Raw genomic sequence first — 109,890 nt, 5'->3', positions numbered from 1 at the left:
CAGACACTTAACCGACTGAGCCACGCAAGCGCCCCTGTTTTTGTTTTAGAGAGGGGAGGACATGTGAGGAGGGGAGGGAGGGCAGAAGAAAGAGAGAGAGAGAGGGAAATCCAAGCAAGCTCCATGCTCAGCAAGGAGCCCAATGCGGGGCTCAATCCCAACCCTGGGATCATGACCTGCACTGACATCAAGAGTTGGACACTCAACCGACTGAGCCACTCAGACGCCACTACATTGATTTTTTTTTTTAATGTGTTGTTTCTGGTGTTTAATTCTTTTTTTTTTTAAATGCTTATTTATTTTTGAGTAAGAGAAAGCATGAATGGGGAAAGGGCAGGGAGAGAGGGAGAGAGGGAGAGAGAATCCCAAGCAGGCTCTGCACTGCCAGCGCAGAGCTGGATGCGGGGCTCGAACTCACAAACCGCGAGATCATGACCTGAGGCAAAACCAAGAGTAGGATATTTACCTGACTGAGCCACCCAGGTGCCCCTTAATTCTTTTTATTTTTTATGTTTGTTTATTTTTGAGAGAGAGAGAGAGAGAGAGAGTGAGCAGGACAGGGCAGAGAAAGAAGGGGTAAAGTATCCCAAGTGGGCTCCGCTCTGACAGTAGCGAGTCCCATGTGGGGTTCAAACTCACAAACTGTGAGATCATGATCTGAGCCACAGTCAGGTGCTCAACTGACTAGGCCTCCCAGGTGCCTCGGTATTTAATTCTACTATCATACAGGTTTCAGTTATAAAACACTAGCTCAAACTCCAGTGTGCAACCAGCAGCTTTGTTACCGTTTACATTCACTTTTAGGACAGCAACAATAGGCAGCTACAAATTCAGCTGCTGAATTAATGCATTGCTGGCAATAAAATAAAAAGGCAGACCAAAGGGGGTAAAAAGGTGGACCAAAGGAACATTACGAAGCCCTACTTTGTGACACTGTAAACAATGAACTGTGTTTGTGCAGTGCTAGGAAAAAGAGCCAAAGTGGATAAAGGAGCAACTATGGGAGTAGTAACCCTATCAACCAGTCTCCAAATCTCACATTATTTTCCAGATCCCTTCCTTTACTTTCTGTGCAACCATGAAGTTTTTTTACTTGACCTATGCTTCAATTTCCTAGTCTATTAATAATAGTTGTACCTACTGTAATAGGTTATTGTTAAGATTCATTTAACCAATATAATGCTTATTATCATTAACAAAATGTGTTCTCAGTGATTGTTTTGTTGTAGTTTATGGTATACTCTTCCAATATAATGAGTCCTAGCTTGGTTTTTGGCTTTAAATATCCCTCCACATTCCACATAATGGAATTGTGCTGAACCACATTGAAATAAAGACAAAAGTGAGGTCTGAGCTTGGGCAAGTCAAGTAGTTTGCTTCTGAACCTTTTTTCCTTAGGTTCATGCCTTGGGATCTTGGCTTTCACGAATTCACTCAATACAAAGGAAGCAGTAAAAATGAAAAAAACCAGTTTTCTCCCTATGGCACCCATTTAGTGGTCTTGCTTGCGAATTTCATCCCGGTGGCCTTCTGGTCTTGAGTGTAGATCACCTCCTGCCTAGTCTGTTTCCTTGTATTAGCACATAGACTATAACATGAATAGATCATAGATTAGATCCAACCTTGAACCAAAGACATCCATAAACAGAGGTCTTCAGTTCAGTTCCAGTCTTCTACTCTTTTCATCAAGAACAGCACCTCCTACAGTGGCTCAATTAAAAAAAAAATATTTAATGTTTGTTTTTGAGAGAGAGACAAAGTGCGAGTGGGGAAGGGGCAGAGTGAGAGAGGGAGCAGGCCGGGGCAGGCTCCAGGTTCCGAGCTGTCAGCACAGAGACAGACAGGGAGCTCGAACTCACGAGCTGTGAGATCATGACCTGAACCAAAGTCGGATGCTTAATTGACTGAGCCACACAGGCATCCCCAGAGATACATTTTAAACTTGACCCAAAACATTTGTTTCAAAATAATACAACGGGGGGGGGGGGGGTGGGGAAGGAAAGAGATATAAAGCAAGATGGGCCTGGAGTTCATAATTGTTGAAGCTGGCTAAAGGGTACAAAGTGTTCATCATTCTACTTTTGCAGGTTACCCACCCCTTCCAACCACCGCTGGGGAAAGCAGGGAAAGGAAGAGAAATTGTGTAATCAACTATGATCCTAAAAGATGAACCTTTAAGGTATTTTATATATTCTGGTCCTCTTTGCCCTCATTTTGTCTTCCTTCCCTTACTCAGTTCGACATCCTATTTTTCTTTTCTGCCATGCGAACAGCAGCTACACGTGGGACAATTTCAAGGAGGTAAACAGACAAATGAGTTCAGCACAGGCAACTTTGTTTTTGAAGGCAGGGAATAGACTGGGCAATGTCAAATGCCTGCCAGAGATCATGAACATGGGTCAGAATCTCAGCTTGTCTAGAGAACTCTACCACCTCCTTACAGATGATGCCAGACACACCCAAAGGTGAAGTACAAACCTGAAAGCAACAGCTCCATTTTTGTAAATGATATTGGCAAGGACTGGGACTTTCCCACGTGAACTAAACTTCATTCGGTGAATGCTTGCTTAATAAGGGCTAATTGAATGAATAGAAATGTGCTAAACAGAGGGAAATAGAGGCATACTTCCTGTCCACGAGGTTATAACCTAAATTCAGAACTGACACACTTGTGCTCTGTTAACAAGATTATATATGTCAAGTGATACTGACAATATATACAGCTCTGAAGTAGCACCACTCAGGAAAGACTTGAAGAATGGATAGAATTTGATTTGAAGGGGTGCCCTGGTGGCTCAGTCAATTGAGTAAGAGTCTCCAGTTTCGGCCCAGGTCATGATCTCACGATTCTTATGAGATGGAGCCCCGAGATGGGCTCTGCGCCGATAGCAAGGATCCTGCTTGAGATTCTCTCTTCCCCTCCCCTGCTCTCACGTGTGCACACACATGCTCTCAAAATAAACGTTAAAAAAATTTTTTTAACGTTTTTGTAGGAGAGAGAGAGTGAGAGTGTGAGTGGGGGAGGGGCAGAGAGAGAGAGGGAGACACAGAATCCGGAGCGGGCTCCAGGCTCTAAGTGGTCAGCACAGTGCATGACACAGGGCTTGAACTCACTAACTGTTGAGATCATGACACCTGAGCCAAAGTCGGAGGCTTAACCTCCTGAGCCATCCAGGTGCCCCTAAACATTTTTTTTTTTAAGTTTATTTATTTAGAGAGAGAGAGTGCGAGCAAATCCTTATAGCAAACTTAGGGAAAAACCTTACCACCTCAGGAAAAGATGGCTTACCCACACCCTTTCCATGACCCTGACCGTTTCAGCAATAGAAAAGAACACACACTTTGAGATTAAACAGGCATGTTTTATTATCAAATGTAACAATTCTATGAAAACTCTCAGTAGTATTGTAGTTAAGTATTACTATCTTTAAGGCTTTCAGAGCTTTGGGCAGACAGCATCTTAAGGCATCAAGTATAAACAACTCTTTTTCTGATCCTAAGTGCCAGTTTGTCACCAGTTTTCACACAAAAAGGTTTTTTTGTTTTTTCTTTTTTCCTACTGCAGTTAAAGGGCCATTGCTGGTCAAGTGAAGAGGGAAGGTTTGGCTCTCCATTCAAGGTGTTAATCAAAGTAATGCAAAGTAAATAAAAAATAGCAGCCACATAAATCTGCATGGCATTGCATCCAAGCCAAGGACAATAGGAGGAACTTAAAGACACATGTGCACTTACTTAATCAAATCCTGTTTTCCTCTTTGGAGTTCCATGAGGCAGCAGTACTAGCTAGCTAGTGTCTAATATTGCACTTTTGTAGCATACACACAGCTAAACACATAGTGCTAAACGCTGACAGCATCAGTAACTGCTCTAACCGCTTCAGTGTTTACCTCTCAGTCTAGCATGCTGACTCTAATCCTATGCTTTTAAAAGTTTTAATTATTTGACAGTTAAGGCATTAGAGAGAAAGGTTTAAGGCTATATCTTAATATATACAAGCATTCACTTCAGTTAGTATATTGCTTTCTAGAATACACTGTTCAAATATTCTCATTTTGCGATATTAAAAACTATGGAATATCTCTTATTAAAGTCCAAACCATCAATAATGGGAAAAGTACAATATAAAATAATACATTTGAAGCCACAATGTTCAGTTACAGTTTAAACTAGAAATTACTAGCTACACATAGCTGCTTCATTTTTGGTTTTGCATTTTGGCCCCTAGTTCATTATTTACAACTGGTACCTGCTGAGAAAAAAGATGCAACTTTTAAGCCATGTATGTTTTGCAGTGGGTGCACAGTATCTTCTAATTTATCCCAAGGTGTTTTAAAAATCATTTTCATTCGTTTTTAACTGTAAGACACCATGATGGCCAAGATAGTGGGAGAATAGTTTTATTTCTTAAGTTTGTGACTCAAGTATTCCAAGATCTTATTCTTGAATTACTTAGTTAAGAGGGCACACTCGTGCAGAAGATAGGGAGATGGAGATAGAAAAATGGAAACACGCAAATGAAGCTTCCACAACAGAGTTCCTGATGGAGACGGTAGACACTAGTATTTTTTGTCCAAGACTTAAAACTTAGGAAACACCTATGATGCCACGTTAGCTGGAAGTATTAGAGTCACTCAATTTCCAATTCACATTTTAAATGCCTATTTGCAATCAGCAAGGAGTCAGGCATGCTGCTTGCTAGAAGGATTTGGCTTCATTGGCTCAAATTTTTTCCTCTACCAAAAGATAGGGCACAGGCCCACTGTCCAATCACGTTTGCTGAAAATACTGCAGCCTGAGTGTAGACAAACTTCCCCTGAAGTTGCTAGAAGTTGATATATCTGACGGTTTCGGGATCACCATACATCTTTCAAACACTGAAAAAAACAACACAAGACAATAAAAGGAAATATTACAGTCTCTAAATTTTCAATTATTGGCAGCTATAATAAAACGATTTCGAATTACAAAAGGCCCCCCCCTCCCAAAAAAAAAGCCTTAAGGGAGTCCACAATTTTATTTTACACATAGTTGGGATTCTTTTTTTTCTTTTTAATGTTTTATTTATTTTTGAGACAGAGACAGAGCATGAGCAGAGGAGGGGCAGAGAGAAAGGGAGACACAGAATCCGAAGCCGTTATTTTACACATAGTTGGGATTTCTACAGCAAGTTCTCAAGGAGCAGTGTTGGCAGATGAAATTTATGTGGTAACTGGCATTCCCACAGCTCCCTCCCTTGTGTTACCATGTGTTGATGATGTGTATGTTTGCACCTCCATACTTTACTCAGCTCCTTTGTGGAGTCACTATTTCACAATGTCTATACATACAGACATTCCTCAGTCTGGGTCCTCAAGTTACAACAGCGTTTTTTTGTTTTGTGTTTTTAATTTTTATTTGGAAGAGAGAGAGAGCGAGCGAGCGAGCATGAGTGCACACATGCAAGCTGGGGAGAGGGACAAAGGGAGAGAGAGAGAAACCACAAGAAGACTCTATGCTCAGCACAGAGCCTGACATGGGGCTCGATCCCATGACCCTGGGATCACAACCTGAGCTGAAATCAAGAGCTCAACTGACTGAGCCACTCAGGCACCCCATCATAGCAATTCTTCTGATATTAAGAGGCTTGATGCCATTATTAAAACCATTAAGACAATTTTTGAAAATTAAAGTCTAGTATAAGAAATTTCAAATATGAAACAAAAATATTTGAGTCAATAAGAAGCAATGAGGCGTGACATTATAGGAAACATCAACTCTTTCAGTGAACAGTTGATAGACAACCTTTATGTGAATTCATTCATCTGCACAACCATCCTATAAAGATTACCATGCTATCCCCATCATACAGATGGAGAAACGGAGGCACAGAGCAATTAAAGTAGTCATCGGCAGGTCCAGAATTTGAACACAAATTGGTTCCGTTATGCTATTTCACTTATACACCACACAAAAACATACATACATACATTCATTCATTCATTGTGTGAGAGAGAGAGATAGGCGGAGAGAGGGGGAGAGAGAGAAAACAAATCAGGCTGTGCACCATCAGCACAGAGCCCGACGCGGGACTCGAATTCACGAGCTGCAAGATCATGCATGACCTGAGTGAAATCAAGAGTTGGTTGCCCTACTGACCAAGCCACCCAGGTACCCCACCACACAAAAACTTTCAAGTGAAAACGTTTGGCATTGTGCATGCTTTCACAAGTAGATGAGAAACTGGACTGCAGATAGACATAAAAATGGTTCTTCAGAGTTCAGATCTGTTCATATGGCCAGTTTGAAATCATGGTCAAGGTTAGATTTGCTTTAATAATAGACTCTAAAATTGATACAAATTTAGAATCAGGTATTTATAAAACAGGGAAATACTTGTTAGAAATCATTCTTAAAATGTGGTTTACAAAGTGACTGTAATTTAGTACTTAGTGTAAAACACAGGACACGCAAGTTTCCCCTTGGTTACTAAGTACAAATAAAATCTCTATCAATGATCTACCAACACAATTGTCCAAGATCTACTATATTCTTCTTTTGGCAATAGCATCTGAATTGTCCTTAAATAACTGACTGTCCCATAACCTAATCTTAAGCCCATAACGAAGCAACTTTACAACTGAGCCCAACAAGTGACACAGACATGGCCAATCAGAGCCCTGCATGTTCCTGGCCACAGTGCTTTCTGAAATGGACCTAAGCCAGGCCAAATAACCTCAATTCCTGGCCTGCCTCTGGATTTAAGATGGAAGGATGTAAGCCAAGAGTTGCTGGAGGTACCCTACAGAGACAGTTTGGAAAGAGCAAGCCCTTGGATCCAGTCAAGTCAGTCAACCATGGGCTTGTTATCAGAGTCAATAAATAAAACCTTTCCCATTCCCAGCTCATATTATCATTCTAATAAGAAACCAATGTAGATGCTGAAAACTATACCTTCATATTCTGTGAAAACGTAGAAAAGTCTGAAAAAAATGAAAAGTTTAGCTTTCTCAAGCCTGTTTTTTTTTTCAACTTATTTTGAGAGAGAAAAGCAAGAAAGAGTGCACGTGCATATGGAAGGGGCAGAGAGAGAATCCCAAACAGGCTCTACACCCTCAATGTGGAGCCTGATATGGGTCTTGAAGTCCCTGAGCTGAAGTCAGATGCTTGACTGAGCGACCCACTCACCTCTGAAGCCTGCCTTTTTTTTTTTTTTTAGTGTTTATTCACTTTTGAGAGACAGAACATGAGCAGGGGAGGGGCAGAGAGAGAGGGGGACGCAGAATCCGAAGCAGGCTCCAGGCCCTGAGCTGTCAGCACAGAGCCTGATTTGGGGCTCTAACTAACAAACCGTGACATCATGACCTTAGTGGAAGTCGGACGCTCAACTGACTGAGCCACCCAGGTGCCCCTTGCTTTTTAATCCCAGTAGTATCCAATGGAATTTTAGTGTTTAGTAGTCAAACTTTAGACTTCAAGCTGTTAACAAAAGACAAACCCCACAAAACCTTCAACTCCCCCTCAAAACAACAAAAACCCCCAAAACAAACAAAAAACAACCAATGTTTCCTATTTTCCCTTAGCTGCAGAAAAGAGTAAAAGTATAAAGAAACTATTATGCAAAGACAATTTTGAAGTTACAACTGCAAATATTCACAAATCTCTTTCCTTTCCAGTAAGATCTGTGTTAAAAAATGTTTTTTTGTACCCGGACATTGAAAGTACCATGTACAAAGAAATCATTTAAGAAAACTGGATTTCACCAACTGGGGTTACGTCTTATGAAATGAAGCTAAACCCCTTAAAAACCCTGCAATTCTGATTAGTTGTAATATTTTATTTCCTTGTAGTAATTTTGACATCTCTTTTCTAAAAAAATTAAGTCATTTGTGAGATTTCTTTGTTAGGACAAAGAAATAGTTTCTTTTTCCTTATATAATAGGTAAAATAAAACCCATAACTCAGATTCTTTAATCAAAGAAAAATGTCTTGATAGCCTTTTTGTCACTTAAATCACTAATCGGCATTTAGGTAGCTGTTGCTGCCCACTTTTATAAATACTAGCTGAAAGAGAAAGAAAGTAAAATCTTGTTTCATTTTAAAATCTCATTTATCCAAGAAACATCTTGAATATTTTGGCCAGAAACTAAAATATTAGTCACTATATTGGTCCAAACAAATAATTATATAATACAAAAGACATATCATTTTTAAAAAATTTAAATCCCAGTTAGTTAACATATAGTGTAATAATAATTTCAGAAATAGAATTTAGTGATTCATTAGTTACATATAACACCCAGTGCTCATCCCATCTCAAATCCTCCTTAATGCCCATCACCCAGTCCATCCCCCACCTCCCACCCCGCCAGCAACTCTCAGTTTGTTCTCTGTATTTGAGTCTTTTATGGTTTATCTCCCTGTTTTTATATTATTTTTGCTTCCTTTCCTTTATGTTCATCTGTTTGTATCTTAAATTCATCATAGGAGTGAAATCATGTTTGTCGTTCTCTGACTTATTTTGCTTAGCATAATACACTCTAGTTCCATCTGTGTTGTTGCAAATGGCCAGATTTCATTCTTTTTGATCACCGAGTAATATTCCAGTATACACACACACACACACAGCACATCTTTTTTATCCATTCATCAGTTGATGGACATTTGAGCTCTTTCCATAATTTGGCTATTGTTGATAGTGCAAGACAGATAATTTTCGAACTACAAAGTAATCTAAACTATACACTTAAGAGGCCAGGTATAAAAGATACTCTCCAAATGAAAGCTGCATGGTTTTTGTTTGATTGTTGGGTATTCTTTTGTTTTTCCTTAAAACCTAGCTGTTGTGAAAATACCAGGCTTAACACATCACAAGAACTTCCAAAAATACCCAGTATAGACAAAAGTTCTCACAAAAAAAAGCAAAGGAAAATGTTAACACTTCATCTTGGACCTCCCTGCCTCTAGAACTGTGAGAAATTAGAGGTTTGTTATTTATAAAACACCCAGTCCATGGAATTGTGTTACGGCAGCCAGAATGAACTAAGACATTCAGCAAATGATCAAGATTGCACCGCCAGTAATGTTATGTAGGTAATAGCATCCCAGATATTATGTGATAGGATGCGCACTTCACCTCCATGGTATTATTCTTTCCTAATACCCATTACCCCAGTATAATTGCCAAAAAAGCATCTAACAAATTCAAAATCAAGGATAGCCCACAAAATACCTCAAAAGCAGAATACCTCAAAATTGTCAAGGTCATGAAAAATAAGCAAAGACTGAGAAACTAACATGGACTAGAGGATACTAAGGAGACAGGCCAAATAACTGCAACATGGATTCATAGATTGGATCATGGAACTAGATCATGGAAATGAAAAAGAACATTAATGGAAAAATTGGTGAAATCTGAACAATGTCTGGAGCATAGATAATAGTCATCAACATTGCTTCTGTATTGATTATTGTAATCATAGCAATAAAGTAGTTATTTGTCTATATGCAGAACTTTATAGTTTGTAAAACTTGCTTACACTCATTAACCCACCTGATTCTTACCTAGAAAAGTTAAGTCACATATGAAGAAGTGGTTATGTGCATTTTACAGAATAGGGAAATGTTACCTCTGAAGAACTGTCTCTCCATATGTATGCAAAATATGTTTATAGCCAAGCATTTGTTGACAAATTTATGAGCTGGTCCTGCCCCCCCCCCCACCCCCCCAACACACTAGGAGAGTTACACTTGGAGCTTATGGTGAGGGAGTTGGGGGTACAAACAAGAACTCTGGCCTTTTGAGGAGGCATTTTCCAGACAGCCATCAAACCTCCTTCCCAAGAGGGCATCTTCAACAGCTTGGGAGCAGTAGTTGGGGATCTTTTATGATAAAAAAAAAAGAGGCATACCTAGAGTAATTCTTGGGTTAGCTGACAAATGTTGGCTATACAAGAAGGCAGAATACTGAAACTTCTTTATCAGACCTTATCATGGGCTTTGGCTACCTTTATCTGACTCTATAACCAGTAATGGCATCATGCTTTCAATAAATTTTTCAAGTACTGTTACTAGTTTCCTGTCATTGCTGTAAAAAATAATGTAATTTGATGATTTAAAACAGAAACTTCTCTCACATATCTGGCGGCCAGAAATCAAGGTGTCAGCCAGGATGTACATCCTCCAGAGGCCCTAGGGAACAATTCTTTGCCTTCTCCACCTTTCAATGGTTGCAGGTGATCCCTGGCTTATGTCTGTATTATTTAAATCTCTGCCTCCATGGTCATATTGCCTCCTCTTCTCCTGTGTCCATCTGGTCTCCTCCCCACTGCCCTTTTTTTAAGTAGGCTCCATACCCAGTGTGAAAGCTTGAACTCATGACCCTGAGATCAAGAGTCATGTGCTCCACTGACTGTGCCGCCCAGGTGCCCCTATTTCTGCCTCTTTTATAATTGCATTAAGGGCCCACCCACATAATCCAGGATAAACTCCTCTCAAGATCCTTACTTTTTTTTTTTTTTTGCCAGATAAGGTAATAGTCACAGGTTCCAAGGATTAGGATGTGGACATTTATTTGGGGCCACCATCCATCCCACTATAAGTACTTACTCTGCCAGGCTCTTATTTGCTTAGTAGAAAAGAGCACCAAGACCGAAACTCAGAGTGATGTATCTTTAGTCAGCTTGGTCATTAACTGTAGGACTCAGAAAGTTACCCAGCCTCTCTGGGTTTCATTTCCTCATCTGTCACATGGAGCCATGGGTACCTGCCCTGATGCCTCACAGTGCTGCAATGAGACTTAAATGGCACTGGAGATATAAAATTGCTTACAGAGCATAAGGTATTCTAGTGATGTTTAAGAGATGACTAGTGATGATAAATTTGATTATTAATATAGATGATGAGAAAAAATATATAGGCACGAGAAGGTTAAAGGGAAATAAATGGGGTCCAAATTGCATAAGGAAGTACAAAAAAGAATCTGAAAGAAAATATTCATTACGGTTATTTCTGGAGGGTGGAATTATTAGTGACTTCTTTGCACCTGTCTGTATATTCCAAATTCTTTACAATGAGCACACAATACTTTTATGATCCTTACCTCCCAGGATCGCTGAGATTAAATAACTGATAACTTAGCCAGGTGTTTCAGCCAGTACTCCATGTGAATTTTTTAAAATTTCAATATAAAAGTAGATCAATCTGATTTTATAATAATAAATGCAAACACCTGGATTTTAACAGAGCACCTGATATTTCTATCATGACTTCAAATATATAAACATAAGATAGAATCAGAGTTGAGTAATGGTTATAGTCAAGTTAGGACATTTCTCATATAATAACAAAAAGCTGAGGTGCCTGGGTGGCTCAGTTGGTTAAGCATCCTACTCTTGATCATGATATCTTGCCATTGGTGAGATAGAGCCCTGTATGGGGCTCTGCACTGACAGCCCATAAGACTACTTGGGATTCTCTCTCTCCCTCTCTCTCCCCCTCCCTGTCTTGTATGTGTGTGCATGCACACACGCTCTCTCAAAGTAACATTTTTAAAAAAGAACAAAGTTCCATGTCTAGTCATTTCTTCTTTTTCTTTTTAAAGATTTTAATGTTTATTTATTTTTGAGAGTGTGTGTGCAAGCAGGGGAGGAGCAGAGAGAGAAGGAAGGAGACGATCTGAAGCAGGCTCCCCACTGTCAGCACAAAGTCCCACGAGGGGCTTGAACCCAGGAACCCCAAGATCATGACGTTGGGAGTGCCTGAAGTCAGACACTCAACTGACTGAACCATCCAGTCACCCCTCTAGTCATTTCTCATTCAATATATTCATTTTATGATATAGAAGAGTATGCTTATCACGTTCATAAACAGCATTAAGAAGTTGAATAAAGAACATTTCAAATTACGAAGTATGGATCAAAAAGAGTATCAAAAGGCTAGAATAATGTGCTCTCATTCCTGTGAACTAAACTAGAAAATACCCCATACCCACTGCAAAGTATCTGGGCACAATGTTCTTTAGTACCCAATATATCTTGAAATCTCACAGAAAATAGCAGAGAATCATCACTTCCATCCCAGAACTGGGGTTTCTACAACTTCAGAACGAGAGCCTAAGACCCCAATTGTCATTTCTCAAGGACAATATTGTACTATTGGCAACCACACTTTCCAATTTAGAACTCATATAGTTAAGGCCCATAGGGTCCTCAGCCATGAAAATGGTAACAAAATTTTATTTTATTTTAATGTTTAATTTATTCTTGAGAGAGAGAGAGAGAGAGAGAGAGAGGGAGACACAGAATCCGAAACAGGCTCCAGGCTCCTAGGTGTCAGCACAGAGCCCGACATGGAGCTTGAACTCACGAGCCATGAGATCATGATCTGAGCCAAAGTCGGACGCTCAACTGACTGAGCCACCCAGGTGACCCAGTAACAAAATTTTAAAGTGGCATACCAGGAAACCAAATCCAACAACAACAACAAAAAATGAAGGAATTAAGTTACAGCAATTCCTGACCATGTCCCCACAATGCCATCTCTAGAGCAAGCTCACACAGAAACCCAGTATCCTTTTTTTCCCTTCCAAGTATGTATGTATGTGTGTATTTTTTAAATGTTTATCTTTGAGAGAGAGAGAGAGAGAGAGACAGAGGGAGGGAGGGAGGGAGGATGCATGCAAGTAGGGTAGGGGCAGAGCAAGAGGGAGACAGAGGATCTGAAGTGGGCTCTGTGCTGACAGCAGAGAGCTTGATGTGGGACTCGTACTTATAAACTATGAGATCTGACCTGAGTGGAAGTTAGACGCTTAACCCACTGAGCCACCCATGTGCCCCCCCCCCGAAGTTTTTATTTAAGTTCAAGTTAGTTAATGAAAGCCAATATCCTTTAAGAAAAGGTTACCAATTAAAAAACTATTTTCAAAAACTATCAGGATTCCTTTACTCTAGATTTAGACACTGAACCTTAAAAACATTATGCTAATGGGGGTACATGGGTGGCTCAGTCAGTTGAGCGTCCGACTTCAGCTCAGGTCATGATCTCGTGGTTGACAAGTTCAAGCCTCGCGTCGGGCTCTATGCTGACAGCTCAGAGCCTAGAGCCTGGAGCCTGCCTTGGATTCTGTGTCTCCCTCTCTTTCCACCCCTCTTCTGCTCATGCTCTGTCTCAAAAATAAACATTAAAAAAAAAATTATGCTAATGGAAATAAGCTAATCATGAAAAGACAAATATTAGGTTATTCCATTTTTGAGTTACCTAGAATAGTCAAATGTATAGAAACAGGAAGTAGAAAGGTAGTTGCCAGGGTGTGAGAGAAGAGGGGAGTGTCAGTTTGAGATGATGACAATAGATGGTGGTGATGGTTACATAATAATGTGACTGTACTTAATGCCACTGAACCATACACTTAAAAATGGTTAATTTTATGTTATGTATACTTTACCACCATTAAAAAAAATGAAATGGGAAAAAAAGTCCACTCAACAGAATTACCATAGGACTCTGTGATTCCACTCCTAGATACATACCCAAGAGAATTAAAAAACAGGTACTCAAATCTTTGTACGTAAATGTTCATATCAGCACTATTTACAATAGCAAGAAGGCAGAAACAACTCAAATGTCTATCAAAAGAGGAATGAATAAAAAATGCAGTCTATCCATACAATGGAATGTTATTCAACTATGAAAAGAAAGGAAGTACTGATACAGGCTCCAACAAGGATGAACCTCAAAAACCTGGGAAGTGAAAGAAGTCAGACACAACAGGGCCACATATTGTAGGATTCCATTTTTATGAAATATGCACTAAAGGCAAATCCATGCAGACAGGAATGGTGTTTCCAGGGTCTATGGGGAAGGAAAACAGGGAGATATGCTTAATGGGTTTGGGGTTTTCTTTTGGGGTTGATGAAAGTGTTTTGGAACTAGATAGATGTGGTGGTTGCACATGTTATGAATATAGTAACTGCCACTGAATTGTATACTTAAAAATAATGATAGATTTTAAGGGCGGTGCCTGGGTGGCTCAGTCAGTTAAGCGTCCTACTTCAGCTCAGGTCATGATCTCACTGTTCGTGTGTTAGAGCCCTGCATCGGGCTCTGTGCTGACAGCTCAGAGCCTGGAGCCTGCTTCTGATTCTGTGTCTCACTCCCTCTGCCCCTCCCCCACTCATGTTCTGTCTCTCTCTCAAAAGTAAATACATGTTAAAAAAATTTTTTTTAAATGGTAGATTTTGTTATGATTTTTACCTAAATTAAAACAAAAAAGCATACCCAAACTGTATTCCACATTAAATCTAGCAAATGAATTTCTAAATTGACAAGTTTTCCCTTACCCCCAAATAACATACAACTACAATCCATAAATGTTTCTAAGATACTGTCTCCTTGGATGACACACTGAATTCCAGTCTCCCAATTCTTCCAGAATCTCTGTCACTCCTACATCATACTAAAGAAAAGGGGGAACTTCTTATGCGACTCATAAAAAATACATTCAGATTCTCGATCTCTATTTGGCCCTTTATGATTGAGCTTTCACATCATAGCGCCTTACCTTCTTTTCTGAGGATGGTCTAACTGCTGGGGCCCTTAAATACAAACCCATTCTTTGGGTAGAGTCCTGGCCTGGTCATTTGTGTGTACAAGTCCATCATCGGCTGCGTACTACAATGCAAGTTAGAACAAACAGGATCATAAGATGGACAAACTGCCACTATGGACGATTAGCATTTCAACTGAATAGATCTACGGACAGTACTATACGACATTTAGAATGTAGGAAACAAGCTCAAATGCTGGTAAGAGCCACATATGTAACAACTAATCCCAAGTCACCACTTCCTACTTAATAAAACCTTCTTTTAGGGAAGGGGTTAGTTAGAGTGAACACAGGGATAAAGAACCCATAACACAATAAACAACAAACACGTCAGATCGTGCTAACAGTACAGTTTCCATGATATCACAGGTGTGACTAGATATAAAATAGAGTACCAACTATTTGCAAAGTATTGTCCAATAAGCCCAGCATCTGCAAGCAACTCTGTGAACTTTAAATATTGTATTTGTAATATCAACCTAATTCTCTCAGGCAGACAGCAGATAAACATAATAGCGGCAAGAGGCTTAAAGAGATACTGATTAAAGTCAGTATTCTGAGAAAAAACAAAAACTAAAACCATTAAAAATGCAAAGCATTAACAGTAAAGGATAAAGCAAATGGCAAATCAAGTTATAAGAATTATGTAAGGAGACCAGAGAGTCCAGAATAAGAGGCCCATCAAATATAGATACAGGTTTATTTTCACGACCAGAATGACATTCTCCTGATCAAATATTTTCATGGTAGTTTGTCTTCATGTATTCAGTCCTCATTCTATAAATCTCATTTACCAAAATGGGCCCAACCCAGGCACTTTAACTTTATAAAATCATAGATTTTTAAAAAGTTTACCTATTTATTTATTTTAGTATTCCCTACACCCAAACGTGGGGCTTGAACTCACAAATCTGAGATCAAGGGTAGCATGCTCTTCTGACTGAGCCAGACAGGTGCCCCTACAAAATTACAAAATTGACAGCAGAACCCATGTCCTGTATTTTGTTTTGGACATCAGAATTCTTCCCTTTTTGTAAATCCTTGCCCTCTCTGGCTTCATACCCCCTTCCCCACTACCACCAAGTGTGAAGTATAGAAAAATTACGTCGAAGTAGAAGGAATTTTGCTAAGGGTAGGAGAAACATATATACAAAAATTATGTTTAAATATATTGTTTGTAGGAAATGACATATGCCATTATTATCTTGAGATGTTTTTTAGAAGGCAGAATCAGAAACTATCAAGAGATTTCACTCAACCAATTATTACTAAGTATTTGCTTTATGAATATATTACATAACCAGAAATAAAATGAAAACCTCCCAATACATCAACAGCAATGAATACACTGTAAATAAAGGTAAATACAAAATATACTTAGGAGAACACAGTTTTAAGTCACACTCTACTGATTTTGTCTTATGGTAAATCTATACCCAATCTGGATTCCTATAGCTAGGGACTATTACCAAAATAATTGAGGACAGAAAAAAATAAGAAGACACAGACTCTTGGGGCACCTGGGTGGCTCAGTACCATAAGTATCCAACTCTTGATCTCAGCTCAGGTCATGATCTCAGGGTCACGGTTTCAAGCCCTGTGTGATTCATTCAATCAAGCTTGTGATTCATTCTCTCTCTTTCTCTCTTTCAAAAATAAAAACTTAAAAAACAAAACCATTAAAAGAAAACAAAAAAATGGATATGGACTCTCAAAGACTGAATGTATGAGCCTTCATGTAAGAGTGGTATAAAATTAGGATACAAAAGATTTTGGATTTTGTAACTGCCTTAAAACTCAAATTACTAAAGACATTGGAATAATTTGATATACTTAATTTGATAAGTGAGGTTTATATATAATCTTTTTCTTTTCTTTTTTTTTCAAGGAAGCTTTATACTCAATGTGGGGCTTGAACTCACAACCCTGGGATCAACAGTCACATGGTCTACTGATTGAACCAGACAGGTGCTCCTGGTTCCTACGTAATCCTAATTGGTTGATCCAGGTCAGGAACTCCAAGCACTTCAGCAATGAAGGCCAAATTCCTTGAGATCAAATAATTTTGTATGATCTTCTTACTTCTGATTATACCAGATAACTCTACTCCAGCCTTCAATGATTCCCTAGAAGATACTAGAAGATAAACTGCTATAAACTGAAGTTATTTTATCTCAACTTTGAAGCACATCCATCTTGTAGCTATAAATCTAGAAATAACTGCTTTTACTTGTTTCTGGTAGAATACCCACAAAAGCCAGCCAGAGAACACTTCATAATAAGAGCAATTTTGCTTAATCTCACAACCAATTTATGTGTATGACCTCTTAATTCTAGACATTGCAAAGCTAAATGTTGACCAGTCAAAACAAAATAGAAAATTAATTGACTTCAAAATAGAAAAATCAGCTGACTTTTAGAACCTGAAACTTTGCTTGTACTTTCCAGAATTGGAAAACACTGGGAGAAAACACGAACTCAAAAGTTTATGAAGCAACCTCCTCAATAGCCTTCAGTAAAATTCTCTATTCCTTTCAGAATCTCATGAATCTTATGTGAAGTTTAGAGTAACTGTTTCCCCCCCTGCAAGAGCTCCCAATAGGCAGCATAATGGTTTAGGGAAGAAGCAAAGTATGTACAATAGTCCCCCTTATCAGCAGTTTCAGTTACCCTTGACTGACCAGAAGCAAATGATCTTAACACAATCCTAACACTACATCACGATGCGTACGTCATTCACCTCACTTCATCTTACCACACAGGCATTTAATCTTTTCACATCATCACAACAAGGGTAAATGTAGTACAGTAAGATATTTTGGGAGAGAATGACCACATTCGCATCCCTTTTATTACAGTTCTGCTTTATTATTGTTAATCTCTGTCTTTGAATTAGAATTTATCACAGGTAGGTAGGGATAGGAAAAAAGAAATTACAGGGTTTGATTCTATCTGCAATTTCAGGCATCCACTGGGTGTCTTGGAATGTTTTCTCCCATAGATAAGGGGAAAAGATCTACTGATCTCTAAAGACCTCTTACTTCCGGTATGAATGTGTTAAGCCAGGCAATAACAAAAAATAACTTTTGTCTAACCTTCATTAGATATTCTTCATTTGCCAGAAAATACACTTTTAATTTTAAAAGCCCATAAGAACATTACAATAACTTGGTAGGCTTGGGGCATCCCCACGGAGATAATTTTAGACGAGCTCCACAATCCTCCAGGATTCAAGGACGCCAAGCTTGTAAACCCATTCCAATGGTGAAACAGACTCTGTAGGCATAATCCTTACAACTCTGTACTGTAAATGCTCAAGGCCTATTTTAGGTTTGATGATTATGTCCATAAATACTTCTCGGCTCTAGAGACTCAAGCCAAGTTCAGCTTCAAGAAGAAAGACAATTTTTGCTATTAATACAATAAAAGAGTTTCAAGATACTGATTTTTAGGTATTGCAAGAAAGGAATTTGGGTTCTAGTTAATTATGTGATTCGAGGAAAGAAAGGTCTCTGCTCAGAGGAGATGGCAATGAGGAGATTTTGCTCACTCTTACAGAGCTCTTATAGAGTTTACCAAGAAACATCTCATTTCGTAACTTGAGTCGGAAAACAATTGATGGACATAGGCAGTGGCAGAAAAAGTTGGTAAGAGCCAACATTCGTTTCACAAGAATTATCACAGATCATTTCATATAAGGCTCACCAAATATCCTACAGCTCATTTTAATGAGTTAGCATCTAAAGATTCATTGAGTCTCCTTTGTTTTTTCCAGGTTAGGTAGAGAGGCCTTGACTACTTTTTACATACTCAAATTGCATGTTTAAGTACTTTTTGTTGGGGGGGGGGGGGTAGTCAAGAATTAGAGGAAAACTCCTTCTTAGCCAATCCTATTCTAGATAAAAAGACCCACATTGCTGTGTGCCCTAAAGAGCTTTCCCAAAGTAGCCCAATTTTCAAAAAGAGCACCAACAGATTATATTGAGACAATTAGAGTAGCCTGGAAAAGTCCTAATCTTGTCAAATGGGTGAGTTTGAAAATAGCACTCAAGGGGTGCCTGGGTGGCTCAGTCGGTTGGGCGTCTGACTTCGGCTCAGGTCATGATCTCACAGTCCGTGAGTTCAAGCCCCGCGTCGGGCTCTGTGCTGACGGCTCGGAGCCTGGAGCCTGCTTCAGATTCTGTGTCTCCCTCTCTCTGACCCTCCCCCATTCATGCTCTGTCTCTCTCTGTCTCAAAAATAAATAAACATTAAAAAAAAATAAAAAAAATAAAAAAAAGGAGAAGAAAATAGCACTCAAAACTAGTCCCCCTGACTTTGCCTCTGGTTCTTTTTGCCTCTATAAGCAAACCTATTAGCATATGTACACATGAGGTTCAGAAAATCTGCTCTTTCCTGGCTGCATTCTTTAGGCAAATCAACTTAAGTAATAAGGGCACTGTGTATTTTCTTCTTCAAGCTACTGACCTGGTAACCTTGGAAGAAGTTAAGAATTTCCTTAACTCCAGTATTGTAGGCCAGGCCCTGCATTCTGACCACCGTGCCAGGCTGTGGAGGGACACCGCTAAGATTAGCAGCTGTAGGGAAGTAGCCAAGACTATTGGGCGAACCTGGGGGGCTAAAGGGAGAGAAAGCACAATGAACCAATAGGAATAGACAATGTCCAATATTTATTCTAAAAGCATTAGTTATGTAAGGAAACAGACTTCCTCAAGGTGATCTTTCTTAGAATTCTCAGTTATCTCTCCCAAGACAGGTAAGAATACCATAGCTAGTCTGTCCCACGTTTCCACAAAAGTCCAAAGTTGAAAAGCAAAAGGGTTAATACAGACTTAAGTGCAAGTCTTCCCCAGAGATCCAGTTCTGAGATTCTTAAAGGGACAGGAAAGAGAGAATTAAGCCTTCGTAGTCACTCAACCACAAAGCGCTACTTCCAAAGCCCAGCTCATTGATGATTAACTGGGTAGTTGCCAGGAATAGTTAGGCATGAAAATGCATGAATTCAAAGCACTAATAGGAACCACAGCCACAGTGACCAAAAGGAAAAGAAAAAGAGAAAAAAAATCCAAAGTTATTGCTCCAAAGAATAGATGGTTCTACCCACATATACAAGCAATTTTACAGCATAAAACACAAAGTACTATAGCACTCATGAATTAGTTCTTCCAACCTTGATTGGAAAAAAAGGTAGCAAAGTGGGTAAATTGGAAGGGATGCATAACAAGTTAAATCAATCACCATTAACACAAAGGGAAAATTGATGCTTGTGTCCTCTCCGTGCTATCTGCAGCAATTACCTCCAAGAAGAACAAGCCAAGTGAATACATAATTATTCTTTATGTGGCAACACAAGTGATTACCATATTTTGAAATTAGTTTCGCCCTACCCCCCCTACCCAATTTGTTTTCCATCACAGTGGCCAGATACCCATAATTGAAAATACATAGAGAAAAATTATAAAGATGTTAGTAGCTTAAGGATCAATCAGGACCCACAGCTTTAGATTATTCAATCTTCTAAATCTAAGTAGGTAATTATCCAACTTCAAAGACCAGTAAACACATAATGGAAGGGCTAAGCATCTTTGAGATTATTTATCCTACATAATCCTAACTGATGGGTTAATAGGAATGGTGCCAGATGTGCATATAGTTTCAGACTCCATTTTTTTTTATTAGTACAGAAACTTTGAGCAAGTCACTTAATTTCTCTGAACTTCAATTTCATCATTTGCTAAATGGGGATAATAGCACTTTCCTAGTTTCACAGAATTGTTCTTCGGATTCAATAATCCGAACATACCAAGTTACTCCATAAATCAAAAAATAATTTGTTACCTCATTCTTATTATTTCCATAACCATCATTCCATTTCATCATTTTTAAAATATCAGAGCGTGAAAAAATTACTTGACATCAAGCTGCCCTTAATCTTTTAAGTCTATAAAGTTGGGAGATGTTTCTAACTTTGTGTGGGGAGAGTCTATTTAGAGACTAACAGTCAATCTATATGCAACTATAAGAGCAGATATAGAGGGAATGCTGAAATTTATGCCTGAGTAGAACTTTAGCAATCACTCAGACATACCTCATCATTTTCACAGAGGTAGAAACAGAAACTAAGAGTTAAATTATTTCCCAAAGGTCACACAACTAGTTAGCTCTTCACCAAACCAGAACCACCCAGAGTTTTTAACCACCATTCATTCAAAGACCATATTTGCTCATGTCAAATGCCTGATAACTAATTCTCAAAAACCACCAAGACTTCTCTATGTATTTGAGTAACTAGGTTTTTCCTACTAACTAGTAGAGTCAGATTGTTCCCACAGTATACAACTTACTTCTATGACTCTGTCCTGGCACATTCTATACCTTTGGCTAAAGATCTCCTATAAATTAAATCCAGGTGTCTAGTACCTTCAAAATACAAACAAGACAAAATAGATAAAAGTTATCCAACTAGAAATGTAACATTTTAAGTGACAATTATGTTCAGTATCTATAAGGTAACACCTATTTTCAGGAAGCCTAAACTCGGAATCACATCCTTATTTTTGCACTAGGATTTCTGCTGTACACAAGGCATCTTAAGGAAAATTAAATAATTGTGTTATGTACCTGACAGGAAATGAGAATAAGAATTTTCTGTCAACCTAAATGCAAAGGTCTTTCAGATTATTGAAATCAGAATCAACAAAAATAACTTATTAAAAAATGACAAGATATTGACAAGGTAAACTTCTATGTAGAAAATAAAAAAGAATTTACTAAAAACAAGGTAGAAAAAACCAGTCCAGCAAGGTAACAAAATACAGGATCGACACATATAATAGATCAATTGCATTTCTATACACTACAGTGAAAACACAAAAATGAAATTAAGAAAGCAATTCTATTCACAATAGCATCAAAAAAAAAAAAAAACCACTTAGGAAAAAAATTTAAAAAGGAATAGTTAGACTTACTGAAAACTAAAAGACATTGTTTGAAAACAAAAGATGATCTAAACATAAGGAAAGACAGTCATGTTCATAAACAAAGGACTTAATATGGTTAAAATGGCAATCTTGTCTAAATTGACCTACAGATTCAATTCACAAGCTATCAAAATCTCAACTGTTTTTTTTTTTGTTTTTTTTTTTTTTACAAAAGTCAACAAAACTGAACCTAAAATGTGCACAGAAATGCAAAGGACCCAGAAGAGCCATACTCTCTTGAAAAAGAACAAAGCAGTTGTGTTTGCTAAATTTAAAACTTGCTATAAAACTACAGTGATCAAAATGATGTGATACTCCCATAAGGGTAGGCAATGATCAGTGGAATTGAATTGGGTGGCCCGAAATAAACCCTTACATTTATGGTCATTTGAATTTTGACAAAGATTCCAAGACAATTTGGTGAGGAAAGAATACAAGCAAACCTTGAAGATGCTGTGGGTTTGGTTCCAGACCACTGCAATAAAGTAAACATCACAATAAATACAGTCAAATGAATATTTTGGTTCCCCAGTGCACATACAAGTTTTGTCTAGACTAAGCGGCAGTCTATTAAGTGTGTGCAATGCCATGAGATCTAAAAACACACCTTAATTTAAAAATAACTATTTTGGGGGGCATCTGGATCGTTCAGTTGGTAAAGCGTCTGACTTTGGCTCAGGTCATGATCTCTTGGTTCATGAGTTCAAGCCCCACATCAGGCTCTGTGTTGACAGCTCAGAGCCTGGAACCTGCTTCAGATTCTGTCTCCCTCTCTCTGCCTCTCCCCTACTCACACCGTCTTTCTCTCTCAAAAATAAACAAACATTAAAAAGTTTTTTTTAATAACTATTTTTTAGAAGTTTTAAATTTTTATTTACTTATTTTTTACCTTAGAGAGGGAGCATGAGTTGGAAGAGAGAGAGAGAGAGAATATCTTAAGCAGGCTCCATGCTAAGCATGGAGCCCATCTCGGGGCTTGATCCTACCAACCCAGAATCATGACCCAAGCCAAAATCAAGAGTTGGATACTCAACCGACTGAGCCACTCAGACGTCCCTAAAAATACTTTATTGCTAAAAAATACTAAGTATCAGGGCGCCTGGGTGGCGCAGTCGGTTAAGCGTCCGACTTCAGCCAGGTCACGATCTCGCAGTCCGTGAGTTCGAGCCCCGCGTCAGGCTCTGGGCTGATGGCTCAGAGCCTGGAGACTGTTTCCGATTCTGTGTCTCCCTCTCTCTCTGCCCCTCCCCCGTTCATGCTCTGTCTCTCTCTGTCCCAAAAATAAATAAACGTTGAAAAAAAAAATTTAATAAAAAAAAAAAATACTAAGTATCACCTAAACTTTCAGCTAGTTATAATTACTCATCACAGATCATAACAAATAAAATTATAGAAAACTACAAAATATTTCAAAAATCGCCAAAATGTGACAGAGAAACAAAGTGAGCAAATGCTGTTGAGAAAATGGTGCCAACAGACTTGCTTGATGCAGGATTGCCATACACCTTAAATTTGTTAAAAACAAAAACAAAACAAAACAAAAACAAGTTCCTAGGGGCACCTGGGTGACTTTTTCAGTTGGGCATTCAACTCGATTTGGGCTCAGGTCATGGTCTCCCCGTTTGAGCCCCACGTTGGGCTCTGCACTGACAGCATGGAGCCTACTTTGGATTCTCTGTCTCCCTCCTCTCTCTGCCCTTCCTCTGCTCGTGGTCTTTCTTTCAAAAATAAACAAACATTAAAAAAGAAATACACAGGGGCGCTTGGGTGGCTCAGTCGGTTGAGTGTCCGACTTCAGCTCAGGTCATGATCTCGCAGTCTGTGAGTTTGAGCCCCACATCAGGCTCTGTGCTGACAGCTCGGAGCTCGGAGCCTGGAGCCTGGAGCCTGCTTCGGATTCTGTGTCTCTCCCTCTCTGTCTCCAGCCCTCCCCCACTCATGCTCTGTCTCTCTCTCTGTCAAAAATAAATAAACATTAAATTTTCTTAAAAAAAAAAAAAAGAAATACACAGTATCTACACAGTGCAGGAGAGCAAAACACAATAAAACAAAGTATGTCTGTTGTCTTTCCAATAAATGGTGCTGAAATAATGTAATACCCACATGCAAAAGAATGAATTTAGGCCTCTACCTCATATCATATAAAAAATTAACCCAAGTTGAACAAGACACCTAAATTAAGAGCAAAGATTACAGAACTCTGGGGCCCCTGGGTAGCTCTGTCAGTTGAGTGACTGACTCTTGATTTTGGCTCAGGTCACGATCTCACGGTTCATGGGATGGAGCCCTGCATTGGGCTCTGTGCTGAGAGCACAGAGCCTGTTTGGGATTCTCTCACTCACTCTCAAAATAAATGAATAAACTTAAAAAAAATAAATAAAGTAAAATTACAGAACTCTTGCAAGAATATGTAGTAAATCTCCAGAAACTTGGGTGATATATTACAACAAAAGTGTAAGTGAGAAAATAAGACACTGATAAATTGTACTTCATCAAAATTTAACTTTTGTGCTTTAAAAGACATCATTAAGAAAATGAAGATAACCCACAGACTGAGAAAATTTGTAAATCACACCTTAATAAGGTCTCTCATCTAGAATATATAAAAAAATCTTACCACTGAAAAACAGTACAGAGACTAATCCAGTTTTAAAATGCACAAGATTTGAACATTTCTCCAAAGAAAACATACAAGAAGATAATAAGCACATATGAAGATGCTCAAAATTAATAGCCATTAAGGAAATGTAAATCAAAACTATAATGAGAAAGCAAATCCACACCTACAAAAATGACTAAAATAAAATCAAGTTTAAAAGGTTGTGGAGAGGGGCGCCTGGGTGGCTCAGTTGGTTAAGCGGCCGACTTTGGCTCAGGTCGTGATGTTTGCAGTCCGTGAGTTTGAGCCCCGCGTCGGGCTCTGTGCTGACAGCTCAGAGCCTGGAGCCTGTTTCGGATTCTGTGTCTCACTCTCTCTCTCTGACCCTCCCCCGTTCATGCTCTGTCTCTCTCTGTCTCAAAAATAAATAAACGTTAAAAAAAAAAAAAAATTAAAAGGTTGTGGAGAAACTGAACTCTCATACATTGCTGGTTAGAAATGTAAAATGGTAGGGCACCTGGCTGGTTCAGTTGGTGGAACATTAGACTCTTGGTCTTGGGTTGGGGGGTTTCAGTCCGAAGTTGGGTATAGAGACTGCTTAAAAATAAAGTCTTAAGGGGTGCCTGGGTGGCTCAGGTTGTGATCTCATTGTTTGTAAGTTTTAGTCCACCCCTCAGGCTCTCTGCTGTTGGTGCAGAGCCCACTTCAGATCCTCTGTTTCTCTTGCTCTCTGCCCTTCTCCCACTTGTGTGTGCTCACACACTCTCTCAAAATAAATAACATTAAAAAATTTAAACATCATAAAAAAAAAAGAAACAAATGTAAAATGGTGAAGCTCCTTTGGACAAGTTTCGCTCTTTCTCAAAAGTTAGAATTAACGTCTGACACAGCAATCCCACTCCTAGGTGTAAACCTTATACTAGAAATCTGAAAATTCATACACATGCAAAAACTTGAGTGTAGAGGTACACAGTACCATTATACTTAATAGTCAAAACACCTTCAAATGTCCAACAAGTGATAAATGGACAAACTAAATGTCATAAATCCCTACAATATTATTAGCCATAATATTATTTAGCCATAAAAAAGAATAATGTACTGACCCATGCTACAGTATGAATGAACTTCAAAACATGCTCCATAAAAGAAGCCAGGCACAAAGACCACATGTGGTATGACTTCATTTATATGAAGTATCTGGAAGAGGCAAATCCATAGAAACCAAAAATAAGTTGGTAGTTCTTTAGGGATGGCGTTACGGGAGAGAGTGAAGGGGGTAGAAGGGAGGTGAATAGGAGTTTCTACTAATGGTCACCAGGTTTCTTTTTGGGGTGATAGGTTATTCTAAAATTAGAATGTTATATCATCTAAAAATTGGATTATAAAACTTGTAAAATTAGCAGCACAACTCTGTAAATACACTGAAAATTGAATCATACATTTAAAATGAGTCAATTTTCAAAGCAAGAAAGAGTATCCAATGGAAAAAAGACAGTCTCATCAGCAAATGGTGCTGGGAAAGCTGGAGAGCGACATGCAGAAGAATGAAACCACTTTCTTACACCATACACAAAAATAAACTCAACATGGATGAAAGACTTAAATGTGAGACAGGAAACTATCAAAATCATAGAGGAGAAAACAGGCAACAACCTCTTTGACCTCAGCTGTAGCAACTCCTTACTAAACCTGTCTTGGAGGCAAGGGAAGTAAAAGCAAAAGTGAACTATTGGGACTTCATCAAGATAGAAAGCTTCTGGACAGCAAAGGAAACAATCAACAAAACGAAAAGGCAATCGACAGAATGGGAGAAGATATTTGCAAATGACATATCACATAAAGGGTCAGCATCGGAAATCTATAAAGAACTATTCAAACTCAACACCCAAAAAACAAATAATCCAGTGAAGAAATGGGCAGAAGACATGAATAGATACTTCTCCAAAGAAGACATCCAGATGGCTAACAGACACGTGGAAACATGCTCCACATCACTCATCATCGGGGAAATACAAATCAAAACCACAATGAGATACCACCTCACACCTGTCAGAATGGCTAAAATAAACAACTCAGGCAACAACAGATGTTGGAGAAGATGTGGAGAAAGGGGAACCCTTTTCCACTGTTAGTGGGAAAGCAAACTGGGTACAGCCACTCTGGAAAACAGTATGGAGGTTTCTCAAAAAATTAAAAATAGAATTACCCTCTGATCCATCTGTTGCACTACTGGGTATTTATCCAAATGAGACAAAGATGCTGAATTAAAGGGGCACATGCATCCGAATGTTTATAGCAGCACTATCAACAATTGCCAAATTATGCAAAGAGTCCAAATGTCCATCAACTGACAATGAAGATGTGTTACATATACACAATGGAATACTACTCAGCAGTCAAAAGGAATGAAATCTTGCCATTTGCAACAACATGGATGCTAAGTGAAATCAGTCAGAGAGACAAATATATGATTTCACTCATATATGGAATTAAAAAAAATTTTTTTAATGTTTATTTATTTCTGAGAGAGAGAGAGTGTGAACAGGGGAGGGGCAGAGAGAGGGAGGCACAGAATCCAAAACAGGCTCCAGGCTCCGAGCTATCAGAGCCTGATGTGGGGCTTGAACTCACAAGCCATGAGATCATGACCTGAGCTGAAGTCGGACGCTCCACCGACTGAGCCACCCAGGCGCCCCACTCATATATGGAATTTAAGAAACACAACAGATGAACATAGAGGAAGGGAAGGAAAAATAAGATAAAAACAAAGATGGAGGCAAACCATAAGAGATTTTTAAAAATATTTTTTTAATGTTTATTTATTTTTGAGAGAGAGAAGGAGACAGAGAATCTGAAACAGGCACCAGGCTCTGAGCTGTCAGCACATAGCCCAACATGGGGCTCAGACTCAGGAACCGTGAGATCATGACCTGAGCTGAAGTTGGATGCTTAATAGACTGAGTCACCTAGGTGCCCCATAAAAGACTCTACTGCATTGTATGTTAATTTGAATTTGAATAAATTTTAAAAAATAATAAAATGGGTCAGTTTTACAATATATAAAGTGCCTCAATAAATATGAAAAATCATAGCATTAACTTTTCAGCTAATTGAGTTAAAGACCAATTTATAGTCAATGTCTGAGATATTCAATGCTTTTCATGGAACATAAATTACTGAGTTATAAAAAAATCTTAGGATGTGCCTGGCTGGCTTATTTGGAAGAGCATGAGACTTTTAATATCGGGGTTGTAAATTCGAGCCTCACATGGGGTGTTAGAGACTACTTAAGTAAATAAAACTTTAAAAAATTCTAAGTCTTTTATCAGATTCTGTGTAGATTAAAAAACATTATGAAAGATAAGAGAAACAAATTTCAACATAAGAATAGCTTCAAAATATGTATGGATTTCTCTGCCACAACAGAATAAGGAGAACATAGAAATTATGTGCATTTGCTTTATGGCAGTAATTTAGAAAAAGACAAGAAATTCAAGCAGGAAATTTTCTAACCACTCCAATTAAGAACATAAATGAGACGGACGCCTGGGTGGCTCAGTCGGTTGAGTGTCTGACTTCAGCTCAGGTCATGATCTCGTGGTCCGTGAGTTTGAGCCCCGCGTTGGGCTCTGTGCTGACAGCTCAGTGCCTGGAGCCTGTTTGAGATTCTGTGTCCCCCTCTCTCTGCCCCTCCCCTACTCACACTCTGTCTCTCTCAAAAACGAATAAACGTTAAAACAAACAAACCATAAACAAGAGCTACCCATCAAAAGCAGATTATACTAGTAACTCTTCTTAATCTTTACGTTCAATCGTTACTGTTTTGGGTTCTTGCTGCCATTATACCGTTAGTGAGGTTTCAGATTCTCAAGTGCAAGTGTTTATCAATGTCTCATGCCTATAGGAGGTCCACAATGTAACTTCTACTCAGAAGCCACAAAGGTTAAAAAAAAAACTGATAGGACTAAAAAGGTAACACTGAACTCAAAGGTCCTGTGGTTGGAAAGATTGTACCGTAGGCACATAAGCAAGAAGGTTGCACTTGAGGGGCATCTGAGTGGCTCAGTTAAGCGTCCAACTCTTGCTTTTGCCTCAGGTCACGATCTCAGTTTGTGGGATCAAGCCCTGCATTGGACTCTACTCTGACAGGGTGGAGCCTGCTTGGGATTCTCTGTACCCCCCTCAAAATAAATAATATTAAAAGAAAAAAAAAAAAGGGAGAGACTGTACTTGAGCTGGGTGCAACCCCAATAAGAATGAGGGGAGGCAGAGGAAATGAAGGGAAAAAGAACACAAGAAGTAAAGACATTATTTATGACCACTTGCTGGGACAAGCTGCACTGAGACAGTGTTAAGAAACTGCTTAATGAAACACATGAATAAGTATATTATAAAGCTGTTGAAGATTCCCTCCACTGCAGTACTCCATGTCTTCTCTGTCCAGTTAAAAACTTTTTCAAACCCAATGTAGAGAAAACCTATATTTCTGACAAGTTATGACTTCCTTTCCTTTGAAGTTAGGAGTTTTGAATATAGGTTTCCTTTCATCTGACTACCTGCTCAGAGTTCAAGATTGTTATTCCCATATCAATAGCCTAAGAGTCTATCGTCAAGACTACCCAAACATTTCTTTTCTATCCTTTATTTTCCCAGATTCGAATTTATACTAATTTTGTAATACCCAATGTATTTGAGTAAGTCTTACAAAAATTCTTGCAGAACAGGGAAAGATATATGAAAACACTGGGGGCTGGGGTGCCTGGGGGGCTCAGTCGGTTGAGTGTCTGACTTCAGCTCAGGTCATGGTCTTGCGGTTTGTGGGTTTGAGCCCTGCGTCGGGCTCTGTGCTGACAGCTTGGAGCCTGGAGCCTGCTTCGGACTCTGTGTGTCTCTCTCTCTGCCCCTCCCCTGCTCATGCTCTGTCTCTGTCTCAAAAATAAATATAAACATTAAAAAAAAATTAAAAGAAAAAAAAGAAAGAAAATACTGGGGCCAAGATGCCTACCACATCAGAACACTCATAATACACACTCTGTTGAAAACAAGCCTCATAATACCCTTCCTCATTTACTAATTACAAACTACTAAACATTGGTAACACAAATTAATGTCATCAGATGACATTCAAAATCAAGGTAGTCATAGTGTGACAATATTCTTAATTTGAAGACTTGCCAGATTTCTCTTGAAAAGAGAAATCAAAGCATTGTGTAGTCTGTTAGAGAAATAGGTTAAGTGAAAAGATTCACGAAATACATTCTCCCCTCTGATGAGTTACAACACATTAACCTAGGAAATATTCCCTTGCCAAAATTATTGCACAACCTTTGTAACAACATTCATCAACACCACAGTGTTACAAAGACCATGTATTCAGAAGTGACTCTTTGAATTCCAGCAAGGGTGAAGTCTGGAGTCAATTTTCATGTAGGAAATTTTTGATCTGACTTGACTTTTTCATCTGAAATCAATAATCTCAAGGTTAATTTTCAGCACTGTTTATGAATTTTGTATGGCAGTTGCCCATACTCTGATTACTACACCTGGGCTCTTCTTAAAGACTAGAAGATAAATGTTACTACTGGGAGAAACTAGGTAGGGTGTATAGGAGATCTCCCTACTATTTATTACAATTGCATGTGAATTAAATTATACTTCTCTCAAAAGCTAAGTTTGAAAATATGAAATATAGGCATCTCCCAGAGGCTTGGTTTTTTTTTTTTTTTTTTTTTTTTTGGTTCAAATGCAAAGAATTCCAGAATAGAATACGATAATGCTGTACAACAAACAGTGCAGAATGCCTCAATATTACTAAATCTACATTGCTTAGGTAGAAATAAGCTGATTGTATAACAAATGGTTATCCCAGGAAAGAAATAATCTCTACCACCCCCAATCTTTCACATGGGCATGCAAATGAAGCACACTCATGAATAAAATAAAATATCCCTTGTCCTCTTTCTTGGTCCAAGGAATATGTTACTTTTTTAGTGTCCTACAAAAGGTGAGGTGATGCATACAAAGACATTTATGTTAATCTGGCTTTTCTTAAATTAGATGGCATTGAGTTAAGAAGCAGATTTTTCACCGGTGCTACAGCTTTGATGCAAAGGAGAATGTGCTTTTCCTAGAAAACTGAAAGATCAGAATAAAAGGTGGGACTTCATGCAACTGGAGAGGAAAAGGTGTGATCTAACAGAGTTTTGAGTGGTAAACAGGGTGGGCATGAACATATTGGGCTTTCTAACTTCTTTGTACCCTTGGCCAAGCTCTAGGATACTAAGGAACTGGAATGGTCTTCCAAAAAGAGGGGAATTGGGGGTGCCTGGGTGGCTCAGTAGGTTAAGTGTTAGACTCTTGATCTCAGCTCAAGTCATGATCTCACTGTTTGGTTCATGAGAGCGAACCAGGCGTGGGGCTCTGCACTGACAGTGTGGAGCCTGCTTGGGATTCTCTCTCTCCCCTCTCTCTGTCCTCCCCTGTGTGCTCGCTCACATTCTCTCTCTCAAAATAAACAAACTTAAAAAAAAGGAGAAAGAATGTCCATAAACAGAAAATAAAAACCACATATGCTTTTATTTCACTTACTCTTCATGGTGTTATTGTCACAGCCACACATTTAAACTGCCAAAAACTTATTTAGTATTAAATTGTCCATGGGGCGTCTGGATGGCTCATTTGGTTAAATGTCTGACTTCAGCTCAGGTCATGATCTCGAGGTTCGTGAGTTTGAGTTTGTGTCTGCTGTCAGCACAAAGCCCGCCTCGGATCCTGTGTCTCCCTCTTTCTCGGCCCCTCCCCAGCTCAAGCGTGGGCACGCTCACACTCTCTCTCAAAAATAAACATTAAATAAACAAACAAACAATTCATGTTTTCTCCTTAAATTGTTCCTCAAGAAGCCCAAATCCTTATGATAAAAGATGCCATATCTCAGAGCAGTAACCACTGGAGAGTTTATCTTCAAATTTTTAAAGAGAGCAAGTTAGAGACAAAATAAAGACAAATGCTCTTGAGCTGAAGGAGACCACTGACAGCACTGACTTTGAACAGGGTTACATACATACTCCGTCAGCTGCTCTATACCAGAAAGAGTCCAGGTTTTGTTAATGTTCCCAACAGATATCACACAGAGGTACTAAGTAATAGTTTGCTCAGTTAAATTGAAAGTCAAAAACAGTTAAAACCAGGGTGCCTGGCTGGCTCAGTCAGTAGAGCATGCAACTCTTGTTCTCATGGTCATAAGTTCGAGGCCCATGTCAGGGGCAGAGAATAGTCAAAATAAAATAAAATAAAAATAAAAATAATAATAAAATCTTAAACAGTTAAAACCAATCACTTCTTTTTGAGGGACATGCTTTAAAAAATCTGCAAAATACTTGGCATCTTAAACTCTTAAAGTAATGAACACATTAAATTAATTTCAAGTCAAACTGACATATTTTATAAAAAAGTAGGGAATTTAAAAATCTTTAAAAAGAGACACAAACTCCAACACTTCTGATTAATATCCTTTTTTAGCCTCACATGTGCTCTCTTAAGACTTCCTCCATTTATCAGGGAATATGGTCAAAATATACGTGAAAACTTACACAGCAATTTTTCAATAGCCTCAAATGCTTTATAGTCATGTCAGATTAGAGTTTAGTGGTATTATTCCAAAACTGTGAACTATTTTATAGTTTTTTGGAATTCATTTTTAAAAATTATTCTACATTTTGCAGTATAAATAAGAGGACATTCCCATGTTTCAACACCTTGTTTATGTGGGCAATTTCATTACAATTAGGGAAATGTCAATGAAAATAATGAAATATATTAGGGGTTATTTGAAAGTATTAATTTAAATTTAATACACATGATCTTTGATTAAAAATTTCATTTCTGTGAAATTGTCCTACAGAAATAGATGTACTTAAAGATCAATACAAACTTTAATAGAGAACAAATTTTTTTTAATTTTTTTTTTTTTTTTTTTTGAGAGAGAGTACAAGCAGTGAAGGGCAGCGAGGAAGGGGGACAAGGATCTGAAGCAGGATCTATGCTGATAGCAGCGAGCCCAATATGGGGCGTGAACTCACGAACTGTGAAATCATGACCTGAGTCAAAGTCAGATGCTCAACTGATTGAGCCACCGAGGTGCCCTGAGAAAAAAATTTTTAGAGGTCTAAAAATAAAGGAATTGTTAAATTCTCATGTATTTTCACCCTTGTGACATCATGCAGAAGTTTAAACCTCTCATGGCAGGTTTAAAAAAAAAAAAAAAAAAGGAAAGAAACAGGTGCCTGAGTTGCTCAGTCGGTTGACTGTACTGTCTCTTGATATTCGCTCAGGTCATGATCCCAGGGTTGTGGGATCAAGCCCCCCAATCAGGCTCTGTCTCCCTCTCTCTCCTTCTGCTCCCCTTCCCCACTCTCTCTCCCCAAAATAAAAAAGGAACAAATGAGCAGTACATGTTAAGTATGCCACACTATTTAGAAATGCAAACATATGTGTGTATTCTCAAACCAATAAGAGTGATTGCTTCTGGACTTAGAGGTTTATAAAATGGGAGTCTACTTTTACTCACCATATTTCTATACTCTTAGACCTAGCAAGAGGACCTTACCAACTTCAAAACTACTAGAAAAAAATTAACCTACAGGCAAGGGCATGAAATTACAGGAGCTATCAAGCCATAAAGGTCAGTTCCTCCTGCCTTTGGGGTTTCCATTCAAGACTTAAGTTCCCATCTTACCACGATAGCTAGCTATTTCTAAGGGATTCCTTCTTTTCATAGGATCCAGCTTACAAGTCAACAGTGGAATCGAATACTCTGCAAATGTATTCTAGAGGTGAGAAATAGCACCCAAAGGAACAATGCTTTTTCACTCCTGACATTCTGATGGTGTAGACAAAGATCTTTCTTATAACCAGGACCCACTACTAGCCAAGTGATTGTCACAGGGTCCAGAGAAGGTGACAGACTGGGACTCGGCTGGGCACCTGTCACAGTACTCAACCATGAACAATCATTCATGCTTCTGAGCTTCTTCAAACCTTCAAAAGATGGCCAACTGACTATTATTGCTTCCTCCCTATTCTTCCCCAGTAGAATAAAGAATAGCTGTGGGGCACCTGGGTGGCTCAGTCGGGTGAACGTCTGACTCTTGATTTTTGGCTCAGGTCATGACCCTGGGGTTATGGGATGGAGCCCCATGGTGGGATCTGAACTGAGCATGGTTCTCCTTAAGTCTCTATTTCTCCTTCTCTGTCAATCCCCCTCTGCCCCTCTCCCCTGTTCATGTGCTCTCTTAAAGAAAGAAAGAAAAGAACATGTAGAATAACATTAGTTAATATTTTTAAAATGCCTAATTAAGTAACAAATGTAATGAACTGTGGTTACAAGCTTCACTGCTAGAGATTCTACAGTTTCTGCTCCATTCTCAAAAACTAGATGGAGAAGGAAGAAAACTACAATGTGACATGGCAACTATGGGGATCGGATAGGTTACTTCCAGATCACTTATCAAAAAACTTCACTTACATATTGGTGGACGTACTCAAAACATGCAGTCAAATAGCTTGGGAAGGAAAAATAAGGCTTGGGATAAGCTAAAAATTTTTGAGCAACATTGCTTGCACCAAAGTAAAATTTTATTCTAATAACGTGAACCGGTTACTGGCTAAACAGTTTTTTTGAAAAGAAAATTTAACAAAATTTTGAGATGTCATTATACATCCAAGTTAGATTCACAAGCAGTCAGACGTGAAAGGGACTTCAAAAACTTGGTCAATCTTATCATATTTTAAGAACCAGAAAACTTAAGTGACTTGCCCCAGTTAGAATAAGAGCTGAGACTAAATCTTAGGTCTCCTAACTTCCAGACCAACAGCTTTCTCTGATTATACCTCCTGCCTTCCAGAAATTGAACAGAACTCAAAAGAATGAACTGGATTAAAACTATGTTGATTCCAAGAAAAGTACTGACGAATCTCATCTTGGACTTGTTAGTACTGGTTTGGGGTGTGGGTGGGGCGAACAAAATACAAGTTCTGTAAAATTTAAAAGTTTTTATTTATTATGGGCCAACATATGAATTGATGCTACTTAAAAATATAATTGTTCTTATGGATTTTCCTGTTTTAAAATCCAGTTACATGATATTGCCACGCTGTTGCGATACTTACAGTGCTACTTACTTATGGTCCTAAGACAGGAGCAGGAAACAAAGGAAATTTGTCTCCGTGAGTAACCTAAAGATCCTGCTGTCAATACGTGGTGAAAAAATAAACTTATTTTGGTCTCGAAACAACCTCTGTGGTCAGAGAGATAGGACAGAGGCTGCTGCCCGCCATCCTAACCTTCAATGGCAGACAATATTCTTTTGTGAACCCAGGCACTGGCCATCAAAGGAGTCCTTTGTTTCTGTCCTTCGCTTCCACTTCCACCCGAGCCTCACCTGGGGTAGTACGCAGTGTAGTTCATGAAGAGCTGGGTGCCCGCCGGATAGTATGCCGTGGAGGGCTGTAGTGCTCGTGGATTCAAAAGCACAGAGGGCTGATAAATGGCAGCTTCGGTAGGAATAACCGCTGCAGGAGCTGGAAATGTGTAGGAGGGAGGAGACAGGCCTAAATAAGCAAAGAGAGAGACTTTAAGACCCATTTGTCACAACTGACACATATGCTAACACTAAAGCCATAAGGTCAGCGTTCCACACATCCATACATTTTGAAGAGACTAGCTCTTTGTCATCCCAAGCAGCTTTTTTGTTTTATTATTGCATAGATTTAATATTTTCTGAATTCTTTATACCAACGTGAACTTTCTCAAATGTGTAATCTTCTACAAATCTACAAAAACATTTTTAAGGTTGGTAATTTTTTGGTGAATCTTCAACTCATCAATCGTTGAATCCTGATCCTTCATACAAAATTTGATTAAAATGTCCAAATAACTTCCTTTTGATTACACAGATAACACCTAAAAATAATCTCAAAACCCGAATACCTGGAAATTGGGAGAAACCAATTAGCAAGTGAACTTTTACGTCTTTTCAACCATTTCATGACGTGATTTTTTTAAATGTTTGTCTATTTTTGAAAGAGAGAGAGAGAGAAAGAGAGAAAGAGAGAAAGAGAGAAAGAGAGAAAGAAAGAAAGCGAGCAGGGGAGGGGCAGATAGAGAGGGAGACACAGAATCCGAAGCAGGCTCCAGGCTCTGAGCTGTCAGCACAGAAGCTGACATGGGGCTTGAACCCACAAACCAGGAGATCATGACCCGAGCCCAAGTCAGATGCTTAACCGGCTGAGTCACCCAGGCACCCCTGATTTTTATTTTCTACTCTTGAGTGCCAGTTACTACAAACTAACCCTTTGAGGAAACAAACACAGGACTCATATCTAGTATAACTTCAAATTAAAAGCTGGGTTGTTGTTGCCCTTTTAAGAGCTATGCTGTTCTTTCATCTTATTAACTACTCTGTAGTAAGCATGAGATGCAAATTGTTATGATAAAAACAACTTAACCAGTTCCATGCATTATGCCCAAGCATAGATGACACCAGAGTGAATGGACCTAAGAGTAGATTAACTGCATTATTTCCACTTAAACAAAACCCAGAAGGTGGGATTTGAAGCTAATCTAACTTTTTGGACCTGTTTTTAAAAAACAGACAACAGAGGTGCCTGGGTGGCTCAGCTGGTTGAGCATCTGACTCTTGATTTTGGGTCAGGTCATGATCCCAGGGTCCTGGGATGGAGCCCCACATCAGGGTCTGTGCTGAGTAAGGAGTCTACTTAAGATTTTCTCTCTCTCTCACTCACTCACTCTCCCCCTCTGTCCCTCTCCTCTGTTCACGCATGCTCTCTCTAAAATAATAATTAAGTGGGGGAGAGGGGAAAGTGGGTGACGGGCATTGAGGAGGACACCTGTTGGGATGAGCACTGGGTGTTGTATGGAAACCAATTTGACAATAAATCATATTTAATATAAAAAAATAATAATTAAAAAAAAGAACAAAAGACCACATGTAACCTGAAAAACAACTCTCAAGAAATATATGTTCAAGGCTTCCAAGCATCAGCTGATAAAAAGCTCAGTTTAAACAGAAAACAGATGAAATTCTATTAACTTCCAGTTATTCAACATCTTCCAGGCCCCATAACCCTTTTAAATCAGACTCATTACTAGACAGTGGCTTTATCAAGCGGGATGAATATAACTATCCAGGCCATCTGCACCCGACAGAAGAGATAACTGAGGGGTGGCCTGAATTTGGAATTCCTGACTTTAATTTCTATACCAGGAACTACCTAATATAGTTTGTAAATAACAGAGGCCCAAGGGATACCTTTTCACAGGAAAATCTCTATTGTCTTATGCTTTTCTTAAAAGTTTCTACACGTGTATGGTGATGAGTAAGAGTCTGAGTGGGGGTACATAAACCAAAGACCAACATATCGATCTCCTATTCAACTTTTAGGTATCTCCTTCATAATTCAACAAAAACTGTGATGCATGTTTGGTCCTTAATGTACATAAATTTTAAAATTATAATTCCTGGCCTTCAAGACTCCACAAAAGGGCAAACAGAACAAATTGAGGCACTAAGTCATACAGAAAATTATAAAGCTTATGCCTATATCTTGCTTTTGAACTATCAAGCAATTCATTATGTGACAATATAAAGAAAGGCAGAAATTTTTGATAACAAAACAGATTAGGCTGCCCAGATTTGGATTTTCCTCAATTGAAAAGAGCTATTCTTATACCCCTAAGAGAAAATCAGATGTATACATTCATAGATTAGAAAAGTGGAATTCACCTTCCAATGTTCAACTTTTTGCAAAAGTTAAAATTTCAATGAACAAATTAATGTTTTAAACTTTAAACCACTGAGACTGTAGCAGCATTTCTTTCCACATTGAACAAGAAACTCCTCAGTGGGGAATTTCCAATCACTATTTTAACTTCTTTAGTCATTGAGAGTAGATAAAAAATATATTCAATTTCCCTAAGTTTTTTGGTTGCTGTAAAAATAGGAAATCACCTAGAGTTGGCAGGGAAAAAAAACTCCAGAACAGGCATAATATTACAATGTATTGATTAGAATTCTTTTATTTTTTATTTTTATTTTTTAAATGAGTATGTCTTCCACTTGTAAGTAGTTAATTTGGGTTAAAATTTTTGAAGAATATTAAAATACATGGAAATCTATTTTTACAAAAAAAATTTAAATTTTTTCTATTATTTTAGGACTTGTAGGAGGAAAGGGGGAAAAATGAAGTCTTAAGAAGAAAGTCTGTATTGACCAGTTTTCTACTAGGAAGAGAGAAGTAAAAGGATACCACAGCAGAATAATTTGGGTTATACATCACGAAGAAATTCCCTTATCTCACAATGTTTGATAACATTATCACTAAAGGAAATTGAAAGCTACTGATATTATCAGTGGTTTATGGACAGGATACATAGGACTAAGATTACTTTAAGATACTGCTTAAATCCAATCATAAGTTTTCAAAACTTGATAGCCATTAGTCATCAACTCCTATTCACCAACAGCAAGCAGCAGGTAAATGGAATATTAGCATTTAGGAAGTCCAAGGGGGAAAAAAGGATTAAGCCCCACCGAATCTTCTATGAAAAATACTTTATCAAATAGTTTCATTGGTAAAGATACTCTATTAGAAAGCCATGTCTTAACACTCCTCATTTTCTTGGGATCAAGCACATAATCCAGTTTGCTTTCTCAGTCATCTTTGAACTACATTCCAAGTGCTACATTCTTTGAACATACCCAGTATGACTCCTAACAAGGTATGTCTTATTCAAAAGTGAAAACTGTGTCAAAAAGATTCAGGTTTTAACATAAGATCCCCAAATGTCCCTCACTATCCAGAACATGGTTTCCAGACTAAAGGGCTTATTCCTCTCAAACAGGATTCCAGATGGCTTGCACCCAGGTGCCAATGAGCAAGAGCATGGCTTGAAATTAAGCACTGATCCTGCGATCCAATGGAAACTTTGGCTAATTTATTTACGCATTTATGTGTGTGTATATATATATATATAAAAGTGTGTGTGTATATATACATATATACATATATATATATATATATATTTTTTTTTTTACTAACTCACTCATTACAGATATCTTGGAAAGCAAGAGAAATGCTCCCCAGATTGTCCTTTGCAAAGACATACTTAATGCTCAAAAAATTAAAAATGCAAAATGGGCATCAATCACCCTAAAAAAAAAAAGCAGAAGGAAAAGAAAAAGGATCCAGCCATATTTATTTTACCTTTAAATGCGTATTAAAATATCTACATAGCCAGGTTGCCTCTCAGAGTCAGTGCTTATCTTGAGCACACTAAGCTTCAGAAATCAAGTGCTTATCACTGGAAAAGCAAGAATATAATTTGAAAGGAGGTATTCGTAGCATCTCTAATTATGGGTGTCCACAACCAAGGTCTTAAATGATTACCAGATACTACCGATTTCAGATGGGAAAGCCTTATGTAACCATCTCACCTGCCTTAGAAAGAACCAGGGGCACAGAAAGTTATGAAAGCAGCTTAAGCACCTACCAGCATATAGCGTAGAATAGCGCCAAGACCCAAGAAAAACTTACATGGTAACTTACATGGCGGTGGGGATAAGCCATTTCGATTTAAAGTGCCCCCCATTAACACAAAGTTCATCTCCTCAGCTGAACACTGAAAGACTTCAACATATCTGTCCTTCATGGTTTTTTTATGACACTTCTGTGCAGCCATAAATGCTCTGTCCGCAGACTTCATCTGGATAAAGGCATCTCCTGATGGGCGGCCCTGAGCGTGTGGGGGAAGAATAAAAACAAAAGGAGACTGTCTCCTTCAACAAGGAAATGGTTGCTTACAAAACATGCAAAGTGACAATCACCCATAGTACAGACGTTTTAGCCACAAAATCTGGGTGACAAGTGTTGTCTACTGAAATCTGATTCGCATTTCATCACCTAATCACCAGAATGGCCCACAAAACCTTGGAAACAGTTTTGAGGGCTTGTAGCTAAAAGTGATCCTTTCTTATTTCTATTAGTTAGTATCAGATTTACAGGGTTTTGAAAGGGTCTCCTTGTAACTGTGGTTTCAAAGTATAGGATTGTACGTTGGGTTTTGCATTTCTGAAAAACCTGATTAAATCTTATTTGATTGAGAAAAGCTAGGAATAGAACCAGTATAAGAGCTTTATGTATCCTTCTACAAGAAGCTGACTAAATCAGTGTTCTCTTTTGGCTCTCAGTTGTCTATCATTGACCTGCAACATCCCTTTCCCTTCTCCCTGAAGCCTAGGTGGTGACGTGGGCTTAGGAATAGAGAAGGGGGATAAGGAAACGGGAGATGCAAAGCACCGTGGGGGTTGGTGAAAGCTGTACTAAAAGTCTTGCATGGGAGCCCTTCATTCATCTCTTCCCTGGCACCTCCATCTTAAACCTTGGTCAGACAGGTGTTTATAGACACTTCCTCTATTACTAATAGCTTGCTAAAAATCCTGTTTAAAACCACACTAGATTTCTGTTTCACAGAACCAGAACACCTTGGCTTTATTTAACATGGACATTTTGTGGGGGAGAAAAAGACACAATCAGTTTTTAAGATTCCTTTTTTATGGATTTCTTTAAAAATCTCTAAGGGACTATGTAGTGCAAATTATAACCATGCAAGTTACCATAAGAGTTACCATACCAGGGAAATTAGGGATACCATGGAAACCCAGTCCAAGATGGAAACCTAACATCTTTGAGGCAGCTAAAAGCTTGTCCATCATTAAAGAAGCATTTCCCCCAAGTGCAATCATAATAGGTCATGTGGGTCAATAAGAGACAAATAGGTCTACTGTGGTTAATCAAAGAATTATAATAGCCCCTAGGTTATTAGAAATGGTGCTCGAAGAGAAACAAAATAATCCCCTGGTGATGCTGAATTGTGGGGAGGTTTTATTTAAAACGACTCCCCCCAGTGAAGCATGCTGAGGGTGTGTAAGATAAAAAGTTGCGTAGCTTAATATTGACATACGAGTAAGAATGAGCATGTGCTGGTGTGGAAACCCAAGCCAGAGGCTCAGGATGTTTTCTGATTCCTCATCCCCAGAGGGATGTACTTTCCAGTGGGACAATATTATGGTTATGAATGTGACCAAATCTCCACATGAGAAGAGAAAGCCAGAGACTAGCAATTTAGAAAAATGTTGGAACTTCCAATACAAATCTAGATTTAAACCATAATACTAAGAAAACATTTTCAAAAATTCAACTTTGCTTTTAATAGAGTTCCAAAATTTTAATTAGAATTGCTTGGCTTAGGGGTTTTTAGAAATTTTGTCCTGCTTATAATAGCACACAATGCTGGTAAATTATTCAGCAACAAATAGGACTAATTTTATTTAACCAAAAATCAAAGGACACCAAGCCAGGAACCACTGCTAATATACTCATAAGTATACTTGTATACAGTTAGAATTTGGTTCCACTTTGATGGAGACTTCTCACAATTCATTAATACATTTGAGCACCTGTTATGATCACATACTGTTCCAGGTGGTACAGATACAAATCCTTACTAACTTCGCATTTTACTAAATGTCATTTGAGGTCATACATATAAAATAAGCCATTTCTAAACAGTCTATAAATATAAAATACTCTGATGCACAGACATGATCGTTGGTTTATATACAGTCTATAATCGCTTTCACACTACAACAGCAGAGCTCAGAAAAATGTTGTATTAGACTAATAATGTATTTGTCTCCTTCCTGAGGCAAATAATTTGACCGATATAAATAATGATGGAATCAGAGCTGAATTTAAATTACCAGGCTAATGATAGCATTCTTTCTGGAGTCCATTTTAAAGACCTCCTCCATTTACAGTTAAATCTTTCCTTAAAGACTTACTACACAGCTGATGAACATTTGTACTTTTTTTCTTTTTTTACTGGAAGAGAGCCTTTGATCATAAAAATAAGCAAGTCAGCGTTCGAAAGTAACTTTCTTACCTGGTGATTCAATACCATGTGAACCCCATGAGTTCGAATATCTGTGGAAAACTCCCCCAGAAAGTCCAGGATGTCCTCAATTGTAGCCGCATAGGGAAGACCTCGAAGGCGTATACAGTCTCTAACATTTGTAGGGGGCACAAATTGCTGAGGTAGTACTGGAATAATGGGAGGGGTTGGAAGTGGAATAAGAGGGGCCGAAGAGAATCGATTCAGCACCTATACTCAAAGCAAAAGAGAAGTGATTTAGAGCCTTACTCTTCCAACGTGGTCTGCAAACCAGCACCAGCAGCGCTGTGGAGTCTGTTAGAAATGTGTCTCCTCAGCTCCAACCCAGACCTCGTAAATATGAACCTGCATTTTAACAAGATCCCCAGGTAATTCATAAGCATATTAAAGTTTGAGAAGCACTTATGGAGAAAGGGATCCATGCTTTTCAGCTGGGAAAGCATGATCCCTACTTTTGTCAGATGCCTGCTGAGGCATGTGCCACACACAATACAACACGCTTAGATTAAGGACTTGTCTACTGGACAAGTACATCACTGTCTCAGGACACATATCCTGAAAGTATACAGTTTTTTTTTTTTAACTTTTTTTTTTTAAGTTTATTTATTTTTGAGACAGAGAGAGACAGAGCATGAACGGGGGAGGGGCAGAGAGAGAGGGAGACACAGAATCGGAAACAGGCTCCAGGCTTTGAGCCATCAGCCCAGAGCCCGACGCGGGGCTCGAACTCACGGACTGCAAGATCGTGACCTGAGCTGAAGTCGGACGCTTAACCGACTGAGCCACCCAGGCGCCCCGAAAGTATACTGCTTTTATAAAAACCAGACATATTGCTAAATGTGGACAGTTGTAGCCATCTATTAGATTTCATTTCACCAGGCACAGTGTTTCCCTTAATACTGTTATCACATTCTACCTCCAAACTCAAGCAAGAGAATGACATAATAAAGGAACCACAGGTCAAACAATGACTCTGGATTATATAACGCCACATTTATAATAACATATAAAGCCCGAAACAGAATAACTGGTAATGTAAAAATGAAAGAAAAAAATCATTTGGTGACCATCAAAATAATCAGTTGTCATGTGAATTTGTGATAGTAGTAAGACTATCTTTGTTTTTTTTTTTGATGTTTATTTTTGAGAGAGAGTGTGTGCGAGTGAGAGCAAGCAGGGGTGGGGAAGGAGAGAGGTGGACAGAGGATCTGAAGCAGGCTCTGCGTGGACAGCAGTGAGCCCGATGCAGGACTTGAACTCATGAACTGCGAGATCATTACCTGAGCCAAAGTCAGATGCTCAACTGACTGAGCCACTCAGGTGCCCTTTGACTATCTTTTAAAGTCATGGAATTCAGCTATCTTGACAATGAATGAGAGGTCAGGTATATTTAGGAGAAAGGATTACTGCCAGGCAAAACCTTATTGTAAGGTTCTGGTCTACTTTTGTTTTAGTTTAGAACATGCCTACTTGTTTATAATACTAGAAGGTCCTTGTGCAACAATGTGTGACATCCCTAGGTTTTCTGAACTTACTACGGTAGCCTTCATCATCCTATAAACTGGAAATATAGAATCAAAACCCTCCCCCAAAAATTGTCCTGATTTTCTCACTCACACCCTGTCTGGTTGCTATCTAAGAGGTGACAAAAATAAATACAAACACAGCCAAATAAACTTTAAAGAGACAGCAAGATTTAAAAAGAAAAAATAAAATAAAAAGAAATTATACAAATAATCTAGACATAGAGCAAACATTACAGGATGAACATGAAATAAATATAGTTGTAGACAAACTCAGGACAGGACATGGTCAGGCACCTTCCAATAACTGCCAAATAGGAGGTGAGCAAATAGTTATTGAATGAAATGATTACTTGCATGAGTAATGAGAAGATGACAGTGCAGAGCATATGATTACTTCAGCATTTCTTAAATAAGTCAGTAGGATGGGGTTAGAGAGGAAGCTCATCTATAACCAAAACCACATTAAAGTCATACAGAGGCAGCATACTCTATACCCAAACCAATCAACATACAGTAGCCAAGGCCCTGGAGTAGTCTGTTCTAGGCCAAGATTTCCATAAAACTTTTCTTCCAATTAAAGATCTAAAGTCTCATTTTCACCTCCTCTGGTTTGGCACTGATGAATGTAATATGTGAAGCCTCAAGCACATTTAGCATATTTTAGAAATTCAGAGTTTATGATTCTAATTTTCAACAAGGTACAGAATTACTTAAAGTAGAAGTATGTTCATAGATTAGGGTTCAAGAACAGGAGGACATCAGGATGCAGAACTAGCTCAGAATGTCACCTCTGTTCACTGTAGGTATAAAAACATGTTGGTATTCTACCAGGTGAAACGTTCTTTTCAACTTTGGGCAATGATGTCAAACCATAATACACAATGGGCTTTGCAGAAAAAAGCTAGACAAAATCATTTTATGAACTCATAGAAATAATAGTGGAGTCAGGGTCCTAATTGCTTGTAAAGAGGACAAAAATGAATCATTAAAGTGACTCTGTTCTACTATGGGACCCAAGTAAAAGTTGGAAGAGCCACGTGTGAGGCAGTCCACATGATCTCAGATACAAGGAAAAATGAACAGACCCTTGAAGACCATTCAGCTGGTAAGTCAAGAATAGTCAAAATGCTTGAAACCCTGCAGATGGCTTCATGTCTGGACCATGTGGGGCAAACGATTGTCCCATTTGTGCCTCAAAAACAACTCTGAATTCTGGAAGGCAATAACAGGACAAAAGGGCACTTCATGCTGTCACCAGCAGTATGGAACTGAGTAAGCCTTTTGGGAAATAAATTTGGTAAGTTATTAAAAACATTAAAAGCTCACACCATCCAGTTCTAAAGAAATCAACCGAAAGTTGAGTTTTATAAGCATGTTTATATAGAAATTTCTTATAGGAGAAAAAAACCCCAAACTAAATGTACAATGGGTTCTCTAAATAAATCATGTACCTTTGAGACATATCAAAAATGGAACTTTTTAGACATGGGTAAACTTCCAAGATATGGAAGTTTTTTTTTTTTTCTTTTTTTATTGGTAAGAGACTTTTTGTTTTTTTTAAGCTTATTTATTTTGAGACAGAGAGGGAGAGCACACGTGTGAGCGGGGGAAGGGCAGAGAGAGAGGGAGAGAGAATCCCAAGCAGGCTCTGACTTGTCAGCACAGAGCCTGACTTGGGGGGCTAAATTCCATGGACTGGAAGATCATGACCTGAGCCAAAATTCAGAGTTGGACACTTAACCAACTGAGCCACTCAGACTCCTCAAGATATGTAGGTTTTAAACATAGGTTTTAAACAGAATATAAAGTATATCTACAGCAGTATTCCAATTATATAAAAACATAGTATTTTTCCTATGCATATAGAAAATAACAGTGGTTATCTTTTAATCATGGAATGAAAAATTTTTAAAATGCACTTACACTTTCTATATTTCTCAAGTTTTATTTTAGCACAATAAATAATGTAGTCTTGTTCTTGGAAATAAATAATAAATCACACTAAGCACCAAAATGTTCTTAAAAAACCAACCTGCTGGACTTCAGCTGCTGTGCTTCTGAAGAGTTCAATGTATCTTTTACCCAACAAGTCCTTATGCTTCCTCAATGCATTCTGTGCATATTCCTCACAGGCAAAGAGAACAAAAGCATCCCCTGTTGGCCTACCATCTGGGTAGGTAACGAAAAGGATGCCTTCCTTCCCCCCAGTGATGGGGCAATGCTGTCCAAAGAAGGCCACCACTTCATCAGCTGTGGCCGTGAAAGGGAGCCCCCGCATGCGGACAATGACTTGATTTTCCTTGGAGAGAAATTGGGCTACCTCATTGGACGTACCTAGGGAACACAAATACCAGGAAACATGGGGAGAAATGGTTAAGACATCAACTTTACCAAATGTAAAATGGCAAAATTCTTGGCAATGTCTTGAGTTTTTAATTAAAATTCACACTCCCACTGAATTCATGACAACATCCCAGGAATCAGAATTCTCTTCCCACAAGTTTGAAACTTTTCCCCTACCATTTTCATAAAATACCTGTTAACTTAGGAAGGTGGCCAGACAGTTAAATCATGCACCAACCACTGTATTCTTCTCACAGAGAGGCAGCAAGTCATTGTGATAGGTAAGGGCACAGGTCAGGGAGCTAGAATGTCTGGGCCCAATCTTGACTTTGCCATTTACTAGGTTATGACTTTAGTCAAGTTTAACCTCTATCTTTTAGTATCCTCATCTAAAAGTGGAGGTAAAATTACCTTCTTCATAAATTATGGTAATTAAATAAGTTACTATACATGAAGCACTTTGGTGACTTTTGTTATTATTTTCCTGACTGTGTTTTATTAAGAAAGTTTCAAAAATAATCAAGGGGAGTATAATGAACATACATGGCAGCTAATTTCAAGATTTATCAACATTCTGCCTGACATAAAGCATTTTGTACAATATTGCCACGTAGCAAATATTCAAATGCACATCTACCACCAACATGGAGCTTTAATTCACAAGCCCTAGAACAAGAGTCACATGCTTTACTGGCTGAGCCAGCCAGGTGCCCCAGGAACAGTTTCCTTTAAGAGCAAACTATCATACTACCTACAAGCCATGAAATCCCAGGCATGAACGTATTAGTTAACTTTGCTTCTTCAATTTACATTATTAGCTATCATGGAACCTCAGAGCCATAGCAACTCCAAATGTATTTTATCACCAACCAGTATCAAACATCACTTTGGGATTCTGGAAGCACTATTAAATTTGAAGCTCTGAATTTGGAAGCCTTCATTTGTCTAAAGGAATAAGTGCCAGAATAGAAATATACCAGCAAATTGAAAACAGGATGTTTTTACTACAAGTTCAACAGTTGCAAGGATTTTAACCAGGGCTATATAATGCAGAGATACAAAAGTTCTCTATATTTAAGTAAAAGTCATCCTAGTATATATTTGGCAATAGAAGATATTCAAAAGCCTCTTAAAAGGTCTACCTACATTCTTTGATTCAGCCATCCTAATTTTAGAGAGGTATCCTAATGAGTGGTATATTCAGAGACACAAAAATATTCACTGCAACATACTTAGCATGAAAAATTGGAAAGAAGCTTTAAATGTCCAACAGGGGTGTTTTTAAAATAATGTATGGTACTTAATATTGTATAGTAATTAACATGTAATATTTAGTTACATGGGAAAATATTTATAATATACTAAAAGGAGAAAGTTACAAAGCTGTATGAACAGAGCAATAGAAACTTACAAAGTAGTTTTATGTATAGAAAAAATCTGTCAGACAAACCATAGTTAACATTTTTTATCCATTACTTACAGCTTTTAAAGTAACAAATCACTTAATAATTAGATAAATATCTGTTCCCACTTCTTTTTGACCATAGTACTGCAAACAAAACACTACATACTCAAACATATTAGAGCAAGAAAAGTACTATGTTTTTGGTCATTGATGAGTTAAGGAAGCTTGAGAGAAAAACCATAAGCAGATATGCAATAATTCCAGGTATTCTGGTGTGGTATTCTGTGATTGTTTCAAAGTAGTTTTCAGACTATTTAATTTCTTTCAAGAACTACTCTCTTCCTTTGTACAAGACTTTACAATGACCCTTTCACCTTTTTATGATACTATTTGTTTTTAAAGGTTTATTTTTAAATGATCTCTACACCCAAGATGGGGCTTGAACTCACAGCCCCAAGATCAAGAGTCACATGGTCTACTGACTGAGCCAGCCAGACTCTCCCATATGTTACTATTGTTAATGGCTATTTAACTACAGTTGGTTGACTCAAGCCTTAGGGTGAGTGTATACATTTAGTCACTGATACCATATGGGTCTTGTTTCCAACTTATAAAAAAAAAAAAAAAAAGTCAATTCCTTTGTTTCTTTAGGCAATAGAAACCATTCATAACCCTACTTATTTATTCTAGTATATAAATAAATTTTAGATTCTTCTTATAGCCACATTATATAAAAAGCACTCACCACCAGCAATTTTAAGAAAATCTTCACCTGTTGCTTTGTAAACCTAAGAAAAGAAAGGGGAATTAAATACAGTTTCTAAGCCTTCCAACATTAATATTCATTCAAGATGCCAAGGATCTCAGATTGTGAGGACGTACCTCAATGTACCGGGTCCCCATGTGATGTTTGTGCCTCTGTAATGCTAGGTCTCTGTGTTCCTCACTTACAAACCTAACCAGAGCTTCTCCGTTCCTTCGACCCTGGGCATTCAGACAAAGTGCTGCACCTCCCCTTTGAAAAGGACAGACAGCAGTGGGGGAAAAACACAGTGAGGAAAAATGATAGAACACCCATTATCCCTTTGGGGTTACTAAACAAAATAGAGATTAAAGAAAACCAACTTGGCAATATTGAGTCCTTTGAAGAATCTTGCAATGTCTTGATCTGAAGACTGCCATGGTAAACCTCTCGCCCGGACTATGGTGTTGTCATCAATAAGTTCCATCTTGCTGCTGTGGGTCAAGCAAAACTTCAGTTTGCATAATTAGCACTAGGGAGTCCAAACTATTCCCTCCCACCATTTTCCTAGTTACACATAAGGTATTGTTTGGTGTTCAGACAGACTTGTAATACTGCCTCATTTATTTCAGAACCTCAAAAATTATCTGGGCACTTCAGGGTGCCTTGGTGGCTCAGTCGGTTAAGCATCCAACTTCAGCTCAGGTCATGATCTCACGGTTGGTGAGTTCGAGCCCCGCGTCAGGCTCTGTGCTGACAGCTCAGCGCCTGGAGCCTGCTTCAGATTCTGTGTCCCCCTCTCTCTGTGCCCCTCCCCTGCTCATGCTCTGTCTCTTTTTGTCTCAAAAATAAATAAAAATATTAAAAACAAATTATCTGGGCACAAAGTATTCTTTAGGTGGTTCACTATAGAAAGGAAAGTGCCAAAGCAGGTCCCACACGGGTAGCTCACTCAACAAACCATCTATCAGTGGAGTTGCTTGCCTGCTTGCCATAAACTCAAAAGGACCTAGGACCAAGTCACAGAAAGCAAAGTTCTCCCGATACCCTGATAGCCAGTAAGTTCCTAGAACCAAGAAGAATACGTTTAAATTTATTATGAGATCCGGCCAGTATACCAGTGGAGTTTAAATCCAGTTTGACAGCAAAAGTTAAGATCTGCATAAAGCTGACAATTAACCCACATCAGGAATGTGTGCATGCAGTCAGAACACTGCCATTAAAATATCTCCCCTATCAAACAGGGGAGCCATCAGAGTGTTTATGGAAATGCATGGGAGTTCCCACACCTTAATGAGTCATTTGCAAATCACCTATTATATATTTTAACACCTTTTGATGTGCTATTCCTCCCATATTCATATTTCTAATAGTCCTAGGACACTTTCAGAATGAGTCACTTTCTCCCCAACTAAATAGGCCTCAAAGTCTCTCACTGGGCAAAGATGTCCAAAGTTTTTGCTCACTTCAGGCAGCAGGCAATCTCAGGGATTCACTGCTGTGATTTACAAACAGTTCTGTCATCAGAATGAGATCCCACCATTTCATACTTCTTGCCAGTTATTTCCTTTGCTTTAAAGTAGAAGTTGATAGAACATACTTAAAATTATCTCCATAAGGGCCTTGTGAACTCTTTTAAAGCCTATGATTTTTCCTTTGGAAGTTCTCTGGTGAGAGGATGAATAGTTCTGAGAGGCTAAAGCAAGAGTCACAGATACAATACCTATGGGTCATAGTGACTAAAGATACAAATATTCCACTTAAGTTTAATGCCAACATCCAAGCTCACTTTAAGATACAACTTTCTTTTATAAATAACATAATATTTCTAACAATGGATAGCCAAAAGGTTTAGTGAAGTTATAAGAAGAGTTAAATATCACAATGTGAATAAAACAAATGAAAAGGCTCAAACTGAATACCACTCTAGTACTTACCAAGTGCCACTTTCAAATTTGTAATTTACTCTCTCTGGATCTGAAAACCTATGATCTAAAAATGAGAAAACAGAAGTCATCATTTTACCTATTAGGAAGACAAAGATATGGCAGGAGATTTAAAAGTATACATGAGGGAAAAATGGCAGGATCAAACTCTACGTCTGCAACTGTTAAAACAGCAATACTTACTATAAGGTTCTGAAATCATTGCTAAAATTATATTCCCCATATCTTCAACTTGAGAGGCTCCATACCGGGAGACTGAACTATTCTTCTCAAAGTTTAAACCTGGGATATTAAGTTAAGGAAACATTTTGAGGAAGTAACATGAGGTTGCTTCTAACCCCAAATTAAACTTACACAGAGCCAAGAAGCCAAGTAAAATACATCTGAGATCAAGAATTATTTGAAATCACAGAATAGATGCTTCCTGTCAGTCTGGACTTCACCAACACTTTTTGGAGTCTCCAATTTCCCTCTTGGGCAAATATATAAAAAAGTGGCCTAATCAATCCTATTCTGAGGCACTACTAGTAATAAAATTTCTATTTATTGAGTAGTAGCAAAGGCATGAATACTAAGCACTTTCGTTTAGTTTCAAACTACCTAGTATACACCAAAGTTAGTAAACCTCTTCATCCTATTACCTTTATAGCACATCCAAGGCAGTGATCATACTGACTTAAAGATATGGTTACATCTAGAGATGCCTGGGTGGCTCAGTCAGTTAAGCATCTAGCTTCAGCTCAGGTCATGATCTCATGGTTCGTGAGTTCGAGCCCTGGGTCCAGCTCTGTGCTGACAGCTCAGAGGTTGGAGCTTGCTTTGGATTCTGTGTCTCCCTCTCTCTTTGCCCCTCCCCCACATGAGCTCTGTTTTTTCTCAAATAAACATTAAAAAAAATTTAAAGATATGGTTACATCTCTCTCACTCTCTCAATAAATAAATAGCCCCCACTCTCTCTCAAATGAATGGATGGATGGGTAGGTAGGTAGGTAGGTAGGTAGGTAGATAGATAGGCAGGTGCCTGGGTGGCTCAGTCAGTTAAGTGTCTGACTCAATTTCAGTTCAGGTCATGTTCTCATGGTTGTGAGATCAAGCTCCACATCAGGCTCTGCATGGGGCATGGAGCCTGCTAGATTCTTTCTCTTTCTCAAAGGAAAAAAAAAAAAAAAAGATAGTTACATCAGTCAAGATCATGAGGCATCAAAAGGCTTTTTAAGGCTGTTTGAAAAAAAAACTTCAGATTAGTGATGACACTATTTCTATGCTACCTTTACTCAGAACTTCCCTACCAGATTTATAGAGCCATATAGTATAGCCTTCTTAGATGGCAGCAAATGCTTGTCCTTTGAGAGTAAATTTGTAAAAAGAATTCAAATACTCAGAGCTAACAAACAATAAATGGCTAATATGCCTCTCAATCAAGTGAATACATGCTTTGAGCAAGCCAGGATACATGGATTTTGAGAAATGCATGGCTTAAGTTGGGTTGGGGAGTGGGACCAGAAGAGATTTACATCAAGTTTTACAAATTTATAATCTCTCTAAAAGAGGCATGTATCTTTGACAAAATGGTTGCTTAAGAAGTCATTAAAATGTTTAATTTTGTTATTTCCAAGTTTCAATACTACAGTCATACTTTGTATTATGTATAAATTTGCATAAATTTCATAATATAGTACACAACGTATACAACAGATAACACTGTGGGACCTATCTTTCCTCCAATTTGGAATGAAAACAGCAATCTGGGTGGTTGTTTGCCTTTTAGTTTTCTAACTGGTACTTTATAATAAGGGTAAAAAATGAAGACAGACATTAAGAAAAACTTCAAAGCACTACATCACGGCAATCAAAGATACAAGATTCAAACAGTTCAGAGAGCCTAACTTCCACCAAGCATTATAACCAATCATCTGAGGAGTTAATTCAATGAGCAATAAATATCCTTTTCCATTCAATTAAAAATCCCTTTCCATTTCATCCTTCCACAAGCTCCCCCCCCTTCCTCCTTTCTTTCTCCACTAAAGAGATGTTTTCCCACAGTGCTGCGCAAATTCACTTTGTGTTGCCCCTCATCCGGCTACATTTCTCTGCAGTTAAATATACCACATGTAGAAATGCAGGCATATGTTCCTTGGCAAATTACTTAACCCTACTCAACTTCAGCTTATCTGAAAAGCCAAAGCTGTGATAATCTTTACCTCCCTGGGCATTTTTGTGAAGATTAAATGAGATAAAACAAGTCCAGGGCACAAAGCAGGCATTATAAAAAGCGATGTCCTCCCCCTCATCCTAGAACCCTTGGGTAACCAACTTTCATAACCTACAATAATCACACTTTGAGAGTCACATTTATGACCAAAATTCTGAACTCACCAGATGCCTATTTGTATACTCAGAGGGTAATCATCAAGCTGAAATGGTAGATAATTTCTACACTCCCCACCCCCTAATCCCACCGTTTACATCATCTAGTGATGAAATAAATGTGCTGACCCCTCAGGAATTAGAAAATCAATCCCAGGAGATGCTTCCACCTGAGCAATGACCATGGAATGGGTCATTAAAATGATTATCAGGGCACCTGCTTGGCTCAGTAGAGCATGTGACACTTGATCGTGGAGCTGTAAGTTGGAGCCCCATGTTGGGTATAGAGATTACTTAAAAATAAAATCTTAAAAATAAGATGAAATGATTATCCATGGAAGGTATACAGTAAGTATTAATCCAGTGTTATTTTCAAAAAGTACGACAGGACAGAAACAGTAGAAACAAATGATGAAGATACTCTGGGGAGACAACTGCCCTAAATTTTCTGGGAAGGCAAGGGAGGGGGTGAGGAGGGGTACTTTAAGAATCCTTACAGAACTAAGAAGGACTAGCTGTGACTAGCCATAGTTTACCACGCAAACCCTGCCACTGAACAGTCCCTTGAAACCTTGCAATTCTTTTTTAATATTTAAGTTTATTTATTCATTTCAAGAGAGACAGTGAAAGGGGGAGGGGCAGAAAGGGAGAGAGATGATCTCAAGCAGGCTCTGCACTGAGTGCATGGAGCCCAGATCCCAGATGCGGGGCTTGAACTCATGAAATGGGAGACCACGACCTGAGCCAAAACCAAAAGTTGGATGTTTAACCAACTGAGTCACCCAGGCACCCCTACAATTCTTTTTTTTTTTTTTTTTTTTAACGTTTATTTATTTTGAGAGAGAGCGCACACGTGCGAACGGGGGCAGGGAAGATGAAGAGGAGAGAGAGAATCCCAACTCAGGGCTTGATCCCATGAACTGTGAGCTCATGGACCTGAGCCAAACTCAAGAATTAGACACTTAGCCAACTGAGCCACCCAGGCACCCCTGGAACCCTGCAATTAGAATAATTGCTTTTGGCCTTGTCAGGGGCTACGATGGAATCAAGAGAAAAGTATCCAAGAAATGGAGACCAATCCCACTGTATAAATCACTTTTATTTCAACCTTGGCACTATTGGCCAAGACAATTCTTTGTTTGGGGTGGGTGGGTGGTGTGCATAGGGTGGGGATCCTGTGTACTCTAGGATTTTTACTAGCATGCTGGCCTCTACCCACCTGAGTTCTGGCTAAAAATGTCTCCAGGCACTGCCAAATGTCCCCAAGTGGGCAAAAAATCACTCCAGGTTGAGAACCACTCGTATAGGCTAATGGTTCCCAATTGTTCCAACTTCACCCCTCACCATCCACTGAATGATCAAAGAAAGTTTTTTTTTTTTTTTTTTTAAACATTTATTTTTGAGAAAGAGACAGAGCGTGACCAGAGGAGGGGCAGGGAGGGAGACACAGAATCTAATGCCAGTTCCAGGCTCTGAGCTGTCAGCACAGAGCCTGATGTTGGGCTTGAACCCAAAAACTCTGAGATTATAACCTGAGCCAAAGTTGGACGCTTAACCGACTGAGCCACACAGGCACCCCTAGAAAGTTTTTATAATGTAGGAGACCATTACTGAACGGAGTTTCAAGAAAATTGGCTTAAAAAACCCCATGTAAGGACCTGTACAGTGCTGTATCAAAACCCCTATCAGTAAATACACACACACACACACACACACACACACACACACACACACACACACACACCCCCTATCTTAGGAAATGAAAGAAAAACATTGTGAAGTCAACCCTTGATGGTCAGCCTGTTTTTGGATGATCAAAAACAGAAAAATGGATTTTACATTTTTAGGATTATAAAAAGAAAAATATGAGCAGAGACCATATGTGGCCTACAAAAAGTATAAACTATTGGCTATCTGGACCTTTACTGAAAAAGTTTGCTGACCTCTGGCCTAAAGGAAGAGCGATTGCTTGAAGATGGCCAAAAAGCAGAACAGCACAGGAATGTTTACCACATCACAACATTCTATCCCCAAACAGAATATTGGTTGGAAATCAGGCTTTGAAGGAATAGGAATGGGGAGAGTATATTCCATTCAAACCACTGTTTTCTCTCTTCTATAAAGAGGTTTCTAGACTTCTCACCTTTCCTCAGTTAGTCTATGAAGCTCTCTTATCTTTCTAATCCCCTAACCAAATTAGACCATAGGTAACTCCTACCCAGCACCAATACCCTCCCTAACTGCTCTAGGCTGCAACCGTCAATTTAAGAGTTGATTAGATATTACCATTCGCATAAAATATTTCTGTCCTCAACTGTACTGTATATTTCCTAAGCACAGGCCCCTACCTCCTTCTGTTCTCTATCCATCTATCACAGCACCTATCATTTCCCAGAATCTAGTGACATAAATGATGACATTTATTAAACATTTCACACCCCACACACACTGTTTCCTCCAGTTTTTGCAATAGCCCTACCAGATAGATAAGAGTAAAACCAAACAGATGAAGAAACTAGGATTTAGAGAAGTTCCATAACTTACCCAGTCCACTAGCTCGTCTGTAAGAGAGCTGGGATTACAATACAGCTCTGATCTATGTGTACATAATTCCCTGAACCAGGAGAAGCAGCTTTGCTTAATTCATTTTAAGCAATACTTTATGAGAGATTTTCTAAATGTATATATCGAAGTCAAGTGAAAAAAGATCAAAAGTAAAAATGTAAAGTATTCTGTCTGTGTAGACAAAGATTGGTAGATGAAGGATTATTTACTGAATTCTACATTTAAAGTAGGAATATATTCTAGACATTTGGCTAACTTGGTTCCACATAACACGTCCCAACATGTTTCCCTTCAAGACATCACACACCAAGGATCAGCAGCTCTAAGCTCCCGACAACTTTTAAAAGTCACCCAACCTCCTGCATGCCCAAACCTAAACCAAAACTCACACACACTTACACACACAGACACCCTCTCTTCAAAAGGCTTGCTCAATCTATAATCCTTACCAGAATTTAACATGAATAACAAATAAAGAATAGCAAAAAAAAAAAAAAAAAAAAAATGTTTTAGTACCAATTCTTTCCTCTATCAATTCATAATTATATATTGAATTACTTGCTGCACGTCTGATCTTGAGGAAAGGAAAGATGAGTCTATGCCCCTTGATTTATGGCTCATCATGCAACTTACTCACTCTGCCCTCGAGGCAACCACAACAGCACGAACAGGCTCAGCCAGCTTTACAAATGAGAAATGTCATGAGGAAATGAGGAAGGGTAAAGCCAGACATGGTGGGAACAAAACTAACATCTCGGGCTACAACTGAGCAAAGTGCTGCATTTTCACTGAGCTTACAGAAGTCCAGCTGTTGCCTTCATCTGAGTGGGGGGAACATTTTCCTTAGCACTCTTTTCAGTGAAACAGATTTCAGGATTTGACCCAAACTTATACCATAGCTGAAGGTGGAATTCACAGTGTGAGATTTTGGAGTTCATCAATATTAGCTAACTCTCTCGGGGCGGGGTGAATCACCAAAAACTCGCCACTATTAGCTTATCCAGCCAAAAAGTTACCTTTTCTGACTGCTTAAAAATACACATTTGGTTATTAATTTTCACTTTTAAGTAACCTCTTTTTTTTTTTTAATTTTTTTTTTAACATTTATTTATTTTTGAGACAGAGAGAGACAGAGCATGAACGGGGGAGGGGCAGAGAGAGAAGGAGACTCAGAATCTGAAGCAGACTCCAGGCTCTGAGCCATCAGCCCAGAGCCTGACGCGGGGCTCGAACTCACGGACCGCAAGATCGTGACCTGAGCTGAAGTTGGACGCTTAACCAACTGCGCCACCCAGGCGCCCTAAGTAACCTCTTTTTTAAGCTAAAGCTACATTATAATTGCATCCCAATTAGAAATTCCAACCCCACGCCATTTTTTCCTGTCATAGACCCTTCAGAAGACAATGTTTCCTCCCATTCTCTTTGATTTAAAACACCAATTGCCTAATTGCCAGACATATAACAATAAAATGCCTATACTAATGAACAAAAAGAATAACAAACAATATGGCAAGAGAAAAGTTGGATTAGTATTCCAACAAAGAACTGAATTTCCTACAATTATGTGAAGGAAAGAAGGGAAAAAGCAAGTGATAAATTACCCTTGAGTTCCATAATTAAAAAAATAGGTTCTGTAAGTAACCTTTCATACTAAAGTAGGCTTTGAAAAAAGCAAATCAATGGGGTGCCTGGGTGGCTCAGTTGACTTCAGCTCAGGTCATGATTTCGCGGTCCGTGAGTTCGAGCCCCGAGTCGGGCTCTGTGCTGACAGCTCAGAGCCTGGAGCCTGTTTCAGATTCTTTGTCTCCCTCTCTCTGACCCTCCCCCATTCATGCTCTGTCTCTGTCTCAAAAATAAATAAACATAAAAAAAAAAAATTGAAAAAAGCAAATCAAGAATGCCACTGTCAAACAGAACTAACAGCCAAGGCAACAAAACCTTTTTCATAACAGTAATAAAATGCTGGAAACAGAATCTAAAAACCCATAGTTTTCTAACTGTATTTCCCAGAAGCTTACTCTTTCCAAGAAGGGAAAAAATAAGACCGATCCTAACGAATATTACCTCAGGAGGTATTATTTTAACAAAACACAAAACTGATGACTCAATTGTAATCTCAAAGAAATAAAATAGAAGTATGGGCTAATGCCACAAAAGAGTGAAAATGTCTACTTTAGAAAAAGACACGTATGTGGAATAAACAAATTAGGAAAAGAGAGACTCTATGGTAACAAAGTCTTCTAACGCCATCTAAAACAAACCAAAAAAATTATCCTGAAATTCCCAAACTCCGATTTTAAAAGTAAATTATTTTATAATTAAAATAACCACACAAAATTAACATAACTCTGAGTGCTGGCCAAGAATATACAGTATTTCTAGTCACTTACTACAGACCACAAACCAGAGTATTTGCGGATTTGGCTCATATCATGCCGATGAGATGCCAAAGATAATTTTCCCCCTCCAGTGAACAAGGTCAACTACTAACCTAGCTTAACTGTACACTTGGGGATATGTAAAATCCTTTTCATACGCAAAAAAGTACCAAGGAGGATTTGGTACTTCCCTCCCCCTTTTAAGAAGGGCAATGAAGGTTTATGCAATTGTTGGATTTATCAGAATAAGCGAGTAAGTGCAGAATGAACCACACACACTATTTACAACTGGAGAAGCTAAGTTAACCTTGAAGATTAGCTGTACTAACATGTACCTGAGGCTTTGAAAGGTCTATATCCAAACTCGCTCAAAGTTAAAAAAAAAATTTAAGTGTAAAATAGTTTAAATAAGGTCTTAAATCAACAAGGAAGTCCTTTGAAACTGTTTTTCTTCATCCCCAACAACCTGGTGAGGTTCGAATAATCACAGCAACATTGGAAAGTGTGTGGGAGGCCAGGCACTGGTTACGTGTTTGCATATACTATCTTCTTCTTCTCTTTTTTTTTTAAATGTGTATTTATTTTGAGAGAGAGAGAGAGCATGAGCAGGATAGGGTCAGAGGTAGGGGGGAGGGAGGGAAGGAGGGGGGAGAGGGGGAGAGAGAGAGGATATCCCAAGAAGACTCTCTGCCACCAGCACAGAGCCTGACACAGAGTTCAATCCCCTGAACCAGGAGGTCATGACCTGAGCAGAAACCAAGAGTCAGACACTCATCCAACTGAGCCATCCAGGTGCCCCTCTTATTATTCCTTATAATAGGCATGGCCATTTTAAGATGGGGAAAATGAAGCTAAGAGGTATAGTAAACTCACCCCCAATAAATCTGACTTGAGAGCTTGTGTTCTCAACCATTCTGCTTGTAAGGCTTTATCTTGATCTTTAATATATGGGAAAACAGGCCAATATCACTGTGTTAGCACATGCATACACACATACAATCCTTCACCCTCATCAAGAAGTAGTGAAACAGGGGCACCCGGGTGGCTCAGTTGGTTAAGCATCCAACTTTAGCTCAGGTCATATCTTGGGGTTCACGAGTTCAAGCCAGCACTGGACTCCGTGCTGACAGCTCAGAGCCTAGAACCTGTTTTGGATTCTGTGTCTCCCTCTCTCTCTGCCTCTCCCCTGCTTGTGCTCTGTGTCTCTTTCTCTCTCTAAAATAAACATTAAAAAAAAAAGTGATTGGGAAAACATGAGTATGACATATTTATTAAAAAAATAAATAAGTGGTGAAACACACACACCCCTACTAACCCTTGGACAGGCAGACAAGAGTGGTTTAGTGACTTTTTTTTTTTTTTATCCTGATAATAGAAAGTTGTACTAGTAAAATGGCATTTGCTAATAATAAACGGCACCTACGGATCCAAATGGATAAAAATTTTACAAAATTTCTATTCACTCCTCTTTCTTGCTGAATAGTTCAACACGTGCTCAGGAAACACAGAATATAAACTTACAAGGGAGATCATCTATTTAAACATGTAACACCACCCTCAAGTGAACTCTGTAAATTCTAGAATATTACCCCCTAGTTAAGGAGCACGGTTTTTACCTCAGAAGGACTCTGGCTCAAATGCTGACACTTCTAACTCTAAGCCTCAGTTTTCCCAGCTGTAAAAAGGGGGCGACACTCCCCCACTGGTTATGAGGCTGCTGGAGGCGCATACAGTAAGCACTTAACTCACAAGTGCTCACTGCTCTCCTTACAAGGCCAGACTTCATTAAAAAGTTCTTGCCAAAGGCTAAGTACAATAAACAAAATGGAAGAGGTCTTGATTAATGAAAATAAATTAGTTCATGAACAACAAAGCAAAGAAAAAATAGGTTAAGAAACCAAGAGGAAGTAATTCCATCCACCACTGGGGGGAAAATAGGGTCGTTTTTTTTTTTAAATGGATAAAAGAAGTCATTTATACAAATAGTCCCATAATCGAAAGGTCTTTTCCACAGGAGAAAACTATTAATTTCCAAAAAAATATCTAAGATAATTTCTTCCAAAAATAAAAATTGAGGCCTCAATCCCTATTTCACACCCTCACCACCTCACCTGATTAAATAAAAAGCTTACAAAATGCTACCCATCGTTCATCTGCTAAATGAGGTCTTCTTGTCTGCTGAGACTGCATAATTTAAAAAGCAGGTAACAAAACTGCCACTTGAAGAACTCAGAGAGACCCAACAACTAACACCAGAAGTGGTCTCAGAACCAACACAAAGACAAAAGAGGGAAATAAGCACTAAAATAAGGACGAGAACCGCACTCAAGAAATTCCTAAACCCTTTCTTTTATCAAAGTGGTCATACTTTTTCATTTACATAGTTCCTAGTGGTTTACAAAGCTTTCATTTGGGAATACCTGAGATCAAAGTAAAGCTTGGAGAAGGTAAGTAACTTTCCCAGGAAAGTAAAGCTACATATTCTCTTACTTGTTCCTTTCCAAGGGTTGGCAAGAGCCTCTCCCTCCCTTGCTGGTTTACCTGGTCCAACAGGTATTCATTCCCTCAGGAGCAAATGACTCTCCATCTACTTGGCAAAACCATCAAGGATGTGTAATGACCATCTTTAGGTTTCCAAATTCAGTGTCATTTCCATATTAGAAAGGCAAATATTTAGTGAACTGAAAGAACTCTTTGGTCCAGACATTGTAGAAATCCTATGCATAGGTAAGGACAAGTAGATAGTCATATTTGGTATGATTGTTTGTGTTTTTTAGTTTATTTATTTGAGAGAGAGAGCATGAGCAGTGCAAGGGCAAAGAGAAAGAGAGAGAAACCCAAGCAGGCTCTGTGCTATTAGCACAGAGCCTGATGTGGGGCTCAACTCACGAACCATGAGATCATGACCTGAATCAAAATCAAGAGTCAATGCTTAAGCGACGGAGCTACCCAGAAGCCCCATTATGACTTTTTGAGCTGGGGACTTTGGTGGTCTAGTCAAGGAAATAATGATTCCTCTGAATAGGAGTCATAAAATAACTCGTCACAGCTGCAATGTAAAATAAAAACCACTGTTAGGAAAGCTTAAGATTTCTTACTCATTAAGTGGGAAAAATTATGCAGATAAAACATTAATAAGAACATTTAAGATTAAAATCAATTTTCTGATTGGTAATAAAACTATAAAATCTAAGACTTTTCCAATGTAAGCCCAAAGGAAGTAGGATATAATTAAGCTATTTAAGAAACAGAAAATAGTGGGGTGCCTGGGTGACTCAGTTGGTTGAGCTGACTCTTGGTTTTGGCTCAGGTCATGATCTCACGACTTATGGGATCGAGCCCAGCATCAGGCTCTGTGCTGACAGTGTGGAGCCTACTTAGGATTCTCTCTCTCCTTCTTTCTCTGCTTCTCCCCTGCTCATGCACTTGAACACACTCTCTATCAAAATAAATAAACTTAAAAAAAGAAAAAAGAAAATACCTTAGTTTTTCCAATGAATGCATTACTAAAGGGCCATGAGATCATACTCCAAGTGTGATATGTCTGAAATGGAGTCCAAGTTTGCTTTATTCACAATTTCTTTGTTTACTATAGTCAAATATTTCTGATTTTCATCTTCATGGCACTTGAAAAAGAACCACCAACAATAGTTTTAGAGCTAGGATTAATATGAATGACAAGAAAACAACAATAATTGTCATAGCATCCTATATCTATTCACTTAAATGTCAGATAATTCAGGGGTGCCTGAGTGGCTCAGTTGGTTGAGCATCCAACTTCGGCCCAGGTCATGATCTTCAGGTTGGTGGGTTCGAGCCCCACATAGGGCTCTGTGCTAACAGCTCAGAGCCTAGAGCCTGGTTTGGATTCTGTGTTTCCCTCTCTCTCTGTCCCTCCCCTGCTCATGCTCTCTCTAATATAAAAACAAAAAAAAATTTAATGTCAGATAATTCAATTTTATTTTAAAAAGTACTATATACCAGTGCAGAGAGCAGGTAAAAAGTCCAGATCACCACAATGAAAATGCTTACTAATAGCCCCAAATTTTATACACATGAAGGTCACAAGAAGCCAAGGAGGAAAAAAAAAAAAAAAAAAAAAGGATGAACTTTTAATAAATTTTCCCTGAACTGTCAACACACTGAGAAAAACCAAAAAACCCAAATATAAGCATCACTTGCTTGTAGCTGTGGAAATTTTTACTACCATGTGACCTATAATCACTAGGGGAAGATTTTCTTTGCTAAAAGAGGATACTGAATTGTCAAGGATAAACAATTCTTAATATACTGCCTTTTCTACTCAAATTGTCTTTTTCTAAATTAAGATAACTTTATTAGACTTTCCCTCCATCTATTGATTTTTTGGGTCTCTTTTTGTCTACCTTAGACTTCCCAAACTCCAAAACTGTGAGCAAATAAAATTTCTGTTGTTTAAGCCACATAGTCTATATAGTATTTGTCATGGTAGCCCTAGCAGGCTAATACAGCATTCAAACCAACAAAACAATCAGTAAGAATTTTTCTGGTGTCCAAACCTTTTAATTCTTACAAAAGTTCCCTCAAAATGAGCTTACTACATCCATCTCCCAGCACTACTAGGGACGCTAAAGCAAATTTCCAGCTAACTACTTCCAGAAAGAAGGTAGACATAATGGGTTTGACCTGCTTACAAGGGGTTAAGAAAAACATGCAAACATTTTCTAATCAGGAAAGGAAATTCTGAAATAAAACAAGAATCAGGCTTTGGCTCCTAAAAAATGAGAAAGTTTAAGAATAAACATCTATGACCCACAGGTTCCTGAAAGAACTTAAATGCAATTTTAAGTTGGTTCTCATAGTGGCTTTGGGTGAGTTGCCCAACCCTTCTATTACTCAATTTCACATCTGATGTTAGCACATGACTGCTTATTAGTTAGCACTTTTAAAACTTACTGGATGAAAGATGACGAGTCAGTCATTCATGACTACAAGATTTGTGATTATAAAATTTACTTTTAGGATGCATATTGCATCAAATATGCTATTTTGGTAATGAAAGGATTTTGGGGTAAAGTCCCCACCTTATTGTACCATCTCAAAAGAGGACTCATTATAATCACCATATGTATTTGAGAAACCCAAGGAGGGTTAAAAGAAATACCAATGAAACGTATGTAAAGAGCATATATTCCACTATTTAAAAAAATGCATATCCATTTGAAAGGTGTCAAAATAAGCCCTAAAACAAAGATAATCAAGAATAAGTGGCCTTGGAATCAGTTATCAAAGAAGGTAGTCTTCACATTCTTCATCAACCAAAAAACCAAAAACACTCCCATAATGTGAAATGGAAATCTATTTTAGATATGTTCAACTCACAAAAATCCAACTCTAAATCCATCACACTAAATCAGTATTTAAATTAATTAAATCAGGGGCGCCTGGGTGGCGCAGTCGGTTAAGCGTCCGACTTCAGCCAGGTCACGATCTCGCGGTCCGGGAGTTCGAGCCCCGCGTCAGGCTCTGGGCTGATGGCTCAGAGCCTGGAGCCTGTTTCTGATTCTGTGTCTCCCTCTCTCTCTGCCCCTCCCCCGTTCATGCTCTGTCTCTCTCTGTCCCAAAAATAAATAAACGTTGAAAAAAAAAATTCTTAAAAAAAAAATAATTAATTAATTAAATCATAACTTTGAGGGGCGCCTGGGTGACTCAGCTGGTTGAGCATCGGGGTCTTGATTTCAGCTCAGGTCATGATCCCAGGGTCATGGGATCGAGCCCTGTATCAGGCTGCGCGATGAGCAGGGAGCCTGCTTACGATTCTTATTCTCTCTTTCCCTCTGCCCCTCTCCCCTGCTCATGCAGGCGCTCTAAAATAAAAAAAATAAAAATAAAAGCTACTTTGAAAGATGCCTATAACTGTACTATTAGTTCTTCCTAGCACAGTAGACAAATTTTGGACAGGTCAATTTCATTCATACACTAACAAAAGGATTTTAAAGTTTCCTGAATTGCCATTTTATCTGGAGCTACCTTTTCAAAGGATTCTTGGGTAATCACTTAAAGGATACACTCTGTCATTGCTGCAACATCCAGTTTATCAATATCAGGTGAACCAGGGCAACACTTCTTGAATTCTTTTCGAAGATCAAAAAAGGAATAGAAGCATTCAGGCAATAATACATTCTGAGGAAGGACAAGGTAGACACTGTTAACTCGATGAATTTAATGTTTCTCTAATAATTAGGAACCTAAGAATTGCATGGAGTATATTTTACCAAAATTAATTTTTAAAATTAAATATAAGAGTGACTATTTTCTGGTACTGTATTATATCCTATATACAAGTGTCATGGAAAAAAATTATCTTATTTTAAGGCAATAGATTACATTTGTGTTCCATTACACATTCCATTCAAAACACTTCTGAAGCTATATTTGGGCTGTCATACATTTTCTAATTGATAAAATTACACTCTTTTCAGCCATAATCATTTCATACAGTCTATATTTTCAGGCAGCAACATTAGCCCTCTCAGTTCTCATAAAGATGCTTATCTTTACAGTGTCTACCCAGATATAGGATTCAGTTACAAAACATAGTTAAATACTAGGCTCATATAATACTCATATTTTTATACTAAAATCAGAGCAAGATAGTAAATTCCTGATTACCTAAAAAGCATGATTTTGTGCCAAATTATAGTCCCACATTAGTTTTGTGACCAATATTCTAGCTATACCTGAGAACTCAAATTAGACTCAAAAAAAAAAAAAAAAAAAGATATCACAAATCTCAAGGGTAAAGAAGAAATAGTTACCTACTGTTCTTAGCTACTAGTACTACTCTCGTACTTATTAAGCAAGTTCAACTGTCTGGGCAAATATTGTACTAATGCATTTTTGTTTCCCTTAGTAGAAAAAAGCCCCATCAAATAACTGTCAAAGATGAATTTTTTAAAACTGAATTTAGATTTTTCTTACAATTTCAAAATAGTTTGTTGATTTACTGGGAATTTCTACCTACTTATACATTAGAAAGTCAAGGAAATAAAGACTTAATGTTTGCAACCATAACATTTATACAATGTCTCTTTCTATTCAGATTTCCTCATAGGATCTATCAGATGTACACCTGCTCATGCTATAATTAAAATAGATGTCTGGCAGGGGCACCTGGCTGATTCAGTTGGTAGAGCCTACAACTCGATCTCGAGATTGTGAGTTCAAGCCCCATTTTGGGTGTAGAGATTCACAAAAAAATAAATAAAATCTTTAAAAAAATGAAATAGATATCATTGTACCATGGTCAGAGTTTTCAAAACAGTTACTTAAAAAAATGGTGAAATCTTCAGGATTATCTACAAAAATGTTCATTTAAAACCTGTTGATAACTCACATTTTACAATAAAAGATTTTAAATAGCTGTATCCACTTAAAAATACTTAACATTTAATTCCTACAAAAGATATTGATGTTATACTAATTATAAAATAGGCTAAAAAGTGTGTGTAGTATGAATGCTCCTTGTAAAAATGAGACTTTTCTACAAAAACCTGGAAGAATATTTTCAAATATGTTCATATTAGAGAAAAATAATAATATTGTTTTCTGAATGGCAGGATTATTATGTTTTACCATTTTCTCTCCCCCTTCCCCCCTGCCATGAATAGAATTCCTTTATGATACTAAATTAGTTTCTGGTTTTAGGATACTAAGTTGGTTCAGGTTTCTTTATGAAAATCCTAATAGAAGTGATTCAGGAAAATGTCTCAATTGTTCTCTGGAGGTTTCCCCACATTTTACAGCAGCCCATCTAAAATAACAAAAACAGCTGTTTTCCTCAAGCCAAATAGGGAAAGTATTAAGTTTTATCCCTCTCCAAAAGAATTTGAAAAGGGGAAAAAAAATCCTCACATGTCTATTTCTGGATCAAGGGGATAGCAACTGGTCTAACATTTAATTAACAAAAAACACTCCCCGTGCCCACCCCTTTAGCCAAGTTATTACCAAAGTTGCTATAAGAGGAGTGATTTTCTCAACCTTTAAGATCTAGGAACTTGAGTTTCTCCCTTGAATTTTTGAAATTGTCATCATATATTTAACTCCTTTCTTTCCATTTCCCTAGTGAGGTAAAAAGAAAAATCTGTACTGACTAGTCACAATACTTGGGACATCAATTGTCAGTCTGAATCTTTCTTTGGAGACTTGCTTCATCCAGTTTCCTGAAAATACTTCATCTTTTCAAGTTCAGTATTTGCCTACCACAATAAAAAGTTACAGCTCAAACTAATTAAGTTGATAAGATCAACGATATTAGCAATGATTGGCTACATTGGGGCTGCCCTCTGCTGTCTCCATTTCCCCACAGCCCCTCAGTATTCTTCCCAGAGAGGAGTCACATTTTTACAGTAAGATTATGTTTTTTTTCACTCCATACCCTTTTCTATGTCAGAAAGACCAGCAAAGGTAAAAGATGAAGGCTGACCCTACTGTTATGATACAGTATTTAATCAGTTTTGAATATTTACTTTAAGTCAAAGTGCAGTATGCTATAATTAATGTTTCACTAGTTATATGACTAGGTCTTTACACAGTACAAAGCTCTTTAATGAAATTAGTTACGATTAACAAGGTTTAATTAAACTATTTTTCTTTGCTCCTTCCTTTCTAGGATAAAGCATTTTCTACAGAAGGGAATATTACAATGTCTTAAAATTTAAAAGTAAATGTTCTCTCCTGCCTACTTGCTGTTACTTTAAACGTCAAAATTCAGCTAATATGCTTAGAAAAGGGGGAATGTCAACCATCTCAAAAACTTAACATAAAACAAAAAGAGAAACTTTTGTTAAGTCACCAGAGGGTATCTATAAAATTACTGCAATCTCAAAGATCTCTATTAAAGGGTCATGATTTTTTTGTGGTAAAATATACATAATGTTTACCATTTTAACATTCAATAATATACACAACACAATATTTACAGTTCAGTGGCATTAACTACATCTCACACTGTTGTGAAACCATTACCACTATTCCTTTGTTATCTTCTCAAACTGAAATTCTGCCAGGAAACAATAACTCCCGACACACATCTTTTTAAAATGGAGAAACTTGGATAAACCATGGGGGAAAAAAAAAAAGCCTCCAGTCACCCCCAAAGGAAGGTCCAATCATTCTCCGAGAAGCCAGCACTCTTACCTTCTTGGAAGCCTCAGGATGCAAGATTTGCCTGACATGAAGCTGCCCGTCAGTACACAGACAGAAGGAAGTTCCAACCCCAATATTCAGTTCATTGCTTACTGACTGGTTAAACTGTAAACAAGACACAGGGATGCAACTTAAGCAGGATTTACAAACTCCGGCAAAGTGGCCCCACGTGTTGGTAACCAACGAAAACCACGCTGCCATGAAAGAGGACACCAGTGCTGGGGCCATATTAGAAAGAAAGGCTCCGTTCCCACAAGCTATCTAGAATCCTTTGGATTGACAAGCTTTCCAATCAACCCACAGTTCACCCGCAGGAGAATTTAGCATAGACATTCTCCCTTCAGTGCCCCCGTCTACTTTTGCGCTAAATCCACATTCAAGACTTTTAAGTCGGGTCTCGTTTCATCAGCAGGTTGCCTTCAGATTACATCATTCCCTGGTGTTATTTTATGTTCGGATGTTTCAAGATTAAGAAAGATGCCAGTTTCTGATAAGCAAAGGCGGTTAATGGCTATACAGACCTCTGGGAAGTCTGGCAACACTTTCCCTGGAACACAATCCCAAATGATAACTTTCCCCTATTAATTCGCACCTCGTGTCCTGGCGCACAGGCCAAGAGAGCACCGGACACGCACCTGTGCACAGGTGTTTAGCGCCCCGCCCTATCCCTGATCCAGTACCCGTCAGAACCAGGAAGCAGCAGGTTTTTAGGTCATCTCAATTCTGTTAAGGGGGTTCCACCAGTTTCACAGTGACCCAACGATCAGCCCTACGTCTTCGGGTCTGCAAGCCCTCCCCAGCTAGGATCAAAGCCACTGAAGAAGTAATAAGGGAACCCAAACCGAGCCTTTAGGAGTTCAGAAGCTTGAAGCCAAGCAGGCACCCTCAGCTTCCCACCGAACTGGGGCCGCCTCTGGCACGCCTCGCGGGGCCCACTCGCTCACCTACACTACAGCGCCCTCTGTCCTAGCGTTGAGCCACACACCCAAAGCCCCGCAGAGGACAGGCGCGTCGGGCGTCTGGGCCTCGGGATGGGGGCGCTAGGATTCAACCTCTGCTTCTCAATTGGTAAAACCCGACTGCTCCTGAAGCCCCAGGAAAGACTCGATAATTAGCGAGTTTGGGCCCACGACGCTAGGGGCTGGGAGGCTTGGAGGAGCAGCGACCTCCTCCCAAGAGGTCCACCTCGGCCTCCAAGGCCGGGTTTCCACCCACGCGGTTGGGCGTCTTGCCACTCTGCCCCGGGGATGTGCGTGGACCGGCCGGCGAGGGCGTGGGACCTGGTGTGGCTGGGCTGCCTTGCGGGGGACGCCGGAGTGGCCTGGATAAAGGTGGACCGCGCGGCCCAAGGCTGTCACCTGTCGAAGGGCTTGGTCCAGCTGCGGCGCGGAGGACAGGCTTTCCGCGTCGATCTTCGTTTCTTCTTTACAATCCTCCGTCAGCTCCAACTGATCCGGTCTAACTAGCACTTCATGCAACTGTCCCACCTCCAGGGCGGAAAGAAACTGGGGTCAGTTTCCCCTTCCTCAATTTGGAAGCCCCCATATTCACCCTCCTTCCTCGCTCCCCTGCTGGGGCGGCCAGCGCTGCTGCAGGGGTCTGGCCACAGAATCAAAGCTCACTCGTCGCGAGCGACTCCGATGGCAGAGAGGTCGGCACGGCCCTGCCTCCGGCCCCACCCCCACCCGGATCAGGTCGGAAAGGCCCAGAAGTGGGAACCCGAGCCCCAAGGATCTCACCCCGGCTCCGCGGGGCGTCCCCCGACGGGCAGAGAACCTGGCTCGGCGGCGCCCGGCCGCTCCACCTGAGCCAGATTTCAGATTACTGAAACGGTTCCCAGGCCGTTGGCCAACAAGTTTGGTTTTACTCTGGATTCTGTAGGCCTCGGGTCCAGCCTCATAAGTGGCTAAACGAGAGCACTTGTTTACCGACTCTCCAAACTTCTACAATAAACTTCTTGCCCCACTCCTATCAATTGGACAGAAATCTGGAGGAATACCTTCTTGTTGGCCAGATCCACGACTTTCCATAACAGCAGGATCAGCTCCTTCTCATCCGAGCCCAGCTTGGCCCCGGTGGCCCCAGCAGTGATCCCAAAAAGCACCACCAAGTAATCCGGAGACGCCGTCATGACGATAGGTGGGGAGGGGGAGAGGGGGGTCGGGAGGCGGTGAGGCGGGGTGGAAGTGAGAACGAGAAAACCCGTGCTAAAACCTCTTCCAAGAGAAAAAGAAAGAGCGCCCGCCCCCCCCTCCTCGCCGCCGCCGGTGCAAAAGGCGGTAACCAACCACCCTAGCCCACACCTGGTCGGTGCTCCACACCCTGGGCAGGAAGGGGGTGGGAAGGAGGGCGCAGGAGGCCTGCCCTTTTTGTATTCAATTGCCCGTGCGTCTATGCAAAAAGCCAGGAGCTGGGCTGCACCCCGGGTGGAGCGCGCAATGGCTGAAAGCTTTTCTGTTTTGGGATGTGGCTCTACCTGCCCGCCCCTTCCCCCTCCCCCACGTGGTGCAGGTAAGAGACACCTGGCGGCGCCGGCCCATTGGCTCCTTCAAACCACGACGTGGCAGCGGTGGGGGTGGAGGCCGCCTGGGGAAAGGGGAGGAGGGGGCGGGAGACAATGGCTGGATGAATGGAGACGGGAGGGCGAGAAGGAAGGAGGGGGAGACGTGAGGGGCGGGGAAGAGGCGGTTGCCACCCGAAGGGTAGCCGAGGCCAGACGGGAAAAGGGTGAGGGGTGAAGGGCGCGGAGGGGAGGGCCGGAGTCGCTTGTGGGGGTCACCCCTTTGGAGGTAATCGAGAGGGATGGGGGGCATGGAAAAATGTCGACTGTGGGGGAACTAAGCCGGGGGTTCTAAAGGGTCAAGGGAAAAGGCCTGGCTCAGGAAGGAGAAAAGAGGCCAGAGGTGAAGCCTGGGGTGCGGAGCTGCTCAGGGCGCGGCGCCCCAAGAGGGCGAACCGCGGAGGGAGGCACCGGCCAACCATAGCCGGGAAGCGGCAGGGGCAATTGCCAAGCACCGGGAAAGCAGCTCCTGAGCCCAACACACCTTTAAGTGCAAACAGTAGGTGAAACCTTGTGGGCCCTCCCTCTCTCCCGGCCAGAGCCCAGGCCTGCGCTCCTCCAAACCCCGGGACGCTACCCACCTTCTGGAGACACAGCCAGACGCCCCGGACAGCACGCCCAGCCACCAAGTTTCGCCCAAAGGCGCAGAGGCTGCGCGCTACGGAGCAGGGAGTCCCCGCGAGGAAATTTAGGCACAATGGACCCCACTTCCTTGTCTCTCTTCTATTTCTTAATTGCCACGTCTTGTTTGGTTCTGGCTGCTAGCTTGAGACTAGAACCTTCTCCATGGCTGGGCCCACAAACTTTGTTTTGCTCTGGGCCCTAAATAAAACATACACACTAATGTTTTCCTAAATCAGGCCAAAGCAAATTTTCTCTCAGTTCCCAGTTCTGACCCCTACGTCCCTCCTCATACCTTTGCCTTTGTACTTTATGTGTCGATTTGGCCAACTTTGCGAGCAGTTTCCCTTCTCTAGCTAAGCTAGGTCTGCACAGAGGCTTATGCGCCCACTATCGCCACCCAGCCACCAAGTCAGAAGGCAATGTGGTTGGGACCTGTTGACGTGGGAGAGGAAAGAGCCAGAGGTGACGTTTCCTGGAGTTTTATGTTTCCAACTTATCTATTATTGGAGAACCGAAATCGGTCCGAAGTATTACTTAGTTGGGCCCAAGGTGTCCAGCCCTTTGTGTTCATGGTGTGAAATCAGGCAAGCATATATATAGTCACTGCCGGAACCCGCTCCGGGTACAGATCTGAGAACCTGTCGGGATGCGTGTCCGGGAAGGCGGGAGAGCGCGCTTTCCCCGTCGCGAGGCAGCGCGGACACAGTGGGGAGCGGCTGAGCGTTCCGGGGGCAGGGAGGAGGGAGTCTGAGGAGCCCAGGGCCGCGCCGCTGCGTTTCCCGGCAGGACTGTGCGGGCGGAGGCGCTGCCGCCCGCGGCGCAGGTAGCAGCTCGCGTCCCCAGAGAGCGGGCGGAGGCTGGGGCTAGGTAGCGCTTCACCGGCCCGCGAGAGTGCTCGGGGCCATCCTCGTCCGCAGCTCGAGCTCCAGCGGCGAGTGCTTTCAGTTCCTGGACCGCAGAGTGCGTGGTGGGGAAGCGCCCCCAGCGGTTCTCGGCGGGCTCGCCCCTCACCCCCGGTCCCCGAGCCGCGCTCCCCGGCCCGCAGGCGCTGCGGGGGCAGGGACTGGGCGCGGAACAAGACAGGGAGGGACCTGGAAAAACCACCCAGATTGCATTGCAGTGGGCGAGGCCGCCGGAGGAGCCGGTTCCCCCGAGCCGCCTCCCCGCGGGGCGTTCTCGATGCGCGGTTCCCAGGTGCTCGGCTCTGCCTGGGCCGAGAGGTGCCGCCTGGAGGGGACGCGGGGCTGGGTGCGTGGCCCCTGCGGGGCGGACCCGAGCGCGAGCCGCGACCGCCCGGAGGCCCAAGGCGGGACGGCGGACTGTGGCTGAGAAAGTGGTTAGAACGGCTCTGAAGTCCTGCTCCGCCTGTCCTCTGTGGCCTCTGGTCTTCGGATTAATCATTTGTATAGCGCGTTTGGATAAACTGGGAACTTTACTATCCGCGCGTTTGTCGGGGATTCCGCGGCGTTATCCATATTCGATTTGAATCACCGAGCTGCCCCTTTTCAGAGCTTGGCTTCTTCCTGTTTAAGGAAGTCGGGTGCCTGGGCTCTGATTTTTTTTTAATTTAAATTTGGACAATTAGGTTACAAGGGCAGGGATTTTGTTTTGTTTTGTTCTCTAATGTATTCCCAGGGTTGGAACAGAGCTGGACACCTACGAGGCACTCAACAAATATTTGTTGAAAGATTTTAATGAGTGACACCCACCCATCTTTGCAGCTCTTGCTTCCTAGCGAGGGCATAGTTCATCACTGCGAAGGTGAAATTCTGAAAATGGTAGTCTACCGGGAATTTAAGTCTCAAGTGTTTAAAAAGAGTAGGTGCTAATTCTTCACCAAACCTAATTTTGTTAAAGACATTAAACTCTCATAAAATACAGGAATGCCGAGGAAACAAAATCTACGTAATACATTGCAGCTCTGAATACAAATATGTTTTATTGTCTATCCCCACCATCTAGAATAATTCGGTTTAGTAACAATAAGCAGTAGGAGGAAATGGCTGGAAGGAGCCTTGAATGGCTCATTTACCTGTGATCTTCACTCAAGACCACACCTAAAACTCCCAAAACAAATGAGAATCTGTTTCTTTTGTTTTTGTTTTTTAAAGCAGCAGAGACCCAATTGCAAGACAGGCTACATAACTTGCCAGTATTAAGGGAAGAACAAAGACTGAAGAACTCAGTCTTTAAATTTCAGGTTAAAGAAATTTGAGACATGACAACTATATGCAACGTGGACCCTGGACCCGAAAACTTTTTTTTTTTCTTAATTTAATAGACATTATTAAGACAATAGGAAAAATTTGAATAAGGGCTATAGATTAAAAAATAGTATTGTATCTGTTAAATTCCTGATTTTTATACTACTGTGGCTTGGCAGGAGAATGTGCTTTGTGTTAGGAAATACCCAGTATTTAGGGATAAAGGGGGATTCATATAAATAATTTTACTCTCAAATGATTGTAAATATACATACAGAAGAGAGAAAATGATAAAGCAAATGTGGCAAAATGATAACATTGGTGAATCTGGGTGAAGGAATTTTTTATACTATCCTTTAACTTTTAAAACTTTTTAAAAAAATTTCGGAGGACTTTTTGCTGCAACTACCATTTGGTGTTTAATAAGGCTCTGATGACTTTCTATGCTAACCTAATCCTTCCTCCTGTAGAATGAATCCATTTTCTTTGTCTTTTCCTTAGTGAAAGAAGGAAATAAAGGTCATCACATTTTTTGTATAACAATCCTCTTATGTACTTTAAGGTTGTTCTTAAAAAAAAATTTTTTTTAATGTTTATTTACTTTTGAGAGACAGAGAAAGCAGGGGAGGGGCAGAGAGAGGGAGACAGAATCTGAAGCAGGCTCCATGCTCTAACCTGTCAGCACAGAGCCCGACGCAGGGCTCCAGCCCACAAACCCAACTGTTGAGATTATGACCTGAGCTGAAGTTGAAGTTGGACATTTAACCTACTGAGCCACCCAGGCGCCCCAAGTTTGTTCTTAAATAGTTTTCCTAGACTGAATTACTCCAAGCTCTTTAAAGCTTTCATTGTGAATCTTACTTTTCTTCTTTTAATGATCTTCATTATACTCCTTGGACCCTTTTCCTTTTATCACTTTTAGAGAGCCGCTCTTGAACTAGACAAAATTCAAACGTGTCTACCATGGCCTGACCTTTGACACAGTGGTATCTATATGTCATATTCTTATAACTTGTCATACAATTCCCTTTTTAAGACTACAGTAGCATTACATTTGCTGGCTCCAGTTTTGTTTGAGATCTCTAGATCTTTCTTGGAGTTCTCAGTTGCACATACCTAGTTGTTCTCTTGCGTGTGTTAGAATAGAGCCTTCAAAAGTGAATCAAAGTATGGATCTTTGAGCTAACAAATAGGTACCGCAGCAAAGCTCACCCATCTGAGTTGAAAAATTTATGTACAAGAACTTATCATTGAGATTAAATGGTGGCAGGGGCACCTGTGTGGCTGTTAAGCATCTGACTCTTGATCTCTGCTCAGATCTTGATCTCAGGGTTGTGAGTTTGAGCCCCACATTGGGTTCTATGCTGGGTGTGGAGAACTTAAAAAAAAAAAAAAAAGAAATGAAAGGTTGGCAGACGTGTCCAAAAAATATTGCGGAGGTTCGATCCCTTTATAAATCTTGTGACAGATGAAATGTGTGGAGATGTCAACCCGTGGGCAACAGAACAATATTGGAATGGTGATGATATGAAGAAATAGTATCATGTTAGAGCTTTAGAACAAGTATAAACAATGGGTGTGTTCACTGGAAGAAATCAGTTGATTTCTGCTTCTACATGTCCCCTCTCCATAGCACCTGTTTTCCTACGATATAAAAATCAGGTCATGTGCATTTTCATATTGAACCTTTTTGTAAAATAAACTTTTGTAATGGTAAAAAAAAAAAAGTGAAACAAATGTTCTTGAATTAGATAATGGTGATGGTTGCACAAACATGTAAATATACTAAAAACCACTGGATTGTACACTTGAAAATGAATATTATGGCATATGAATTATATGTGTTTTTAAAAATTATTTTAATTTTTAGAGAGAGAGGGAGAGAGAATCTCAAGCAGTCTCCATGCTCAGTGTGGAGCCAGAAATAGTGCTCGATCTCACTGAACCTGAGATCTCCACCCTGAGATCATGACCTGAGCCAAAACCAAGAGTCAGACATTTAACTGACTATGCCACCCAGACGCCCCTATATCTCAGTTTTTTTTAAAGCAAATCAAAGTAAAAGCCTGTGTTCTGAGGCTACCACAAGCCATTGATATTTCCTAGTTATTTGTTTTAGAGACAGTTGTAAAAGATCACATTTTATATTCCATGGACAAATCCAACCTCTCTGAAATAGAGCGGTAAGAGGAAGTGATGGTCAAGATAATTAGATACATTATAATTTCCTGTGAATTACTCTGTGCATCACATATTTAAACAAATTACTGGTCTGAACCTTTATTATAGAAACTATTATAGATGGTCTGTATGGAAAAAGTATGGGTTTATTAATTGGCCCTGCCATTTGCTACCTCCTGCCCTTGAATGTGTTCCTTAGCTTGACAAGGATACAGTTTTTCGCCTGTAAAAATTGGGATGATGACAATGTACACTTCATAGTTTAGAGGAAATGTATAAAGAAGTGTCTTCCTTAGGGGTGCCTGGGTGGCTCAGTTGGTTAAGCATCCCACTTCGGCTCAGGTCATGATCTTGAGGCTGATGGGTTTGAGCCCGCATTGGGCTCTGTGGCTGACAGCTCAGAGCCTGCTTCAGATTCTGTGCCTCTCTCTCTCTCTGCCCCTCCCCTGCTCTGTCTCTGTCTTTGTCTCTGTCTCTCTCAAAAATAAACATAAAAAAATAATAATAAAATTTAAAAAGAAGTGTCTTCCTTAAAGAAGACAAACATGAGTACCAGGAAATTTACTACTCAAGAGCAATATCCAGGTGGGGAGGGGGTGTCTTCAGACAACCACAAAGGCCTTAACCTTCTGACCCTAGCCTTGAAGGCAGGCTGAAACATTTAAACAAGACTTTACTGACTCCCATGCCGTAGGGAAATACACAGAAAAATTATATGCAGGGAAATACTCCATGAATCTAGACGAGATGAACCTTCTCCTTGGGAACAACAGATTCAACTTGGCATACAAGGGAATTATGCCACCTAGAGAATTCCTCCCTACTCCTGGCCTCATGCCGTTTGCCCAGAAGCACATCCCTGTCCCTCCCAAAATCCTGTTAGAGAGGGAAGCATAGCAGCAAACCTTATCTTTTACGTCAAGTTGGGTTGACAGGAGTGGTTGTTTAAATATTTTAAGTTCAACCCAACGTGGGGCTTGAACTTAAAACCCTGAGATCAAGAGTGGCACACTCCATCGACTGAGCCAGCCAGGCACCCCTCCACATGGTCCTTTTTTGTCTCATTGAATCTCCTATTGGAAAAAGTCATATACCAGGGTTTTGAAGTCACTGCCTCCATCCCTTCTGAAAATTATCAATGAATTGATTTTCCGGGGCACTTGGCTACCTCAGTCAGTGAAGCCAGTAACTCTTTATCTCTGGGTCGTGAGTTTAGTACATTGAGTGTACTAAAAAAGTTTTCCCTAAAACTCATGTGTTTTTAAAATTAATATGTATTTAAAGTAATTCAAATATGTCACCTTAGGGGCACCTGGGTGACTTAGTCGGTTAAGTGTCTGACTTCGGCTCAGGTCATGATCTCATAGTTCGTGAGTTCAAGCCCCGCATCAGGCTCTGTGCTGACAGCTCAGAGCCTGGAGCCTGCTTCAGATTCTGTGTCTCCCTCTCTCTCTGCCCTTCCCCTGCTCACGCTCTGTCTCTTTCTCAAAAACAAACATTAAAAAAAAACAAATATGTCATTTTATAAGTCTAATCCTTCTACATGTTTATAACAAAAAAACTGCAGTTACCTGTCTCTCCCTGAATTCTGATTCCTGCTTCCCAGAGGCAGCCACTACCGACTTCCAGCTGTTTTCTGTTCTTGTGACCTCCTCATTTACAAATAACATGCACGTACTAATACTAAAACAAACAAACAAACAAACAAACAAATAAATAAATAAATAAATAAATTTAGTCTAAAATCCCACTTCAATCTTTTTTTAAGTGTATCTCACAGGTACATTTGTTCATGCCACAAAGGGAACAACACTCCTACAAGTGTACACATGATGTTCCATGTTCCATCCAACAGAGCTTCCTGAAGTTTACAGTCAGGCTGATAGTCCCTCTGATGTGTACTTCAAGTAAAGCTGATTAAAGATGACCGTGAGCAGGTGCAGGACTCAGAGCTTTCAAAGCTTTACTTTTTTTTTTTTTTTTTAATCAGTAACCCTGATTTTATAAGTCATGAAGTCCATCAACCTCATGCTACCCAAATCTCCTGGTAAACTTGGGTGTAGTAGAGCTTCATGGGGATCGCAACATTTTTAATAAGGCTTTTAAGCACCTCGGCGCAGTCCCACCAGCTCAGGCCACCTGACTCAGAAAGGTCGAAGCCTAGTTCAGTCTTGTTGCTTCTCTTTTCAAATTAAATTAGAAGTATGGGATAAATTGTATATTATTTAACTGAAATCTCAAATCCATCTATGATGTTTCCCAGAGTCAAGCCCTCAGTGATTACCACAATAGAATATATACTTAAATTATGTCCAAATTATTTATTTCAAGTAGGCAATGGCTTTCTTTTCTTAAAATTCTAGACTCTCAATGGTCACTGGATGGGTGGTTTTATTCCCATTTGTTAAACTCTTTATGTGCACTCTATTTTTTTTTAAGTTTGTTTTCCAGTAATCTCTGTATCCAATGTGGGGCTCAAACTCATGACCCCAAGACCAAGAGTCACATGCTCTTCTGACTGAGCCAGACTGTCATCCCTCTATGCACTGTAACAACCTGGAGAACTTGCTCATGCTTTGAACTTGGGAAAGATGTTTGGTGAGGGTACCCATCAATTATGCTGGCCTTAGAAGAATAACATTTCCAAAATAGAAGCACTGCTCTCAGCAATAGGACATCCCTTTCCTGTTCAAATCTGTATTTCTGCTTTAGAATCTATTTAAATCAGCATCCATTTTTGCAAACAATATTTTGAATCAGATCATCATGCTGAATGGCAACACACAAAAAAACAGCATTAGCACTTACTCCTTGTAAAGAGTGGACTTGATGGGAAAGGGGGCAGGAGGAAGATCTTTCTCTTAATAAACATAAATGACAACAAAATAGCTTTTATGTATTAAATTGACACTATATATATTATCTCATGTGATTCTCACAACAACCAAATAAGGTAAAAGTACATTTTTTTTTAATCCCCCACTTTACAACTGATGAAACCAGAGGTTGAGAATAACCTGGTGGGGAGCCTGGGTGGCTCAGTCAGTTAAACCATCCAACTCTTGATTTTTGACTCAGGTCATGATCTTGTTCATGGGTTTGAGCCCTGCGTTAGGTTCTGTGCTGACAATGCAGAGCCTGCTTTGGATTCTCTGTCTCCCTCTCTCTCTGCATCACCCTCTTAAAATAAATAAATAAACTTAAAAAAAAAAAAAAAGAACTTGGTGAAAACAGCATGGGGGGCACTGGCAGAGCTGGGATATATACCTAGGTAGTCTGACACCAGAGACTGCATTTAGCTACTACTCTGTACTTAACACGAACCACATTTGTACTTTAGAAATTTTATTAATAAACTAAAATAAAGCAGACTGTCACAAAGTAAAACCTATCTCCCTGTGAAAACTGGGTTATATAACACATACACATGGCCAATGAGAAGCCACAAAAACAAAGCTACGGTAAGCTGATTTAATAGTTTTAGTAATATCACACCTTAAATTTTATAAAATAGCCTGCATTTTATACCTCAGCTTGCTTACAAAATAACCATGTATTATGAAGTATACTTGAGACCAATCGAGGATATAATATTCTCCAACAGTTATAAATAACATGGTAGTTAAAACAAGCATTAAATCTGTCATCAAGGCTTATTATTTTCATATTTGGAAGAGACTTTTGTAAATTTTGTTCCAACTCCTTTTCACAAGAGGCCAAAGAAGTAAGTGACTTGCCCAACCAAGGTGACATAGCTAATTAGCAGAAGGGCTGTACTCAGAGCTCAGGTCTCCTGGCTCCTAGCCCAATGCTCTTTCCCTGTTGTGTCCATGACTACCCAGAAAGTGTGCTCCCTCTGAGAATATGATAGGCTTTCTAGATGGGACTCAGAAATGTCTATGTAGCTGGTTTTGGTGAAAATGACCTTTATCGTTAAAGTTTTGGTAGGGAAAAGACATCTTGGTTGCAACTTAGGGGATAGAAAGAGGCCTTGAGGGGTGCTTGAGTGGCTCAGTCAGTTAAGCATTTGACTCTTGGTTTTGGCTCAGGTCATGATCTCACAGTTTGTGAGTTCCAGCTCCAGGTGGGGTTCTGTGCCATCAGCACAGAGCCTGCTTGGGATTCTCTCTCTCCCTCTCTCTCTCTCTCTCTCTCTCTCTCTCTCTCTCTCTCTCTCTGCCCCTTCCCTGCTCATGTACCTGTGCATACTCTCTCTCTCTCTCTCTCTCAAAATCAATAAACATTTAAAAAAAAAGAGAGACTTGAGTGTCTGATGCTGACTCATATCTGCTTGCTGTCCTGGAGTCTGATTCCACAGCTACTGCCTATGGATTGAGAATTTAGAGAAGTTTTGGTGGGGAGAGAGCATGTGGGGGGTGGATGAGCCATTCTTTTTTCTTTTTTCTTTTTTTTTTAATGTTTATTTTTGAGAGAGAGAGCATGAATGGGGAAGGGGCAGAGAGAGAGGGAGACAGGATCCAAAGCAGGCTCCACTCTGACATCACAGAGCCCCATGCTGGGCTCAAACCCACAAACTGCCAGACCATGACCTGAGCCGAAGTTAAGTGCTCAACCAACTGAGCCACCGAGGCATCCCTGGATGAACCATTCTTTTTTTTTTTTTTTTTTTATATAGTTTTGTTTTATTTTTGAGAGGGAGAGTGTGTGAATGGGGAGACATAGAATCTAAAGAGAAGAGGGAGACATAGAATCTAAAGCAGGCTTCAGACTCCAAGCTGTTGGCACAGAGACTGACATGGGGTCAAATTCACGGACATTGAAATTGTGGCCTGAGCTGAAGTTGGATGTTTAACCAACTGAGCCACCCAGGAGCCCCTGAATGAGCCATTCTTATTTTTTTTTTTTAATTTTTAATGTTTATTTATTTTTGAGAGAGAGAGAGACAGAGTGTGAGCAAGCGAGGGGCAGAGAGAGAGGGAGACACAGAATTGAAGCAGGCTCCAGGCTCTGAGCTGTCAGCACAGAGCCCGACGCGGGGCTCGAACCCACGAACTGTGAGATCATGACCTGAGCCAAAGCCGGACACATAACTGACTGAGCCACCCAGGTGCCCCTAGAGCCATTTTTGGTTTAAAACTGTCCAGGGGTGCTTGAGTGGCTCAGTTAAGCAACCGACTCTTGATTTTGGCTCAGATCTGACAGTGCAGAACCTGCCTGGAATTCTCTCTCTTCCCCTCTCTCTTCCCCTCCCCTGCTCGTGTACTCTAAATAAATAAACAAATAAACTTTATAAAAAATATATATATAAAGCTGTCCAAAGAAAGTTTAACGGGTTCATTCTTTTGATATCAGTAAATCTCTCTGTAGAAGTTACAGATACATAGGACATGATCTCGAATGAAGGACATGAAAATGAATGGAGTACTGATACATGCCACGATCTAGGTGAAATGTGAAAACATTATGTTAAATGAAAGAAGCCAGTCACAAAAGGCCACATATTATATGATCCTATTTATATGAAATGCCCAGAATAGGCAAATCCATAGAGACACAAAGTAGATTAGTGGTTTCTAGGGATTGGGAAAGAGAGAGAAATGGCTAATTTCTGTTAATAAATTTGGAGTTTCAAAAAAACACAAAAAACAAAAAACATGGAGTTTCTTTTGAGGACAATGAAATTTAGATAGTAATGTTGGTTTTATAACTCTGTGATACACTAAAACCCACTGGACTGCATGCTGTAAAAGGATGAATTTTATGGTGTGTGAATTACATGTCAATAAAGCTGTTATATAAAAAAGCCTATCATATAACATTAAAATTATGTCTTTCTATGTATTTGTCCTCCTACTGGAATTAGACTATGAACTCCCTTCATCCTTACATATTGTAGGTACTCAGTGAACATAATAAATACCTGTTGATCAATAATTCATTCACTGACATCTTTGAAAGAAGTTTAAGACTTCGACAGGCAGTGGGAATGAAAGATTATTGGTGGCTGGGCAGAGGTATAGAGAAGAAAAGGCACCGAGTTTGAGCAACCTGAAATCCCATCTGGCTAGGAGACATAGAAAAGGAAGCTGTCCAGATATGGGTGGTAAGGGTGGTACTACCTAGTAAACATGTACCATTTTTTTAAGTTTATTTACTTATTTTGAAATAGAGAGAGTGTGTAAGTGGGCAGAGAAACGGGGAGAGAGAATCCCAAACAGACTGCACCCTATCAGGGCAGAGCCTGATACTGGGCTCAAACTCACGGACCATGAGATTATGACCTGAGCCACAATCAAGAGTTGGATGCTTAGCTGACCGAGCCACCCAGGTGCCCCAAAACATTTTTCCCCCCAAATTTTTAATGTTTATTGCTGAGAGAGAGAGAGAGAGTGAGCAGGGGAAGGGCAGAGAGAGAGGGAGACACAGAATCCGAAGCAGGCTCCAGGCTCTGAGCTGTCAGCACAGAGCCCCATGAGGGGCTCAAACCCACAAACCATGAGATCATGACCTGAGGCGAAGTTGGAAGCTTAACCAACTGAGCCACCCAGGTGCCCCAAACATGCGCCATTTAGAATTGTCCTTCAATATTTTGGCTAAGTGGTGGTGTTTTGCTAATGAAAAGTATTTTCAAACAAAATGCTGATTCAACCTTTCTCCCTTACACCTTTTCTTCTTTTTTTTCTTTTCTTTTTGATTTTTGATCTACTGTTTTTATTAACAAGGTTTATAGAAACATTAAATATTTAAAACCAAAGGCCAGTTCTTAGGTCTCATTTACTTGTTCCCTATGCCTTTTCCTACTCCATTAGTTTACTCAAAATCTACAAGGGAGAGTGCTCCAATTAGAGCAAAACAGAGGAGGAAAACCTTTTCATCGTCGGCTGTCACGACCAGCTCCGGCCACACTGGAAAGCCTGCTTTGAAAGCCCAGGTGATCATCATGCTTCTTTCACGCAACTACTCTGCCCTGCTTTCACACAGTTCTAAAGCCAAAAACCTACTGTTCGCACCTGCCTGCCCAGCTTCTTTCCTTCCTTCTTTCCTTCCTTCATTCAGCAAATATTTATCAAGCACTTTTTGCCAGGTGTTATGCCAGGCGCTGGATATAGCAGCAAATAAGTAAACTATGTTAATATGTGTTCAGTATCCAATGTTGGGCTGAAGCCTTTCTATTGGACTATTAGTAGCAATATTTTAGAAAGATTAAAAAACCAGTTCTAGTGAATGCAAGATACTATCTTGTATTTGAATAGAACCATATAGTATTTAAGGATTTCACATGCAAGATTCCATTTTATACTCAAATCTATTAAAAAGAAAAAAGGGTAGGGCAAATATTATCTTCATTTTGCAGATGACACAAACGAGATTTAGGTAGGTTAGATGATTTCCTTCAAGGTCACACAGCTAGTAAGCAACAAAGCTGGCTTGGGAACTCAGCTCTTACTTCTGATTGGTTGCTTTTTCTATCACCCCTTACTGGGACAGGAAGGTCTGACTTCCTAGGAGGCAGCTACCTCACTCTGTGTGTAAATAAGGCGGTAGAGAACTGTTCCCTTTGAGTTTTTAATTTTTTTTAATGTTTATTTATTTTTTAGAGACAGAGACAGAGACAGAGTGTGAGCTTGGGAGGGGCAGAGAGAGAGAGGGAGACACAGAACCCGAAGCAGGGTCCAGGCTCTGAGCCATCAGCACGGAGCTGACATGGGGCTCGAACTCATGAACCATAAGATCATGACCTCAGCTGAAGTCAGGCGCTCAACTGACTGAACCACCCAGGCACCCCTTAAATTTTTTTTTAAGTTTATTTTAAGTAATATCTACACCCAATGTGGGGCTTGAGCTCACCACCCCAAGATCAAGAGTCACATGCTCTTCTGACTGAGACAGCCAGGCACCCCTCTTTTTTAATTTTTAATAAACCATCACTGTGCTTGTTGTCAATTGTATAAACAAGCAGCCATTGAGAAGCAAAATAATGAACCCAGCAGATGGGGACATTGTGAAAATATGTTTCTGTAAGACTTGTAAGTGTGTAATTAGTGAGAACAGAAATCAAACCCTAGCTAAGTGTGTAGTTCCTGACCCAAAGTTCTCTCCTAGAGATATTTCTCATTTATGTCAGCTATTGGCCTCTTTGGGAATGATTTCCAAATTCAATTCAACAAATGTTGTGGGAATGACAAAATGACTGTTGCACTGAGAATATAAACAGAAGTGAGGCCCCTTGTCTACATAGGGAAGCAAATAATTAGAATACAATGTAAATACATGCTATAATGGGCAAGGGCTATAATGATAATGGAAGTTTTCTTAAGAACCAGAGTTAGGAAACAATCACTTATAAAGATAATTCTACATTAAAATCTTAAATCTTTCTGACAACCTCCAAGCTTTCCAGCTCTCTTAATGAAAATAATATTTGGGGCACCTGGGTGGCTCAGTTGGTTAAGCATCCGACTCTTGATTTTGTCTCAAGTCATGACCTCACAGTCGTGGGATGGAGCCCCACATCAAGCCCCCAGCTGGGCTCTGAGCTGAGCATGGTGCCCCCTTGGGATTTTCTCTCTCCCTCCCTCTCTGTCCCTTCCCTGCTCAAGCTTTCTCTCTCAAAATAAATAAGCATTTTTTTAAATTATGGAAAATAACATTTTATTGATTAGCTGTTATGTACTGAACACTGTGCTAACTGCTTTATAGGTATTATATCTCATTTAATCCTCACAAGAGCGCTGTGAGTATTTTTCATTTAACACATGGCGAATCTGGGGCTCAGAGAGGTTAAGTGACTTGTTCCAAGTCCCACAGCTGGTAAGTAGACGGAGCCAGTTTGGGATCCCAAGTACATCCTCTTAATGGAGACCCTGAAGAGCCTCTTTTCCTCCTAAAGCGACTGTTCTTTGATCTTACTGAGAACTCAGAAGCCTTGGTTTCCTTTTTTTCCCTTTCTGCTGGCCGTCACTTTTCCTTTCTTTACTCTCTATCCTCCAGCCACACCAAACCACTCATAGCAACCCACCTGGTGTGTGGTATAGCACTTTTCCTTTGTGCACATTGTTCCCACTGCCTGGATGAGCCAAATCACAGAGCTACCAAACCCATTTTGAAATATGACAGTGAAAGATGAAAAGGAACCGTAACACTAAAGTATATTTGAAAAGTTAATACATCAGTCCCATAATACCAAAAGAACTAAGGAAACTACAGAACTAGAAAATTCGTGGTAGACTTTACATGTGAAAATATCTTACTGGTAGAATTTAGGGAACACACTCTATTCGATGCAGTTGTAAGATTCATATAATCTGATCCTGTATTACAGGACAAAGATACACATAGTTAATATCTCAAGATATTATTTCTTTTTTTTAAAGTTTATTTATTTTTGAGAGAGAGAAAGAGAGAGAGAAAAGAAAGAGCAGAGCCGGGTCAGAGAGAGAGGAGGACAGAGGATCTGAGGCAGGTTCTGCACTGACAGCAGAGAGCCTGATGTGGGGCTCAAACTCACGAACCATGAGATCATGACCTGAGCTGAAGGCAGACAACTACCTGAGCCACCCAGGCACCCTTCAAGATATTATTTCTATATATGGTATTCTTTGACAATGATGAAACAAAATTTTAAATACATTCTTAATGTAATATCTTTTAAAATAAACACATGAACACATATATGTATCTGTATATATATATATATATATATATATATATATATATATATATATACACACCACACATATACTTTTGACTTTTTTTTTTAAGTGATATCTACCCCCAACATGAAGCTCAAACTCACAAACCCATGACCAAGAGATCAAGACTCACATGTTCTAAGGACTGAGCCAGCTAGGCACCCCGCATATACTCTTAAATAAAACCTAAGTCATAAAGCAAAACCAGCTCACACTATAATCAGTTTTCTAAACAACAAAATTAAAATATACATATCATTTATTAAGTCAGTATTTGGAAGAAAACCTCTTTGCTCTTAAATGCTTATAGTAGCAAAATAATTTTTTTTTAAGAGAAAGAGTGCAAGTGGGGAACTGGGGCAGAGGGAAAGAGAGAATCCTAAGCAGACTCCATGCTCCATGCAGAGCCCAACTCAGGACTCGATCCCATACTCCTGGGATCATGACCTGAGCCAAAATCAAGAGTAGAATGCTCAACTGACTGAGCCACCCAGGCGCCCCGTAGCAAAAAGAAAAAAATTTAAGAAAGAAGCATGATAAATTAAGTCTTTCTCTAGAGTATGAAAAGAAACAGTATTTCTTTACAGTCCAGTTCTGTTGTATCTTAACATTTTGCCATATTTAAAAAAAAATTTTTTTTTCAACGTTTTTATTTATTTTTGGGACAGAGAGAGACAGAGCATGAACGGGGGAGGGGCAGAGAGAGAGGGAGACACAGAATCCAAAACAGGCTCCAGGCTCTGAGCCATCAGCCCAGAGCCAGACACAGGGCTGAAACTCACAGACCGCAAGATCGTGACCTGAGCTGAAGTCAGACGCTTAACCGACCGAGCCACCCAGTCCCCCCTGTTAATTTTTTTTAAGTTTATTTATTTATTTATTTTGAGAGAAAGACAGTGTGAGCAAGGGAGGGGCAGAGAGAGAGAGAGAGGGAGAGAGAGAATCCCAAGCAGGTTCCGTGCTGTCCAGACTGAGCCCAATGCAGGGCTCAATCCCACAAAGCTGAAATCATGACCTGAGCCGAAATCAAGAGTCAGTCAGCAGGTCACTTAAGTAACTAAGCCACCCAGGTTCCCGTGTTCTGTTAATTTTTAAAGAATTATATTGGTTTGCTTATCAATTTTATTTTTTGTCTGTATTTTAATTAATTAAATTAACTTTAAAAAATTTTATTTTAGAGAGAAAGAGTGTAAGCAGAGGAGAGGGGCAGAGGGAGAGAAAGAGAATCTCAAGCAGGTTCCATGCTCAGCACAGAGCTGGGCACAGGGCTTGATCCCATGACCCCAAGACCACAACCTGAGCCAGAATCAAGAGTCAGACATTCAACCAACTGAGTCACCCAGGCACCCCTACTTATTTCTTTATTTATTCATTTAGGTAGGTAGGTAGGTAGGTAGGCTCCACACCCAGCATGGCTTGAACTCAAGACCCTGAGATCAAGACCTGAGCGGAGATGAAGAATTGGATGCTGAAGCGACTGAACGACCCAGGCACCCCAATTTTATTTTATTTTTAAAGATTAAAAAAGTTTTTTTTAATGTTTCATTTTGAGAGAGAGACAGACAGACAGAGAGCAAGCAGGAGAGGTGCACAGAGAGGGAGACACAGAATCCAAAGCAGGCTTCAGGCTCTGGGCACAGAGCCCAACATGGGGCTCAAACTCATGAATGCAAGATCATGACCTGAGCCCAAGTCGGACCCTTAAATGTCTGAGTCACCCAGGCGCCCCTATTTTTAAAGATTTTAAGTAATATCTATACCCAACGTGGGGCTAGAACTCACAACTCTGAGATCAAGAGTTGCATGCTCCACCAAATGAACCAGCCAGGTACCTTTTGTGTTTATTTTATAACTGATGACAAATAAACAGTTTGCCTTGGGGGAAAAATGAGAAACCACCAGATTAGTTAATAAAAGAAAAATTCGAAATAACAGAATCATGGACAGAAAAAAGGTCACATGACTCGAACATATTTTTTAATGACAGTAATGTTATATTATGCCACAAGCTTATAGAATATGCTAAAGAAGAGGAAGAGAAGACCAGCTTATGATACTGTAAGGACACCAAACTCAAGGGGGTCACAGAAAGAAACCAGGAAGATACATACAGCAGAGAAACAAGTAGGTACTTAACAAATTATTAATAGAGCAACAACAAAAAGGGTGACCATTTCATACACTATTGCTGGGAGTAGAAATTTTTTTCTGGAGTACCATTTAGAAATATCACAGTTTTTTTGTGGTTACCATTTGACCCAGCAATTGTACGTTAGAAAGTTTTACTGAAGAAATGTTTAAATATGAATGTTTCAAAAGAGAGATTGCTCATCACACATAATTTTTATTTTTTAAAAGATTTTATTTTTAAGTAATCTCTACACCCAACATAGGGCTCAAACTTAAACCCCAAGATCAAGAGTCGCACAGTCCATCTACCCAGCCACCCAGGCACCCCACACCACAGGATATTTTTAAGAATAAAAATTTAGGGGGTGCCCGAGTGGCTCAGTCTGTTGAGCGTCCAGCTCTTGATTTTGGCTCAGGTCATGACCCCAGGGTCGTGGGATAGAGCCCTGCATTGGGCTCCACAGTGAATATGGAGTCTGCTAGAGATTTTCTCTCTCTCTCTCTTTCTCTGTCTTGTTTTCTCTTTCTATCCCTCTCCCCTACTCATGCTCTCTCTCTCAAAAAATAAATAAAACATTTTTTAAAAAAAGAATAAAACTTTGGCAACTATCTTAATTTGATGTGGTGTAGAAACAGTATAATTTTCTATGTTTTGACGTAAATGATGACCAAAATCTATTGATAAAAGAAAAATGCAGGTTATAGAAGGTATGCACGTATAACCTAATTTAAAAAGAAAAAAAAGGCTAAGGAGATGTATATGAAACTGTTTAATAGTGTTATCTCTAGTGAATGAGATATGAATGAAGTCTTCCCTTTTACTTAAAACATTTCTAATTGATTTTTTTACGGTGACTAAAATTGGTAAAGTCAATGAAGGTATTTCTGTTAGGGGAAAAAGGATCACTTGAAAGACTCTTAGAAGACTTTTCCAAATTTTAAAAAACTGTACAATCCCCATATTACATTACATTACATACTATCTTTTTTTAACAAAAAGATAAGGACATATTTTACAATTTTGCTTCTTTTATGAAATTAAATGCATTTTTTAAATTTTTATTTTCCCCAGTTTTATTGATGTATGACGAGTACATAAAAGCAATATTTTTAAGGTGTACAACATGATGTTTTGAAATGATACTACAATCAAGCTAATAGCCTATCCATCACCTCACATGGTTACTACTGTGTGTGTGTGTGTAGTGAAAACACTTGAGATGTACTCTTAGTAAACTTCAAGTATGTAGTATATTATAGTGTATTATTATTACTATAGTGGCCATGCTGTAAATTATTCATCATATAACTGAAAGTTTGTACTTTGGTACACTTTGGTCACTATGAGGCTAGTGTGGTTTTAACTCTAAAAACTTGAGAAGAATAACCAGAAAGAAAAAAGTGTACTGGTTAATCCTGTTTTTGAATATGGGTGTAATCTAACTCTGCTACACAGACATAGCTGAGCCGTCCCCACCGTCTAAGCAGGCTTGTACTACAAGCGTTGCAAAAGGCAAGGGGCCACTGCACTTAAGGAGTGAAAATAAGTCAGATCATTATCTCAGTGGACTCTAAGAAGGCAGATAATAATACCATTTGAAAACTTAAGCATGATGTGGTTATTATTTTTTTTTTAATTTATTTCTTTTGAGAGAGACAGAGACAGTGAGAGTGGGGGAGGGGCAGAAAGAGGGAGAGAGAGAATCTCAAGCAGGCTCCTCGCTGCCAGCGCAAAGCCCAAGGGACTCAAACCCATGAAACCTCGATATTATGACCGCAGCCAAAATCAAGGGTCAACCAACTGAGCCACCAAGGCAGCCCTGATGTGGTTATTATTTTTTTTAATATAAAATGTATATATGCATATAAAATGTGGCAAAACATTAAGATATGACAAAGGTGGGTGGAGGATGCACTGATGTTCTTTACATCATTATGCTCTGTATTTCAAAATACAAAAGATTAGGGGATGCCTGGCTGGCTTAGTAGGTAGAGCATGTGACTCTTGATCTCAAGGTTGTGAGTTTGAGTCCCACATTGGGTGTGGAGTCTACTTAAAATAAAATTAAAAAAAATTTTTTTGAGCTTATTTATTTTGAGAGAGTGAGAGAGAGAGAGAGCACGTGCACACACAAGTGAGGGAGAGGCAGAGAGAGGGAGAGAGAGAGAACCCCAAGCACGCTCTGCATTGTCAGTGCAGAGCCCAGTTCGGGGCTCAAACTCAGGAACCTTGAGACCATGACCTGAGCTGAAACCAAGAGTCAGACATTTAACTGACTGAGCCACCCAGGTGCCCCAAAATTTTTTTAAAAATTGAAAAAAAAAATACAAAAGATTAGATGACTAAAATTATATATATATTTATTTATATTTTTGTTTTATATATATATTTGTTTTATATATTATTATAGATAATATATAATTCTATATAATATATATTATATATACATTGACTAAAATTATATAAATGTAATATATTAATATTAATAAATATATTTATATAATTTATATAATTGTATATTTTTAATTGTATTTTCAAACTTTATATATATATTATATATATATTAAAAAAATTTTTTTTTAAAAAAAATTTTTTTTTTTTTTTTAACGTTTATTTATTTTTGAGACAGAGAGAGAGCATGAATGGGGGAGGGTCAGAGAGAGGGAGACACAGAATCTGAAACAGGCTCCAGGCTCTAAGCAGTCAGCACAGAGCCTGACGTGGGGCTCGAACTCACAGACTGAGAGATCATGACCTGAGCCAAAGTCAGACACTTAACCGACTGAGCCACCCAGGCGCCCCTAAAAAAATTTTTTTTTTTTGTATTTTCAAACTTTCCCTCTCATTAAGGAAACCTTTTCTTGGGTCTCCTCAAGATAAAGCATTTGCTCTTTCCTGCTCTTCTAAGCCAGTATCTCAAAAAAATAGCATCTTCCTCCTCCTTTCCCAGTCCCTCTTTCAACCTAGCAATAATCTTGTAGCTTTAGGTACCCACACATTGTTGAAACTTACCTTAGCAAAGGTCACCAATGAGATGTTGCTAAACCCCAAGGCCACTGTTTTGTCCCTTCCTACATGGCATTTCACATGGTGTATTACTGCCTTTTGCTTGGTTTCTAAGGAAGCAGCCTATCCTAATTTTCCTTCTAGGTCTCTGACCAGGCCTTCTTGATGGCCTGTGTGGCTTTCTTGTCCTCTGCACACCACTTCTCTCCACTGCCATGGCTCCAGCTGTACTATGTTGATGACCCTCAAGTCTCTGGTCTTCCATGCAGACCTCTCCTCACAATGCTAATATCCTTTAGGTTGGAGGCTGGGCTTCAGTCCTCACTCTACCATCTACCTTAGGCCATTTGTTTAATCCATTAATTCTTTGTCTCATCTGAAAACAAGAGTACCTCTCCAAACAGTTGAGAAATAAGTTTGTAAAGCACTTATCACAGTATCTATCATATTTGATCAATAAATGTTAGCTACGTGGCATCTCCACTCAGCTATTCCAAACACAGACAAAAATTCCATATGTTCCAAAGTAAACGGATTACTTTCTCTACCTATAAATCCACTCATCCTTCTAAAGTCCCTCCTGGGCCACGCTAGTTAGAATCCTGCACCATGCCTAGAATTTTTTCCTTCCCTGGCGCTCCTCTTATTCAATGTATCACAAGGCCCTGCCGATTCTTGTTCCTTAAAATCTCCTGCCCAGCGCCTCCTCTTTATTTCTGCTTCCTCTTGTCTGGTGCAGGCCTTCTGTATGCTCATCTCAATACTCTAGGTGCCTCTGGGTTGACCTCAGGGGCTCCAGGTTTGCCCTCTTAAATCCCACTGCCCTCCAGTGACCTCCCTAAAACACTACTCTGGCTGGGTCACCTTATCTCTAAACCCTACAGTGATTCTGAGTCAACAAAGGAAGGACCAGTGCACCGGTGGGACAGACTGAAAGCTTCTTGCTCAGCTCTCTTTCTCCATCATGAAAGGCATTTTTATTAGTTCTAGACGGTTGCATCTAATAGTAACTGAGTTCTTTGTGATTAACTTCATACTCTCTATCGACCTCTTTTAAATTGCAAACATTCCAGGGAGGGATAATAGAGTAAACCCACTATGCCTGTTGTATAGAGTTGGAGAGAAAGCCATTGTGTGGGACTCCCTGAATGGGAGCACTAAGGGAAAGCTGTGCTGAAGGTATGAGTGTTTGTCTAGGAATGTGTGAAGAATTTGTAAGAACATTTTATTTCCTGGTTGGACCATCTGTTCTACAGATATTGGGTCTTAGGGCAAAGGTGGCCCTTCTGCCACATACAACAGATGCCAGTTGCCCACTCAATGCCACCTACCACGTCCTGCACACTTTAACCACATCTCCCAACAACAGTGTCCAACACATTTATCAGGCAATGAAATCCAGGCTTGGAACCCTGTTCTGCTCTTGGAAGCAAATAATTTGTGAGTCACTCAAGACCTACTGTGATTCCTGGGTGTGAGATTTTAAAACAAGTGCTCTTCCTCCTTTCAATCCCTCCCCACTTCTTCTAGGCTAGTTGTTCTCAAAGCGTGGTCCCCTGGCCAGCAGCATCACCATTACCTTAGGAACTTGGAAAAGCAACTTCTCAGGCTCCACCGTTGGCACGGCTAGAAGTTAGAAAGGGAAGGATGGAAGGATGATAGCCGAGAGACTGAGAAAAAAGGGGCTAAGGCCTGGAGGTCTCAGTAAGATCAAAGAACAGGGCTTTAAGAGGAAAAGCACCCCTGCAAGGTCTCGATTAAGAGGATGCACTTGGGAGTCCAAACTGGCCCTATCCACTTAGCAGCTATGGGACTTGGGACAAATCACTTAACCTCTGAGCCTCAGACTCTTCACCTGTAAAACAAAAAATAATCACAGGGTTGTTGTGAGGATGAAATGAGACATACTACCCGTAAAGCAGTTAGCATCACCATCCAGCATATGATGGGTATTCAATAAAAATGTTATTTTCATGAAGGCAGCTGGAAAGTTTGGAGGTTTCCTGAAAGATTTAAGGTTTCAGACGGGGACGGGACCCCGGGAAACTCTGTTGTAACACGCCCTCCAGGTGATTCTGATGCACGTGCTGAAGTCTTGCAAACCACATTAGAATCACCTGGAGAGTCTGTAAATTCCCACACCCAGACTGCACCTCAGACCCATTAAACCAGAATCCCTGGGGGGTGGAGCCAGCCCAGGCCTCAGTGTTTTTAGAGCTCCCCAGGTGATTCCAACGTGCAACCCAAGCTGGAAGCCCACTGCCTCAGCTCACGCTAATATAATTTAATAGCTATCATTTATGAAGCATTTATAATGTGCCAAGCATTGAACTTCTCATTTACATTTACATATAATCTTCGCAACAACTCTAGAACTTTAGTATTGTTACTCCCGCTTTAAAGAAATTAATATTGAGGTTTCGTGAAGTTTTTATCTTGCCCCCAGGCACAGGTTAGCAGAGTCAGGATTCAAATGCAGGATTTTCTGACTCAAAATCAGGGCCACAGCTCCCTGCCCACTGCTAGATAACACAGCATTCTTGATGTTATTGTTAGCACACGAGCGCATGTGTTCAGTGGCAAAGTGACACTGGGGACTTCAGCGGCTCCAAAAAAGCACCCAAAGGGTGCTTGGGTGACTCCGTCTGCGAAGTGTCTGCCTCTTGATTTCGGCTCAGGTCATGATCGTGAGTTTGAGCCCCACGTCGTGCTCTGCTCTCTGGTGCCAGAGCCTGCTTGGGGTTCTCTCTTCCTTCCTCTCTGCCCCTCCCTTGCCCTCAAAATAAACAAATAAATTTTTTTAAAAAACGTGAAAAAAAGCATTCAGTAATCCTGGGAGTTAGGTTTGGGACTCAGACAAACCCAGCTTTCATGCTGGCTCTCCCCAAGGTCCTACTTTGGGACTTAACCTCCCTGAAGGTCAGTTTCCTTAGGTATAAAATGGAGATATTAATACTTAGTAGAACTGCTGTGAAGATCAAGGCAGGTAGCACCCGTGAAAGTGCCTGGCACATACTAAAATCACAACAAATATCTACCTTGCCCCAGTGATAAAAATTCCTTCTCCACCTTGACCCTAACCTGTGAGAGCCTAGTGGTTATGGGTTGTTGTTACCTTGGGAATAGTAGTTTCTTTTTCTTCAATGTTTTCCACTGCTTGACTCTATTTACATTAAAAAAAAAAAAAAAACATTTTAAATGTTTATGTATTTTTTTATTTTTAAATTTTTTTCAACTTTTTTATTTATTTTTGGGACAGAGAGAGACAGAGCATGAACGGGGGAGGGGCAGAGAGAGAAGGAGACAGAATCGGAAACAGGCTCCAGGCTCTGAGCCATCAGCCCAGAGCCCGACGCGGGGCTCGAACTCACGGACCGCGAGATCGTGACCTGGCTGAAGTCGGAGGCTTAACCGACTGCGCCACCCAGGCGCCCCGTAAATGTTTATGTATTTTGAGAGAGAGAGAGACAGAGCGAGAGTAGGAGAGGGAGCGAGGGAGACACAGAATCCGAAGCAGGCTCTGGGATCTGAGCTGTCAGCACCGAGCCCCACGCAGGTATCAAACTGAGATCATGACCTGAGCCAGTCAGATGCTCAACCGACTGAGCCACCCAGGCTCCCCTTTATTTACACTTTCTATTCTCCACTCTGACCCTCACGAGAGCCAGCTCTCTCTTCTCCTTGCCACTGTTTGAATCACCCTACCCAAATCTTTGCCCAGATGCATGAACCAAATCACCTCCTCCCTTTCTTTTTTTCTTTTTTTTTTTCACCTCTTCCCTTTCTAGTTAGACATTCATTCTGCTCAGGCCAGATCCCTCCTCTTCTCTTGATTAACCCGCCCCTCTCTGTGGTCCAATGCCCACAGGCCTTGCCTGCTACTGAGGCCTTAGCGTAATTACAGTGTTGGCCTTCACAGCCTTGGGTTGATGGCACCTGGTTGGATCACAACTTCCGGGCCCATTGGAATACCCAGCCTCTGGGAAAGCCTCCAAATGAAGCAATCTTCGAACATCTCGCTCTCTACCTAGATTCACCAGTTTTTAATTTTTGTTTTTTTAGCATTCCACCACGCCTGGCCAGGAAGGCTTGTTTCTCTAGACTCGGACAAAACTTGCAGGGATTTAGGGAGGGAATTTTGAGTCTGTCCCTTTTGTTTTGTGGCTGAGGAAACAAACTGTGGTAGATCAAATGAAAGTCAGTGGTGGAACCCAGACCTTAATTTGGGTTTTCTTACCCTGCAAAAAGCACTCCTGCACCAGGAAGCTGTGTCTTAGTAGAGACTCCTCTGGACTTGAGTTGTAGTCATGTGACTTTTACAGCAAGACCTGTACTAGGTTACACTGACTTTCTTGCTATTTTTTAGTTAATATTTTAGAATTGTGTACTAGGGGCGCCTGGGTGGCTTGGTCGGTTAAGCGTCCGACTTCGGCTCAGGTCATGATCTCATGGTCCGTGAGTTTGAGCCCCGCGTCGGGCTCTGTGCTGACAGCTCAGAGCCTGCAGCCTGTTTCGGATCTGTGTCTCCCTCTCTCTCTGCCCCTCCCCTGTTCATGCTCTGTCTCTCTCTGTCTCAAAAATAAATAAACGTTGAAAAAAAATTTTTTTTAATAAAATAAAATAAAATTGTGTACTAATTAAAATACAGTCAGGGTGCCTGTTGGCTCTGTCAGTTGCGCCACTGACTTCAGCTCAGGTCATGATCTCACTGTTTGTGAGTCCAAGCCCTACATACGGAGCCCGCTTCAGATCCTCTTGTCTCCCTCTCTCTCTGTCCCTCCCCTGCTCTCTCTCTCTCAAAAATAAATAAACATGGGGTATCTAGGTGGCTCAGTCGGTTAAGCATCTGACTTCGGCTCAGGTTATGATCTCATGGTTCGTGAGTTCAGGCCCCGCATCGGGCTCTGTGCTGACAGCTCGGAGCCTGGAGCCTGCTTCAGATTCTGTGTCTCCCTCCCTCTCTGCTCCTCCCCTGCTTGCACTCTGTCTCTCTCTATATATCAAAAATAAATAAGCATTAACAAAAAAAAATTTAGAGTAAGTTCTTTTTAAAAAAAACATTAAAAAAATAATAAAATGTGACCATAGTAGAAAAATATAGTAAAAAAGAGAAAGAAAAATCAAGAGAAAGAGACACAAAAAGACAGAAGGGGTGGGGGCAGGGTAGAGAGAAGCAGCTAAAATTAAATGACAGGAAGAGAACAGGAGAAGGAAAGGGTAAGCAAAATCTGAGGCGTGGAATGGATAGGCATCAGAGGTGACCCTCAGCTTCTGGCTCTGCATGCACGATCACCGAGAGAACATCACTAACCCTACCAGCAACCCCAACTGCCCCACCCCACAGGTCTGAGGCTCTGTTCACATTCCGTCCTTTCTCTACCCTTAACGTTGCCCCCCATCAGCAGGTGAGACCAAAAAGCCAGGAAAGACTTAAGAGTGTGTGTGCTGGAATAGGTGACTCAGATAAATTAACACATTTCAGCGCTTGGTACAGAATTAAGCTTCCCCTGACTCTCAATGTAGGAAACGTTCTGGGGACACTATTCCCTTACCTAATTTAATAATCGGGGTCAAATTTGGATATACCCCCATCTCCAACTCACTCACTCACAGAGTATCAAATCAAACTGGGGATCCCAAGAGCAAGGTCATCTCTCATTCCATTACACTGTGGGAAGGTAAATAACGCACAAGCAAGAAGCAGAGACACATCCTGACTCATTCACTTTTTTAAATTGAAGTTTTTATTGAGATAATTATACATTCATCGGCAGTTGTAAGAAATTAAGCAGAGAGCTCCTGTCTACCCTTTACCTAGTTTCTCCCATTGGGAACATTTTGCACAACTATGGTAAAACATCAGAACCAGGATATCGACATTCGTGTAGTTCATTTATTTAGACTTCTCCTGCTTCACTTGTATTTAGATCTATGCAATTTTCTCACACATGAAGTTTCCTGTATCCACCATCGTAGTGTAGATATTGAATAGCAACCTGGCAACCATTGTCGTGTTTCTAAAACTTTATTATTCTAAGAATTTTATATAAATGAAATCAAAGAGGATGTAAACTTTAGGGGTTTGGCTTTTTTCACCCAGCATAAGTCCTTGGGAAGTCATCCAAATTGTTTCAAGTATCAGTAGTCGGTTCCTTTTCATTGTTGAGTTCATTTACTTTTTTACTCTGTGATAGTGAACAAGTCACTTAGAAGTTTATACTTTTTGGGGCACCTGAGTGGCTCAGTCTGTTAAGCATCGGACTTCAGGTCATGATCTCATGGTTCGAGCTGCCTCGCACAGGGCTCTGTGCTGACAGCTCAGAGCCTGGCACCTGCTTCAGATTCTGTGTCTCCTTCTCTCTCTCTGCCCCTCCCCCGCTTGTGCTCTCTCTATCTCTCTCTCTCTCTCTTTCAAAAATAAATAAACATTAACAAGTATTAAAAAAAAAGAAGTTTATACTTTTCTCCCTGAGGGACCTTGGAAATGGTCTTAACCCTTCTAAGCCTCCATTTATTCATCTGTCTTTTTTTTTTTTTTTTTTTTTTTTAATGGTGTGAAGTTGATAAGAGCAGAGCTTCTCTCAGGACTGATACTAAGATCAAATAAAGTAATGGACACAACAGGTATTGTGAACTGTAAAGTGAAGTATACATGTGAGACATTATTATAATCGCCTCTTGGAAGGAAGCTTCTATTTTAAATTTTGTTTTTCCTGCTTCCAGACATATCAAATTACTCCCATTTTGGGATTTTCTTCCTGCCAGCTGAACTCAAGGGGGACTCAAGTTCAACTTTCAGCCCTCCCTTGAGGAAATTGCTAACCTGAGCAGAGAAGGAGAGAGGTGGTAGGGTGGGGAGGGAACAAGGGAGAGAGAGACAGAGAGAGACAGAGAGAGACAGAGAGAGAGGTGGGGAAGAGGAGGAGAGAGGGAGGGAGAGGCTCAGAGAGAGAGGAAGAGGGAGAAGGAGAGTGCATGAAGCTTTCAGGGCTCTTTTGAAGCATTCTCAAACCTGTTCTGATGACAGAGTACCTCAAAATCTACTAGCAATTTGCAAAACACTGCCAAAATTGCTAAAAACAGCTCCGGGATCCAATACAAGAACCAATTTCAATGGCAGAAGAAAATACATTTAATTCTGTATATGCAGTATAAAATCAGTCATGAGCCCTCATATCCCTGAAAAAGAGCAAGATATCTAAGCCTGGCTGCCTGTTTCTAAGTCTTTCTGTTAATACTCATTTTGTGTTCGAAGCTCAGCAGAAGACAAGTGATATCAAGCTCTAAAGGTTGTGAAAAGTTTAGGAGAGATAAACTATTTTATTTTCTTTTTCAAGTGTTTATTTTTAAGAGAGAGAGAGAGACAGAGTGTGAGCAGGGGAGGGGCAGAGAGAGAGATTGACACAGAATCCTAAGCAGGCCCTAGGCTCCAAGCTGTTAGCACAGAGCTGGATGTGGGGCTCCAACTCAGGAACCACTAGATAGTGACCTGAGCCCAAGTCTGTCGCTTAATTGACTGAGCCACCCAGGCACCCCTTAGGGGAGGTAAACTTAAAACTTGAAAGTTCTTCCTATTAACCTCTCCCCTCAGAAGGTATTTCTTTTGTTTTGGTGGGAATATTCTTGCACATCTCACCTCTACTCTATTTAGCTAAATCAGAATTACTGAAGGAGTTTTAAAAATATATAGACTCAATGTCAATTATACCTCAATTAAAAACAAAAAAAAATTAAAGAAATATATAGATTCCATTAGTAAAAACTAAATTCAAATCTAATGACAATAGGGGCACCTGGGTGGCTCAATCGGTTAAGCAGTTCAGTGTCCGAGTCTTGATTTTGGCTCAAATCACCATGTCATGGTTGGGGGTTTGAGCCCTGGATCGGGCTCTGTGCTGACAGCTCAGAGTCTGCAGCCTGCTTCAGAGTCTGTGTGTGTCTCTCTCTCTGCCCCTCCCCTGCTTGCACTCTGTCTCTCTCTCTCAAAAATAAATAAACATTTAAAAAATTAAAAAGAAATTAATGGCAATGAAAGATAATCTACATATATATGTATTTCAACTCCCACTCCTACTAATTTAGTAAATCTGGGAGGGGACCAGAAACCTGTTTTATTTATTTAAATTAATTTATTTTTTTAGGCTTATGTAGTTTTGAGAAAGAGAGAGAGAGAGAGAGAGAGAGAGAATGAGAGAGAATGAGTGGGGAGGGGCAGAGAGCGAGACAGAGAATCCCAAGTAGGCTCAGTGCTGTAGGAACAGAGGCTGATGAAGGGCTCGAACTCACGAATTGTAAGATCATGACCCGAGCCAAAGTCAGACACTTAACCGACTGAGCCCCCCAGGCACCCCAAAACTTGTTTTATTTTTAAAAATTTTTTTTTAACGTTTATTTATTTTTGAGACAGAGACACACAGAGCATGAACGGGGGAGGGGCAGAGAGAGAGGGAGACATAGAATCAGAAGCAGGCTCCAGGCTCTAAGCCATCAGCCCAGAGCCCAACGCAGGGCTCGAACTCACGGACCTCGAGATCGTGACCTGAGCCGAAGTCGGACGCTTAACTGACTGAGCCACCCAGGTGCCCTTTGTTTTATTTTTTAAGTTCCTGGATGATTCTGACATTCAGCCAGGTTGAGAACCTCCTCTATTTCTCATGCCTCTTACGGCCTTTTTCTGATATCCCTGGGTCTTCCTCTCTCCTGGAAGATCTGTCCTCGCAAAAGTTTTCCTTTTTATCAAAAGCTGGCTTCTGGTTGGTTTTCAACCTCACTCCCTGGAACTACCTTTGTCAAGGTCATTATCACTTCTTTTTCTTCCTCAACAACTCAGCAGCTTTTGACTTGGTGGCACACCCTCTTGGCTTGAAATACTTTCACCTTTTGATTTCTGCCATGTTGGGCTGTCCTACCTCTCAGATTCTTCCCTCTCAGCTCCTTTGCAGGCTCCACCTCCCATGCCTCACTCCTCCAGTTCCCTTTCCTAGAGCTCCTGATGGCCTCCCTTTTCTGCCTGGCCTGCATTCTGTCCCTGTGTGATCCCAGTTAGGCAGATGGCTTTCAATACCATTCATCTGTTGTGTTCCCTTTGGCAACACATATACCACCCAGATGCTAATGGCATTTACAGTTCCGCAGCTGATCTTCTACCAGAGCTCAACACCTCCATTGGTGATCTACTAGGCATCTCAACCTTAACATGTCCAAAAGAGAACTCTTGACCACCCCCAACACCACCGCTGTTTCTGCAGCCTTACTCCCGTCATGTTATAGCCCCACTATCCAGGCAGTTGTTCAAGGTAAACATCTAGCAGTCATCTGTGCTTCTGCTTACCTCTCCATCCACCTACAAAATCCCATCAGAACCTCTCCACTTACTGTCTCTCAGCTACTTCTCTGACCATGCCACCATGATCTCTCAGCAATGATTGCAATTGCTCCCTAATTGGTCTCTCTGCTTCCATTCTGAGTTGATGTTCTACCGAACACTATTAAAAATGTAAATGAGGTCAGACCACTCTCCCATTTAAAATTCTAATGACTTTTCACTGCAAATTGAATAAGATCCAACTCCTTATTTTGGAGCTTACAAAGTTTAAACAACACAGCCCTGAACCCTCGTACTGCTGTCCCCTCTGCTTGGAAGATTCTTCCCAGAGATCTTTGCATTATGGACTCCTCAACATTTAGGTCTTGGCTTGAACATCACCCTAAGAGATACTTTTCTGAAGACTCTCAACCTGCCCTGTCTTTCACTTTGTCGTTACCTGACTTTTCTCCAATGCCCTTTCCCTCTCTGAAATTTTTATTTACATATTTGTTTACTTGCTTATTGCTGGTCCAGCCCCATTGGAATGCAAGCTCTAGCTCCACAAAGTAGATGTTCAGTTAACATTTGCTTAATAGATCACTTATTCACACGAGAGTGTAAATGTCTGACAAGTGCTCCAAGTACTCCATTTTTCTTGGGCGTTACATTTTAATTGGGCTCAAAGCTTTAAGATCAGGAAAAAGCAAGCTGGTAAGATTTTAATTATCAATTTACTGACTGAGGAGAATTTCTTCACCACTCCCCTGAAAAATCATACCTCTATTTTTATAGGCCACCCCTGTTTAATGTCTGTACTTGCTTCTGGATCCCCTCCAACTTTCCTGGGAGGTTCCCTCAGAAAACTGTTCTTCCCTAGTTGAATTCCACACCCCCCACCCCAACATTAATAGATGTTTGAACATCCGGGCTTACAGATTCTTGTTTGCAGTAGCTACACCTTGGGTACTCTTCTCAGAGGCAATGTCAGGTTCTGGGGGTCGGGTGATCTTTATCCACCTTGCACCTCAGCAGTTTTCAGTAGCCTATTGCCACCTCAGCGTGGTGTTCCTGGTCTGTCCACACCCTCATTCTTGCTTACCAGCTCAGCTGAGCCCATATTTCCTGTGCCTTTTCTGGCCTATACCTTTTCTTGCTTTTTTACTGGCTAGATGCCCTAATTTTGCCTCCAGCTTCTCCATTTCTGGAACCGTTCCACCATTCCTGCTGCTGCAATTCTGCCCCCTAGTAGCTGAAATTGGAAACACATCTCGGAAGGAAACCACAGCACTCCTATTTCTAGAGCAGCTAGCTTCCATTCCCAGAAGAACCCAATTGCTGGAGAATCTCTCCACTCAAGGGGGTTCAGGAGAACTGGCTCTCTCTGTGTCCTGGTGACAGTCAAGCTATTTCTGTATTCAGAATTACCCCCATCACCCCATCAATGGTATATTCCCTTTTCTCCTCCATGTCCCTTGTTCACGACAGGGAGCTCTCAGGGCTGAAATGAGAATTTGGTAACTCTTCAAATTAACAGATATTCTGTAAGTGTTCAACATTTATTTAGTGAGGATGGAGAGAAACTAATTTCCTATTCATAAAAAGTAATCAAACTAAGGGATTTATAACATGTAATTTCCTAAACCAGAAAACATCCTGGGAAGGATAATTTTTTTTTACTCTCCAGAGATAAACTGAATTTTGACTATTACCATAGGTTAGATTTGTCTGTTATTGAACTTCATATAAATGGAATTATACAATATGTATGGGGGAGGGGGAGCCTCTGGCTTCTTTCATTCAACCTTTTTATTCAGTAATCTCTACGCCCAACGTGGAGCTTGAAAATACGACCCCGAGATCAAGAGTCACATGCTTTGCCTGAGCCAAACCAGGTGCCCCTCATTCAGCATATTTTTGAGATTTATCCATGTTATTGCATCTAATAGTTCTTTTTATTGCTCAGTAGAATTCCATTGTATGGACATGGCATAATTTCTTTATCCATTCTCCTGTTGATGGATGTTCAGACTGCTTCCAGATCTTTTCAGGCTATTATAAATAAATAAAGCTACTGTGAACACTTGTGTACAGCTCTTCACGGATGTTATGGGTTTTTTAAAATTTTTTTAAAATCTTTATTTATTTTTGAGAGAGAGAGAGAGAGAGAGTGAGAGCAGGGGAGGAACAGAGAGAGAGGGAGACGCAGAATCCGAAGCAGGCTCCAGGCTCCGAGCTGTCAGCACAGAGCCTGACGTGGGAGTTGAACCCCTGAACCGTGAGATCATGACCTGAGCCGAAGTCGGACACAAAACCGACTGAGCCATCCTGGCGTCCCACGGATGTTATGTTTTAATTTTTCTTGGAAAATTACTTAGAAACAGAATTTGCTGGGTCATAGGGCAAATATTTGAGTTTATTAAAAAGTGTCAGTTTTCTAGGGCCCCTGGGTGGCTCAGTCGGTTCAGTATCAGACTTCGCCTCAAGTCATGAATTCGAGCTCCGCGTAGGGCTCTCTGCTGTCACTTCTGAGACTGGAGTCTGCTTTGGATTCTGTGTCTCCTGCTCTCTCTACCCCTCCCTCGCTCCTGCTCTGTCTCTGTCTCTCTCTCCCCAAAATAAATAAACATGAAAGAAAGAAAGAAAGAAAGAAAGAAAGAAAGAAAGAAAGAAAGAAAGAAAGAAAGAACGAGCCAGTTTTCCAAGGTGGTTGTGTCACTTTATATTTTAGGAGACATAAAAAACTTTAAAATTGAGATAATGAAATAACTCACCTTCAGTCACTAGTTCACTATACTTTTTTCAGTATAAGAAGTTCATCGTTTAGGGCCATCAGACTCCAGGAAACCGTTAATTGAAAGGTCTTGGGACTGGAGGCTCATCTTTTAGTTGTATAGCACAAATTGTACAATCAGGTCACAAAATTAATCACTCAAGATTGGTCAGTTCTAGCAAGGCATGACTTTTTATTTTTCTAAAAACTGCTGTGTACTTTCGGCTAGTTCTGTAAACAGTCTAGTGAAATCTCAAGTTAACCGGTACAATATTTCAAATTTATTCTAGTAATGTTTTTTTTTTTAACTTAATGTTTATTTATTTTTGAGAGAGAGAGAGAGAGAGAATGAGCAGGGGAGGGGCAGGGAGAGAGGGAGACATAGAATCTAAAGCAGGCTCCAGACTCTGAGCTGTCAGCACAGAGCTTGACGCAGGGCTCGAACTCATGGACCATGAGGTCATGCCCTGAGCTGAAGTCAGCCACTCAACCGACTGAGCCACCTAGGCAGTTTGGGGCCACCTTTGAAGACTTGCAACACATCAGGCTTCTGTTGGGGCCCTTTTTCCTTCTCATTATACATACTCTCCCAGGAAAGTTCACCTACTTTTTTTCCTTTAATTACTGGCTCATGATGACTCCCACATCCCTATCTCCTGAGCTCAAGGCTTGACATACAGGTATCACCTCTTAAAGGAGCCACATTATCTTTTCCCAAAGATGCTCCTTCCCTGCATACCCTATCTTAGTTATTACCAATTACCCAGTGATTTATCCTTCATCTTAGACTATCACCCTCACCTCTCCCTCAATTCTTACAGCCAACAGATTTCAAGTCTATCAATTACCTTTTTTTTTTTTTCCAATGTGGGGCTTGAACTCATGACCTTGAGATGAAGACCTGAGCTGAGATCAAGAGTCGGATGCTTAACCTACTAAGCCACCCAGGCGCCCCATCTATCAGTTACTTTTTGAAATATCGCTGGACTCAGTCCTTCCCACTGCAATTTTCTGAGTTTGTGCCCTTGCCATTTCTCATGTAAGTAATGCTTTTGCTTCTCTAGACTCTGTTTCCAGTCTAATGTTTCCCTCCTCTCTATCACTGCCTTCCTCCTCACACTCTTCTCCCACCTTCTCATCTCCTACCTTCTCTCACTCTATCCTCAGTGGTCTGCAGAGTTATTTTTCTAAATAAAAATCAGGTCATATAATCCTGCCTAAAATTCTCGAATGAGCTGTCACTGTTTATGAGATAAATTCCAGGCATATCTGAATCCTATACAGAATCTTCTCCACATTCCAAAATATTCTTTCAGTCTCCCCAGATTAGTCATCAGATTAGTCATGATTTTTCCTTCCTGCATATGGTTTTTTTTTTTTGTTTGTTTGTTTGTTTGTTTGTTTGTTTTTGGTAGTCCTTCTACACTTCTCTATCCATAAATTCCTACTTCTCCCTTAGGAGAAGGCACAAGCGCTTCCTCTGCTTTGAAGCCTATTTTGATTTTCTCAGAGGGTTTTAGGATTGTTCTCTTTTGCTCCCATTATATCTTTTACATAACTCAATTATATTGGCTATATAATCCTCACTACTCCCCCCATTCCATTCTGGAAAATACGCTTCCTTCTGAATAAGACCCACATCTTTTTTAGTAGTATTTCTTCATTGCTAACACAGAGACTGGCTGTATTGGTGAGAGTCTTCTATTGACTGTGGAAGCCTGACTCTGATCAACGTAAACCAAAAGGGATTTAGAGGAGGGATATCAGTTCACAGACTCAATGGGAAGAGTCAATTTGGAAGTAGGAAGGGCTTAGGGCTGTTCTTGAGAGATAGGAAACAGAGGTGGAGAGAAAATCTTGTAACTGGAGCAAACTAAATGGACTCCAACCATTTTTTGTCTCTTTGGCTGGGCAGACTTCAAGAAAGGAATACCTGGGGGCACCTGGGTGGCTCAGGTCATGATCTCACAACTCATGAGTTCAAGCCCTGCATTCAGCTTGCTGATGTCAGTGTGGAGCCCACTTCAGATCCTTTGTCTCCCTCTCTTTCTGCCCCTCCCTGTTCACCCTCTCTGTCTCTCTCAAAAATAAATTAAAATATTAAAAAAAAAAGAAAGAATTACCCAATTATAGCTATGCCCATCCCTAGCCATGACAGCAAGGTCCCTGATGAAGTCCCATACAACTGGCCAATAGAGGTGAGGTAATTTCTTGAAAGGAATAAAATAATGTTAGGACAAATGGATACATGGTAGCTAAAAAGACAAACATTCATTACACTGACACATGGGAAGCACTCAATAAACATATTAATGTAAAGCAATGAATGAATACTTGAAAGTTTTATTTCCTGCCTTACTAAACTGCAGCCATTCACTGGATGTCTCAGTTGACCTCTTTCTCCTCGACCTTTGCATGGGCTGCCACCTCCGTTTGGGTGGTCTTTCCTCTCTTGTTTGCCTAGGAATGTGTTTGTCCTCTAAGATTCACCTTAAATGAAACAACGCCTCTTGGAAAATTTCCACATGCCTTCCCCATCTTGTACTCTTCTAGTACCTTCTGTGTTCCTCTGCCACACTTCTTCACCGATTACATTCCTTTACACATCAGGCTCCCCAGAGTTGATTCCTACTGTTTGTAGCAAAAGCATCCTTACAGATACACCAAGACAGACACATTTTCTGCTCTCCTACATTTTACATTTTTTATTTTTTATTTTTTTTTAATTTTTTTAATGTTTATTTATTTTTGAGACAGAGAGAGACAGAGCATGAATGGGGGAGGGGCAGAGAGAAAGGGAGACTCAGAAGCAGGCTCCAGGCTCTGAGCCATCAGCCCAGAGCCTGACGCGGGGCTCGAACTCACGAACCATGAGATCGTGACCTGAGCTGAAGTCGGACGCTCAACCGACTGAGCCACCCAGGCGCCCCTCCTACATTTTACATTTTATTTATTTATTGAAGTATATGATTATCTTAATTTAGGGCTATACTTTTACAATTTAGAAGGAAGACCTGTATAGTTTTAAAATTCAATTTTCAGTGTTGTGTGTTTGGCCACTAAACTCCCATTTTTACCATTTTGGCCATTGAACCACCAATTTTAAAAGTTTCTGTTAGAAATCTAATGCTGAGTCCCTAAAACTAACTAATAAGTTATAGAACATCATGATATTGTAAGTTGTGGCCCATCTGTTTCTATATATCAACAAATATTCCCTGTACTATGAGGGCTTCACTGTGAGGACTTCATGGAAGAATAAAACCTGCTTTCTGGACAGTTTTTATTCTTGTCTTCAGGAATTTACATGTAGATTCTGTTTGGAGAGACAGGCATTTAAATAACTAAATATAACAGAAGGCAAAACATACACAAACACAGGCTACATAGCTCTTGTGAAATATTTAATATTCCTTTAATAATTTATCTTATTTTGAGAGAGAGAAAGAGAGAGCACGAGTGGGGAAGGGGGGCAGAAGGAGGGAGAGAGAGAAACTCAAGTAGGATCCATGCTCAGTGGAAGCCCAACATGGGGCTCATCCCATGACCCTGGGATCATGACCTGAGCCGAAATCAAGAGTCATGTACTCAACAGAGTGAGCCACCCAGGATCCCAGCTCTTGTGAAATATTAAAACAAAACAAACAAACAAAAAAAGTCACTTCTCTAAGCACCAAAAGTTATACTTTCCCTCATTTCCATCCCTCACAATGTCTGCCAGTGTGATGTTTATGAAAGAGGCTCAATGAGTAGTGTTTGATTGATTCTCTGGTACAGAGAAATTGGCAGATGATATAAAAAAGTACCCTCAGCAGAGACTAAGAAAGAGAGAATGAGTTATAAATAAATATGTTGTGAAATGTCACATAGTAATAGATGAGATAATGCTTACTTGGCACCTTAAAATTTCAGCCTGAGATTATGTCTTATGTATCTTTTTAAGTATAAACAATATTGTCCCAGTGCCAACTCAGAAGGGATTTTTGTCTTACTAAATCACTTGTATTATGTCCTTGAGCACACTAGGTTTTCCTGAAGGACTCCAAAGATGTCCAGTTAGTCATGTCTAGAAAAGAAATTAGTTTGGGAGAATAGCATACAAGATCAGGGCTCCATTTAGAATCTTTCTATTTTGTATTTAGTTTTTTTCCCCCCCTGTGACAAATATTTCAAAAGAATTTAAAATATTTTTCATAAATGTTTTAATTTTAAGATTAAAAAAAATCTCTTTTGAGACCACCAAGTTCAAATATGAAACAGAGGAAGTGAGTCATTAGGAATAGGAGTTAATTTTTGCAACAGAATATATTACATATATTTTTACTTTATTTGAGGCTTAGAAGTTAATTATTTTTTTGAATGTTTATTCATTTCTGAGACAGAGAGAGACAGAGCATGAGAGGGGGAGGAGCAGAGAGGGGGGGGGGGGACACAGAATCAAAAACAGGCTCCAGGCTCTGAGCTGTCAGCACAGAACCCAACGAGGGGCTGGAACTCACAAACTGTGAGATCATGACCTGAGCCAAGGTCGGTCGCTCAACCGACTGAGCCACCCAGGAGCCCACTTTTTTTCTTTCTTTCTTTCTTTCTTTCTTTCTTTCTTTCTTTCTTTCTTTCTTTCTTCCTTCCTTCCTTCCTTCCTTCCTTCCTTCCTTCCTTCCTTCCTTCCTTCCTTCTTTCCTTTCTTTCTTTCTTTTAAAATAATCTCTACCTAATTTAGGGCTCAAACTCATGACCCCAAGATCAAGAGTTGCACACTCTACTGACTGCACCACCCAGGTGCCCCAGAGGTTAATTATTTTTTTCTTTTTTTAAGATTTTATTTTTAAGTAAACTCTACACCCGACATGAGGCTCAAACTTACAATCCTGATATCGAGGTCTCACGCTCCAGGGACTGAGCCAGCCAGGTGCCCCACCAGAAGTTAATTCTTTACAGTTAAAACAGAAGGCTTCTGTTAAAATCTAACAGTTCTGGCAAAACATTAGGAAATGCAAAAAAATTTTTAATCTTTTAAAATGTAAAGTGTGTTGTTGATCCACCAAATGCTTTTATGAGATAGAATGGCATTAAGAGACACGCAAGTTTGGTAATTACCTGATTGCCACACCCAGACATCTATTTCCAAAAACTAGTGGAAGGGGTTTCATTGTAGATGCCTGAATAATTTTGTGATTATGTAATGCCCAGGTTAATTTCAGAAATCACTCAAAGCAGGGTGGGGATTAGCAAAGTAACCAAAAAAGATGAAAATGTAAAAGGGTCGTGTCCAGATATGTTTTTTAACGCTCAAATCTGAAACTTTGACTTTTACCCTCTCCTCTTTCCAAGCTGCCAAACTGGCTTTTCTGGAGGCAGGCTTGGTCCGGATGAGTGACAGTTAGTGATATTTCTGTTTGGGTAAAATCTTCCTTTGAATTTTCGTTCTCCTTGCTCCTCCCCCTTAACTCTGTAATCTTTCTCTTTTCTTCTTATCTTTTATCTCTGTGTCACATCCTTTGGCTTTCTTGGTTCCCCTGGGCTCCATGTTTGCCTTCTTCCGTGTTTCCCTCAGACTCTTCCTGCCCTCAATTGTGATGCTTCCTCTGGCTGTCTGGGTTCCATGCTTGTTTTCCTATACAAAGTGTTTAGGGGGTGTCTAGGGGTGGGAAAGCAAACAGTAAACTTTGCTTTTTAAATTCCCTGGGTCAAATAACACTTAGTGTGACAAATCTTAACCAACAAGCATAATTGTTTATTGGTAGTGTGCCTGCTAAGGATATATAAGGCATAGAAAATGTGAGTGGGTCTCACACCCAGTGGGGTGACTATAATGAAAAGAAAAAAAAAAAGCAAAACTGGAAACAACAAAGATGTGGAGAAGTGAGCACCCTCGTGCATTGCTGAATGGAAGGTAAAGTGGTTACAGCTGTTATGGAAAATAGTTTGATAGTTCCTCAAAGTGTTAAACATAGAGTTACTCTATGACCCAGGAATTCTACTCCTAGATATATACCCCAGAGAATTAAAAGGCGGAGACCTGAACAGATTCTTGTATGCCAATGTTTGTAATACTATTATTCACAATGGCTAATATATGGAAATAACCCAAGTGTTCATCAACTGATGAGTGGATAAACAAAATGTGGAACACACATACAATGAAATATTACTCAGCTGTAAAAAGGAATGAAATTCTGACACATGCTACCACACGGATGAACCTTGAAAACATTATGCTAAGTGAAATAAACCAGACACAAAAGGACAAATATTGTATGATTCCATTTACGTGAGTCATCAATTTATGGGGACAGAAAAGTGGTTACTGGGTTCTTGGAGATGATGGAAAAGTTCTGGAAATGGATAGTGGTGATGGTTGTACAACATTGTTAATGTACTTACTTAATGCCACTGAATTGTATACTTAAAAATTATTACAAGGTAAATTGTATGTCATGTATATTTTGCCACATACACACACACAAATGTAGGTGGTTTGTGGCCAGTCCAGATTCTGCTTAAATACCTCTTCCTAACAAGGGCCATCTCTAGGCTTTCAGAACCAGCTCGGTGTTTGCTTCAACTTCAAGGACCTACAAGAGATTGAATCTGTCTTCCCAAACCTCTGCCTGTAGTGGGAATTACTATTATTAAATGGAGCAACCCCTAGAAAACGCTATTTAATAAAAAAATTAGGACTTTGGGAAAAACCCAGAACTGTGTGCATTGTAACTGGTAATTATATGGGACTTCTCTAGAGGTAATATATTGTAGATTAAAAATTTTTTTTAATCCAAACTTTTACTTTTAGGGGTGTCTGGGTGGCGCAGTCGGTTGAACGTCTGACTTTGGTTCAGGTCATGATCTTGTGGTTTGTGAGTTCAAGCCCCATGTCAGTTTCTGTGCTGACAGCTCAGAGCTGGGACCTTGCCTTGGATTCTGTGTTTCCTCCTCTCTCTGCCCCTCCCATGCTCATGCTCTGTCTCTCTCTGTCTCTCAATAATAAATAAACGTTAAAAAAATTTTTTTAAATCCAAACTTTTAATTACCAAAATAACTTCTGGTTATTATAATAAAAATTTAGGGGCACCTGGGTGGCTCAGTTGGTTGAGCATCTGACTCTGGCTCAGGTCATGGTCTCCCAGTCTGTGAGTTCAAGCTCCGCATCGGGCTCTGTGCTGACAGCTCGGAGCCTGGAGCCTGCTTTGAATTCTGTGTCTCCCTCTCTCTCTGCCCCTTCCTGCTTGTGCTCTCTCTCAAAAATAAATAAACATTAAAAATAAATTAAAAATATTTAAAAATTGGAAAACAAAGGTAACCAGGAAAAAAAAAAAGGTAACCAGGAAATAAAAATCACCTATGATCCCATCATCCAAAGAGAGATAACTATAACATTTTGGTGTATATCCTTTCAATTATTTACATTTCATCTATATCATATATATGTATCATGTATGTATACATATGTATATATGTATGTATATGTATAAACTGTTTTATCTGTATGTGTGTATATATACATAAACTTCTATAACCTCTTTGAATTTAACAATGTCTTCATGCAAGTAGTGGTTAGGATTTGGATCTGTAGGACCTCACTTTCGTTTAGAACTTTTACTTTGTCACACTGGCCCCTTAACTACTTTGGTGGAGCAGTAAATAAATAGAAAAGTCTCCCAGGCTTTTATATGAGGAAAACAGGACTGGACTGCCTTTTGCAATTTGATCCTCTAATTTAGATCTATGTTTGGGTTGGAGCAAGTCTAAGGCATAGATCACATTTAATGCCTCTGGTGATAGACAGAGCCTCAATAGTTTGACTCCCTCTGGTGGCCACATGGAGTCAGTACAGTAATTTTCAGAATTACAACCGGGTGGATTAGGATCCCACTCTTCTGACCGCATTTGACTTTAATTATATCCTTATAGGCCCTATCTCCAAATACAATTACATTGGAGGTTAGGACTTCAACATATGAATTTGCAGGGGGTGAGGGGACACACAATTCAGTCCACAGCAGGCAGAGCCTGAACTACACAGGTGTGTACTGTGCACTTGAGAGAGATTTTGTAGATTACATTCTCTAGTTGTGCATATTCTACTTGATTTCTCGATTGTTGCTTTTAAATCTTTAGAAAAGACTTTATAGTGAATAGTACCTTAACTATACAACAGAGCAAACAAGTTGGAATTTTATTATTATTATTTCTGTTTGTAATAAAGGAGTGTGTGGTCTGCACTTTAAAAAAAATTTTTTTTAATGTTTATTCAATTTTGAGAGACCTCGAGAGACAGAATGTGAGCAGGCGAAGGGCAGAGAGAGAGGGAGACACAGAATCTGAAGCAGGCTCCAGGCTGTGAGCTGTCAGCATAGAGCCCGACATGGGGCTCAAACTCACAAGCTGTGAGATCATGACCGGAGCCGAAGTCAGACACTCAACTTACTGAGCCACCCAGGTGCCCCATAAATTTCTTGATTATTAAAAATGATCTCCCCATGGTGTCAAAAATGCTAGGTATGTCCCAGCCCACCCCAACTCTTGTCTCCTAATCTCCCCTCTTCTCCCTGGTCTTTTGCCCCTAATTCACTAATTCCTGCCTTGCTGTTGTTGTTGTTATTGTTATTGTTGTTGTTGTTTTAGTAATCTCTACACCCAAGGTGGGTCTCAAACTCGCAGAAGTTTAGCTACCTCTGCGAATAAAAGAAAGGCATCTGTAATTGTCACCGAGAGTTAGGAGGAAGGGAGCGTGTCTGTGAAGGGGTCAGAATTTTCAAGGAGTGCACCTGAAGGCTAGCACTGAAGATATCCAGGGGACATGATGTGAGGTCAACAAGACTGGAGGCAATGAGATCCAGCTGCCCTTCTCCTGTTGGGAGTCTCTACTCCTTGTCAAACCTAGGCTAGATTCTGTGGAGGGAGACAGAACCTTCATTCTAATCCAGTTACCCCAGTGCCCCAGAGGGCTGTATACATGTCTTGTACCTCCTTGAGTCCTCAGCAACTCGGCTCATAGGGCATACTTTTAGGCTAAAACTGTGGATGTTTCAGGTCAAAAAGTGTCAAACAGCTGCAATTTCATGTGGTTCGACTGTTCTTTGTGGTTGGTTGTGATGGTTATGATGAAGGCCATCTTTTGATTCTCTAATATCAAAGTGTTCTTTCGCAGGTAGTTCCAGCAGGTCTTTCCTGGCGCTGACCACAGATTCACAGTGGGGCTCAACCTGCCCAATGGGGATGATTCCTACAGAGAGATACTGTTACAAGGACAGAAGAGATTTGTCATGGAACTTGAAATTCCTGTCCTATTACCAGACCATACAGCCTAGGGGATACTACACATATTTCTTAACTAACCCCCCCAATTACTTTGTGATTTATGTAATTAATTATATTGCATTCTATATTTTGTATTAAAAAGCATTAATGTGTTAAATATAAGCATTGAAAAATATACCACAATTCTCACAAGCTGTTTTGGTACTTCTTCAATTCTTAATGTATCAACAGCTGCCCCAGGTTCAAATGACCTAAATCTCTCTTTACCTCTGAAAGGCTCTGACCAATGTTCATTTTCACTTGTGTGTGCGTGTGTGTGTATGTGTGTGTGCCCTTAAAACTCATTGTTCTTTTAACCAGTGCTAAGTAAACACCAACTAACCACCTAATTATACCAAGTCTAGGAAAGGAATACAAAAATTTCTTTTCTTTTCTTTCTTTTTAAGCAAGCTCTATGCCCAATGTGGGGCTTGAACTCAAGACCCCAAGATAAAGAATTACATGCTCTACCCACTGAGCCAGCCAGGAGACCCCCCAAATTTC

General features: G+C 40.0%; 1 protein-coding gene and 1 long non-coding RNA gene across 8 annotated transcripts; one reads left to right on the top strand and one right to left on the bottom strand.

The window, feature by feature from the left end:
- Positions 1–3,341: 3,341 nt before the first annotated feature.
- ESRP1 (epithelial splicing regulatory protein 1) lies at positions 3,342–68,661 on the bottom strand. Of its 7 annotated transcripts, none has more exons than XM_045049811.1 (16): positions 67,650–68,661; positions 67,009–67,137; positions 65,642–65,755; positions 62,512–62,626; positions 49,338–49,436; positions 49,146–49,200; positions 47,592–47,702; positions 47,349–47,481; positions 47,212–47,254; positions 44,751–45,052; positions 41,184–41,402; positions 38,777–38,975; positions 34,603–34,741; positions 19,049–19,199; positions 14,537–14,646; positions 3,342–4,874 (listed from the first exon to the last, which is right to left on the bottom strand). In XM_045049811.1, exons 1-15 carry the CDS (start codon positions 67,779–67,781, stop codon positions 14,572–14,574), a joined length of 2,016 nt encoding a protein of 671 aa, XP_044905746.1. In that variant the 5' UTR covers positions 67,782–68,661; the 3' UTR covers positions 3,342–4,874; positions 14,537–14,571. The 7 variants fall into 7 exon arrangements, with proteins under 7 accessions (XP_044905746.1, XP_044905747.1, XP_006943372.1 ...); XM_045049812.1 differs by having other exon boundaries at positions 38,789–38,975; XM_006943310.4 differs by having other exon boundaries at positions 34,603–34,771; positions 38,789–38,975; positions 67,650–68,659.
- Positions 68,662–79,990: 11,329 nt separating this feature from the next.
- Positions 79,991–109,522, top strand: LOC123383008. Its single transcript, XR_006592175.1, has 2 exons — positions 79,991–80,111; positions 109,238–109,522. It is a non-coding gene; the product is annotated as an uncharacterized LOC123383008 (long non-coding RNA).
- Positions 109,523–109,890: the final 368 nt, after the last annotated feature.

The sequence above is a fragment of the Felis catus genome, chromosome F2, assembly GCF_018350175.1.
Source record: "Felis catus isolate Fca126 chromosome F2, F.catus_Fca126_mat1.0, whole genome shotgun sequence".
In the NCBI taxonomy this organism is placed as follows: Eukaryota; Metazoa; Chordata; class Mammalia; order Carnivora; family Felidae; genus Felis; species Felis catus.
Note: the sequence above shows the minus strand (reverse complement) of the source record. Positions and strands in the feature narration are given on the sequence as shown.

Excerpts from the sequence above, each read along its gene's own strand:
- ESRP1 (XM_006943309.4), bottom strand. The coding sequence starts at position 67,781 with ATGACGGCGTCTCCGGATTACTTGGTGGTGCTTTTTGGGATCACTGCT. Across the intron at positions 49,201-49,337 it reads AATGATTTCAGAACCTTATA|ATCATAGGTTTTCAGATCCA; the intron begins GTAAGTATTGCT and ends TCTCATTTTTAG. Across the intron at positions 41,403-44,750 it reads CAGCAGCTGAAGTCCAGCAG|GTGCTGAATCGATTCTCTTC; the intron begins GTTGGTTTTTTA and ends CTTTGAGTATAG.